Genomic DNA, 121,359 nt, shown 5'->3' on the forward strand with positions numbered 1-121,359 from the left:
ATTTATAATAATGACACTAACTATACACCTAGATTATAGCACACATAGTAGTTCTGTTAGATTGGCAAACTAACAGATCCTATATAAGAATAATTATTTTAATTTTTACATATACTGAATTACATTTCAAAACATTGTAGAAAATAAACTTAGGCGTCGCACAATCCCTGTAAACTTATCGAGAAATATTACACTACTGTCATTTAAAACTAAGGTAATATCGTTTACGTGATACTTAAACTAATAGACTATTATCTAAATCATCAACACCTAAATCGAAACAAAAGCTAAAAAAAACAGTAATATATTTTTGATGTTACACATATAAGGCCTTTATCGACAAGATGCGACAAGGGCACACAAAATTGATGATGATAATGAACCCAATTATCATTTTGCCCGACCCAGGATTCGTACTTGAAACCTGGGAGCAGTTTCTGACCTCACCTACCTAAAATATTCCACGTCAAACTGGCAGCAGTACCCGATGATGGTGAAGATAGGTCGGAACATATCGGAACAGTTATAATTTCTGGACCTCCAGACACACTCCGTAATTAAGTTTTCACATGGTTTTTTAAACTGTCCAACAAAGATTCAATAAAATTACAGTCATTCAGAATGGTCTATAGCAATATTGCTTAAAATAATCAAAAAACTATTAATTAAGATTACCTGTTGTTTATTTGTGACGAAATCAAGCTACAAGCTGTTATTTAATAGTAAAGAAATAATTTGATTGAACGAAAAACTAAATATTTTTGTTATGTAATAATACCGTGGGGTAAAAGACTGATTGATTTCAGCAATATTTTTCGATATTGTATTTGGAATCAACACTTTTTCTAAGTTTTTTTAAACTAGTTAAACCTTATAAAGAATTATGTCGTTTAAATCAATTACTCTATCACCAGTCGATGTTACATTCCTTAAGCATTATCAAAATTAATTATTCATCAGAAGAAAAATCAGCTCTAAAAGAACAATAAAATTGTACATACCATATTCAGTAGCATTTTGTAAGTATATCCGAGATCGTGGAGCAGTGAATGCATTTTCCGCACGTAGGGTTCCGGACTGTAACCCTTTTTCCTAACATCAGAAAAACTGTTGTAGAAACCGTCTATCTGAGTGTAGTTAAAACCACGGAGGTTTCTGAAAGAAAATGTGTTATAAAATAAAGAAAATAATAGCTTACGTATCAATAGCATCTGTTACTATCTTAAGCAGAATTCCGGTAAAATTTGATAAAAAAACATGTAGTTAATATGGAGGGGTAACTATAGCAAAAAATACTGAACATAAACTACTAGACCTTTATTTTACAGAGCATTTGAAAGTAAGCCGTGGCTTTACAGATTTTGGCCGTATTAATCCATTATCGACTGTTCTGAAGGTATTTAATTTTCTCATTTGCTCGACTACTTGATTTTATTACGAAAATTAACAAACCCAATCGTACTTAGGCGTCAGAACACAGAAAACCACATTACCTCTCTAAATACAACGCTTAAGATCCTAAATTAGTTAAGGGTTAAATTTGTCCTTAGAGATCATCATTTTACTGGTTTCAAGTGACCTTCTAAAACTAACAAATGGAATTACTGAAAAGACAGTCTGTTGGTTCTGATAATAGGATAAAGTTTAATAAAGGTCCCTTAAGCACTCACCACTTGACCTAAATTTGAAAAACAGCAGTTGTTTAAATATCTTTAGGTCTAGAATCGAAAGACAAATCTATTACGTTTATTGGCTATCATAAGACGTATGCCTTAGGGCCGTATTTTTGTTGTTTTGAACGAGGCGGGCTTGCCGTTCGCGTAATGGTAAGCAATACGGCCGCCCATAGATTGAAGAATCACCATCCAAATTGTTTTGGTATTCCACTGCGCTCGTCATCCTGAGACATGAGATGTTAAGTCTTATTATGACTAGTAGTTACACTGGCTACAATACAATGTTCTTTGCACCAGAACACAACAGTGACTTAATTGTGTAAGTGAGCTAATCTCACATTTGAGTAGAATCTCAATTGGACATTTAATATATTAAACTATTCAATAAACAAACTTTAATTTATCGTTTAAGAGCTTGTTCACAGCTTAGTCGGCGTCGTTTAACAAACAAAATCCGTCACGTACTAAAATTTAAGATATCATTTAAGATTTGGTTGATATCTGTTTATTAATTAGCGACGATCTTAAGATGCTGCCTTTAATTTGACAGCGTGCGACAGCGACAGTGTCATTTGACCTCGCATTTCGAGAAAAATTGAGTGACATCTATTTATACGCCTATTAGGGGGACAAGTGCAGGTTAGTTGCAGTTGTTTTATATATTATAACTGATCGACAAAACAATCAAGTTACTCGCTTAGTAGTAAACCTTACCAACTCTCAATTTGATATATCAACAATACTTCAATAACCAATAAATAAGGCCCAATCCCTCTCAGTAGTAGAGGAGGCCCGTGCTCAGCAGTGGGCAAGTATTATAATACAGGGCTGATATTATTATTATTATTATTACTTTAATAACATTGATTTTCAAAACGAAGGAACTTATTACGTTCAAAAATGAATTTATATAATGTCTCGTAATTTTATAGTTCAAAGTTTTGCGTGTTGCCACTCATAGGCATTTGCATATCATCCAACGACACATCATCACGACGGCTAGACGAATCATTTTACTTATATTATAAAAGTGAAGGGCTAAAAACGGCTAGAATTTTATTCCGTTAAAGTAGATACTTTTTAAAAAATCTAAGCAATGGCTACTTTTTACTTACAAAAGTTCAGTGATGTCTCCTGTGTTGGGTTTGTACACGATCTTGGTGTCACACAGCGTGACAGCTGGGAACGGTATTTCTGATACCGAGTAATGCGTTGATTCCACCTGTAATGTGTTTGTAAATCAGTGTAAAATTGGTTAATCGTGAGAGCCTATTAGCGCTTGACCACAGATTATAATTTCGATTAATTTTATGATTCTTTTAGTAGTGTAAACATACTAATACAATACACATTTTTAAGAAAACAATAAATTCTACAAAAATTGTAAATCAAAATCTGACCTTGCCAGGCAAACAAGAGAACCAATTTCATTTCCTTAGTGTTTACGAGACACGAAAATTCAAAAATGCATAGCTTGTTCACATCCAAAGTTAGACAGAAGTAATGTTAAACTTGGCAACTGGGAGTTCATTCTGTTAACAAAGCTACGGGCTACGACTCAAGTTTTTACTGGAGAGTTAAGGATTTTCTCAGGATATTTTATTGGGCTCGTTCTATAGGTTCATTATTAAAAGATGTTTTGAGTGCTAAGTATTAGATACGATGAATAACAAAGAATCTACTACTAAGGTCTTGTTACTTTTTGTGGGGTTACAGCTTTTTGAAAATTATATGAGCCGAATTAACTTAGTTGCTAAATAAAATGTTTTAATATTTCCATAAAAGATCTAAACAACATCTTACTATTTATAATATTATTAATTAAATGATTTCTGCCAATAAATAAAATACTTCTAAACATTTCCAAAAGCGTTTAAAAATACTGATTAATTCTTTATACAGAAAATATGCAGTTTTGGTTTCATTTGTAACAAGAATGGAGTCGTAATAATAAATGTATTAAAATGGAACGATAAAACTTCATTTTATTTTGCAAGGTTAGAATATTTACGGGATTTTATTGCTTTAAGATAGAGATTTAGTTATTTTCTTTCACATTGGCAGCATAAGATTATTTTTTCAGTGATGACATCATTAGATGCCACTTTTCTTGGCCACTATATCCCATTGACAATGACTTGAATTATATAATGATATTATTATATTATGATCTACATAGCAGCTTAATTTTTTAGCTTAAATATTATAAAGTTGCCAAATAACCTCATTTTTTTCCTCTTACGTTGATCCCGTCGAATCTGACGTTCTTTTATAAGAATGTCAGATTATATATTATATATTTGGTTTCAGACCCGCCTAGGAAAAGGCTTAAATCTAACAAACTTTCATCCCATGTCAAGAATGTGTTCTCTTTACAATATAATTTATTCCTACAATGTAGGTCGGTAATTCTCGTCTATTGTCAGCGATTTAGAATGAAACGGAATAAATTTCGTAATAAATTTTATAATATTGTTAGGGTTTAAAATTTGATTAGAGGGGAGATTAGGAATCTGGCTGGTCAGCCCCAGAAATGAAATTATATTTTTTTTTGAAACACGATTTTTGTGAATTTAGATTACTTGATTAATCTGTGTGCCATAATTGTTCAATATCCATTCAAAAGTTACTCTTTTTACTGCTATAAAAAATTCCCAACTATTAACTGCTGGGCTCTGCAACTGTGTAACAAATATTTAATAGGTGAAGATAGAGATAGGCATAAAGCAAAATATTGCGATACATTCCCTACTGGTTTTGACAAATTGACCACATTAAACCCAAACGACCAAACTGACAAACTTTATGCATTAGTGACGATTCCACATATTTATCATGAAATTAATATTTCTGATACAAGTCCTGATAAAATAAATATTGTATCTCTAACATAAACATTTACAACAATAAATCTTAGTTATGATTTGGTTTCCGCAGATTAAGTTTCCCCTGATGAAGAATGCATTAAGATGTTAAATGTTAAGCATAACTATCTTGTAATTAAACTTGCAGTTATGTCCTTCATATTAATATATAAGGGTGCTTACAGAATGTAAAAAATTTAAGACTGATTATTTTATGGGTACATTACGTGACAGTAAAAAGTAAATATGGTCGTAGGAATAAAATAAAACAAAAACATTGTTTCTACCTTCAAATGTTAAAAATTAACAGTTTTTAGCGTCAAAACAGCTGCGTCAAACAGAAAAAAAATATGTTGACAAACGTTTTTAACGAATCATACAACCTGTTGTAACTTGTTATTCTATCATATCAATTTGGTGTTTGTCAAACATTTTATGTATAAATTTAATTTCACGTACGTATGTTACATTAACAGGCTGTCTACATTACTTGTGTTTATGGTTGGGTAGTTTCTTTGCTGTCGTAACAATAACTTTTACAGACTAAGGAAAAAGATTCATGAAAAAGCATTTCCTCCTTTTGTTGATTTATTCACCACACGATATGCACAGTATAATATAAAAAAATTATAACTTATTTTTCCAATGACCAAGTGAATCATCCTTATGATATAGAGACAACGGTTATGTGATTAACTTTACTGTTGACAACTAATATCGATAAACATAGCGTACAACTTAATATTTTTTGCCTACAGTGCGAAGTTTTTGCTGTGGTAATATTAACGCCTTCTAAATTAACTATTATTTTCACAGCTGATGAACACACACTGTCGTTTGGTGTGATAGGTAGCAGTATAAACTACTCACCACTGTTAATGTAGGATCGATGGCATACTTCTCCCAAATCATGTGGCTGAGGAAACAGCACAGAGCGATGCTGGCCATGATGATGAGGCACCAAGTGAAGTGCACACATCTGTGGGTGCTTCTAAAGAAGTAGTAGACGCCGTGGAGTGTAGAGTGTTTGCAGAATGATATCAGTTTGGAACATACTATTGACTTTAATGCTGTAGCTAATGACATTTTTTTTGCTATAAACCAATGAAACCTACAACCTATTAATAAAAAAAAATACAAGTAGACATTTTTAAGTAGGTATTTTTTATGCTGTTCTAAATATAATATATATTTATACTATTTCCATTTCCATTCACTAAGTACCTAATAAGTCGCAGTATTTAATTTACAAGAATTTAAATCACATGGAACGTCTTCGAATTGAGCGGACACAAAAAATGACAAAATGTCGGATGTAAATAATTAAATAATTGGAAGTAAAAGCTTTCTGCCATTAACAAAGTTTGTAACAAACTCGAATTATGATTTCATTTGAATAAATAACAAACGCGTCGTATTTTTCTTTTTCTTATGTAAAAATTCAAGTTGTGATGGTGAATGTTTTATTTTTCATATCGACAACAGAAGGTTTGATAAGTTACTTCCTCACTTTTATCTGAAGGAATCGAGACACATTTGTAGCACAAACTAAACTGTCATTATTAGAGGAGACCCGTATCCAACCGCACAACAGTAGCATAACAGAGTTGATATTTTATTACATAACACCTCAGTACTATAGCACAAACACATAGTCCTACATATTTCTTAAAATTGATACTTTTTGTGACATGTTCCTTGAAACAAATCGTCGAATAAGTTAAAGGAAAGGATGAGACACTTCGCATGAAGAGAATAAATCGAGCAAAAGAGCCTTTATTCCGAAATCCAGTCCATGAGTGTCTAGGCAAGTAATAAATCGCTCCTGAAATGTATCGATATTTGTTGATACAGTTTTGTGCCAGTACTAGAGAAAATATTCATATGAACGTTTTTTATATTGGAATAAATCGAGGAAGTTAGTAATCTCCTGCAATGAATTTATAGATTTATTTTCATGATTCGTGATTGTGAAGAGAAATGCGATTTATAGTTCTAATACTATAATTCTAACGAGACGCAGTACTATTAAGTAATCTCTTAAATTCATATAGGTAGATTTACATTTCCGCCAGAAAGATGTATGCAAAATAGTCTTCCGGTGCGAAAGGCGCTGCAGCCTGTGTAATTACTGGCCATTGTGAAACTGACGTTTAATATCTGAGAGTAAAGAACGCTTTGCTATACCCATATTTTGCAAAATTCTGGACAATATTGCCTTTGTTTATGGGCAAGCGTGGCTTATACAGTGCTCAGCAGTTCATATTACACATAGATCCATAGAAAAAGATACGTTCTCGGCAGTATAGTAACTGGTGGTAGGTCTCTGATATATGAGAGTACGCCTAGGTAGACATCATGACAATGTCTATTTTTACCGCCAAGCGACAGTATGTAGTCAATGTTGTGTTCCGGTTTGAAGGACGTTGTAACCAGTGTAAATACAGGACATAATAAGACTTAACATCTCATGTCTGAGGATGGCGAGCGCCGTGGGATACCAAACAATACTTTGAAATTTGGATAGTGTTTCTATTGTTTATGGACGGTCGTATCCCTTACAATCAGGCAAAGGGCAAGCTCGTCTCGTCATTCAAAGCAATAAAAAAAGTATACACCACCCATTAGCTTAACAAAGCGATAATGCCCTAAATTGCCCATTCGACTATTTTTATCATCTCCATCCAATGGTTGTCTGGTAGAGATCGCCTCGAGCGATAAGACCGCTATTTGTACCACCAATGAATTCTTTTTCACCGGCTGTATACAAATTTGTCTTCTTTTTGTTTTTTTATTACATTTTTGGTGTACAAAACAGTTTTAAATAAATAAATAAATAATGATTTAGCTTTCGCTTCGTAGAGCGTCATCTCTGTCACTTTTCACTCAATAACGATTTATCAATGACTCCTCTAATATCTTTATATAATTTCCTATGTAATATTTACTGCCGAGTAATATACTATACAAGCTGGTTACTCAAACAGTTGAACAAAAATAAATCTTTTGTTCTCGTGAATGTTTTATGTTTTTCACTTTTTATGTTTTCCTTTTTTCTATAAGCGTGTTTTGCAATAAAGTTATTTTTGCAATGCTTCGTACTAAAAATACTGTGAGCCTAAGCGAAATAATTACCCTGGTTTCAAAAATATGTTTTTATTGCTTTGAAAAGTCAGTCAGACGCTTTCAAGCGTGTAAGGTAATTAATTTCTCGTTTGAAAACACTATGACATTACTCTGAATTAAGTGAAAAGTTTCGTGTCTATCAATTATAGGTTTTCAATGACACCTCTCAAAAACATAAATAATTATAAGTTTGTGAAATTATTCGAATATTAAATCAATGAGGCCGGTAATTGCTCTAGTTCTTGGTAAGATCTGAAGTCTAGAAGTATACACACGAATTAACTAGTGAAGAGTAAAATTAAGCCTCCAGGTATTATAGTAAGCAAACTTATACACCACTTTTAATTGTGAAAATAATAATATTTTCCTTCAATTTCTTTAATTTATTTGATTCAATTTATTTAATATATTTGGTTAATGGACTAACTTTCTTTAGATGACGTTGACGTCACGCTGGCAGCCGATCGTGATAACTAAATCTTATCCAATGTATTACTTACTTGCTTTAAAGTATGTTGTACCGACCCCACGTAATAGGATAAGGGCACTTCTAACAAAAGAGTCAACACGTGTAACAAGACAAGATGAAAAAAATACATGAAAAATAACAATGAATTAATTCATCAGTATTATTTACTTCAAACTTTTCTGCCTTCCCGGAAAATGAAATGTGCTGGAATAAAATATGATGTCCCTTTTCTTATTGATATAGTGACAGTTTATTTAGACGGAAAGAATGAGATAACGGCTATTACTTTCGGATGGATGAATTGCTTTTTTGACTAAAACAGTTGTTCGAGACTGGAATAATGTTCTACGAATTGGGCATTTGTTACGCCAATACCTAACTTGATGATATATCCACACTAAACTATAACATGACCAAAGCTATTTTCAAAACAACAAACCATAAAAACCTAAAATTATGTTCAAATGACAGACAACAATAATTTTAATTTCATTGCTTTACTTCTGGAAAAAGTCAATCTAATTACATCACTAAATTTACAGCAATGGCGAAAAAGAAAAAAGGATCAGCGAAATCCTACATAGCTTTGTTATTCGAGAAGATTACTACAATCCACGGAGTCAATTACCTCACGTTCCTGCAGGGGAGATTCCTGACCATGTGGATGCTAGTAATGGTGTGCAACGCAGTTCTGACCATGGCTTTCGTTATGGTCATAAAGAACAAATTTAACGCTAATCAGATTGTCACTGAGGTGAGTATACAGCTATTTTATATTTGTACACCTGTACACTGTTGCTGCGCGAAATTAAGACAACTACTCTAACGAACAAACAAGAAAAAGACCTATTTACCATAAATGTAATAAAAACAATTCAAGGGGGTGACCCAATTGCTCACCTGCCGGCCTTCGGCGACGAAATAATGAATTCTAAATACCAAGAACAAATATTTATTAATGAGTGTCTTCCCCGTAAAATGTTTTCGTTTTCTAAATTAGTGATAAAATTTGCGAAATAAATCTGCTTTTCAATTTATTAGGGAAAGGATTTTATAAATTCTTTTTTAGGCGACGCGCTGACGTTGCCTTTTTTGTGCAATGTACGACACAAATGGCGATTCCAAGCTGTCAATTATCTATTTTTATATGGCTATAAAGAAACGGACCGTAGCTTTGACAAAATAATTAAGTGATTATTGAAATACTTAATTAAGACCATTTTTATTTATAGGAATCAGCCATTAGGTATGCAATAGGAAGTTTATTTCAGAAAATTTACGTATAAGCTACTATGTATTGCGAAAAAATTAAGAAAATTGCTTTTGACGCAAATTAAGCTGGAAGTAAAAGCTAGTGAAAACGTAAAATAATATACAAAATACTTTATACTTCTGACAAGGCCTTTGCTCTATACAGTAATATAACGCTACCCCTTTTGAGTTTTAATCAAAAGTTATATCATGTAAACTAATACACAATGAAAACATTTTTCGCCAAAAAAAAATAGTATTTAAATATTATCGTTTTTTTTGCATTTTATTAAACTCCCGACGTTTCGAAGAGTGCGACCTTGGTCACGAGACGGAATAAAGTGTTGGTCATCTGAAAAGTTAAAGTTAAATCTACATTTTCCAATTATATAAATAAATTATATTATTATTTACATCCGAATTCGCAACCTCCCAATCTACATTCAGACCTCGAACTTGCTATAATTGTTCACTTTGTTGATAGGCTGTTATATTAAATTCAGATTTTACATTAGATTCACAGTTCAAATTAATTGTAATTTATTGGAGTGAGGATTTCTATTAAATAATTCTTGGATACGTTGAATTGAGCTAAAACTGACGCAGAGATTCGTTATTGCTTTCATAGGTTTGACGCATACTGATCGGCCAATCGGCCAAGATCTTCTTGAAGTTAAATAATTTAATTCTTAGTGACGATCATTGTATCTCCTCATTTTATGTAGTTGATTAAAAGGGATTAAGGCTATATGATACACAATACAGCATATTTCAATGCATCATATTAATACGCTCACACCTTTTTATTTTCAAAGGGTAGACCTCTGTTCGCACCTATATAGAACTTGTCTCATGATGTTATTGAGGGTTACACAATCGCCCTATCAGTAAATATAGTAAAATTACTTTTCATCATTGCGACAAAGTACTTACTTTCTAATAATTAACCGACTTCAAAAAAAGTGTGCAAGTTCCTTTATATTCCTGTTGAATAACATTAGCCAAAGGATTAGTAAATCCCCTGGCTACCCAGTAGGGTATTATAAGAATAAAGATTTTATATCAGATATATCAGAATAACAAATAAATTTCAGAGCCTTGTAAACCTGTCATTCAAATTCTGGGTGGTATCTAAATATAAATACGTAAAGAAAAATCAACCCCTTTTTAAGCACATTGCGCACATGGAGAATGTGAGTTTTTCCAAAATTAAATTTAATACAAAAGAGTGCACATAAATAAAATAAACGTACCTATAATATATCTTACAAATATATTAAATTCAGCGGTCGAGTTTCAGTCACTGGGCTTAGCACTGTTGGCGTATAATTGTATAAAAACATACTTTAACCCACATAGTTTAAGTCCATTTCTCAAAATTTTGAAGATAATCTGATTTCGGTCGATAGATCTGCGTCAACCTTTAATCTGCTCTTACGTAAAGATACGATTTTATAAATCGCCTCAGTCCTTCATGAAATTGTCGGTTGAGGGATTTCTTCTTGAGCGAAAAGAAAATCAAATAACTTAGCCGAAGGTACAAATAGTCCTTTACCAGAGTCGTTTAATTTGATAACTTTTTTATACAATCAAATGTAGGAAGATGATAGTAATGGTAAATCTGTTACTAAGCAATATCTGGCTACTGTGTTCTAGATACCGGAAAACTAATCTAATTGTACACTGCTTCATACTAATAGACAAACCTGCTTCATTTTCAATGTATTTGAGTAACTTGAAGTGCAGTAACGTTACACTTAAGACCGATTGTAGCAAAATGTTTGTGTATAAAATTATTATATTTTTTCAAGGTTATCAGACAGGATTTTATAGTACAGAAAAAAATACACAATATCTATCAGAAAATGGCTCCCAAATTAGTAAGAGTCAAAACATAATATATACGTATACTTTATTTACTATCTATTACATTCTTCTAAAAATGTTCAGAAGATTTCCTCTCTTACATGCATGTGTTAGAATGTTCATGTCATTTAGTATAAAAATTCAAATAAAAAAGTTCAAAATATCAAATATGTCCGGGTAGTTTGACAAATCACAATTTCAAAACTAGTAACTACCTGTCATCAGACTTAAGCGTAGTGGGGATTTTCACAATATATTAGCATTATCTCGGTAAAGTGGGGCTCAGTCGCCAAGAGGCAACGGTAGTGGCAAGACGATATCTATTAGGCGATATTGTAAAGATAAGTATTTCTATTTATTCATAAAATATAAGTATAAGATGGGGAATCTGTTTATAAATACAATATAATTTACAACTAAGAATATTTCATTAAAAATAAATAATAATAGATAGATAAATAAATAATAATAAGAAAGACTATTTGCTACTGATTTTAAAAATATATACATGGTGATTCTCAGATCGTTTTGTATAACTTAGAAATATATATATATATATTTTGTAAGAATTAATGTTTATTATTTAAAATAAATTAAATTAGTTTAACTTTATACATATAATTTTCTCTTTTTTTATAATATTTCTGACACATGCATGCAGAAAGCTCACCCTTAAAGCCATAATGTGGAGTAAACCAATGCAGCTATTTTACCAAGCTGTCTCAATTCCAAAATACATTCGGGTACGGAGACGAATTCGAATCCGGGAAAAGTAGATAGTGATATTTTTATTTATAAAAGTCTTATAAATTATCTATATTTATTATGCAGGACCTAATTACTTTATAGTCTATGGATACTTTAAAAATTATGGATGTTGTATGTTTTCTAAATAAATATTATAACTTCATACAAAATTCAAACGTTAACTCCTGTACTAATGATCGGTGGCCGCAAACAAACTAACCTGAGAGCTGATCCTAAATCTATATGTATAAAGCGACCTGTTCGTCCGTTCGTTAGTTTTGCGACAGCGGGATATTGGGCGTGGGTTGGCTACTAACTCAATTAAAGTAAGTTGTCAGTAGATTGACACATCTAGGGCACATCCATTCAAAAGGTTTCCAAGGGTTTTTTCGATCAAGTAGCTTGAACAATGTTGTGGATGACGATTGCCATACAATGTAACAATGCCATACAATGTAGCAATGACTGATTAATTTTATACCAACAAATAATCAAACCATACACAAGGTGTTACAATCCGCCAAATGGCCCATGTAAGTTTGACTCGTTCCCAAATTAGCATATGTACATCCAGTTCAAATAGGCCGCCATAATTGTTTTGCCTGCCGTGGGGTAATCATCTTTCGTCAGTCGACATTCTATCTGGACTCCACACCGTTTATAATCAGTCGCAGTGTCACTCTGTCATGTTGTTATAAAAATATGATCGTGATCGTTTCAATTCAAAACAAGCTTTTATTGAACAAAGGTGTCATATTGGTAAGTCATAGATAATATATGTCGATCTTCAGCTACCTTGAAACCATAATGTTTACGTTACAAAATTGAGTTAAGATGGCTGCGGTCGGCGCGTTCGTAACATTTAATAACCTATAATCGAATTCCCAGACCAAGCACCGGAAGGAATATTCCATCTAATCATTTTACGTTGACACGCGGCGAATCCTAGTTAAGGGAAATATTGAATTTTAAATAGAACCTTAACTTATATGGTTTAGAAATCCAAATAAAAAAAATATCCTTCTGAGAAAACTTATTGATTAGGAAAAGCAGGAACGTGATATATTGGATCAAATAAAAGCCATGTTGCGTAGTGAGAAAGTCGCTATTCCTTTTGCACGTTGATAATGTTTCAATGATGTGTACTGCTGCTATGGCGACCTGATTCGCAAAATGCCTTATTACATTATGTGTCAAGTTTGCAACCGTAATATTATAGACCAAATAATCCTAAAGCTTGTATGTATGAGAAGAAAGTAAATAACATGAATTAAATAAAAAGCGGATAGAGTCGTAGACACAACTAGTGTATCATAAGGGTCTTCTTGAACAGAAATAATTTCAAAATTGATTTTAATATCGATAGAAATTCGAGAGGTCCTGAGAACAAGAACACTTGTAAAAATAGCTGTAAGACAAAAAAGCGCAGACGGATAATCTATATAAATCATTCATTAAGGAGCAGGTAAGATCAATCATCAAACTTTACTAGATACCTGAGTATCTAGTAAAGTTTGATGATTTAAGTGGCAGGGGTCTCATATGATTGTTCCGATAGAGATCTGAGGTAATGCCTTATGGTACCCCGGAGCTGCCTCTAATGCGTCGATGATGGCTACCGTGGGGTTTTAGTCGGTACGTCGACGTGCATAGCGTGCTGCCAACCCCGACATACCCGCCTTGGTTCCTTGGACTAATGCGGGATATTAAAGTGATATCGCCGCGAAAAAAAGAATGAGTCTCGTATGCGCGGGAGTGTGTAAATATTTACCATCACGCTATGTATTCAGGTAGTTTGTATTCCGTTTAGTAAGACATTGTAGCGAGTGTTATTATCGAACAAAACTTAAATATTACCATTGTGGCGGTACAATCGATACATATACCGCCATCTTGTCAACATCGCCGGAACTACAAGAGGATCGATGCAGTGACACAACTGGAGTGATAATCACACAGCAATCACAATAGATGGCGACATAGATCCTGAATCACGCTTGCACAATTTGAGCGTCGCGTTGCATATATACCATCTCCGAATAGGAACCGTCGGAGGGGCCGCGGCCGGTCAGGCGCAACATCTGCCTGACTGGGAATCTTCCCCTTCCATAGAGGAACGCAACCATCTGTTCCTCTACAGCGGTGTTTACCTTTACACCGCTACACCATTCTTAATATATTATTACTAAATAATATAGCGTAAAGTCTAATATTGTCCAAAAATCGGTAACTGAAGAAAATCAGACGTGTGCGTTCGTAAATCAGTTCCAGCCACGTGGGCGTTTGTGACTTGTTTCTGACAAAAATCTTTGTAGAATAATATTATGTCCTTATCCGATAACTTCAAAAAATAATTTATAAGTAAAAATAAATTTGATCCCACATCCTTTTGTAGACTTAATATAAAGACTGAAGTTGAATACTAGATTTGTCGTGAACTGAACCTTACGATGAGCTATTTCTTTGTTCATGGGTCAATTGTCACGTAAACTGTTTAATGTAAAGTTCACAGATTCAATTATAACATTTATAAGGCATAAAGTTACGAATTTAAGGCTTGTTTTGCATCCTTGGATTCTTTATTTTCGAAGGAGACATGGCATCGATGGCGAAAATACTATAGTTAATATAAAAAAGAACCCATTCTAGCGTCATCACAGGGCCGCACTATCTTCTTTCCCTCACTGCTTTACTAATTTAATTTAATTCTAAGGAAATTTCTATATGTAACATTGGTATCACCCCTTACATCTTAATCACCTTCTTGATTAATTGTCATTTTTATATTTTTTTTGTTTTTTTTTTAGAATGCTTTATTACTTACATAATTCTTTACTTCCAGATAAACGCCAATTGCAAAGTGAATCAAGTGCCATTCCCGGCTGTAAGCATCTGTAACTTCAACGTAGTATCTTTGAAGGAATCTAAAAACATAGCCAAGGTGTTGTAAGTAGTATTTTTCTCTTATCAGTATAATTTTTAGTGAGTTTTCTTATTCTCGTAACATTCTTACAGTTAACTAACTATCTTTTGCTTGTACCATTGCATAGATGATAGGATTTTTTAAATACATCATGTTCCTTCGCAGTGGTTAACACATAGACGATAAATCATAATGCAAAGCAGTATTCAAGAATTTGATAAAACCACGATTGCCGCAAAACAATAACTATTACTCGATATTTTAATTCTCCAAATTTTGTCCTAACTCCTTAGACATTAATTTTAAACGCTCATATTCTTTACAGAAAACGCTACAATATCACCGAACATAAAATCCACAAGTTTTTCGATGCGTTGCCAAATTTGACAGATTACACTCAGAGAGTTCATCATTTGGAAAATTTTACGGAAATATTAAATATACTTAAACACCACTTCTTTACTATAGATACCATTATGGAAGAGGTATGAATTTATATTTAATACATATAAACCTTCCTCTTGAATCACACTATCTATTAAAAAAAACCGCATCAAAATCCGTTGCGTAGTTTTAAAGATTTAAGCATACAAAGTGACATAGGGACAGAGAAAGCGACTTTGTTTGATACTATGTAGTGATTAGCTTCAACCTGCGGCTCCAGTCGGGCGAACCCCTCACTTCAAATTGAACATATTAAATATTTATGGTAGGTATCCTCTACAAAATAACAACGCCGTTACGTCTTTCAAAATTGAACTGAGAGAAATGTAAAATAAGCAATTTTATAATCAAAGACCAACACAGAGTTTCAAGAAAACAGTAAAGCATTCCTTTAAAACAAACTTTCCCGCTTTCTCATCTTAAGAATTCGGCCAAATCTCGTGTAACGCGATATAAAATTAACGCCTACTCAAATTTTTTCCACTTATTAGACGTTATAACCATTTTGCATTTCTATCTGCCCACTCAAGTATGTAGCGATAATAATATTATCATTAACTTATTGTTACTCGCGGCTTTCTCGTCCGACTTTTTTCTATATAAAAGTTCTGCTACGTAGTTTTCCGTTTAAAAGTAGCATATAACTTAATCCGTCATAAAATATGGTTTACGTGTATGGCAATTTTCATCGTTATCCTGCGGTTTTGGTATTAAAGATTCAAACTCTCGCATGTATTTTGTTTTGTATGTAGGGACAATAAATCGTTAAATATTAAGGTCTATCAAATACTAATATTAATTTCAATGTATATAAAACGTATAACCCACTCCATTACCTACATATTGACATAATATAGAAATAACAGAACAATTATAAAATTATGTGCCACTACAAAATCATCACCAACAACATCTTTTTTTTACTTGAAATAAGATTAAAATTATTCAATCAGATCAGATTATGATATTAGTAAGATTAATAACTACAGGTTCACCAAAAATGCGAGAATCTTCTTCGCCACTGCTCATTCAACCGGAAACAAAAGAGCTGCGGCGACATGTTCAGCCTGATCAAGACATTGGAGGGATACTGCTGTACCTTCAACTACGCAGCACTTAATGATGCTAGCGAAGTGTAAGTCACCAATATACATACACACATTGATTGTAATGATACTGGTATTGCAGATATAATAGGCAGCAGCGATTACTTAACTAAATAGGTGATCGATTTCCTCTTAGGCCTTTTGTTCTATAAAAAAAAAAGTCCTTTTAAGCAACAAACACACATTACGCCTTTATTCTCAAGGTCTAGGCAGTGGTACCAGGGTACCTAAATTTCCCATGTATGTTCTGTTCCCTGAAATGATAAGCGAGCCTATCTCCCCATCAGGCACAAACATAGTATAGGTGAATACAGAGAAGAAAAGACGGATATAGTTTTGGCTGACCCGGGAACCAGAAACCTCAGAGTGGTGGTCGTAACACGAAAGGTAAAAAATTACGCCACTGCGGCAGTTTATTTTTTAATTCATTATTCATGTGTGATATAAATACGCGAGATGATTTATGGACAGCATAATCATATAGGCTGCTACTAGACCCAGAAAGCGATTACGATTCACAATACCGTAAATGTTTGTCATAAAATCTGTGTCTGAATAAATAAATAGTGAAAAAAATTCAGGATGGCATCCAACAATACAAAACCACTTACAGTTTGCATAGACATATCCAATAGTATAAAGGCTCGGCTAAACACAAAGCGATTTATCACCTGTTAATGAGCTATAACAAAGCTATATCAGCTCTGCATGACGTTGAATTGAATGCACAGGAATATATAATATCTTAGCCAAACTTAATTTTTTTTGTTGTTAAATACTTCATCTAATAACTCTTAATGACTGTATTACAGTGATTACCTTGTAGACAGACCACGTCTTTTGTTATTTCTTTGTTTAAACGGCTGTATTTATTAATTACAGTTTATTGTACATCAAAGTTGAAAGTACAAACATGAAATAGGTTTAATGATGAATTTAAGACTATAGCACAATTATCTGTACTTACTAAATAATAATACATTTTTTAAAAATTCTATTCGGATTTTTTTTGCAATATTCACCGAGAAATAACAACCGACTAATACATCTGTACTCCTACCGGGAATTTACGCATTATAATATTGTATTTGTATCTATAAAGTTAACGTATTCAGGCTTTGTTGCACTATATCATATGTCAAAAAGAAACACGTTCGAAACACACAGCTATCCATATATTTTGTCACATGTTTATCCTTGGTTACACGACTTAATGTTCGAAGTTTACACGTGCGCATTATTTACATTGTCGGATGTTAGGCACAAATACGCTCACAGGGAGATATTAAAGTTGCTACGCAAAAAAATACTTGAAAGAAACCATTAAGTTAATTTGTGCTAGCGGTGCGAAGTATTAGCGTAACATTACCCGTGACGCGTAGCACACCGCAGTCTATTTAACAATGCCGTTAACATACAAGCGAATGATTAATGTCTCTACTTACCTATGATAAGAGACTTTTTTCAAAGACCTAAGTAAATAGGCGACGGAATTTGTATAGGACCATTTGTCCTCAGGCCGTTATTGCCCCCTGATGAAGAACTCGAGTACTATTACGACCAGGATGAAGACTCCCCCACCCCTAGAGGAGGGATTATTGCTACATCCGAGGCTGGGAGGTAAGACGTATCTTTGTTTTGGATCCCAAAGAATGTAAAAGGGTTGATTTATTCATTGTCAGTTTTATCGAAAGAGAAAGAGCCGCTAGCTATAAATGATGTATAAAGTAGTTACTAGTCCTTCATAATTTGTCTGACAATGATGAAAATTACCTTAGTTTGATATTTATTTGCCTATAATATAACATTTACAGTGCACCCTATGCCAATTAAAAAAAAATCAATTTATTTCATCTAGTTTTTATTACAGATAAAACAAACAGTTACACATTGTATTTAAACTAGGAAATGTAATAAAAAGAAATAAGCGTAACTATCCCGTCATCCATACCATATAAAATAGTGTTAATCTCGTCTAGTTAGAGACAAGAAACTTAGAAAAAATGTTGAACAAAATCTATTTCGAAGGAAGACTGATTAGATTCATATTTTGGGAACAAATATTTGCAAATCATAAATCTTGTTCCTCGAAATGTAATGCCGATTTAAAAGAATCTTTCAATAGATCAACCTACACTTTCCAATTGTAAGTTGACTTGTTTTTTTTTATATCAAACAATACTGCTAACGACAAAATAAAACCTTTTACGGTTGACATTTAAATGTCTGTTTATATTCATGATTGTTTTTGAACTTTCCAATATAATTAGTAAATAATAAAGATAATAAGCCCCTGCAGAAACTTCATATCAAAATAGCGAATCAAATCAAAAACATCTTTTCTTATTTAAAATAATTTTCCAATGATCTTTTAATTGGCAAATCTACCACCGTATCGGAACGGGTTATCGATTTGGAGAAGAAGTGACCTAAGAAATATCCTTAACAACACGATCTAGTGGTAAAAAAGATTGGGCGGGTTTGAAAACTTTCCCCAAGATGTTTTCCATCCCCGACGCGAACGACAATTAATAAATAACACGTACGTGCTGCACCGATAGCCTATTTGGTTTTGGAACGGACTGCCGAGACGAATGTTCGCAAGTCCGAAAACCAAGTGCACACACCTCTGACTGAAGGTGAAGGACAAAATCGTACGGAACCCTGCATATCTGAGAAATTTTCTAAAAAGATTTTAAAGGGTATGTAATATAATATCATCCTTGTATTATATACCGACCCACTGTTGGGCACGGGCCTCCTCTACCACTGAGAGGGATTAGGCCATAGTCCACCACGCTGGCCTAGTAGTAAGGGTATGTGCGTTCTGCTAATCCGCACCATGCCAGATTGATGGACTAAGGCCTAATCCCTCTCAGTAACGGAGGAGGTCCGTGCCCAGCCGTGGGACAGTATATAATACAGTGCTACGTTACGTCGACAATCTGTTTCATTCCCAACTAAGCTATCGTGTACTAATTTTTAAGTTGACAGCTTTAGGTAAATTTACTATTGATTATTGATTGCCACCATTTTGTGTCTAGTGCGACAAGTTGACAATAATATGTGTTGTATCTTATCCATCGTACTACCAAAATTATAAATTTGATTCCAAAGAGGTCTTTCGGAATAAAACGCTGCGGTGGAGTCCAACTTTACGTGCTTGGAATAGTTTCACAACTTCTCGCTTTAAGTACAGATAAGCCGTGGAAATTTCTATTATGATGATGTGGTCGCCTTTAAAAACAATTAAGCTAAAACCACAAATCGCTATGTTCTAAATCTGTATTTGAAAGTTTTGTAACGCAGAAAATATGGTGAACAATTATGCAATAGGTTAAATAAATTTGTGTGAGGTTATATGTGACGTGACCAAAATTTTTTTGATTATAAACGCAGTTGTAATTTTAAACTGATTACTATAAAAAGGGTCCCGTATCATATAAAGTAACTAGTTCAGTCTCAAAAGAAGAAGTGATTAGTTCGACCCAGGTCATTACTAAGTGGTCACTATTTATTTTAAGTAAACGGCTTTTGTTTTTAACAATAAAATTTATTTATTAAGATAATAAATTATATTGCTTTGAGCATTATATTCTATTGTTTTATAATTGTATTGTTCTTGAGCTAGGAAGGTTCTTCACCTTACTTTTGATCTGGTGAAAAATATATAGAAATTCCCTTTCATCCATCAAATGTCTATTTACCATCAGCAGTAATATTTAGTCAAAAGTCCCTTTTTCCATAAATTCGTTTCATTATTTATAAGGTATTTTATTACACTACGGAAGTTTCCTTTTCGTATCTAATTGTTTTAAAATGTTATTAAATTTTTCACTCATACTGCCGTGCAGTGTCAGGGCAGTGCCAAACCCTTCGTCAATAGGAACTAGCACATATTAGGACAAAATGATCGGTGGAAAAAAACGAATATTAAGAAAACTTTTTGCGAATTAATAGATAGTTTAAGTTCAAACTATTATACCAAATAAATTTATTAGCAATTTCTAATTTATTATTTAATTGCGAATTAATGAAAATACACCGTTATTTTCAGAAACTAGCCAAGCTTTACTGCTCAATAGCAAAATGATAAATTTTGATCTCAATTCAGGAGTTTTAATGTGTCTGGGAAGCCGATATAGTATAGAGATAGGGATAACATTTCGAATCACTGTTTTATGACGATTTAAAAACCAAAAGTTTTTGATACTTTCGGGTATATATTTCAGTTTACACAGTACAACGCGATTACTGGGTATTACATAATTTGCAAATGTTTGCTCTCGAGAGAACGCCCGAGTTCACCAGTATATTTCTTTTTATTTAATATCTAACTATAATGTGCAAATATGAACACCAAGATAAAAGGTACATAGTTTTTTTACTTATAGTTTACACTACACCTGCACATCAATATATTACTGATTTAATAAACCATGTTACAAAGTGTTAGGCCCTAAGTGTAAAGTGTTAAGTTTCCAAAAATATGACCGCATTAAGCTTTTAGCTTATTGGTACAGAGACAAACGAAATGTTATGTCTGTATAACAATGAAGGTTTTTTCATTTCAGGGCACGGTCTACGATCTGATCGTGTGACAAATCTATTGCTAACTAAGAATTTAATTGTATTCATTTTAGAGCAAAAATTATAGGAGAATGTTTAGTATTGTTCTAACTCACAAAGGATAACACCTAATTGCTTTTATTATAATGAAAGCTATTATTGATAATTTAAATAAATTAGCCCATATTGATAAGATCCTTTTGAAGAATAAAAGAAATAATTTCTTTGTTCAATTTATGATATTCAATGGCTAAACGAGGTATTATCTTGATAACAAACGTAATAAAATGGATGGCTCGGTTTTACTAATTTGAACCACATCTGATCACAACGTGATCACACAGATCTCTGAATATTTAAGCACTGAATGACACCGCATCACGTTTATCATCCTGACATATTATGAGTCTACTTCACAACTTCTGAGTAAATTCTATTCATCACATAAATGTTTAAATCTACCAAATACAAAGGTCACACTCTATGCTTTCAATTAAATAGTAATAAAATGAGTACTATCTACATTAACTATTTTATGCGATAACTGTCAAAGGATATTTATTTAAAACTTGTGAAACAGGCCCTTAGTCGTATAATGCACTTTAATTATACTGTCTATCTATAAAATGCTATGCTAAACTATAACACAACTCACGGAACAATCTCGCATCAGAGATAAAACATAAACCTAATCCATAAAGACTTGCAGACAAGAGAGCCGCTCAGTACCTACTAATGACACGTTTAAAGTATAAGAGAATAATGCAGTACTTCGCGATTCAATATTTGTAGGTTTTTTTTGCGAGGACAGAATGACACCTCTTCACCACAAGCTAAATGCGGTGGGGTCCAGATAAAGAGTTGACTAACAAGACCTTTATTCGTTGCCAGTCAATATAAATATGCCGGCCTATTTGGAAAATATCCGTTCGTTTGTATGTTTAAAATATAGCTGTATCATGGCCTGCATCCATCTCCTCGACCTGTTGTTGAATAATGATGATTGACGAGGGTTCAGTACATACAATATCGCCTTCAATTCTCAGTGAAACAAATTTATCATGTCTACGAGAAATGTATTAAAAGAGAACAAGTTGTGGCAGTATGAGGAACATGAACAGTGTAATTTCAGTGTAGTGGGTGCTTGATTTCCGATATCCGAGTAATACTCGACCCTTATGAAACCAGAGTACCAAAAACTCTTCACGTGAGTTTATTCCTTTCCAAGGTTGCCTGGAAGAGACAGCTTACAGTGATACGTCCGGGCCACCTATTCTTATACTGTAAGTTATTAAATATGTTGCAGTGATATTTTCTTTAAATGGTGTTAAAAAAAAAATCTATAAGATATAATAAAAAGAAGGCGCTCTTTGCCTACACTTCCAAATAAATGATAAACAAATACAAGCTAATAAAAATTAGATGTTTAAAACGTTATTTGGTGGATGTAGAGTACTTGAAACAGGCCTTTAACATCATCAGTCTTACTTATAAAAAATCGCATAGCTGTCCTTAGTTACGTCTTGATCAGTGCTTAACTTTTTCTTACTCAAAAACATGGACTACAAAAACAAAAACGATGAATTAATTAATTACCAAGCAACACAGCGAGCTTTACATCAGAGCAAATTACAATTATCGAAAAAAAAACGATAAAAATCATAGTACCCCGCCTTTACAATAATATTTAACCTCAAAAAAAATTTACTCGATCAACTGTAAATCAAAACTCGACGTCTTGCCTCTTAAGTAGGTTTAAACTAGAAACCCGTGATGCTTTTGACAGCTATTTAAGCAATTCTTAACCACCTCTTAACGCTAAAACAAGTTTATAAGTAAGACTAAATATATCAGAATAACAATTTTAAATGCAATACAGAGCTTTATACTTAACTAAAAAAGAAATGTTTCTTCTATGAGTACACAGAAGTCAGTACTATTCACATACAGTTGAACAAGCGAAAAATTTGCTCGTCTATTGTTCCGGTGTTATTATAATGTGTAAATAGTAAATAACTATTCAGGGCGCGTTATCTAGCGTTGTGACGAGTAAGTGACTTGCTCCTCTCAATAAAATTGTATAAATACATAACGTATTTAAACTCGATCCAAGTTTTTCTTATGCGTATTGTTTGAATAATTTGCGTAGTATTCCAAAGATTTCAAGTCGTAAAGAAAGGATCGTTTTTAGGAAGTTTTTGTTCTTACTTTTCGTAAATAACTGTAAATTGGACTGTAAAGTTATAGTCTAAGAAAAAAGGTACTATTCAAAAGTTTCTAGATCAAACCAAATTTTTTTTTGAATAACGGAGAAAAAATATTTAATGACAGTAGCAGACTTAGCAAATATTCTTTTATTTAGTTCTTTGTTATTTAAATAATCAAAGGTTCTTAAAATTGTTATACTAAGTTTTGACAAAATATAACAATAATGAATACAATAGTCACGTCATCAAATATTATGTTACACTATATATATTATGTTATATACATGTAATTATTTTAGGGCGTCCACATGCTAACGCGTTTTAGTAAACGATGCGCTAGCGCCCGACAGCTATCAACGCGCGTTCACATATGCTTTGAGGTCATCACTTCGTCATACTGCAGTCTAGAGGAGCGCATGCTTATCATGCGTTAGGACATAAAAAGGTAATAATATGGACACTCGTTTTAACTTTTATTTTCCTTTTTTCCAGCTTGTCAGGCCTTAGTGTTGTTCTCAACGTGGAGCCCGATGATTATCCCAGCTGGTCATCTATACCATACTACGGGGCAAAGGTAATAGGGTAAATTCATATGATTGACTTAGTACATAATTTCATAATCAAAAACATTGCAAGAGAAATCAACGTTTTGTGAAAAAATAACGTCACAATTTATATTAGGAATATCATATTTCCAACGAATATAGTATGTATTTTGCATAAGTACTTATATTACTTATCTCTCTAGCCTAAATCGTTGACGTCATAGTGCTAGTCGTGCATCCCTCAGTAATTTGACACATGCTGCCACACCATTGTTAATTTTTGAGTGCATTTTTGATGAAGTCACAATATAAAAAATCGATTGAGTGCATAACGATTTAGTTAATTTATTTATTTATTTTAGGACCTCCAACGAAGGATACACGGCATATAATAAATACAATGTCGTAGCAATAATTGTACACTTAGCAATGTGACGTGATATTTTTTTATGACCTTATTTTTTTTTATAAATGCTCTAAAAACCTACCATCAAGTAGATGTTATTAATTCTCGATGAACGTAATTATCACGATTTAATAATTCAAGAGAAACTACCCATCTTGTTATATGTATCGTCTCACAGGATTGCACAATATCCGCTTAGGAAATCGAGTACATTGGATGTACGTGATATTAGTAAACCGGTATGGATCCTATGTTATTAAATTTTTATAAGCTCCCTTAAGTGTAAATTTATACTTGTTGTTATTTGTACCACCGCAACGTATATTTCTGCCGCCAAGCAGCAGTGTGTAGTTACTGTTCCGGTTTGAAGAACATTGTAGTCAGTGTAATTGGACTGTATGTACTGGACATAAAACATCATTGGTATTTTTATCTACAATACTTAAGATACACTGGGTTTACTGTGATTTCTTTTATAAGAGGAATATAATATAAAAAGTTCATGAATTGTTTGTTGCGACGACAATCTCACTAATGATAATATTGTAACACTAAATCTGCCACTTTATAGCCTTCGTGTTCCAAGTGGTAAAATCGCGGTCGTCCCGGATTACAACATCCACTATTTCAAATGTTTTATTAATTGGAAATAATATATTATTTTTCTTTTGCGTAAAAATTACAGTACTTTAAGTCATTAGTATATGTACATACAAAAACTATATTACCTACGCATTTTTTTTCTTGGCCATCTAGATATACGTAATAGAGTGCTAGCTTATTGCCGAAATAGAAAAACGTAGGTAATATCATTCGCCATTCGACCCAGGGATCGAACCCACGACCATTGAAACATTTCAATTTCACCACACCAGTCATATATTAACACATAACTCGCAGAATTATCATAAAATTGAAATCTTTCAATGTGGCGCTACATATCACGCAAAAAGGGATTTTACGGCCAAAGTTATCGGAATGGAAAACGATATGAACATACTCGTAGAACTGGAGTTGCAGTGCTCGGAACTGTGGGGCGAATATGTTCACGTCAATGTATATTGACGTCCGCAGGTTCACAACCCAATGCACACACCTCTGACTTTTTTAAAAACTATGTACTAATTATAAATTATTGTTTACTTTAGCGGTGATAGAGAGACTTTCCCCCACACCCACCACTATAACTCCTGTAAGCCAAGATCAGCAGTGGCACGCATTTTATGACGCCGAGCAGTGAACCTCGGCGAGTTTCAGGGAAAATTAGTTTTTGATTATCCCGCAACGAAATTAAATAAATAGAAAGATAGAAAGGAGTTGAAAATATTAATTAACGATGATAATAATTTCCTCTTTTTCTTCTTCAGACTATATATTCACCCAATGCTGAGTGTAGGCCTCTTGCAACGCACGCCAGGTTGTCTGTCCAGGGCAGTCCTTATCCAACTACGTCCCGCCATGTGACTCAGGTCGTCGGCCTGCCTCATTGTATTGTGTCCTAACATATCCGGTAGAAAGTCTATGTAATTAAATTGGTCTCCAAACCGATAAATAGCAGCCATTTTTCGTTTATTCGTATCGAACCAAAGATTTTTTATAGTTACAAAACTACTTAGCATGAAAGGGATATAAGCGTGAAATATTCCGTAACATACTATAAGAAATCATTTTTTTTTGATATAATAACAATTATTAATCTTCAAACAAAAAAAATCATATCTCCCCAGACTTTTATTGTTTCGTTCAAGCGTAAAGTAACAAACGGACGAGGTAGACACAATCGCTTTTATTATATTAGTAACTAGCTTCCGCTCGCAGCTTCGCCCGCGTGAATTTCGGACTTCAAAAATGGAGCCGGTCGCGAATGTTCGAGAATGTTCGTTTTACGAAGCTACTCGCTAGGTGATTCGCTAGCCTCTAGGTGCCAAGCAAGCCGCCTGCCTGTGCGTTCGCGACCTTATATATATACAAAAGTAATCCTTATAGCATGTGTTGGCGACGCAAATCCTTTTTGGTAAAATATAGTTTAGTTTTAAATTTTTGAATTTCGATTCGTCAATGTAATGTCTTTTATGTTCTTAGTTGTCAGTTGAGATTTTTATTTTTTCGTCGTATGTGAGTAAATTATTTTATTATAACGCCTATTTTTACTCCTTAACTGGTTGAGTACTGGCTCATCTTTAACAAGTGGTCTTCGAGCCGGATCTGCAGAATATTATGTTCCGCACACCGCAAAAAATGACCAGGAAAACGCGCCGTGGTCCACAAGAGAAATTGCCGAAAAATTTTGACTCTGAACAAGGGGTCTCCACAAACATGGATCAGGCAACAACGGAAGGACCCTCAAAGGAAAATGGTGCGCAGCCAATAGTACCACCAAGTATTCCCGAACTTGATGCAACTTCTGAGCCAACTCGACACGTTCCAGATCCGCTCGCAAAAGCAATGTCTTCACGCAGAAGTCAGGTATCATCCAAGTCTTCTATAAACATCATAAAAAAAGAAATTGCAATTGGAAGCGGAACAACGGAAGGCACGCATCGAAATGGCCCTCATCGATCGGGAAACAGAGTTAAAGCTGGCGGAACTTGAAGAGGAGACCTACATTGATTACAGTCCACAAATTGAAGAAGAAGTTAATAGGTCTCAACTTCAAGTACAAGATTGGATAGAAAATCTTCAAACTACATTCGAGGTACCACAAAAGGACCAGTTCACCCCCCGATCATGGTAAAACAGCGGGTCAACTGCACCAGGTATCGCCAATACTTGTAGCTACGAAGAACAAAACACATACGACCACGTCAAAAGGCCCTGTACCACACACGTACAGCTCAAGCAATGCTGTAGACATGCTTGCTATGGCAATTAAAAACCTCACAAGTGCCACTGCCAATAAAACCAATGCCAGTTTACTGAGCCGCATGTCAACACCAAAAGATTTACCGGAATTTGCTGGCGATCCAATGGAATGGCTCCAGTTTAAGCAGGCGTATGAGGAGTCCACTGAGGTGTGTAATTTTACGGACAAGGAGAATTTATGGAGGCTACGTAAGTGCCTTAAAGGGTCGGCGAAGGAATCAGTTAGTGCTTTGTTTATCAGCGCCACGTCACCTGCGAAGGTTATGTCGACATTGGAGCTGCTGTATGGGAACCCTGACTGCATAATATCCCGTATTATAAACGACCTTAAAAAACTCCCGCCGCTGCACCAGGACTATCAAAAAGACTGTGTGACATTTGCAGTGAAAATTCAGAATTTTGTAGAGGCAGTTCGAGCTGTTGGACGTGAAGAATACCTATTTGGGGTAAATATTGTATCTATCATTTTATCCAAGCTGCCTCCAATACTTATTTCAAAATGGTCAGATTACAGCTATAAATTTATAATAGAAGGAACTAAACCGCGGCTAATAATAATGTCTGAATTTTTACAAGAAGAGGCCGTAAAATTATCAACAACCGCGAGCATCATCACCAACATTCGACATGTCCCTTCAAAATACCAAAGGGAAAATACAACCCGAGCTATATCACATACATTCGCAATTCAAGAAAACGAATCCCAATGCCGATTTTTGTAAAAAAGTCTGTTCACATACTAACCGAATGCAAAGAGTTCAAGAAAGCGCTACGTAATGTCAGATGGCATATTTGTCAAACGTCACGGAATTTGTTACAAATGTCTATTATCTCGCCATGAGCGCAATACATGCCCAGCGCCTTCCTGTGACAAAAATAATTGCGGTCAACCCCATCATCGCCTTTTACACTACACCGTGAACGTGGTTAATCGAGAAAACGATCAACGTACCCATCGACCATCTATATCAATAGCTACGGATGCACGTCACGAGCCCGAGCTACGAGGTACTTCTCCTGCATCACAGTCGTCACCGTCACCAGCTACGGAAAGTGTAACGTATATTAGTGCGAGTGATCGTAAAGTATTGCTAAAAGTGGTTCCTGTTCGTATACACGGTCCTTTCGGTGCAGTGAATTCGAGTGCATTGTTAGATGACGGGGCAACTGTATCGTTCATAAGCGCTAGCCTCGCAGAACGTGCAGGACTACACGGGCGCCGGGAAACAATGCATGTGCGTGGTGCTTGGACTGATAACGAACTGGTTTGTGAAACAACAATTGTTAATATGGACCTTAGTGGTATAGACAATAAGGTGTATAACATAAGAGCTCGTAGTATCAAGGAGTTAAACTTGCCTTTGCAAAAATTCGATTTTGTTAAATGTTATAATTATAGCCACTTAAGCGATATAAAGAATGATTTATGTACCGTTGATTTAAAACCTGAAATGTTAATTGGACAGGATAATTACCATTTGCTATTGCCCTTAGAAGTAAGGTTGGGTAAATTAAATGAGCCGTCCGCTACACTTACCCCTCTAGGCTGGTGCATTCACGGTAGTCTACGTGTGCCGCAGAACGAGCGCAAATCGACAATCGCCACTGCTCTCACTGTATTTGAGAATGCAGAGGATTCTATGTCGTACGAGGTCGGTTTGCAGCATCTTCATGAGGAAGTCAGACGTTCCTTTGCCTTAGATTCACTAGGAATTTCAGCAACTATGCCGCGTCAAAATGCTGATGACGTACGCGCTATCGCTGAACTGGAACGTACTGCCCTTCTCAAGGACGGTCGTTGGTATGTTTCTCTACCGTGGAAGGATAAGGAGTGTAAGATGCCAGACTCTTACACTGCCGCTGTAAGAAGGTTCCGAGGTATTGAAAATAAAATGGAGAAGGATTTAGGTTTTGCTTACAGGTACAGAGAACGTATTCAACATCTACTGGAAAATGGATTTGCTAGAGTACTTGAGGACTCCGCGCCCACTCCCCGGACATGGTATTTACCTCACTTCGGAGTGGACAATCCGAATAAAAAGAAATTACGTCTGGTATTTGATGCTGCGGCGAAGGTGAAAGGTTCGTGTCTTAATGATTACTTACTCACGGGCCCCGATTTGTTGTCATCTCTATTTGGTATAATGTTACGTTTTAGAGAGAATAAAGTAGCAGTAACAGGTGACATCAAAGATATGTTCTTACGCATAAAAATTCATGACGAAGACCAAGACGCATTTAGATTTATTTGGCGAAATAGTCCTAAAGAAAATATTAAGACGTATGTAATGACGTCACTAATTTTTGGAGCTAATTGTTCCCCCTTTATAGCTCAGTTTATAAAGAACAAAAATGCACAGCGCTATGTGTCAACCTTACCGGCCGCTGTTAAAGCAATAACGAATTCACACTATATGGATGACTATATAGATAGTTTACCTGATGACGAGTCAGCAATAAAAATGGTAAAAAATATAACTAATATCCACTTATCAGGTGGTTTTGAGATTCGAAACTGGACTAGTAATAGCGAAGCTGTGTTGAACTCTATACCTGAAGCATCCTTAGGCACTGCAGCCATAAAGTTTAAAACTCATCAGCAGTTCGAAGGAGAGCGTATTTTGGGCCTGATATGGTATCCCAAAGATGACGTATGGGGTTTTGATGTGTCTTTGAAACGGATACCCGAAAGCATTATTCATGGTAAGGAGCGCCCTACGAAACGGTTAATGTTAAGAGTAGTAATGTCTATTTTTGATGTTTTAGGTTTCCTATCGCCATTTACTATACAAGGAAAAATTATGCTACAGGATACGTGGCGTCTTAATATTGGATGGGACGAATATATATCAGATGATATTTACGGTAAATGGTGCAAATGGATTAATTTACTTAAGTCTATTCGTGACTTACGCATACCGAGGTACTATCAGGCGCCATTAACAATAAGGCGAGATAGCCAGCCGGCCACGAACCTAACACCTTGCGATTCGCCAGTACTCATCGGACTCACTATGCCGCCGACACCTCCGCTCGCTACGACCGGTGAGGGAAACTCCGTGACAGAGTCCGCAGATGTTATGTCAATGAATATCGGCTATGACAACCTACAATTGCATGTGTTTAGCGACGCATCGAGTAAAGCAATGTGTGCGGTTGCATTTTGGCGCTGGAACATTAATGAAAAAATTTATGTCTCATTTATAGCAAGTAAGTGTAGAGTCTTACCTGTTAGGCCTATAACCATCCCGAAAGCTGAACTTGAAGCAGCTCGCCTGGCAGCTAGATTGGCGAATAATATAATAAGGGAGCATAGATTAACTCCAACCGTTAGATATTTTTGGTGTGATTCAACCACAGTTATCCATTGGATTCGAAACAATACACGGAAGTATAAAACATTTGAAGCTAATCGCCTAGGTGAGATAGATAACTTGACCCGTATACATGAATGGAAATATGTTCCTACGAAGTTAAACGTTGCTGACTTAGGCACCCGAGAATCTTTTGATTGTTCTGTCTTTGAAAGCGAGTGGTTTACGGGACCAGCTTTTTTATACAATGACATGTCTCAGTGGCCTCAGGATCTACTCAATTATGAATTGGTTGATGATAATCTGGAACACGTAGCGGTTACACATATGGAATCGGAATCATCAGTAACGTTATATCACTTACCTGTACCTGATCCTCTACGGTTTTCTTCCTGGCTACGTTTGAAGAGGTCTGCAGCTGCACTGCTAAGATTTGTCGATAAATGCAAAAGACTTCCTGGACAGTTAGACTGCAAGATGATGGATCGAGCAGAATGCTTACTGTTGAAGAGTGCTCAAGCAAAATCATTCCCTATTGAGATAACCGCTTTGACACGAGGTAAACCTGTACCTAAAAATAGTAAATTACTTACCTTGTCACCCTTTTTGGATAATCACGGCGTAATGAGGGTTAATGGGCGGATCAACTCTGCTCTCGGCGTGGACCTAGAAACGAAAAATCCTGTAATATTAGACGGACGACACCCTGTGGCAAAATTAATTGTTCGGCATTTCCACGTAATGGCCGCTCATGGAAACCAAGAATCCGTGGTGAATGAGCTGAAACAAAGATATTGGCTTTTAAAACTTAGACCTACAGTAAAAAAACGTTGTGTCTCAATGTATGTTGTGCAGGATTCGCAAAGCTAGACCACAAGTACCCAGGATGGGAGATTTACCTTTCGCCCGAGTAGCCCATCACAATCGTCCATTTACCTTTTGTGGGTTAGACTTATTCGGTCCTCTGGAAGTTACAGAGGGAAGGCGACGAATGAAAAGATACGGAGTGATATTTACATGTTTGACGGTTCGAGCCGTACATATCGAATTAGTGGGATCGCTCACTGCGGACTCCTTAATTTTGGCCTTGCGACGTATGGCGTCGAGGCGCGGTTGGCCGCGACACATATATTCGGATAACGGAACAAATATACGAGGTGCCGATAAGGAGCTGCAGAAATCTATTCAAGAAATAGATACAGGAGTTTTAAAAAATGAGGGTGTTAATAATGGATTTGATTGGACCTTTATTCCTCCGGCGAGTCCCCATTGGGGTGGGGCATGGGAAAGATTAATAAGAACCATCAAAACTTCACTGAGAATTATATTAAAAGAACGTGCTCCAAGGGAAGAAGTTTTAAACACCTTCATGACAGAGGTGGAAAATATTGTGAACAGCCGTCCCTTGATGCATGTTAGCGTCGAGGCAGGTGACGTAGAGTCACTCACGCCAAACCATTTCCTTCTTGGAACGTCATCAAATCTGCCTATATTAGGAAGTTTTAATGACACGGATTTCTGTCTGCGCCAACAATGGCGTAAAGCTCAAAGGTTAGCTGACATGTACTGGCGTAGATGGGTAAGGGAGATCCTTCCTGATCTCATACCAAGAGGAAAATGGTGTGGAGAGCAGAAACCCCTGCAAGTTGGCGATCTCGTTTTGGTTGTAGACCAAGATTTACCGCGTAACGTTTGGCCAAAGGGTCTTATTACCAAGTTATTTTCAGGAAAGGATGGTCGAGTACGGGTAGTAGAGGTCAAAACCAAGACGGGATTTTGGCGGCGTTCTGCGGCGCGCGTCGCTCGTATTCCTCTAGATGTGGAATGCTGTACCAGCATTGGGGTGGGGAGTGTTGGCGACGCAAATCCTTTTTGGTAAAATATAGTTTAGTTTTAAATTTTTTAATTTCGATTCGTCAATGTAATGTCTTTTATGTTCTTAGTTGTCAGTTGAGATTTTTATTTTTTCGTCGTATGTGAGTAAATTATTTTATTATAACGCCTATTTTTACTCCTTAACTGGTTGAGTACTGGCTCATCTTTAACAGCATGATTCAGTATTCACGCATGATGGTTTATTATTAGCGTATTTCATGTATAACTTTGGTGTTTCTATACCGATTTCTATGATTCTTTTTTATGAAATATTTAATAATGTTAACTTTTTTAATTAGGGATGACTGAGAGTGTTATAAACGTAAGAGTAGACAAATATAATGAGAAAGCTTCGAACTGCTAAGCTATCGGGACGGAAGCTTAAAAAATGGCGTAACTTCTCCCGTTTTCACAACATTTCCCTTCACTGCTCTGCTCCTATTAATTGTAGCGTGATGAAAAGTATACTATAACCAGCACAAGAGTATGACAAATAATTGTACCAAGTTTCGTTAAAATCCGTCCAGTAGTTTTTGTTTCTATAACGGTTATACAGACAGACAGACAGACAGACAAAAATTTTACTAATTGCATTTTTGGCATCAGTATCGATCCCTAATCACCCCCTGATAGTTATTTTGGAAATATATTTCATGTACAGAATTGACCTCTCTACAGATTTATTATAAGTATAGAAGATAGAAGATATAGAAGAAGATAGAAGATGAACTAAAATAGTATTATATTATAAACAGAATATAGCTAAATAGGAGGCCCATCGTTGGTGCAATAATTGTTTATGTTATGTAGGATTCTGTGTTTGTGGTTTTTTTTCTTTGTTCCAGCAATAAACTTCTTTCTTTCTTTCCTCTATCAGAGAATCAACGCTAAAAATATATTTATATCTTTGTATCAATTTAATTACTTACGAAATATTATATTTATTTACTTTAACCAAAACATTATAATTAACCTGAATACAAATATTTATCTACGGTATTACTTTTGTTGGACTTAAATCCAGATTATAACTTAATAAACGGTCATTACTCTGTTTATTTGGGTTATTTTTAACACCCAACCAATTTAGCCTTATTTTAAATCATTTATTATGTAGAATAAATAGATATAATGTTATTTGAACCTCATCTTTCAAGTTCTATATATACTGTATAATAAACAGAAGGTTTTTTAGTCTTGGTGTTGTGACAGCTGACCTAAATTAAAGTTAAGCCAATTTGTTGTTTTATAATATACTTAAAAGAGTTTATTTCTCCCACAAATCGGCTGTGTAATGAATGATATTGAACCTAGTATAATACTAAAATAAAGTCTAAAATTATCCTGTCGTGAGTTAAACGACGTAATGTAGCACAATAAGTTTTAGATGATGGCGCTGTTTATCAGCAGTTAGATCTAACAAACAACCTGCTTGACCAAGGTTAAGACCACATTGCTAGATGAATGAGGATTCAATTATATATAAAAGGCACCCTAACTATTTCCAGATCCTGATAAGCGACCCGAACGACTACCCAGAAACGACAGTCTTGTATCGCTACATCACCCTGGGCGAGTCCGTGGATATCAAGGTGGAGCCCATGGTCTTCCAAAGCGAGAACGATGTAAGGAGAGTCGAGCCAGAGAAGAGGACCTGTTGGTTCCATGATGAAGTGCTGCTTGGACACACAGACAGATACAGCTACGAAACATGTAACACTGAATGTAGGATGAGGAATTATTTGGAGATCTGTGGATGTATACCGTTTAAGTATCCGAGAGGTAAGAGAGTTGTAGTCTCGAAATAAGTTAACGTATAATAAAATGAAATGTCAATTTTTTTTTTCGAATTAACAGCAATTGTAGCTAATATAACTACTGGACATAATAAGACTTAACATCTCATGTCTCAAGATGGCGAGTGCAGTGGAAAACCAAATAATGCTTTGTAATTCAAGGTATTGGATGGTGTTTGTACTATTTATTAACGATAGTATCGCATACCATCAGGCGAACAGCAAGCTCGTCTCGTCATTCAAAGCAATAAAAAGAAATTAAATCGTAACGGTAGGACTTTACATACGTTATTGTTTGTCGAGACCTTGGATGTTGTTATTACGATAAGATTATGTGTAATGGAGAAATTTACCAACAACTCATTCTGACGCGTCGCTTTTCGATCGAATAATATACGTCAAAGATATAAATCACGTGTTGCGTTGGTCGACAACACTGTATGTATCTTTCCAGACTAAAAATCTACGATTTTACCTCCAGGTGCAATGTACCTAGACTAAGATTGAGTATATCAAAGAAAAGTAGAAACTCAGACAAGTCATAGACATGTTAAGAGTCGCCTTTGAAACCGTCTTTGAATATGCAGTTAACAACCTGCTTAGTGCTTTCATAAGAAATAGTTACATAAATTCTAGAAATAACGTTGAAACTAAATTGTCTAAAATTGATTTAGAAAGTACCCTTCATAACATAATAAATAATATATGAAAACACATGTACTAAAGCTTTTAAGCTAAAGATGACATTGTATATAAAGTGAAGTGGTAAAAACCTAAAATTCTTGTGCCATCACATATAATATTGCTTGTTGTCGCTGACGATTTTCTTAGTTTACTTCGGGTTCAGTTATAAATTTTAATAAAGTCAAGTATTTTTTATTTAAAAATATATAGATAGCGCTAGTGTCGTATAGTGTTTTAGGGACTTTGTAGAAGGAAAGGTGTTTCATGAGACCAAAGCCGCGACCAGCTTGTATATTAGAAATGCGAAAGTAACTCTGCCTGTTATCTTTTCACACTTAAATCGCTGCAGCCGTTTCGACCAGATTGGGTATAGAGATAGTTTGAGACTCTGGAAAGGTCATAAGCTACCTTGATTCCGGAAAAATCAACATTAAGTCTAGCATCCCCGAAATCTATTTCACGCGGACGGAGCCGCGAGCGAAAACTAGTCGTTTTCAAATCGTATCACTTACTTGAAAGTATGTGGCTTGGATGTCATGACATTCAATTATACAAAAAAGTGTATATACTGTATTTTTATATCTAACAGCATGACTCTTGTATGCTTTAATAAGTTTAATTATGTAGTTTTCACTTGACAGCGTAATTACTAAAAAAGTTAATTTAATTTAATAAATATTTCATTTTCAGAGAAATCAATTAGAATATGTGAATTCGAGGACCTGAGATGCTTAAATAACGTGACAGGTGAAGTTATTTATTAATTTTAAAGTGATTTTCATTTAAATTATTGTGACGGGTAAGCATTATATGCTGAATAAAATTTTGATGTAAGACCTCTTCTGTCTAGCTGGGAAATTATAGTGACTGTCGAAAATGCATTCTTCTTCATCTAAATTAAACTACACTGGTTTTAGATGCAGTCAAATAATACCACGTTTCGGAACAAAAAGAAAAGTAGGTAATCATTGCTCAAAATTAATTATCAGGTTAGATTATAATTTAAAACTTGTATTACGACTCAATCGTAATTTAAATCAAAGCGCCATTATGTAATTTCATTCGTCATTGAAAGCATTAAATCGATTGCTTTTGAAACGTTAATAGGTTAGTAATAAAGTCGTAACTCCATTGGTATGTAGAAAAGGCTCGCTAGCTGGTTGGGTCCATATCGATTTTTCCTCTGCAGCTCACGCGACGCATGTATGACACGCGGCCGTTGAAATGACAGTTCATATTCACCAGCACGTATAAGTGCGTTGAGTTGTGTGGACGAGGCATTGAAGCAGCCCACGCATTGCAGTGACGTCACGTAGCTGATGTATACGTCTCGAAGTCTCCAGCAATGGTGCGGCGGTATAGATAATGTATCAAATTCGTGTCGCAATATGAGATCAAAAAGCTCATATAATTTTTTGTGACGATGTGATAGTCATTTTGAGTCAGTGCAATAAACCGTTTTCCAATATTTTGCGGAACAATTTGCTTTCGTTTTTATTATCATAATATATCGATATTATATCGTCGACCTCTAGGAGAACTAGTCCTAGGTAAAAAGTATTAAATCGCACAGAAAGTTTGTCCTAGCTGGACATCGAATCTAAGACTTTTGATCCACATTCCATAGATTACTAGACCGAAGGATAAAAACAACAAATAGTAACATTTAATTATATCAGTGGAAGTATACATAGCTACCCTCTCACAACAGTTTCACTATTAAAGCCTCCTAAGGGTGTAATAATGTAGGGGAAAATGTAATTTGTGTTACACAAGGTAAGGATAAGAGATTTGCGGGAATTACATCATTGAGAAAATTTAATAGTGGGTTAGGGTTAGGCTTAATTAATTTTGTGTGTTAATTGATAGGAAACGGGAAATATAATTAAATTATAGGACAGAAGTGAAAACTTTATTAACGTAAACGCCTTGTACAGATGGATTGTAGTAGGTAAATTGGAGAACAGAATACCTAAACAAATTGGCAGTATTTTATAGTCATGACAATAAAATAAATAATGCAGATTCTGAATTAGGTAATGCTTTTTTAAAGTAAAACCTCTTTACGCAAGCTTGACTTAGGAAGTAAGCATGTGAATGCGTGACGAGAGCGTTACGAAAAATGGGACTGGTCGAGGCAAACGGAAGTTGAGAGGGAGATATAAGTTAGTGAAGACAGAAAGAGACAGAGTTACGTTTCATATACAGATGGAAATAAAAAAAAAATACTTTAGTCGTGTGGTATAAAGCACAATTGATATTTTTTTCTTATAACACTTCGGATGATGTTCAGTACAAGATAAAAGTCGTAGAGCGAAGGATATGAAATATTTCGACAGCCGCCATAATTATCTCGATCTGCCTGACCGATTTTTCATAACTTTAAAGGACCTTTTTATATGTAATTGGCTCTGTCACAAAGAAAGAAACATGTTCAGCGAACCGTGAAAGTTATTCTAAATAATAAGCGATGTTCTCTGTCCTTAATCAAAATGAAAATGTAATGAATTGCTAAATCCGTAAAATATACGCACATCTAAGAAGTTATTAATAAAAAACTCGCAGATAAGGCGCTTTAAATGAAACTAAAACGCAAAGTAAACATGATGCAGTCGAGTATTGCGGATGTAAATAGTGCTTAAATTCTTATTTAAACAAGAAAGAATTTGGAACTGAGCATTGTGTACTTTTAACATATATATGGCCATTGTAAACGCGAAGATAACCGTCGTACCAACAGCGTTGACATCGAAGCGTATAAATGATGTAATCTATAGTCTAGAGTCTACGCATAATAAGATGTAGTTGTCAGTTCCAAAAGCATTAGTAAAGAACAGGGGACATACTCAAAATTCTTCTACTCTGATTCTTTTTCTTCTACGCTAATTTATCTTCCATATAATTATTGTAAGATAAGGTTATAGGTACATTTATTTACAGTAAATAAGTCGATAAAGCAGATGCACTGCCACCCCATCTGCTACATGGAGTGTCGAGACAAGAAGTACACCATCACCAGCGATTTGGTGCCGTTCCTGCCGGAGAACTACCCTTGGAATCTAACGTAAGGACGAACTTCAGTATATTCAGTTCTATACTATTTATTGGCACTTATTTATAATAAATAATAATATCAGCCCTGTATTATATACTTGCCCACTGCTGAGCACGGGCCTCCTCTACTACTGAGAGGGATTAGGCCTTAGTCCACCACGCTGGCCTAGTGCGGATTGGGAGACTTCACACACCTTCGAAATTCCTATAGAGAACTTCTCAGATGTGCAGGTTTCCTCACGATGTTTTCCTTCACTGTTAAAGCGAACGATAAATTCACAAAGAATACACACATGATTTTTTAGAAAAGTCAGAGGTGTGTGCCCTTGGGATTTGAACCTGCGGACATTCGTCTCGGCAGTCCGTTCCACACCCAACTAGGCTATCGCCGCTTAATGATAAAATGCTTATTGATAAAATTGTCTTATAATATCACTTCTACTATCATTAAGGGTATATGCAGATGCTCAGCTAACACGTGTATATCTTTGTATACCTGTTTTTTTAAGATGCTGTGAATGTTGATATACGTCTTTATTAATAGTGCACGCGTCGCCGTTAAGGCTAATGATACGATAGCCTATAACCATATGGTGTCAGATACCAATTACAGGAAACAGATTTTTTGCAAACTCCAATCCCGGAATACCGGCCTTTACGGATCAAAAAACTCGCACAAAATTCTATTACCGCACCAGTTACTTTCTTCTATGCGGCATTGTGTGTTTCAATCGGACACGAATTTCTATTTTATATCCAGAGACCGATTTTTAAATCTAAAAACTCTTACTAATTTTAGTGCTGGGCTTTTTCATCCCCAGAACTTAAGGTCGAAAAACGAAACACTCCGTTACTAAGCCAATTAAATAAACAATACTATTAATTCTTCTAATACCCGCTAAGTATTTCATTTCGTTTCGTCGACAGAGGATCCCAGACCGCTTTATTTTATTATTATAATTTACAAAGCCTTTCACTTCTACGTGAGAGAGGCCTTTATTCTGCCGAATTGAAATATCTAAATTATGATAAACCAGTAATATTGAAAATATAACAAATTCCTGCTATACTATAACTTTTATGTATCTTACTAGATACATTGTTTTTTTTTCTATATCTGAATGACTCAACGACCAATTGCTCGACAAAAAAGCTCGTCTAATTTTATAAATCACAATTGACAAGGAACTGTAACCAAAGGTCATAAATTTTAATAAAATTATAGATTAACAATATTATTTATATTATGTGATTAAATAATTTATTTTAAAAAGAGGATTCTACAGAATGTACTATCTAGGTATTATTTTACAGTCAACGAGCAGTTTCACCCTCTTTGTTAGAGCGGTGAGTAATTATAAACTTTTAATTGAAATTTTAAATACGTTTTGAATATTTAATTTTACGAACAGTGAATTGCCTGCATAGCTACATGATTAAATTCCCAAATGAATGCTCGTGTGGTGTGTTTGTAGAATATATTGTGAAATATACTCCATATTGTCCGTCGAAAATTCTGATATCATGAATTATTGACGTTTCGCGTAAAAATTCGGTGAACGTCCAGTAAGACTAACAACCATTGAGGTTAGATAAGCTGTAGTTTATAATGACGCAACAAAGGTGCCCTAATTAGTTTTATTTACCGTCTACGTTAAGGTTTCACCCGGGAACAAACAAACATATTAAAGTATGACGTCTTTATTGCCTAGACACAATAGAGCGTCTTACGTATATTATTAAATCAGTTCAGTGGTTTCAGATATTTACACACACTTAAACAAACTTTGTAATAGTGTTAAACCTGTATTCGCAAACAATACAATATCGAGTGTCGACAATTTCAAACATTTCTTTGACATTGTTTCACTTTGTTTATCCGACAGCTAACTGAAGTAAATTTATCAATATTAGCCAGTCACAGCAGGATGGAAGAGTAGCATACCGAATGCACTTCGCGAAGTAACGTTTGTGAATACGACTAATTTTTTTTCTGCCTCTGTGGCGTAGTTATGTTGTGTGCACGGCATGTCACCGCTCTGAGGTCCCAGATTCGCAGGTCGAGAACCAGCTCATCCTTTATTACCTCATTGATCTGAACTCACATAATGAAAATTTCGTGTCCTTATTGCATCTCTACTTACACATTTGAGGATAAAGGCGATTTTGATTTGTTTTTTAAATGTTCACTGTTTAAATTCACAGTAATGCGGTGCCGTCTACACGAATTAATTGGGCTTTAAACCGTCACCATTATGGAAATAAATTCAATCCACTTAACACTCATATTAATCCGTAAATGCAGAGCCATTAGGGAAATTCGTGCGTCATAAATTCATAAATATAAACTTAATTAGCTAGAAATAAAGTGGCTTTTAAAGTTATTTTTAACTGAGAACTCCCGATGGCCACACAAATTGTGGGACACTTTAACATTAACAAGTTACGTTGCAACACTCACCAATTGTTGGATTATATTGGCCCGATACAATGATTTGTTTTTTAAGGGCACAGCAAAATGTTGCTTCTACAGCTAATTGTAAACGGAGTGAAGTCCAAATAGAACGCTGACTGATGAGAGATATTTATCTTTCGCCAGTCGCCAAAATTATGGCGGCTTATTTGAATTCAAAAAGGGTGACTTCTGCTTCTTCTTTAACCCTATTACTTAATTATTGCGTGTTATTGTTCGCAGGAAGGATTACAACGGCAGCTCACTCTCCGCCCTTCAAGTGTATTTCGGAAAATCTAATTGCAACTGCTACAAACTGGACCTTTTGATTGACTTTAATTATTTCATAGGTAAATTATATTTATAAATGCCTCCGAGAACATGTAAAAAATTAGTTTTTATAGATCTTTCCTTTCTGCCAAAATATAAGACTAAATGCCCATCCAACAGGCCGGCGTAATTGTGTCTCCCGTCTCTCGTCAGTCGACATTATATAGGACTCCACTCCACTTACCATCAGGTGCAGTGGGATTTTTTCGGGACCATATAAAAAAAACACTCGTTTATAATCACAGTTCAAGTATAAGAATTCAGTAAACAGACAAGGGTTAAAGATTTAATTATTGATGCCTTTGTAACGACACAAAACAGTTTTATGTTGCACTTTCTATGTAGTTTTTTTTTTGTCTGTGGCAACAAGCACATGGCGATACCATTATGGTCTAAACAGATAGCAAGTTACAAATATTTAAGTTTAACATTTAGCCAGGTCCACATTCAAGTAAATAATATTTGTCAATCTACGCGTTGGATAGCTTATGTAAATATTGCGCATTTGATTTACATTTATTTATAGTGTCATACTAATTGGCTTTTGGGTCTCTGAATTTCAATTTGTTTGAAGTAGGGGAGAAAATGAGTGCACGATAGCCTAATAGGAACTGGACCTGATTGGCGAGATGAATGTCTGCAGGTTCAAATCTGCACGCATGTTTGACTTTTGAACTTACGTGTCTATTGTTTATCAATTATTCATCACTGTATTCGTGAAGTAAAATATCGTGAGGAAACGTACATACCCGAGAATTCTTCAAAAATATTCGAGGGTATGTGAAGTCTCTCAACTCGCACTAAACCGACGTTGTGGACTAAGGCTTAAACCTTTTCAATATTAGAGACGGCCCGTGCTCAGCCGTTAGCTGTATATAATACAGGGCTAGTATTATTATTTATTTTTATAAATAATAAAGTGCAAAAAAAATATTATGAAATTATAATTCAGTTACATTTAATTTGTGTTTACATTATAACATAAGTTAACAAAAAATATAAACTACTTCGTATTTAGTACTTCCCTCAATTATTATTCTGAAAGCGAAGAGGATAAGTCATTGATTATTTGTTCTAATCTTTCTTCAAGACAATATAAATTATTGTATTTGCTTTGTAAACAATTTACAATCAAAGATACAAGTAATATTATACCGTATAAACTTAGTTTGTACAGTTTGTGCAAAGAATTATTAATTACTGAAGTTAAATAAACAATACCGCAAGTTTGAGTTTAAAATCTTATTTTATTTTATGGAAAACTAAATTAATTAATGTTTGTTTACTCCAAGCCTCGGTGTCCAGTGACAGTAGCGTAGTTGTGTAGCGTATGTGGTATGACACCGCCGTGCGTTCTGGGGTTCAAATCCTGGGTCAAGCAGTGTAATTGGGTTTTTCTACTCATTATTAGTTCAGAGTCTTATGGCTGGTAAATAGCAGTAGGGACTATATCGGACCAAACATAACTAGCGAAATGTGGTGAAAAAAGCGTAATGTTATTGTTTGTATATTTATTCACATTTTATTTCCTTTTTTAAACTGATATAGGATAAATACTACGACTCCCTATCAACTGTATACTATCCAGGACCTAAAATGGCATGGCTCTGTACTCGGTGTCCATGGATGTTAAGTCTTAAGAGTCCTATCTGAGATGTGGTCATTATTAAACATGAGCTTTAATCACCCATAATGTCTGGAAAAATATTATGATCAGGTTTCAGACATTTAAGGAATAGATTTTTAAAAAATGAACGCTGTTGGATACATAATTAAGTTTATGCAAACCAACTTTGCAAGTAATTTTAATTATATACAGCACTAATGATAAAAAACGGAAATAAGTATTAATTTGTTTTTTACCGAAGCACTGCGACTGTTGAATATAAAAAATACTTTTAAGCTATTTCTCTGCTGTTGGTATATTTGTATCCGCCCGGTCGGCGATCACTGTACATAAGTCGTAAAGCCCGCCATAGTGGTCCATGTGTGACGCGTCCCGGGAGCCTGTGTATAATCGGTTGCAAACAGGCCGGTATAATTGTGTCGATTGGCGTGGGATAGTCATCTCTCCATTCCAGATTCTGAAACCCACTCCGCTTACCTTCAAGTGTAGTGCGGCCACATTTCCATACCGGTAATAAATCATTACATTTTCATAAACCAACTTTCGCACAAAAATTAACTTTTTTTTTTTTCATTTTCAGCAACATACGGCGGAGTTTTCTCGCTGAGTTTTGGCGGTTCGATAATCACGCTGTTCGAACTGGTTTACCTCATAGTCATATTTGTGGTGAAACTTTTGCGAGTTGTTGCTGACGCTGTTTCTCCTAATAAAAATATTCAGTAAACATCGTAATTTTATGCTGCAAAAGGAATAAAATTAAGGCTTCTAAAACATTTAATTCTTCGTAAATTATTTTATATTAACATGTTGTATTTTCTTAGATATATTTCGCCACTTAGTTACATCTAACTATCCTTATTTAGTACGAGGAAAAGTATTATGTACATTACATTAGTAGTACATTGATAAAGAAAGTGTTATAGATATGATTTTACGAACCCCAAAAAAGTTCTTATGAGTCAAAGAGCTTTTAAAGTAAATGTAAAAAGGTATAAGTACATCATTTAATCGTTCTCTACGGGTGATCAAGATTCAACAAAATGGAAGAATTCTGAACAATTTAATTGAAATCAGATGTCAGAATCGCGTTTTGTATTACATTAAGATTTCTTAGTAAGATTCGTGGCTTTCTAATATAGCTAGCTAAGTGGAAAACAGTGCCACAATCAGATATTTATAATGTGGGGAAACATGTACCTTAATGATACATTCATAGGCGAAGACCATTTTTAGCACAGATGGTTTGGACTAATCGGGGGAGGGGTGGGAGGTTTAATTCTAATCTTTTTAAAAGTACATTGGTATAGAAAATTTTGGCGTGGATACCTGACGTTAATTTTTCAATCACCCTCTCCGCAGATAAATAAAAGTAAAAATGTTTCCGGCATTAAAAAAAATATATTACAATAAAATTATTTGGTACACTTATTTTTCTGATTACGTACCTGCTCGAAATTTTGTTCAGTGTTAACAGAAAAGTGTCATTCGTTCCCACATCAAAGTTAATCCCGAAACGGGGTACTGGCACGCCTTGCAAGTGGATTAAGGTGGGACACAATCCACTCGTACATTGTTACTTTTACTTGATTTAATCAAAGAAACGTAGAAAGGATTTCGTTTTAGCTTTGTGCAAAGGAACGTGGGCGGTATGTGTCCAGTGTTATAGATTTCTCTATAAACTGACATTCCATTTTCATTACCGAAATCAACGTGTTAGACGCTACAATATATTTGTCTGGAGAGGGAATGACCCTGCCTGATGAGGGTATTAATGTTAGGAAGAAATAAGAAAAAGTGACAGCTTGTTTTTGATACTATGATTGTTTATTGGTAGAGAATATTGATTTCAGGTGTACAACCTATGCCACAAAAAAGGAGTCAACTCCACACAGACCAGAAATAATTCCATATTATTATTCTACGTGTGCCATCAATAGCATGATAATTTGTGTGTAGACTTAATTTTATCGTAAACGGACACATAGAATTTTAATCCAGAGGGATGATTTTTATATGCAAACAGAATCGTAGAAAAAGCTAGTAATTAAATATGACAGCTGATTCTACTACGTGTTGCGAGGGCTTTATCCCATTCCGTTTTACAAAGCCTCCGGTGCTTTAACAAAAGCTCCGATTTTAATGTTACCAAATGTCATTTGCATGTTCCCCCTAATTACCTACATTTAACAATGCGGTGGGAACAGTAATTAGATTATTAAACCTGTTCTAAACTCACGTCTTTATCCCCAAAGGTCAGGCAGAAGCTCAAATCAATCTTCCGTTTATATTCCGTCTCATTGCAGAATATTGTGGGCTTAGATAACGGACTGAATTGTAGGCTCACGGAATATACTGCGTAGGACCTCGACTAAATGTCTTTTCATTCACGAAGACGCGCCCGACTACCGTTTAAGCGTGGGTGTCGCAGGAAGGGAACTCATCCAAGAACTTTCCCCAACGCTTCCCATTGTAGTGTGCGTGTACGCTTATGCTGCTCACGCTCACTGTAAGCAATTACAGAAAGTAATGAGGCGCGTCTGCGTGGATGAAATGATGTATATATGCAGTCATTTGTATATTTTAGAAAATGACTATTCTCTTTATAAGAACATTCTTAAAAGCATCATGTGTATTTGATACGAAAAGTGTTATGTGTTCTAGAAGTGTTTTTCAGATAAAAAAACTGACTTTTAAGTTTAGTGCAATCTGCCTTAATTTATTTCTCATGTTTATTTTCATCAAAAAATAAACCCAATTTAGCATTGTAATTTGTTTGTTCTTACTAATATTAATTTGTATTTGTAAGCGCTGCTAAAATGTAGGTACCCTTAGTAGGTTACATGGCAATTTTTATCACTTCATCTTTCGGGAAATAATCTTGTTTTGACAAATTGTTTTTCACATCATACGGCTAGTACTCTCTTACTCATTGATTAACATTCTAAAGGCTCAAACTTGTGGTAACATCACATCTTTTAACAAAAATATTCTATTAATACTAGAATTTTAGGTTGGATACCACTACATCCATAAATAAGGAAAATAATGAATGTTGAATCAACTTTATTACTTCACAAATCTTTATTCAAATTTCACACCTACTACATGTCTATGATAAATTTGAAAAATAAGCATTACCTTTGATAGCTGTCTAAGTAAAGAAATATCTAGTGGATTTAATTTGCTTTTTGATACCTGATTAGATAAGTATACAATTTGTAGGTATCTGATGTAACAGAACGCCGCTAACATGAGCTCTTGTGTGAGATTTCACTTCACCAAGGCAGCTCTTAGGAAGTAACCTATTTGGGCTTCAAGTCTCCAGGCCTGATGCTGCTAGCTTCCTCCCGCCAATAAAACATAATAGACACGACTTTGCCGTCCTGATTTCAAGTCGCGTCAGTCAGCCTGATCGACACCTCGTTACCAGGGAAGCACCATGTGAAGGTTTCCAGAGCAACCAATATAATTTTTTTGGGCAAACAAAAACAAATTATGGAGACAAAAAATAATTTATTTGGAGTAAAACATTATAAATAACATTTATTACAAATTATGTTTAATACAATATAAAGAGTCGTACAGTACGTCATCACGTTGGATATTTATTAGTCGTGGGCTTGATTAGATTTTCTTGTAATATTCCAGTATACTTCTTAGGAAGGCATTACAAAAATGTGAACTTTATTTATACCTAATTAAATTGATTATAATGTTTTAAGGTTTTGCACAGACGCTGTCTACACTGTTTGACGCCTATGTAATTGTAATTTTCAGAAGCAACTGTAATCAAATTGTAATGCATTTCTATAATATTTCTGGGCCACAACGTAACACCGTCTACGCAGTGCCTACTACTCATCAATAACATTTCCAGCACTTTCTTCTTGTCGAGCTAATATAAAGAAGAGTGCTGGTCCTAAGATATTTGTATTCGTCCAGATAGCGACCACTGTCAATATGACACGTTCTTGGATCAGCTTGTGTACGTCAGGGGCCTTATTCTCTATCCCGCACGTTATTTTGACAGTGTGTAACAAGCACGTAACACAACGCATCATGTTTAGGACTATAGAAATTTGGCTTACGGTATTCCGTATGGTAATAATGGTATTCCATTCCACACATTTCTCGAAGATAACATGACACGGCCGCGTTACGCGTTTACACTATCATACAGAATAAGGGCCCAGGTTTTACACAGACTGACATAATTGTGTCGACTGGCAAGGGATAAACATCTCACGTTATTCGATACTCTATCGAGACTCCGTTCTTCTTTTAGGTGTATTAGGGTCTCTTTGCCGTGAAAGAAAATAACAACATTGTGACTGCAGACTCCAGGAAAAAATAGTACCGTTTAGACTTGAAACCTGAGATGCCACTGTATGAACCTTAACACTGATTCATCTATATTAGTATCACGTTTATAAAATATGTGTCGTATATTTACAATTTACATACAAACTGTCTTGCCCGTATTCAACAATCAATTTTTAAAAGACCTAAAGCACCGCGCCGTAGCTGAAACTGATAGTTAAGTTCTGAAGCAATTATTATAGTAATTGACGTCTACGCGACACTTAAAACATTTGGTGGTGGTAAAAATGAGGGCAGTTTGTCATAATTATTTTAAACATTATTATTTCATCCTTTTTTAAGTTTAATATATGCTAAAGCGTCTCGTTAAAGAAAAGCTGTTGAAAGCGGGCAATGTCACATTGGTCCAAACATACCATTAATTTACAGAATATATAACATCGATACTCGTTCATTCCGTGGCGTATAGCTAGAATAAATTGAGTTTGACACTCGAGCTAATTTCGTTTCAATCCTCTTTATGTTAAAATTTATTCGTACCAACTTTTTAGAAAAGAAACCGATACGAATAGATGATCTTTAAGTTTCTACATCTCGGAGTCTAATGTCTCTTTGAATTAAAAATGCATTAGTGCTAGCAGTAGTAGATATATTTTGGTACACGGTTAAATAGTAATCATAAGAAATTTCATAATATTTCTATACAACAGAAATCCAGGGGCATAGCTATAGCCGTATCAATCATACAGCGCCCCGGAACTTTAAGGGTCTCTCTTCGCCCATACCATAAACCATAATACCATTAAACCAAGAGGCCGCCCAAAATTTCGCACTGCCCTGAAGAGCTCCCAACAAATGTTGGTATAGGGCCCTTCTGTGGCAAGATACGATACTGCAGAAGTCTATGACGTTTCGGTACATTTGGTCAAGATAAAATTCTGATCGACCGGTCACCCGGTCATATTGAATGTTAAATTAAATTTTTGTTTTTTTTTTATTGCTTTGAATGACGAAACGAGCATGCCGTTCGCCTGATGGTAAGCGATACGCCCACCCGTAAATAGTAAAAACACCATCCAATACCTTGAATTACAAAGTATTGTTTGGTTTTCCACGGTGCTCGCCATCCTGAGACATGAGTTGTTAAGTCTTATTATGTCCAATAGTAACACTGGCTACAATGTTCTTCAAACTGGAACTGAACAGTGACGCACTGCTGCTTGGTGGTAGAAATTGACATTAAGGTGGTACCTAAAAACAGACGGTCTTTCACATATGAGAGATCTACCAACAGTAAAATTCACCAGTTGGTTCTATAGGATCCACATGACACATAGATAATACAAAAAAACACGGCAATTCGAGTTAGCTAGAACCACGTACAGGGCAATAAGGAACACGTGCTAGTTAACACCTTAACATTGAAGTATATGGTATAATTAAAATAATAGTGGTTTTAATTTTATAAATCCAATATTACAAGAAAGAAAGAAAAGATTTATTTGCACAATATACTGGGACACACACAAACATCGTAGTGGGTACAAGCTTATAACATTGGGTAAAATTGTATTACTCGGTAACAATTCCTGTTTCTGGTAATCCTATGATTAATTTCCAAGTACTTCCTATTTATCAAGCGTCGTTTCGGTAGTACCGTTATCATAAAAATGCGTAATCAAGCCAACCTGGCAGTGATCATTCACCGTGAAATTACGGTTTGCGAGAAACGGTTTTACGGTTCGAAATGTTTAATAATTCGGTATGGCTATAGATGTTCTAGAGATGCGGTATATAAAGATATGTACTAGTAAAATTGTGTTTCGATTTCACTTTTTTTAGAAATCCTAAAATTTTATTTCGTTCGTAAAATTTATATATCTGATAGTTTTATCGTTTCGATACTGTAGTGGTCTATATTTATTTACAAGTTGACTCGATCATATTCTCATAAAATATATTATGCTTTGGCAGAAATTTCAAATTTTCATTTGTCGTTTAGAAACGACGTAGCTTACGTGGTTTTCATTATACACATAATCCAGGTCCATTGTAAGGTAGGTAAGTAATAACTTTTTGTACAGTTTAACTGTAACAACCTTAGGTTGCATACCATGACGTTTTCAAAATGAATTAAATTGTTCTTAGCAGTCGTGCTAAGTGGATGTACTCAGTGTACAATATCAGTGGTACATACTTTTCAAAAAGTTACCGTACTTGAGTATTTCAAATACTCACTATTGTACTAACTATAACAATAAATAATAATAATATCAGCCCTGTATTATACTCACTGCGGGGCACGGGCCTCCTCTACTACTAGAGAGACTAGTCCTGAGTCCACCAAAATGGCCTACGGATTGGTAGACTTTGCACACCCTCATATTCTATAGAGAACTTCTCAGGTATGCAGGATTCCTCACGGTGTTTTCCTTCACCACTAAAGCAACCGATAATTCACTCTCTATGTTCAGAGGTAATTCAGAGCAAAGATAGGCCAGTAGGAATTATGTGACATGAATTCTTCAACATTAAGAAGTACGTTCCCATAACCCTCGTGTTTCGGTTCTCTTTATGTCATAAACTCATTTAAATGCTGATTGTGCATAGGCCCTTAGGCTATTCTCTGCAAATATCACCGTCGCCGCTTTTAATGAAAGGATGACGGGGGGCGGAGAAAACAACTTATCTTAATAGATGTGTGTGATTCATGAGAGTTGATATTGTCTGTCCAGCAGTACAACACTTATATTTCGGTTGAAGAATTGTAGCTACGTGATTGGACATTATGAGAGCTATGCAGGCGAGTTTAAAACTGGATATACACAGTCTAATCTTGAAACGCGAATCAATGATGTAGGTAATTTGCCTTATAACCTGCAAAGAAATTTAATTGAACCAAGCTCGTCTTAATTAATTTATATTTTATTTATATAAAACGGTACCACAAAAGTTTTACTAAATATTTACCTTTCAATGCAGTGTAATTTTTCTGTGAAAGAAGAAAATTTTTGTACTTAGCATTACTTGAAGTTTCATTTTACCAACAAAACAAGGTCAAGTCTAATTATAAAACAATTCTATGGAATTAAGTCTACGAAGACAAAGCGTATTGTTAATTATAAAAAATGATGTTTCATATTTCAAAGCGTGTGGAACACAATGGAGCTTTCATAGCTGTCGTGTTAAAACGCTATTTTAAAATTGGACAGCTTTCTTTTAATAAAAATGTTATAAAACTCAAGTTTTTCAGAAGTGACGAACTCGGCGAACTGTTGTATTTTGACGTGAAAAATGATAGTTCAAGATAAAAAAAAAATAAAGAGTAATTTTCATTTAATAAAAAATAAATAGAAAACACAAAAAAAACCTTTTTCCATTTGGTTATTACATATTTTTCAACAGCAAATATAACACAATATACGTGTAATAATACATGTATAACATAATGTAATCACAATTCAACGTATCCGTCCCAGAAGCTCCGATACCATCCACCATTCCTACTAAAACATTACGTTACCTTGATATCCTAATGTCTCACTACTGCCTCGACCCTGTACTATATAGCAATACGCCACGGAGTATTTACACCATTCACACTTAATATCAGCGTCGAAAGTCAATATGGCCATGCCTCTGTAACATATCTGCGGAGAGAGCGTGCGCGGGCGCAGTACGCCGCGAGGAGCGAGTCACATGACTCAGCTGCGTAGTCTGCGCGCGAGTCTCGATGCCTCGCGGTATCTGCGTGCAGTACGCATGTCCGTTGTGGCGTAGTGCGTTCATCTGCAAGTAAAGGGTATTTTAGATAAAAAAAATCAATAAACTAGTTGTCAATACAAAATTTTTCTACAATTACATTTAGGTATACAGTCGCACCCACTAAATTGCTTAACTAATCAACAATGATTAGTGGAAAGTTTCACTTAGATTGATAAGTTGTGCGATGTGTTTTATTTCCTGAGCGCAGACTCGTCATAATAATCATGCAAATTCTTAAATTAAAATAAAAAAATAATTTAATTTATTAATTTCTAAACCAATCAACAGTGGATTGATTACTGTTGAAACTGTATAGTAGCAAATAGTATAAACCAAACAATAACAACCAATGTGAGCTAGTACTGGCAGTATGCCGCTTAACAATTAAGAAATTATATACTTCTCTTTTGTCGTTGTCTAGTCTTTACTGTTCTCAATAAATCAATTGATAGTTTTACAATCCTAAGTTATTTCTCTCATAATCCATCAATTACTTTAATAATTATGTGTCGAAAATTTATGCATCCATTCATAATTTTCCCACTGACATTGAAAAAAAACATGAATAGATAATAAGTCGAAAATCAAATCAAAATCTCGTGCTTTGGGACGCGTATCTCTCCGTGTAGTGTATTATGAAGAACAATGCCACTATAATTAATTTGCCTCGCAGCCGAGACGGTTCATGCCTCAAGCAACATGACAAGCTTGTTTTTGTCACATAAAATGGTGTTCGTTAAAAAAATCTGCGATTTCTCTGTTGCTTTTGTTTAATTAGCATATTTTATTTTATCTTGACATTGAGAATTTAAAACCAAATTAGTTTTTCGGAAAGGTTGAGTTGCAACTATTTCGACAGATTTTCCGGTGTGATTTCTTATTCATTTTCTAGAAGGGGCAATAATTACATTTATACATAGAATTAAGCTGGTAGCGTTGCTTATGGACAACCGTAATTACTAAACTAAAACTATGATACACAAAATAAAATAAAATATCCTTTAATTTTTAATATATAGCAATAATTCACATTAAAATATATTTGAATTATTCATAAAAGTAGATTTTTATAACACAATTCATATTAATATATGTATATATGACAGCGAATAAACATTTTTTTGTAAACTATGATATCCCTCATTATAATTTGTTTAAAATCAACAAGTTTGTTGAGTTGACTTTACACCGAAGTTGGTTAAGGGCAGGTAGCGGCAAAAGTTTTGTGTATAAAGAAAAAAGTTTTTGGAATTGTTTTTCTCAAAGTAAATTATGTAAATATTTTGCGGACTCATTACAGTAACAAAACAAGCTAGCAGTGAAAAATGTTGTATTTTTACTTCAATAAAATATTTTCTGTTTTCATTCCGAAAAAATTCCCCAATGTTTTACTAAAGCAAAGAATTTATTCAAGGGCTTTTACTTTTATTATTATATATACATAGTTTGTACTCAGAGCACAGACAGATTTAATAAAATATGTATACAGTCACATTAAGTAATCCTTTTAAATGTAGAGACACTACGAAAAGGGACGTGAGAGCCTGAAATCTGTTTTGCGGTTTTCTTATATTATATATTAAACGTTTACTCTATCGCGAGCAACAAGTATATTTTTATATATCAGAACCACAAATCCTCTTGGGACTGTAAGCGTCACATAAATAACATTTAGAAGTTTACGGTTTTATAAGAAAAATGTTAGGCAGAGATAATATGTACCCTTATTTTACCCAATTTATATTTCTCGGACAATAATATTATATAAAGAACGCGGCTTATATCGTCTTTTTTTATCTGTGCCTGACAAACTGATCATACTGCATCTGATGGTAAATGAAGTGAGGTCCAATAGAATATCAATTGATGAGAGATGATTAACCCTCGACAGCCGACACAAATGTGCCGGCCTGTTGGAACCGGATATGCAAAGGTTGATCCTGGAACGCGACACACTTACGTGGTCCACTGTGGCGGGTTTTAACACTTTGTGTACGGTGGTCGCTATCCGGGCGGATATAAAATATATCCTACTACCAGCAAAAATCCTTTCTGCTAAAATATAAGTGTTGTAGGTTGTAGTTAGTGTGTATAGAATAAGTATTTTTTTACGATTTTAGATGAATACGTTGAATTTTCTATGTAATAGACAGTATTGACAATGAAAGTGAAATAATTTTTATTCGCGGCAAAGTATGTGACGCGTCATTTCTAGAAGGTCTTGGGAATATAATATATATACTATATGAGCGGGAAAGATTTAAAAAAAATGTATATTCAAAGCCGGCTTTGGAATCGTGCAACCATGGAAGTTAACAAATAAAAGGAAGATAGTGTGTTCGTTTTTTACCTGTAAGTAACACCTTTTGTGCGGTTCGTGGTAAAGCTCGTAGTCACTCGAAGATCCTTCAGGTTTCTGATTGCACCGCCACTGCCAACAAAATTTTAATTCATGTAATGAAATTAACTAATCTAATTGCAAGATCGCGATCATCTCTGGAGCTACCTTTAAAAAACTTTAAGTATAAATATTTCGTTATAAAAGGTGTAGATGCAGAAGCAGCAATGGATGAAGAATATGTGCAGGGCCTTCGCAGTTGCGGAAACAGAAACGGAAGGCTGTTGTATAATATATTACAGTAGTTTATTTAGCAAGTTGTGTTATTTTTAGTTATCTTGTTTTTATAATTACCTTGTCACGGTTTTATTAATTGTCGCTTTATAATAAATCGTAAACAAATATCATGTTTTCCTAAAGATATTGTATGTTGCATCACTTACTCAATAAACCGAGATTCTGTAAAATATATGATTATTGACGGCGTCGCGTCCTGCGCTTTGATGCGGATCGTCAACATCTGCGCTGATCATATGTCGTTAATAACGTCGTCATAGAAGCTACATAGTTCCCGAATACAATAGACTATTTCATACCGAGAACGAACTTTAATGAGGGAGGAACCGCGAGCAAAAGGTAATACATCAGAAACCTAATAAATGTATGTCTTTCTATTGTAAAATGAAAATTCTCACGAAGCTTATTGAAACGTACGTTGTACCTTAGAGATGAGAATGGATTATTGAATTACAGTGTAACACAAAATAGACTCGCATCGTATTCTCTGTTATTTACGATTGCTATTTCAACTAGGGATGATATGGAGGACATAAACATGTTATTTGTACAACTGAATAACGTGACATACTGGCCGAGAGAAAGCGACGTGATGCCTATAAACCTAATCTCTGTGCCATTTCTTTAAAGCTAGGAACGAATGTAAAGGCCATACTATATGAAAGTTATCACTTCGCGTTCGTTTTTTGTGAGACAACAAGACTATCAATCTGACACATAGACAAATGACTACAACCTTTCTTTGCATTTATTTTCTCGTACTTCAATCCTTATCCATATTTTCGATCATTTTAAAATTCTTTTGATATCGAAATTCGATATGTGTCTGCAAATTGTATAATTCGTCATATTATAAATTAGAAAACGTGTTCAACTGGTACAATTGTCACCTGACGAATTTATATATCTATGTTGTTTTTTATTTAATTCTAAATTCGCACTTGGCTCTATAGTGACAACGGTGATACCTATTGGAAAGAAAAAAATATTTGAAAATGTAAATTGTTAAAACCTTATATAGATATACATTTGGAAAGTATATGAATGCTGATAATACTTATGACCATAAAATGTTATCGGTACAAGTGAAAATAAAAATACAAAAACATTTATTCGTACAACACCATGACACATTCAATTTACAAAACAAAACGAGATGAAAAAAAAATGTTATAAAAAAAAGAAATAAATAAAAAAAACACACACACACAAACAAATAGATGAAAATATAACAAGCAATAAAATCGCAAACAAACTAGTGCATCATCCCGAACGTCATGGTGTGCGTGAGAAACGGGTCCCATTCAGCACAAGCCGCGGGCGAGCCACGGCGCTATAATACACATGTAAGTGCTGCGAAAGCAACCGGCTTGTCACCGAGGTGGCTAATGAGCACTATCAGAATTTTTTAAACACATTGGACAGTTTGTATAATGTCTATTTATAGTTTTCCGACGACGTATAAAAAAATTAATTCATTTGGCTTCAATTTTCAAAAGATGAATATAGCTAAACGCGATTTCAATTACCAAAAACAATAGACTGAAATAACATGCCGCTCGCTTTAGAATTGTAAAAGCATTATTGGTTTCAATATCGAAGTTAAATGAGTATTGTATAATTTACAATTTTAATCTTAATTGATTGTTTGAAGATTTTTTGGGTAAAATAAATCGTCTCAAAATAATATTACTACTGTAGCAACCAAATATGCACACAACATAATCGTATCGGTTTACTAATTTGACTTCTCTTAATAATTCAGAAGGAGTGCCAACTAGTAAACATTTCGAAATACTAATGTCTGTATCGCTTGGCAGTGATTATTTGGAGTTTCTGTTGTGTTATAATGGTTTACTTTTATCGAAATTAAAAATAGTAGCTGTCTTGATCAAGAATAGGAAATAGGAGTATAACATAGTTTATATGCGTGGCTCACGTCCCAATTGTCTGTATGTAACAAATATCAAACATCTTCATTCACAATCTGGAGGTATGATATTTGTATCCCTCTAGATAGCGAACATTGTACACAAAGTGTAAAACCTGTGATTGTGGCATACGTAAGTGTGTCGTATCACATCTAGCCTGTGTATATCCGTTCCAACAGGCCGGCGTAATTGTATCGACTACCGACGGGTAATCTCTCGTCAGTCGACATTCTGTTGGACCCCACTCCATTTACCATCACATGCAGTGCGGTCACTATGTCGTGCTGATATAAAAAATAAATCAATTTTGATCCTCCTCTATTCCCCATCAGATGAATTGGGGTCATTTTCCCTAGCCCGTATCATTTCAGCCGGGAATCGTCCACTGCTGGACACAGGCCTCCCCCATTGAGCGCCACAGGGATCGGTTCTGGGCTGCTCTCATCCATCGAACTCCGGCGACCCTCACCAGATCGTCGGTCCATCTCGTGAGGGGCTGCCTACGCTGCGTCTCCCGGTTCGTGGTCGCACTCCAGAACTTTTCCGCCCCAACGGCCATCAGATCGGCGAGATATGTGCCCTGCCCACTGCCACTTGAGTTTCGCAACTCTAAGGGCTATATCGGTTATTTTGGTTATCCTGCGGATCACCTCGTTTCTGATTCGATCCCGCAAGGAAACTCCGAGCATAGCCCTCTCCATAAAAACAATATATTAGTGGGATATAATATTTACCGTAAATTTTGTCTGTTGACAGACGGCTCGACCGCAAAGCAGCTTCCGTGCCGACCGCTGGAAATTGCGTGTCATTAGACAATAGACTATGGGGTTAATGGCCGAGTTAGCGTGCCCTGCGAACAAACAGATAACTTTACTATACTCGTCTTGGCAGAATTCCGTCAATTCTTATACACTCAATGCTGTAGAAGTTATGAAAAGGTTGAGATCTTGTATTCCGAGCGCGAATTTACGCTAACTATAGTTAACGTAAAGGTTTCGACTAAATAATTTTTGTGCGGAAAATTGCACAACGCCTCGGTGAGCGTATTTGGAACTTCAATACGGCAACGTGAATATTTCAAATAGTAAGTCAGGTAGTAATCATAACGGTAAATAAAAAAACCTCCACTTTTTTGGAAACCGGTTAATTAAAAGGATTTGTCTTTAACATATATTACCGCCAAACAACTATCGAGAAATACATAAACGTTACCTTACTCTATACGAATACTTTACGATACTGCATAAATTCCTGATCGGAGTAAAATTTTCTTTTGTTTCGTTAAAGTTGCGTTACAATCAGCCACTTTTTTTAAGAACAAAAAAGAAATCGAATATATTTTTTGTAATATGGTAGGGCAAGCAGGGAATGAAAAAATAAACATTGCCAAATATTCGTACAAGGTCCACTATTGTTTTCTTCAAAGACAAGTGGATATTGCTTTTTAATATGTTAACATTCGTGCCGTCCACGAGGCGAATAAATTACTCGTTTCATTTATTGTAAAAACATAGTAGTGTTGGTTCGATGACCTGTTCTAGAATACAGCTTACCTTTGTCTTTTTTATACAGTCGTAACATTAAAGTAATCAAAGCTCGCCAAAAACTTGTTAAATCTAACGAGATTCTCGATGCGCTAGGTTTAATTATGTCACAGCGACGTTGAACCTTATTATAATACAATATGGTCTAGCAAAATGTCAGAGACGCGATGTTCAGCAGTCACCAGAAATGCGGTGAGTTAGGTGAACACAATCTTTGAACGAATAAAAAACGGCGATAGCCTAGTTCGGTGTGCAACGGACTACCAAGACGAATGTCCGCAGGTTCAAATCCCAAGGGCACACACCTCTGACTTTTCTAAAATCATGTGTGTATTCTTTGTGAATTTATCATTCGCTTTAACGGTGAAGGAAAACATTGTGAGGAAACCTGCACATCTGAGAAGTTCTCTACAGTAATTTCGAAGGTGCGTGGAGTCTATCAATCCGCACTAGGCTAGCGTGGTGGACTAAGGCCTAATCCCTCTCAGTAATAGAGGAGGCCCGTGCTCAGCAGTGGGCAAGTATATAATACAGGGCTGATATTATTATTATTATTAATTCCTGATCATAGCCCATAACCATCTACGATAAGTAAAAAGAATTTTATCCGTTCTTAGAGTAGATAGCGACTATCGTAGACACGGTGTAAAACTTGCCCTAGTAACCTACGTAAGTGTCACGTTTCGGGATCATCCTGTATACACCCGGTTGTAAACAGGCCGGTATAATTGTGTCGACTGGTCGGGGATAGTCATCCCTCGTCAGTTGACACTTTATATAGACCAGTCTATTTACCATCAGATGCAGTAGGGTCACTGTATCGTACTCGTATTTAAAAAAATGTGTGCAGACGGCCTTTAGGAAAAGAATTAGGGAAGGGACAAGGGTAAAGTAGGCCTCAGAAAATGTCACTCCACTTATTTTAACCTCGGCTCAGTGACCCTACTGCAGCTGATTATAAAAGGAGTGGGGTCCAAATAACCTAACCTAACACCAGCAAGCGTCATTACCTGTCATTTAACATGAATGATGTTTGATACACTGGTAATTCCCAGCTAGTCAAACTTTTAGATAAATATAACGTCTCTGCTATCGCCGCAATTAATGCAAAAGCAAATTACAAGCTGTATGAAGAGCTGTAAACACTTTAGCAGCTGCAATGGACTGATTCAAACGTATTATTACGTTGAAACGGTAATTTTAAAATAACAACTTTGCCTTATTAGAGTATGTATAATTGTGACGGACTTGCACAATTCCGCCAACCTTCGCAAAAGTCAACTGCTTATAATAATTAAAAATTGCTATATTTACATAATACAGCGAGATGTTAAATATGTAAGTGCATACACAACTATTCAGCATTGCAGGTCTCATTTAATAAAATTATAGGTTATTACATAATATAGTTAATAAATTACTGTGTGATACGTTAATTAGAGAAAGTAATATATAACATAAAAAGATATTCTGAGAACTCAAATATAACATTTTCGCTATTGTTTTGTTTTCCGTCAGATCCGGTGAGGTGTAAAGCCGGTTATTATAAATGTTTCGGCCGAATGGAATGGTCAATTGTTGATCTGCCCTAACCTGTCAGATCGATTTTAATTTGTCTAATTGGAAGTGGATTTTGCAGCTGTAAAATTTGCAATACGGTCGAGTGGGACTCTTCCCACGTGGGAGGTGGTTAATAGGAATATGGATAATTCAAACTCATTTACTAGGTGTTCCTCGCGGCTTCGTTCCGGTTAAAGGACATTCCTGTTACAAAAGACCCGAAATCGTTATAAGACGCCGGTACATTCTATTTAAAAGAAAAAAAAATCATTAAAAATTTAATTATTTCCGACGGGAGCAAGTTACTGGAATAAAAGTAGCCTATGCGTGCCAAATTTTGCCCAAATCCGTTTCGCTGTTTCCGGGTTCACTTAAAACATCCAAAGATTTTTACGAACTTTTGCATTTATAATGTTATTAAAAATAAGGAAGTAAGGAGTATATTATGTATCTATAGCTAAATAATGTTTCATGTCTTGATTTGGCATTTTAGGCGTTGATAGTAAGAAAATAAAATATATGTTTAAGTTTATCTTAACTTCTGCCTCTATGTAACTTTTTATGGAATAAAAGTTCATATCGAGAAATAATAAAAAGAAACTATGATGTACTAATCCAGATCATGATCCACTCATGTATAAACTTCGGGACAAAGATACGTTTTTTATAGTAGAAGTATAAGAGCTAGAATATTTATTAAAACTTGCCTAAAAATAAAGCATAAGGCAGATAAACGCTAAGATCCTTGGCATCCACCACGCTGATGTCCAGCAGCAGCTGCATGATGTTGTACGGCATCCAGCAGAGCGCGAACAGCACCGCCAGGAGCAGCAAGATCCACGCCACCCGCTTCCTCTCCTTCATCAGGCGAAGACCCTGACGAGAAAGTATAAGTGTAAATCATCCTAATAGAAAGGTGTTTTTTTATTAATGATTTTACAAAATTCGGCTTTATTTTCACACAGTTAAATCATTTTTACAAAGTTTGTGTTTTAATGATTAGGGTGTCGGGCGGGGTGAAGTTTCGCTATTTAATACGTAAATCGCGCCCTCCGGACGAACTTAGTAAAAAAAAGTAGTTTTACTTCGCTTTAGGAGATTTTAATGTTCTTAACAGTAGATATAACGAGCAGTGTGTCTTCAAGGTATAATAGATCTATGAATATCTGCACATTCTTAAAATAACGGAGTACAAATTATTGATGTATGTTTTTTCATAGGCTACGGCGGCCAACGAGCTGACGACCTATCTGATAGTAAGTGGTGACTCATACCCCATGGAGGTCGGTGATGCAAAGGTCAAAGCTAAGGCTCTGGGAACCCCTAAACATTAACCTCGTTTAAAGAAAGAAATGTTCGCTGAAGAAACACCTTGGGTAAAAACTCTCTCATAAGTTTTTGTTTTCTCGCATTAAAAATCTAGACATATGTAGCTTAAACTTCAAAATATAGTTTTATGTACGAATAAAATGGCAACAACCCGGTTTTTTTCAGTTGAAAAACATACCTGCTTTGTTATTGGAATTTCCGATAAGGCTTTAAGCTCCCCTGCATTATGGGTCAGATTAAGCTTAACCTAAGTAAAGGCTTTAACCCATATTATTATTATAATTATTGTAATAATAATATTATTATTATTATAATAATATCAGCTCGGCCCTATATACTTTCAAATTGCTAGGCATGGGCCTTTTCTACTACTGAGAGAGAAATTAGGCTTTAATCCACCACGCCGGCCTAGTGCGGATTGCAAGACTTCACAAACCCTTAAAATTCCCATAGAGAATTTTTCAAGTATCTATGCATGTTACTTCACTATGTGTTCCTTCATTGTTAAATCAAGCGATAATTCACAAAGAATACACACATGTTAAACTACCTCATATTAGTATTCCTACCTCATTACAAAAATTAATTAACGGACACGTACAAATTTGGTGCGTGGTAACGCATTCAAATAAGAGCTTTCGTGATAACCACTGCGGCTTTTATCATACCGAAGAGTATAAAGCTTCCGCAACACAATGTTTGAGGTTAGCGGGACCATACATAGTCTATGGTGTTTAGCTTTTTGTTCTAAATTATGTTAACCCCATTCCCACCAGTACACTTGACGCCTCCGCTTTTTACCTTTGATACTTATAGAAATTGGAGCTAATAGCATTATTCTACGTCTTTGCATGTAGACTAATTATAAATATAACTCACATTGTACATAAAACTCATAGTATAGTTAACAATATACTTTTACATCTCGGCCATGAGCGGCGTCGCGAGCAGCGTAAACAATAATGGTATGAGAACGTATGAAATTTGTTATATGTTACTGTACAACTGTTTTTGCCGCTTCCCGTGCCGCCGCTCGCAATTAAGGGGTAAGTAAAAATAAAAAAATATGCAGGCATACACTTTTCAAATACTTTTTAAATCCTGTTAAATTCATCCCCCTAATCAAAGAATCAGTGTTTACATTATCACACCTATAGCAAACACACGAATTTGTCATTTATAATTCGTACGTTTGATATAACGATACCATACACTACATAACATATTTAGGGTAAGAAGAAATTAAATTTAAATAAAGAATATTCTTTTTTCAAATTTATCTTTTATTCAGATTTGTCAATGTTGCCAAATAAATTATAATAATTGCGTATCTCCGATAGTTGGAAAATCGGTATATATCCATAATTTTAATTTTATTTTCTTGGAAATAATATTGCCACGGTAGTCACGTAATAAAATACTTACAATAGATTACGAGCGTAATGGAGTATTATTATTATTATTATTAGTACCACACAGTATTTAGTTTGTTAGTAAAATCTCTGTATAATGATTGCTATTGTTTACGAGTGATCGTATCGGTTACATTGTCGTCATTCAATTGCCAAACTAAAAAGTTAACTGACGTTAACAAAATATAATACGGAACTTTCACTGTTAAAATTTTGTATGGAACATATACATGTTAAAACATAGACAAATCGAACCATCGATTTAGGATACCCTATAAACGCACTTGAAAGAAAACGTATACAATAACAAAGACTTCGACGGCCGTGTGTTCTCAGAAGTCTTTGATGTTCCTGTTTAGAAGTATGACAATAGGTAAAGTACACTATAAAGTATGGGATTCAAACAATTTATCGTTTGGTGATAAAATGGAATTCACTTTAAAACACTGAGCTGACTAAGTGGGACTGTAATTTGTTTTAGTATAGATTCGTAAAGGTGCAAGTGAGTAGCCCAATGCAAAGCGAGAATTATCTATATGTCTAATAAAACAGCTCAACCCGGTATGTCTGTACATTGAGAGAAGAGTAATAAAAATGAAGAATTTTTAATAAGTCAGAGAGACCTTCATGGACATAAGATACTACATTCATATCTTTGAAAAATGTCTGCATTATTGTTATTCAACTTCAAAATGGAGGAAGTTTTAAGTTCGACTGTAGTGTGTATTCTTTGTGACTCTGATATATAAACATGTTGAAAGACCTATCACAGTTTAAATAGTAACAAGTTAGATAGTATTCTTGTAGTAATTCTGACAAACGTAGAATGACGTAATGTCTACCACAGGGTGACCATGAAGGCTGCAGTCTTCGAAACGTCGAGAGAAAATTATAATATAAAAACCGCGATAACATCCGCAAAGTTTTATTTTAAATGACGTAATGTCGCTTGAAGTACGTTCTTTGTACTAATTTTGCCATCAAATTATGATACTATATATAATTATTATCAACAGTGGGACAGTATATGATACAGGGCTGATATTATATTATTATTATTATGCCGAGTAAGGACAATAGGAAACGGGACATAAAATTACCTTTTAAGCTATCAGTCCAGTTTAACTAAATGTAGGACCAATGGTGAAACACCTGTAAACTTATTGAAAAAATTTAATAGTATTTTTAACAATTTCAATCTTTTTTGCTGAAATTTAACGTTAATTATCAATTATATACAAGTTACTAACAATTACATTTATAAAAAGCAAAATTCGCGCAATTGATGGAGTATTGAAAAAATTCTTGATGTTTGCTGATAATTTACAAACCGTTTAGCATTTAAGGTTAAAAAGCATTGTTACGCGAAATTTATTAATTTCCAGAAGTTGTACCACTTGTACTCAATACGAAATGCTTAGTAGATTTCGAGAATCCATATTTCAGTATTTACTTAAAGCCTATGCTTGAATATCTATATATTAATTGGCTTTAAACAGCGTACTAAAGTAAAATTATAATCGTATTACTTATTGTACCTTTAAATAAATATTATATTATTGTATCTTCAAATACCTATACATATTATAAAAAAAATCCCCTTTTCTGTCTGTCTGTATGTTATCGATTTTCTCAAAATCTATTCAACGGATTTTTATGAACTTTCTATACCGGGAAAATATATAGCGGGACTTTTATCCCGGAAAACTAGTACATTATATTTTTACAGCAGTCGATCTAGAGGCTAACAACGTAGGGTTGATTTTTCAATCAAATAAAATTTGCTAGAGACATTTGTGTGAACAAGTAGTAGTTGTTCAATTATCTCACCTTTATATTCAATCAGAATGTTATTAATTTAAAGGATGATTTTTATTTGAAAAAGATGTACTTGTAAAATCGGCCCCTAATAAAATAAATGAACAAAAACTTATAAATTATTATATTATCTGATGTGGAAATTTCTAAAAATGTCTGTTCCTGTTTTGAACTTAAAATGTTTTTTAAGAGTTAAGAAATATCTCAACTTATTTATGTCGCTGAATGTGTTGGAAAATGGCACATAGGCATACCTAAATCAGAGAATCACGTATGATTATTTTTGATCTCAGAATATGCTCAAGTTGACCCTTATCACTCGAAAGATGTTTTTACAAAAGAGTCGCATGGAAAGGCTAATATCTAAATCTGGAATGTTTGTTAGAACGCACTAATTTTAAGAACCAATAAGCCGATTCATTTTTTTTCTCACTAATAGGAAGTTAAATTATAATGACTGGTATAGACTACTTTTTTCCGGGAAAATATAAAGCGGGTATTTTATCCCAGAAAATCTTTTACACGTGCAAAAGCTAATAAGTAAATAATTGTGCTCGTTATCCATAAATTACGACATTCCCATGTCAACGTCGCAGAGGCTTTGTTTAGGAATGAATGCGTGTCCCACCCACAATTACAACAACATTGTTATCTAGAACATCTTATTTTCAACGATTACAATGAATGTTAAACTATTGTTGGGAGAATTTTTATTACCTATTAAATGATAATCCCACATTTTAAGATAAGCGTTGTAGGTATCACACAAGCAGGCTTTTCTACCACATTTAGATTGGGAAAAACCTAACAAACTGTATCTATTTGTGTATCAAAGCTAGTATCCCCTAGTTCATACCACAAACATGCTTCTAAATAAGCAAAATTTTGACCGGAATAAGAAGTTTAAAGAGTTCGGTATGACTACATTTTGTAAACTGACTTGCTACGGGCTATCTACTGACATTTACTTCATAGAATTTAGTTTCCTTTTTTTAGTCTTGCTTAATTTCCCTTTTTTTCTCGGGGTACAGCACATTATCGCTACCACAATTAGAGAGGGAGAGGAACGGTTATGTTGCTTTCTCCGGTCTCACGGCCTTGATTCTGCAGCTTCTGCAATTAATAGTTATTTCTCAACCTCTCTGCGATGCCGTATCATCATACCTGTTGCATACTAATGTTTCCCTCGTCGATGTCGAACGGCGGCCGCACGGAGCACAGCGTCCGGCCCATGCACGCGTACGACATTATTGTTATTGAACCTGTTGGCAAAGGAAATGCAATTTTAAGTCCATAAATTACTGATAGTATAGTAAACTTTTTTTTACTCGAATTCAAGACCGTGTTTGAATTCATCGAGGTTATTGAATTAGGAAGCGGCGATAGCCTAGTTGGGTGTGGAACGGACTGCGAAGACGAATGTCCGCAGGTTCAAATCCCAAGGGCACACACCTCTGACTTTTCTAAAAATCATGTGTGTATTCTTTGTGAATTTATCGTTCGCTTTAACGGTGAAGGAAAACATCGTGAGGAAACCTGCACATCTGAGAAGTTCTCTATAGGAATTTCGAAGGTGTGTGAAGTCTACCAATCCGCACTAGGCCAGCGTGGTGGACTAAGGCCTAAACCCTCTCTGTAGTAGAGGAGGCCCGTGCTCAGCAGTGGGCAAGTATATAATACAGGGCTGATATTATTATTATTAATATTATTGAATTAGGTACCAAGGTAGGTAGGTAGGTAGGTTAGGTAGAGTCCAAGAAATATATTTAATGTGCATAATATTTAAACATAAAAAGCAATATTTGAAAGGAAGGTTAAATTTTTGTGTTTTAATTTTTTTACTTGTAGTGGTTTTTAAGTCGATTTGATTCTTTGTTAAAAATGTTGTCAAATTTGTAGGCTACCGTAACCAAAATGAAAACAAATATTAAGCTACATAATATTCTGTCCAAAATTTAATTATAGATTGGTCTGCCTTCCTGAACACCCAATTTCAATGAACGACCCTCATCCTCAACCTCGAATAAACCAGCCGATATAAGTCAAAACATTATGTATACATGTCGAATAAAATTTATTCTGTTTCCTCCATTTTTAGTGTCGATCTATAAGTCAGGATTGTGTATTGAAATCTGTGGTATGAGGCTCTTCATCTATTTAATCGTAATAATGGTATGACATGTTCATTATATTTGTTGATCTCATAATAGTAATAACGACGTTTTATGGCACTGAACCCACAAATTAATTTGAATTAAATGTTTTTCATCTCTACAAGATCTGTGAGATTAAATAATGAAATTAGTATTTTAACTTGCCGTAATCGACTGGTCTAGCAGCAATCAACCGGTTTGCCTATAATATCGAAAAATTTAACGCAAACGATTGTGCAAACGTAAGGTTAATAATAACAAATGACTCCTAAAATAGATACGAAAATAAACAAAATGAGATAAAGGAAACGCTACAACAGTTTGGTGCGACATTGGTGATATATTAGTTTGGATGTAATTAGGGTTAGCGCACATTAGAGCAAAAAATATTGCGTTGCAATGCGCACGAAGCAAAAAATATTGCATCGTGTTGGTCGCCTCCTTAAAGAGGGGATAAATGAGTAAATATATCTCCAAATAATCAATGATCATTATCAAGCCCTTAAGAACATCGTCGATGCGAAAACAGCAATTAAGGTAAAAGTGCGTACCTTTTTTAGCTCCAAATAAAATTCTATCGCGAAATAATTTAAACAGTGACAAAAGTATTAATAGATGAAACAGAAATGCCGGAAAACAAATTTTATTATTGATCAATGCATTACAATAATTTCAAACTCATCATCTTGATAATGTTAATCTTCCGCGCTTTGTGAGCATTATTTGCGATATTAAGTTAGGATCGATCGAAGTTAACTTTTCTTGAACGTCAAGATACAAACTTTATTATTTTTCGATGATAATTGTTTATCATTAGTATTTTACTGCATGCTACACAATGCTATGCCAGTAAATCTGATGTGCCCCGGAATGAATGCTCTGACCGAACTTCCAAAATATTTGCTATGGATTTACGCACTGTATTGTGTACGAAAATAATATTGGATGTCGTTTCTATGTGTTATGTATATTAGTTTGCCAATATCGGTTGTATTGTTAGGGTATTGAGTAAGATATATAATTTATGTTTATATTACACATAATATTATATTGTATTCGTAATCCTTATAATATATAGGTTCATTTTTACATTGCATTACTCAATGAAATCATATATTCGTCTGTATTCCTGCCAACATTGTGCCAAAAATCATCTATGAATATCAAATATTTTAACAAAAAATCTCTGTTTAAGTTTTACGATTATCTGATAATTTTGTAGTTCATATTGCGTGTGCGTGAGTGTATTTCTGACATAAGGAATGATGTTACCGCACCAACAAATTCTCTTTATGTAAAAGTGGAATAAGGGCATGTCAAATAAAAATTACTTACTTTTTATTAATTAAACTTTTTTATTTTACATGTAATTAGAATAACTTACATATGTTAAACTGCTGGTTTTAAGAAGACAAGTATATGATTACATTTATTAACGCAATATGAAAAAGATCCGGTATGAAAAGTTTAAGATGTTTGTATATTTTAGTTTGTGCGTTTACTAACGAATGAAACGCATGAGTGATGAAGAGTTTTATATAAAATAAGACACACAGATAAAAAAGTCCTAAATTAATATTTAGGATGTTTACATCCAGCAAAAGTAAAGAAATAACCAACTCCTAATAACGAGGCGAGACGAAAACGGGCAAACTGTCAACTTGTCGCTGTAAACACAAAATTATTATGACACCGACAGTTAAGTTGATGAAATTGTTGATACAAATACTAACTGTTCCTACAAGGACGCTTCGTAATAGGGTAGTGTTTCTTGGCAACAACACAACAGCGTTTGCATGACGCCTTATTGTGCCAAACCTCAACAAATTTCAGTCACATGAGAAGACAGGGAGCTCATTCATTTAAATGAGCTGCCGTAACGGCAAATGTTTTAAAGGAATTCTTAAGAAGTTTTCCATAAAATTAAATTAATCTTACTAGGGTGGATTTTCAAAGCGAATCTTGCTTTTTGATGGTCATTAAAAACTCATATTGTTTAAAATATGTGATATTTTTAGTATGTATTGACGTTTGGAACATTGTTGAGTTTTTAAATCATGGTCTCTGATAATATAACTTGGGTAGAAGTATTCCTATCGCATCCCCAGATAAGTAATACAATATGTATGCGAATAAATTGGAAGACTTTTAATAACTAATACTTTTCGGACTTCTTCAGAAACCTTAATATAATAATTTAATATGATAGTTATAATGTTGTTATTTATTGTTTCACGTCGTATGTTTATAACTATAATGTTGTTTATTATTTTTGTAGATACATAATGTTTATTAATGAAGTCGTAATTATAAAAAAGTTAAGAACTTAATAAAAAATATACAGCACCCGAATATCTAACGCGATTCGCAATAAATTCTTCTCTCAGCTTTAATTTGTGTCCAAGCTTAGCGTAGAACGTGTTTTATGATTTTTTGCCTTTGGATTTACCGTCAACCTCGATTTCGCAATGGTCTTTTTATTATTATAAAATGAATGTAATAAACCTCACGGTGAGTTTATATTTTTATCTCAGCCAGACAGTGGGAAGGGAAGCACGGAGAAATGATTCCAGTGCACTTGAAAGCAACTGATTATCGACAGAGATATCGCAATTCATTCGCCATGCATTTAAACGTGCCTTTAATAATTTAATTCATGAATAAATACGTAGACCATTTAGTTTTAAATTTTTATATTATTCAACACGAGGTTATTTGTTAAAACTCATAGAATTTCTAGTGCTATTTTTACTCCGAAAAGTAATCGTCAAGTCAGTCTTATCGTTCCGTAGGATTTAAATATGACGACATAATTATGCTGCCTTATATCATAGCGAATATATCTGTATATACCTACCCAGATGTATAATCATGTGCTCAACCCGAAACGGCACATAGTAACGTAAACCATATTACGTGTAGTAAAGAAACTATTTTACCAAAAGCCGTTTTCCAATTCAATATCGACATACCTATCAAGCCGTTTTGTAGAAATGAAATCTATATCGCATAGCTCATGTCGTGGAGGTGGTAAACGGCCGGCATTTTACGGCTTATTGAAATCGCTTGCCGCGAGACGTTTTGCATTATTGGGTTGTGGTACAAACATACCTTCATTTTCGAAGTTCCATTATATTTTTTGGTCATAGTTGGTTCATAAAATGGTGATAAATTTATTTCATAGTTACCTTAAATATATTTGTTACAAATTTTGTACGTAATAAATGCATCAAATCTACTTAGATTAATAAGTTAATACCATCTGCACGAAAAAATAAAAAAAATATATTTCCATAATTTTGTTAGAAATTCTTTCATAAAACTATTGCTCGCTTCTCCCGTATGTTATAGCCTATTATACTCAAGAATAATGCAATCTGTAAGAACGAAGGAATTCTCACAATCAGAACAGTGGTTTCAAAGATAAACGTGTTCAAACAAAGTTTTATTGTATAATATCGTTTAGAAATATATTTTTTCAAATATCAAGAACTTAACATGATTTGAAGCGACAGTTAAGGTATTTCGAAACCGATTTCACTCGGCATACGGTCAGGAAATACAAGTACATTTCCAATACTTTGGTGACAGGCACACCCCGAGGGAATGGAACGCTGGGTTGAATTTATTCCGCATTTTTGAGGTACTGGTTGAGGTATATATTGACATTATCGGAAATGAATCGAGAGGTTTTAGGTTTGCTTTTGGTATGGCACTTAGTCTTTCTGTTCCTAAAACCATTAAGTCCAAAACAAAACTCGTCGAAATTTGTTTTTTTTTTACCATAGATACAAAATGTTATTTATTTAATGCTTCTTGTGACAATTTTGCGCAACAAATTTTATTCATGAGTTCGTACGAGCATTGTAATATTCTAAAAGCAACCTGACAAGTACAAGCCACGATACGCATAACATACACGAAAAAACTATTGTGAATTTTCTTTTTTACATTCTTCGTGTTTATATTCAGCTAGCATTAAAAAGATTTTCAATGATGAATATAAATATATGTGTGACCTCATATATTTATAGCATTTCAAATGAATGTTAAAAGTATGAGATAAATAAAAGTTTGAGAGTTAAGAGACATTCTTACTTACATCTAATGATAATGAGGATGATACAAAACCATGTTTAAAATTCAAGTGAACTGGGTATTGTTGCTGCCATTTTGTCTATTATTTAACAACTTGCTTGTCTCTGATTTTGCAATCTTATAAAATATCTTACTGATAATGATGTCTTATGTGTACGCGAATGTTAGAAATGAAACACTATTTTTTTGATTCGTGGTTTTTGATATAATAATTTTCTCCCAACGTTTCGAAGACTTTGCAGCCTTCATGGTTCCGGGGGGGACAGAGGTATTAGCCGTCTAAAATATAGTATTATTATTTTTACTGATATTAAATTATTATATTTTTTTGAATGGTGAACATCAAAGAAGAGTATAAACAACAGAATGGAATTTGAATTTGAAACACTAATAGAACAGCATTAAATTAACATCGGAGGAGGAGGAACATTGGAATTTTTATATTGGGAACGATTTTCGCGCATGCGGAGCATGTACCAACTATTGTCATTTATAGTAATAAATACTAACAATAAATAGCAACTGTACGATGTAGAGTTAAAGATAACATAAAATTCGTTAAGGAAACTTGTCAAGAAACGAAAAGAAGGAAAATTGCTTTTTCCTCCCGTGGCCGCATTACGGTGCCGCGGAAAATGCATGGAATCCAATTTTCTTCATTTGTATTTGTTAGGGCGAGAATAGTACACAGGTACAAGGTAAAAAAAATACTGGGAAATTGTGAGTGAGCACAGTGAGTGTGTAGGAATCAAACGTCGAAGATTCCGTACAAATATAAATACAAGATCAGCTCACGCTTGCTGATTTCAATGCTTTTGTTTTATATAAACACTACAATTACTAAAGGTTTGAATAAGATTCTATTTAGAAGATAGAGCTAAATAAAATTCGTATTTCATGGACGTAAAATTTATAAGTTTTTATTATTCAAACTGTTTTAGAATAACGCTGCCGGTTCAAAGATATCTTTTACTCTTGCAGAAAGTCGAAAAATTAAATCAACATGTGTACCCATTAAGTATCTGTTGTCAAAAATAAGCCTAGTTATTCAACAAGTTATTCAATGTATTATGAAATACTGTCGCAAAAGTAAAGAATATCATGTTATGCCCGGCGTCTACTTGTTCAGAATCAAAGCATGTTTATTTGTATTTTTATGAAAAAAATCTATATTCCGCTCACAATCGTACTCAGTCCACCTGGGAAAACTACATGAAAATTGGTTCAGTCGTTTCGAGGAGCGTACTAACAAAGAGAAAAATAGACAGATAGAAAATAATTTTAATAAACACAGATTTGTGTTCTATTCTAATATCACTACTACTCTTACACTACTCTTCTTAGGTTAGTTAATTGCTTTCTTTTTTATTACTTTTCTTTGAATATACAGACACACCTAGTTTTGTTGTTTTAATATGTGTAAATAGATACGTGGATGAGCGGTGTTCCTACTTGGCGCATGGCGGCGCGTTTTGATGGACATTGTTTTATATTATATGTATGGCTGGCGAGTTAAAGCGAGTCGGTGCGGCGCGCCCAGTAGACACTAGGCATTAGTTAGTAAACAGATTTTTTATTGCAAAAGTTTTCGAGTCCTGTGATGTTTTTTATAGGCTTGTTTTTGCTGACAGCACAAAATCACGTATTAAAAAAAATTAAGGTAGAAATAATAAACCACCTTTATACATGTCGCTGAATAAATCGCAGAATTATACTAAACAGTATAAAGTTTTATCGTTCACACATGATTAATTTGTTTTTATTTTAATTTTAGTGTTTTACGAGCAATCATCGATTATTCTATCTTTATATAAACATACATAAAAATATTAAGTAAATCGTATATAACTGTACTAGAGACATTAATATGCTGGCTCGTATACTCGCACAGATGAAAAGAAAAGCTGCATTGAATTGATTTTTTATTGCATTTTATACGATCAGACACTATCAAGTGTAATAAACCGCTCTCAAAAAGTCCTTTGTTTTATAACGTAGTACTTATAAGTGAGAGAATGCCAATGGCATTGAGTCCGCCTATATTCATTTGTATATTAAGTGTAATAGAATTAAAAAAAAATACTTATATTGCATGTGTAGTGTGCGTCTGCCCTTATTTTAAACTGTTTGATACGCTTTTGACAATGAGCACGTTAGAAAATATTTTGGAGATTGAATATTAATTTTATCATCCAAAAATGTTTGTGTTTCAAATGCAATGGAGTTTAAGAACATACTGAATAAAATTTGAATATTAAAATTAACCTTGTTTATTCCTGGACTAACCAGTCTTCTTACAACTTAATATAGTTTAGATGGCATTAAAATCAGTATAATTATAAGGCAATAAGGTTACTACACCAAGATTTATTTTCGCATTATACGCCTCGGCTATGCTCTCCAAAGCATATAATTAAATGTACAAATTGACATATTAAGGAATATTTTTTTTGTTTCAAACATTTTCAGTTTATTTTTATCCTATTAGTCCTCATTGTTTACCTATTAGATATAATGAGACGATTCGCAGAAATACGGATGTTTTTGTTATTGATACAATGTTATTATACCATCATTATTAGGTACATATACATATACACGATATATACATATGTATATCGAACGATTAGCGACAAATACGGTTATTTATTTTTAATAAAAAATTATATTATTGTATATTGTATTATATGCATTATAAATCTCAAGTTGACGAGTGCATTGCGGTGTCTGCAGCGATTGCAATTCATACTATAGATCTTGCTTTAACACGGTTACGTTCTTGTTATCAACATTCGCCCCGTGGTTCATTAAAAGTCGTTGGACATACAATATTAAACTATACCCGTATATTCTAACTAGGTTTCGAAATTTATTTTTTATAAAAGAACACTAATTACAATTCCCACTTTTTCCCCGACGGGGTAGGCAGAGGACAAGGGCACCCATTTTTACCATATTGTGTGTTTCGTGCCATGATATGATAAAGAAGCAAGCCTATAATCATATTATTGTGGTCTGTATTTACCAAAGTTATGTATCTTGAAACTATAAAATGGAAGACAAATAAAACATATTTTTATTATAGTGTTTTACGACATATTTGATTTTCTCTTTCGATTTAAAAGTTGATGTAATACAAATCCTAAACTTGGTTGGATTAGGCTAAAACTGTGTCTCTCTGTGCTCTAAAAATAAATATATTTTAGGCATAAAACTCCTTTTACGCAAATTGCCGTGGGCGTTCAGTATTGTAAAGCATACCCAGGAAAGTATAAAATAAATACTATTTCATACATTGTCTGGCCGTCTCAAACGTCTACACATTACCTAAGCATTGTATAGTAAACCAGATTATACGGAATGCCGGTAACACAATATATTTTAAGAGCCTTCGTAAAGCCGCGTAGGGTGTAATGCACTCCATGTTTGTTCCGCTCATGAGAGTGATTAATGTGTGTGTGATTCGCAAATATTTATATCGGGTATGGGACATGAGTATTTTGGGAGCGTAAGTCCCCGTATTTCGCAATACAGAGCATTTAATCCAGTGCTCATAATATTATATTGTTTGGATATAAATATTTTTGTCACTGGCAGTCGTCACTCAGCAGCGAACAGTTGTTCATTACCAGTCGTACCGGTTGTTCGGTTGTGTAATGTATGTGAAAGTATATATATACTCAGTGATATTTCTCTTTATTTTAATAAAAATTGCTTCAGTTCTTAACAATATCTATTCATTTTCCATTATAACATATTTGATAGGACGCTATTTGAATTTATATATTATTCAAGATAAAAGTGTTTTATTGTTGTAAAAAGTTATCTAAATGTACTTAATTTATATAAATGCCTTATAATAAATTAACCTTTAACTTTATTGAGAAGGGTGTGTGACAATTAAATATGAGTAATGTTAGGAAAAACAAAGCTTTACCGAAAATGTTAGTTAAATAAAATTACTATAATCTACTCTTAAACAAATATTCGAAACGACTCTGTTTTGGAATGAACTTTTTATCTTCCTTTTTTATGAAATTAAGGATAAAAAGGTAAAGGAATCACAAGGTGACGTCATCACCATTTTGTTGGGTAAGTGTAAAAGAGGTATCTATCTCTTTACACAATACAGTACAATTCGTTTTTGGCCTGAGTGTTTAAATTACCAATAGTAAGTAATATTTCCAAACCCAATTAACTATTTTCAAACCCAAGGTCTCAAATGGTTCATATTTCTGTTCATTATTTTGAATTCGGAAAGTCTTTTTCAACCGAAATTGCTGTGGATATCGACAGCTTGACAAGGCTTTTGTATTGCAACGGTAGAAAAATAACAGTAGAATTGTACGACGGATCGTCAATACGTCAATACAGTATTGGTTTTATTTCATTTTGATTACGTTTGGAAACGTAATTTTAATCCGAGAGAAATATATTTTTGTGTGAGTAAATATCGTTTATACGAATTATTACTTACACTTTTATTGTAAACGGTTTAAAATCATAAGTATGAATTTAGAAGATTACCTCCAATTTTACATTCAGATAAATCTAATATATTTTTCTAATTTGAAAAAGATATTGAAGTAAGTAAAGTAATATACTTATAAGTGGATTATATAGCCCAAGAAAATCTGGAACTGGTGTCTTTTTTTTTATAGGGGGTGTTTTGTGATCGAAATAGTCTCAATATCTTTAAATCATTGCCTCGGTACTGCCTCATTACTCAAAGGACGCAATCTTATGTACAGAAAAGCACATGAGTATTCCTTAGTATTCCAAGCTTATAGGAAAGAAAAAAAATTACAAAAAATTCGCTCAAAACAGAGCTGAACCAATCGTAAATAATCGGAACTAAACCTTAGTTCGATGACCCTCATCACACACCTTATAGGGACATGCACGGTTCAAGCTTTATAACCAGGATTGTAAGGGTTCGAATGTATCAGTTTTAATTACACAAGGATGTTTTTCGGACGGTTAATTGGCACGTAACGACGCCTAGAGACCGAAGGATTCCAAACGACCCTACTCGATAACTTCATCAAATATCCAGAATAAATTTTCGGGTTTGAGTACAAATTCTACAATCGACGTTTTACGACACCAAGGTAAGATAGTAGTTTAATTGAATCGTGCAGTGGCAATTCACACTCTCTGCCTACCCCTATAGGATAGAGGCGTAAAACTATGTATGTATGAGTATTTAGACAATCAATAATTAAGGAAAAGAAGATCTAAACGTATATTAAAAAATCGAAGATATAAAAGACAACTCTGTGTGTAACTGAATGGATGGTGGCCATCGTACATATGCTTATCAGCGAAGATCATTTACCATCTGTTGATTTACTCGTTCTAGTCCAAAATATAAATGATGAAAAATTTATAATAACATTTTTTTCTAAGACAAAAGAAAACTTTTATCCTAAAATTATTCCCTATAACCAAATATTTTTGTATCAAGTAACGGAAAGCCTTAGAATTGTTTTTCTTTAACTATTATTATAATTTTTTGATTCAAGAGGTTCTAACTTACTTTTAAGGAATATAAATTACATTGAACAATTCCTACGTTGAAAAATATTATTTTTGGCAAACGTCTTGTATGTGAAATAATGTAAGATGTTCGAGCACATCCATATTTTATTCCGATAAGAAAGGAAACATTTTGAATTCTAACAAGAATGACAATGGTACTGACTGCCTTAATGGCATTGTATTACGTGTGTGATACGATTAACGCACTGTCTCGGGTTTGAATCCCACTCCAGAAAAGTGATATTGCATTTTTTCTACTTAGTAGAAGCCCAGAGTATGGAAATATGTTACCTACATATGGGTAGGTTACATCTCTACCTACCCTTAAAAAAGTGAAAAGGCCTGATGCTGCGTATGTCTCTATGTATAACAATGAGAAAATTATTCATCGTATTGCCAAATGGTTGGTCTTTATAGGCTTTACTTGGTTTGTTTTACTGGTAAAAAGTCTCTCATATGTGAGAGTCCGCCTGGGTAGGTACCACCGCAATGTATTTCTGTCACTAAGCAGCAGTGTGTAATCACTGTTGTATTCCGGTTTGAAGGACATTGTAGCCAGTATAACTACTGGACATAATAAGACTTAACATCTCATGTCTCAGGATGGCGAGCACAGTGGAATACCAAACAATACTTTGTAATTCAAGGTGTTGGATGGTGTTTCTTCTATTTATGGGCGGTCGTATCGCTTTCCATCAGGCGAACGGCAAGGTCGTCTCGTCATTCAAATAATAAAAAAAAAAAGTATATTTTTGTGTGTTTGATGAAAATTATGCCAGGACTATAATTATTTTAATATAGTTTCCTTCATGTTACGGAACGACGAATTTATACCTATTATATGTAGAGGTAATGTTAGAAGTTTTGAATACCTAAGGGTTATTCTCTGAAACTACTGATCCGAATTTGAAAGTCCGTTCAACAATACAAAAGCTACATTAATCGTGAATGTTATAGTTTGTTTTCCTTTCCTTCCTGGAAGGCATTATTTATCCCGGGCATGGACTTTAACAGGGAAGGATCTGTGGATAAAAAAGTTAAGGCACTATTATTCCATCGAGATTATTACAAAAACTAATTCAACGTTATTATTATACCCTTAGTTTATCATATTTTATATTTATAATAATAATATCAGCCCTGTATTATAGAATTGCCTACTGCTGAACACGGGCCTCCTCTATCGATGAGAGGGACTAGGCGTTACTCCCCCACGCTGGCCTAGTGCGGATTGGTAGACTTCACACACCTTCGAAATTCCTATAGAGAACTTCTCAGATGTGCAGGTTTCCTCACAATGTTTTCCTTCACCGTTAAAGCAAACGATAAATTCACAAAGAATACTCACATGATTTTAGAAAAGTCAGAGGTGTGTGTCCTGGGTATTTGAACCTGCGGACATTCGTCTTGGCAGTCCGTTCCACACCCAACTAGGCTATCGCCGCTTTTTTCATATTATAAATTTATTTATTGATTTCATTCACACATTTATAACACCTTAACAATTAGGATACTAATGCGATGTTAATGTTATACAAATAAATTAATTATTAATTACTAGCTTTTGCCCGCGGCTCCGCCCGCGTTATAAAGTTTTTCAGGCTAAAGTTTTCCGTTATAAAAGTAGTAGTTTCCCGGGAGCCTCTCAAACTGTCTCCATACCAAATTTCATCTTAATAAGTTGAGTAGTTTTTGAGTTTAACACGTTCAGGCAGACAGATGCAGCAGGGGACTTTGTTTTATAATATATTTTTTAGAACTTTTTAAGAGGAATAATCCCGTCATACATCATTGTTGCATAACTTTAACCGTTTACGCAGCGAACGCAACGGAAGCTCTCAAAACTAATAATTTTTCCCCGTTTTTGCAACATGTTTCATTACTGCTCCGCTCCGATTGGTCATAGCGTGATGATATATAGCCTATAGCACTCCAGGAACAAAGGGCTATCCAACACAAAAAAAATTTTTCAGTTCAAACACGGTAGTTCCTGAGATTAGCCATTACTGCTCCGCTCCTATTAGTCATAGCGTGATGACATATAGCCTATAGCACTCCAGGAACAAAGTGCTATCCAACACAAAAATATTTTTTTCAGTTCGATCTGATAGTTCCTGAGATTAGCCATTACTGCTCCGCTCCTATTGGTCATAGCGTGATGATATATAGCCTATAGCACTACACTAATAAAGAGCTATCCAACACAAAAAGAATTTTTCATTTCGAACCGGTAGTTCCTGAGATTAGTCATTACTGCTCCGCTCCTATTGGTCATAGCGTGATGATTTATAGCCTATAGCACTCCACGAACAAAGGGCTATCCAACACAAAAAGAATTTTTCAGTTTGGACCGGTAGTTCCTGAGATTAGCCATTACTGCCCCGCTCCTATTGGGTATAGCGTGATGATATATAGCCTATAGCACTCCACGAACAAAGGGCTATCCAACGCAAAAAGAATTTTTCAATTTGGACTGGTAGTTCCTGAGATTAGCGCGTTCAAACAAACAAACAAACAAACAAACAAACAAACAAACAAACAAACAAACTCTTCAGCTTTATATAATAGTATAGATAACAATTGGCTTCATATCTAACGATATGTAGTTGTTTGTTATTCTTATATGTAGCTGTAGCATATTAAATGGCCTGAACTCTGGTATTTTTATTAATTCATATGTTTACAGCTAATATACAAACTTACATCTATTTCAAAACAACTTTAAATCAAGATTTACAAGTATCATTTTAACCAACTTCAAAAAAAGAAGTATGCATATCCGCCATTTTTATAAAAACCACTCATGTCGGATTTGGATGGGGTTTTGGTATTTTTTTTTCATCTCTATAACCCACTATATCGGGCTAAAGCTTACAATTCTCAAGCGTATTTACGAAAATATTTGCGCAAATATATGGCTTAGTTTTCGACCGTCCTGAAGTCAATCCCCTCTGATAAAACATTGTATATCGAATTCGCTTTACTCTCAATTCTGATTAACATCGAGTAATTACTATATTGATTGATCACGCTTGTTGACGTTAATTGATTGATTCAATTATATGAGTGTCGAATCAGCTCAATTGCATGATCTACTGAATTTTTAAAACAAACGGTATCCAATATTGAAAATATGGACACAAAAATATATAACATAGGTTTCTTTCTTACGTTACCTGATAATACAATTCTCGGAAAATCATACTTCCTAGCTTATTTCATCACATTAATCAAACAATCAAAAACAAAACAAACATCAAGCATTAATTATTCCCGAAATGCAGAGGCGAGAAACAGAGCAAACGTCCCATGATGTGATAGGGAACGAGCCTATCGCCATATCGAGCACAATCTTCAGACTCCGGGCTGATACTGAGCAGAAAAAAAACAAATATCACATTGCCTAACCCGGGATTCGAACCCAGGAACTCAGAGCGCTTCCGTATCGCGCATGCAAAATAACTGCGCCACCGAGGCAATATTATTATCATAGTAATTACACAGGTAGCTCGTAAAATTGTTGCCTAATTACGCAAAAGCCGTAGAAATAAAATTGAGATACTGCTAGATCAAGCCCTAACGCAACATGTAAGCTGCTTTTCATCGTAAAATGTATCGATTTCAGCAAGGCTTTTATTCTAGGAGAAAAATACGTGGGTGGACCAGTGCGAGAATGAATGACGCATAACTAAAACATAAGTCATTAAATGCAGTATATATATGGGATGGTATATAATACTGGACTTATTATACAGAACCGATTTTGAAATGCCACAAACAATCTCTTTAATGTAAATAAAAAAAATAATAAAAGCTATTAAAGGTCAAGTGCGGTTTGAAAAGATTTTAATAAACCGAAAAAGAAAACTCTTTTGCGGTTCATTAAAACCTTACGTAGAAACGATAAATAAACATTTCTCGTTTCTACGTTGTACATATTTAAAATTATGGTAGATAAAACTACTCGTAACGTTTAATCATACTTCATGAAAATATACAACACTACACTATACAAACATTAATTTAATATTTTATTATGTGCAGTAACTATTCATTATTCCGTGACGCCAGTGATGCGCCAACGTATGTACGTATTGGCGCCTTTAGACTGATATATAACCAGAGGGCAGTCAAAACAATATATAGTACATGATCTTTGAAGGTATAGGCAGAGGCACAAATTGTGTAATTTTTTTCTAAGTGTATACCGTCCCTTGGAATAAATAGCAAGCCTATCGCTTTATCGAGCACATTTTTGGGACAGGTTAAAAGAACCTAATATCATATTCCCCGACCCAGGGTCCGAACCCGAGATCAGCATTGTAGTTGTAACACGATTCTACTACCGATGCATAATTATTATTTGTAATATATTGGCATCACTCACCAGGAATAGCGTAGACTAAGGTGAAGCTAAACATGCCGAACTGCTTCCTCGTGTCTGGAGAAGGCCACTCTTCCACGCAGAAGTGGACATCTCTCGTTTCTATCTAGAAGAAAACAATATGTCACGTCTCATTGTTATTTAATGTATAGCAGACCAGACGAACTGGAAACCCTGAGATGATTAACAGGGCTTCAGGTTCTATAATTTCCAATCTACACTTATATTATAAAGAAGTTTGTTTCTTTGAACGCGCTAATCAAAGGAAATACTAAACCGTTTTTTTTTAAACTTTTCACTAATAGGATGCGGGTTACATTAGCCTATATTACGGAGAAATATTTATACCGGGAAATCTTTTTCACGCGATTGCAGTAGCAGGCAAACTATCATAACAGATAATGTTGAAATGTAGCGTATATTCAAGAATAATATTACGTATTTTAATATGGTGTACAGATCTACAGGAAACTAATAATAGTTTATAGGGTTATAATATTAAGACATCGTTTGGTGTTTCTAACCATTTAAGTAGGGCCATGCTCTAAACATATAATAATATTGTATACTGCATACAAATGTTTACTGCATAAATAGGAATGTTTGTTATATAACAGTTGCGTTTTGTATGGTAAGATTTCAAAAGACCCAAATACCCTTGCCTTTTTTAAGGGGTGAGTCCACGATTCTTTTTATATTAACGTTTTTAAGACATGGCAATCACATAAATGCGATCATTTGCACGCCAGCGTAAGCCATAAAAATATATTTTTCATTCAGTCCGTTCATTTGCCTTTTCTTCATCCGCTCTTTAATTTGAGAAACCATTATAGATTTTCAATTTTACCAAATTGAATCAGAGTTCCTCACGTCCTTGATTGAAAATGGTGAGAATTATCTGACACGAGAAATGTAATCTTTTTTATATAACATTATGTAACGACGTGCTCGTTACATAATGTTATATAGAAGCTTTTGTCTTGTAAGCGGCACGCTGAATCACAAACGGTGAAGACGACGCAACTTTTTAAATAAATACAATATTCTTCTTCGATTACACCACTCAAATGTAAGTTCGATATTATATACTTTTTCAAATACATTTATTTTAGATATTAACTTAGTTCTCACACACAAACATATTATATATATCTTTAGTAATTACATAATAGAATAGAAGTGCGTAATCTCCTAGCACAAGCATTTTTATGCTCAAAAGGAGATTACCACTTTTAGCTAATAAGGAAAACTTGTGAAAAAGTGAATAAAGATATTTTTATTTATTTTTTTTATTTAGTTCTTACAACAAGCCACGCGTCGTAAATACTCTCGGGATTCTAACGCCAAGCAAAATTAACAAGATCCCAGGGTTAAGTTAAAATTGTTATCACTTTAACCCCCGGGGGAAAATTAAAGATTAAAGTATATATCTGTGTGGCTGTGTCTATGTATATCTCTGTATCTGGGTATCTGCATGTTAGTTTGTCGATATGATCGAAGCACATAGTAGAGAAAATAGTACAGAACTATCTTTTAAAGTGAAGAAAAAAGTATTTGTGTGTCCTATAAATATATTATAAATATTAATTAATATTTTGACCCAAACACAGTCGCTTCAGATAACTAAACCCTAGACTCGGAGGATAAAAATACTTTACAAACAAACACATTTTGTTCTTTTCGGGACATATTTTAATTCATAAGCTATCAAGGGCAAAAGAGACGTCACCGGTTCAAAAACATCACTTATATTAAACAGTTGTCGTTCGTTGTGAAACGTTAAACCTGTCATGAGACTACAGTCTGGAAATACCGCAAGCGATGTAATTACTTTACCTAGCATATGTATATTAGTCTCAGAATCTACGTAATATAATAAAATACATTCCTTTTCCGCGCTCGCGTCACGTATGAAGGCTCTACGTTTTTATAACAAGTTTGCTTGGTTCCGCTATACATTTTTTTCATAAGGCAAACCTTGAGGATATTTGATACTTATTGAGTTAAGGTGGAGTAAAATATTTCTATTTCTTTTTTATGTCATACTAGCTTTTGCTGGCAGTTCTACCCGAGTTCCTTTTAATCAGGTGCACTTTAAGTAAAAAATAACCTAAGCTAACAAATATTATGTAGACCACACGTCCGATTTATGATCATCAATGAATACTAAATCTGTGTAAGCGACGATTATTTAATGAATGACAATAAGACGCAGTAACTATCAATCAATGCACTATCAATGTGTATAAATTGACGAATGGACGCTAGAAAACCATTATCATTTATGTTACTTTTGTCCAATAATTATCTGTTATTAGCGATCATTTTATGGCTTCGTATTTTTGTTATTTTTTTAGCAAATGTGTTCAATAATGGCAGCAGATAAAGCTAATTTTTATTTTTAGTAATTAAAAACTCGTAGTATATTTAAACTACGGTTAACACAAATAAATAAGACATTATTTCCGAACTTTGTACAATTTGAGTATAAACTGAATAATAACCGGGTATTTATAGAATTAAAAGTTTTTCAATCAAGCCATAAAGAATAATTTAATGGTAGCAAATTCTCTTCTTCTGAAATACGAGGCGGGGTTTTAGAACGTAATTTCAAATTCATTAGATCTTTTGTAGGGACAATGATTAGGAATAATGGGGACTATTCGGTACATTACGTAAATGCCGACGCTACCTATACAGTTCACAGGATTTTTAATATATATATATGTTACAGTTAAAACCCGTTATCAGTTACAACGTACTTTCTGTATTTAAAACTAGATTTGATTAAATTACTTTGTTAAAACTAAAATACCATAGCTATAACTAGAATTTACTGTTTTATATTATATTAAAATTTTAGAGAAAACTAGTTCTAACTTTGACCTTAAGCTAATACACTAGTATTTGTTAATACTTTTATTATTGTATTAACAAGTACTAATTGTATAAAAGAAACTTATTGGGGATTAAAAATATGGGTATTGTCTATTAACATATTTATAAAAAGTTGTTGGTTATCGTTGAACAATAATAATTATCTTACATAAAGGAACATTTACATAATAATAGAACTAGACCTCGGGAGAGAACAGTTTTAATTGAACCTTTTATAAAACGTACTTTGTCTAGTTAGAACTCATTTTCACTGATAGTCATTTTTAGCAGCAGTTAATTCTGGTTGTAACAAAGGCATTTAGTGAAAACTAACCTTAACTAGTAAAAAGCGTTGTAACTAAGAACAGGTTTTAACTGTAATATATATTTCTTAAGCTTAACAATCATCTTGTTAAGAACAAGCAGAGACGCAAGATAAATTGCTAAATTAATCCGTACTTAAGTTGACTCATGGTTCAATTAAATCGCTAAGCTAATCAATTACATAAGCTTGCAAATCAAACAAAAAATCGTCAAACATAAGCCGAATATTTATGAGTCATAATTTTTTTAAAAAATACGCATCGAATTGATAATCTTAATTGCTGATGGTAGGATATATTTTATATCCACTCAGATACAAGGTGTTGAAACGCTTCATAGAGGCCCACGTGTTTCACGTTCCAGGATCAGCCTGTGTATATCCGGTTCCAAAAGGCCGGCATGATTGTGTCGACTTTTGGGGGGTAATCAACTGTCGTCAGTGGATACTATTGGACCCTACTCTTCATACCATCAGATGGAGTGGGGCCACTTTGCTGTGCCCATTTCAAAATAAATCTCCGTATTATTGTAGTCAGTTAATATTAAAGGCACGTAATTAACGAACGAACAATACATCCCACACCGCGTCATCATATAACAATTACGTCCCTTCTAGGCGGCAGTTAAATTTGGGCTAAACTGTCTGCCCACCCACATGCGCGAGGGTCGTAAATATATTTATAGCACACAAGAATGACTTCATCTATCATGATTGATTGCCATCGCCAATAATCATTAGTGATACAGGATAATATATTTTTACACTGTCATAGAAAAGCTATTGTAGATACTATCCTAATGTACAACTATAGCATCACGCCTTTTTTTTTCAGGGATAGGCAGAGGTGTAAAACACCTACATTTTGCCAACTAGGTTTCCAAGTAATAGGGGTTGGGCCTCATTGCCATTGACTGCGCACATTTCCAGACTCCAGGCTGACACTGTGCATATAAACCGAATATAATTTTGTCCGACACGGGACACGAACTCAAGACCTCAGTGCCATACACAAGCATACGACCGCGCACACAATGCATAGTCACACTTGTCACATTAGTAACTGCCTGGCTATCCATCCTATGTGCTACCATGAGTAAAAATTAAGTCACCAAATTATATTATGTGTTGCCGAACTTTAAAGTGTGTAATAGGAATAGGTTATGACGCATATTTTGCAATCCTTTGATATTAATCAAAACAAAGCTACTTGACGTTTATTTTCTGTTTACCAACATGACACAATAAACAATAGAGCCGAGCAATTCATCAAAATTAGGATTGTAAGATAACGCAAATCTTACATGAGTATGTTTGGGTTTGAGACATGTATTTTACACTCAACTTATATAAAGCCATTTTTACATCCATTTTTACATCCGCTACTAACTAAAAACCATATAATCGTCTTTATCTTTTATAACACTGCCAAAAATCATCCATGAGTGATACGCATTTTTGCAAGAAATCCAGGTTTTAGTTTTCTGATAGTTACCTATGTAGTTTAGTGTGAATATGGTGTATATACAAGTACATTTCTTACATAAAGATGTCTCCCAACAAATTCTTTTCACATATTAGTAGTGAAATAAAGCAAGTAAAATCAAAATGACTTTTTGATAATATTTATTTCTTTTCGAAACATACACTTGTTATTTTACGTATAACTTATGGTTAAGCAGTATTTTATCAAAGACAAGTATATGATTTTATTTATTAAAGCATGGTCAAAATGATCCTATATATTGAGGAATAAGACTAAAATAGAACCAGTTACACAACTAGTTATAAATACAAAATATAGCCAACAAATATTAAAAAATCACTACACAAGGTAAGGCCTATATCGACGAATTTTCCTTATTACAACTAGATTTGAAAGTCTATTCTCGACATAAAAATCCTTGTATTTAATTTTACGAAATTGAAAATGGATTTTATTATACCAGGGTTTGCTCTTTTATCCCTGAAATTGATTTTTAAGTGGATAAATCTGCGAGCTCAGAGTTACTTTCATATGGAAAGTGGCGTAAATGTTATCTCAGTAATTGAAATCACGGCTAGTACTAGATAAAATACGCCCGAAACATGCAATAAAATTATAATTATAGTTAATATATTTTCGTACCACAATTTTCATCAGATGTTAGTATAAATGCATAATTTAAAGTTTTCGAATGCTCAGTACGTTACTTTAAATATAAAGCTGAATAGGTCGCGCAATATTTCTGATAATTTCTTTTATAAGTATAAGTTATTATTCACTGCCAAACTTTGTGATGATTAAAACGAAAATTAAACCTACGATTACTCACTTATTTTAATTTTGTTCATATTTAGCCAATCGTTTTATAATACCATGTAATAAGTGTAAAAAATATGTGATAACATTTGCGCCACTCTGTAAAACTCGATAAAGACTGGCTATTTCAATTAAAATTTCAAAAGATACATACCGAAATATTCCTTAATCCTTTAGAAATAACTGGTACTGACTCCTTCCTCACCCCCGCTACTATGGAGAGTGGTATGAAGATGAGCATCGCTGCCCCCCACAGCAACAGCAGGAGGAGCAGCGCCTGCCGCCGGCCAGGGGGTCGCAGACGAGGCTCCGGGGATATGGACAGCCACCGGTCCACCGACATGGCTGATATGGTGAACACTGACGCCGCTACTGCTACACCTGTGGGAGAAAAAGTAGGTTAGAATTTGTGGTTGCATGCGCTGCATAACTCGCGAACTTCGATATAACTCTTTCTTTTTTTCTTATACCTAATGGTTGTCTGAAAGACATTACCTTGAGAATTAAGACCGCCATTTAAACTTACTGTTCTTGTTATTCTTCTAATATCTATGCATGATAACAGCGAATAAATAAAAATAAAGAAAAAACGTAGCATGGCAGGGTTAAGGACTGTAAAATAGTTTAAACCGATAAGACTTTTAGAAAGCTTTAAATAGATTTTCACATGTTAAAAAAGGTTAGATTTAAGATGTAATCTGATGTAAAGAGATCTCTAGCGTCCATTTACTCAAAATACCATATCATCGATATGTTATGGACCTTAAAGGAAATAAATAAGGACAGAGACGTGTGGTCTCCAAAAGTCTCAATTAGCATTCGAAAGGTCGTAGTAATCTGTCGCTTCACGTTGAGACAAAGGTCCTAATTGATTAACCTTTCTCATACACGAGTTTATTTTGGTAATATTGTCGGTATTTATGTTTGTATTTTAGTTCTCTAAATTGGAGAATATAGTAGTCAGTAACTGGATATTATGAAGGTTTAGTCTCGGGTTGATGAGCGCAGTTTAGTTTCAGGCAATAGTTTGTAAATACGAAGTTTAATTTAAGCGGTTTTGCACTTAATGGACAGTTGTGCAGTTTACCAGAAGTGATCGTTTGGTCATTTTTTGATTTATAATTTATTAATCAACTTCAAAAAAAGGTGGATTTATTTCAAGGTAATTAGTATTTTATTCCAGGACTGTTAATAATTTAAGCTAATAGGCGACGGGCAATAAGTCTTTATTGTACCCAAAGTCTTTATGCTGTCTTTCATATTACGTGACAATAATTTTATAATAACAACAATTTTAATATTAAATATTTTTTTTCAATTTTATAATATAAAATTGCAAATAGTCTTGAATATACCAATAATTTCATAATAGAAAAATTTGGCATATTTTTGCTGTAAATGTTAATTGTAAATGGAACAATAAGACAAATAACATTTAAATTAGTCCAATTTAAATTAAATAATTCAAACCAGTCGGATTAACGCCCTTAAATTTACAAATCAAAATTACTCATGCAAAAATTAACGTCACTTAGACACTTTATTAAAATATAAATGATTTTAACTGCAAATGCCACTTAAATTTTAAAACAAATAAGAAAATGTCAAAGTGTAACCTTCAAGATCTATTTAAATTTTAAACACGTGACGAAACTAAATTCTGCAGCTGCTCTTGAACTTTACAGATGTACAATAAATTCGGATAAGTTTCGTTGTTTGAACCTATAACGTAGGATTTCGAAGAAACCTTTCGTGGAACTTAAAATGAAGAAAGCATTCTTTATTGTAATCCAAGTTTAGATTCAGAGAGCAAACTAAAGGTGCACTTTGGAAACAGTTGTTGTACATTACTATAGTATGTTTTATTTGGAAGAGTGCCCCCACATAGATCGATGTGCACTGTGGTGCTATTTTCTTATAGCTTAAGACGGCAAACGTGCAAATGAGTCCCGAGATACTATCTGCAGCACCCCCGCAGTTTAACAAGGATCATGGATATCTATGACTTTATGTTTGTATAATAGCAGCCAACGTGCATTGAGAAATCAGCGGCAAGACATTATTTATATATTTCTAATAAAATCATTATTTCTGCAGATATAACAAAAAATAGTTTTAAATCAAGACTTTAGTAATAAGATCCCTATCTGTAATTAAATGGAGTGACAAACGGGTGGGCGGCGGAGACTAGACGTGACGGCCAAAGCAGCCCATTACCTCCTGATTGCTCCAAATACGTGACACCTAAAAAACGACAACAGCGAGTTGAAATCTCGCATTGGGTTCCTTACCTCAATTTTTGTTCTCTTTTTATTTGTGAGGCGCTGTTGCCTGGTGACTCTTCTGAAATCCCTTCAAAACTAAGTGGAAAATGTCTCAGAAAAAGTCATTTTGGCCAAAATAAAAATTAGACGGGGGACGTAAAAAAATTATCCATAAGTTGTTTTCCCTTATAATACACCCAAAGTTTATGTCCTCCCAAATTTCCCTCATGGTTTTAAAGAAACCCCAGATTTGAAGATAGACCCCGCATATGGTAACTGTATCAGTAATACATTTAAACTCACTACTATAACATTACGTAGCCTCTCGGGTCTAGTAAAAGCATACTAAATTTGATTTGCAGACTTAATGGTCTTGATTTTGTTTCCCAGGGTAAACACATTTCGGAATTTGCCCGAAACATTTTTTAGAAGTGGTTGACGACGTCTAGGTGGCCGTTAGTAACAATTGAGCAATATCTTTTCTCCAGCTTGACTGAGAATTCCTTACTATTGGAGTGATATAAAGCTGGGTGGGAGAAAACTATTTGCTAAAATATTCTTCCTCGGTGGCATAGTTGCGTGCTACACTGTTCTGAGGTCCCGGTTTCAATTCCAGGGTCGGGCAGTGTTTTTGGGTTTTTCTGTTAAGTATCAGCTTCTAGTCTGGAATTTATTGCCTGATATGAGGATCGGGGCGGTTCCTATCACACTATGAGACGGAACGCACATGGCGAAAAGTGGGTGCCCTGATTGCACTTCTGCATACCCCCTCGGAGATAAAGGTATGATAAGTGCTGGTTTTAAAAACTATTTGCCAAAATATTTGATGAGATTTTCAGGACTGCCTATAATTGTTTCAAACACAGAGCAATTTTAAGGTCAGACAGACAGTTAGTATAGGATTAGTAATACGTTTTTAGTGACAACCTTTATTCACAGACTCCTAAAAAGGTCATTAGAAGGACATTTCTATTAAATGGTCGACAATTCAGCCTCTAGGCTCGTCTACAAATCCAAAATTACTTAATGTATAACAAAACCTTTTCTTAAATTTAAGTGATCGTGGGAAGCATTGGTTAAAAACCTTTTTATGTTTTAAGTTTTTACCCTTTCTCCAATAAATGAGATTTTCATGTAAATATACAAAGGTCGTATTGCAGCTTGTCCATTCGATCTGGAATTGTATAGTCGTTTCAGTTGTTTACCGATAAAGCATTTGAGTTGAACTATAAGGTTTAGGTTTCAACTTTGAATCCCGCGTGAGCAATTTATTTAAATTGGAAATATCATTTAGGTATCTTATTCGCTACCACATTATGAGATGGCATAAGTTAAATATTGGGGCATTAAATACACCTTTGCCTATCCCTCCAAAGTTCGACATAAGCTTATATATATTCGTTTTAAATAGTAAAAACCTAGAAAGAATTTTATATTTTCCGAATTCAACATCACTGTTCCTCTTACCAGTTAGATAAACTAAGCTAGAGATTTGTAAAGAAATTTGGGCTTAGCCGGTTACATAAATCTATGTACCAGTCCAGTTAGGTATAAGCTTCGCAGTCAATATTCTGCCTACACGACATGCAGACGACGCGGGCAACTGCGTGGGAGAGCTATTTGTTTGCTTTGACGGCGCGGAATTTGGAAAGATATTTCATGAACGCCACATGGATTTAGAGTCGATATTTCAAAATTACAAAGCCTAATTAACGGTAAACTACATCATGTGGTTTTCCACTGGGTTACAAATTGCGTGCATAATATAAATATTCATGTAGCTGGAGAAATAGTAGAATCTACTGTAAGTTTAGGCCTCTAGGAAGCTGGTATTTAGGTCATTTTTTTATTCAAAACAAAAATTTGCCCGGGCTAAAAGAAGGAATAAATACTAAAAAACACACATATATCACGCCTTTATCTCCGAAAGGGTAGGCAAAGGTCCAACTGCGGTTCCCACTTTTCGCCAGGTGTGTTCCGTCCCAAGATATGATAGGGGTGTCCGTATCGCCACATAAGAAAAAAACTTTCAAAATTCATAAACTTACTTAAAAAAATTTAATTAATTATCTTATGGCCAAGGCAGTCAGTTCCCCGGGGAAAAATGTTTTTGCTGGTGGTAGGATTTATTTTATATCCGCCCGGCTAGTGACACAATGTGTTAAAACGCGCCATAGTGGCCCACGTAAGTGTGTCGCGTTCTGGGATCAGGCTGTGTATATCCGGTTCCAACAGGCCGGCATACTTGTGTCGATTGCGGAGGGGTAATCATCTCTCGTCAGTCGCCATTCTATTGGACTCCACTCTACTTACCGTCAGGTGCAGTGGCGTCAATTTGTGCCTCTATATAAAATAATTGAGCGCACAGAAATATTATTGTTTTCATTGTTTGATATCTTTACAATTAAATCAATAGTTCCAAGGATTACGAACGATTCACCCACAATGTCATACACAGACTCCAATCCTGTACTAGTTAGAGATTTATTAAAAGTAAAAATTTTTGTTACTTACCAGTAAATATAACCCCCAGCCAAACTCAAACCCTGTCGCTAAGCTAACAAGGCAATCATAAATAACTATAATTATATAAATAGAACATTATAACCAGAGCATTAATTATATTCTCTAATATTCATGAGCCAGTATCGTATTTCACGCTAAAAATATCGGAACAGTTCAAATACGTATTAAAACCTCTTTGAGAAGGAAATTATGGTTATATTCATGTAAGTAGTAGAATATAATAGAATATTTATTTACAACACGCATTAAGTACATAAGTTCATGGGCGGCTGGTGCCGCTCACCATCAGGCGGACCGCTTGCTAGTTTACCTAGTTAGGTAATAAAAAAAATGGGCCAAGATAGTAAGACCGCATCTGAATAAGAAACCTTTTTCTCCGAACCCATATCTCAGTCCAACGTGAAGTAAACAGAACACATTTTTCCATACACGTTGCAGCTGCCAAACTATTAGTTAGTTTTACCACCAGTAAGATGATTAGCAGGATGATGACAAGCACAATGACCGGAAACCTGGAGTAATTGTTCTAGAAAAATCTACACAAAAGTTACCAATCTGGTAAATCAATCTAAAGGTTTCTAGTCTACGATCCAGTATAACCTACATTAAGAGATTAAACCAATTCACCATAAACACAAATGAACTCTTTGAACCATAATCACCAGGAGAGCATAAACTGGAATCGTAATTCACAGAGCAACAAGTGGGTATGGAGGTCGGTCACGGCCGCGCTCGTATAATCTAATGCCTTTGTCCAAAGTCGTAAACTACATCGGCCTTGTCTACTCGGAACTGGGACGATCGACTGCTCGCGAATATAGCCATTAACACTCGTATTAAATGTTTTTTTCGTGTTGATTCTACGGCCGTAGACAACCGTGGTTTTTAAGAGCTGAATTTTTGTTACCTGCCTTCAAGTACTAATAAGGTGACCACATTTAAATGTTTATGCATGCGGGGTATTTTACCGCGCTGACGACGCACTACAAACGCAAATAAAATGTACGGAAGATGTACGGAAGCTAGAACGTTTCTTTTAATTACAACCAAAACCTTTCCAAAACCAATAAACCCAAGTATTAGAAAATGTACACTGGTATAAGAGTATTAGACACTATTTAACAGTAGGTGACACGCTTGCCCGTTTCCCTTATAACAACTTATAACTACTCCGGCACTTTGACACAATTCGGTCTAGTGACAAAATTACTATTTGTTACAAATTATTTTTGCGCCACCTATTATTTAGTACTAAAGTAGATTAATTTAGTAATTTTGAAAGCACGTTCAACAGTAAAAGTAATCAGGTAACTGTATTAAAATGTTCGAAAACTAGATAATGACAAAAGTTAATGCATTAAACGTAGGTAGTAAAGACTGTACCATTGTTCTTAATCTAAAGAAATACTCGGCACTGTAATTAGATATTTTGCCACAAACAATAACAAGATGAGCGGGAAATCTAATACCCAGACTAATAAGACAGCAAGTGAGAACTCATTACAAGTCACTGATCCCAAAACACTGTTGACATTGCGCCAAAGTGGATACATTAGGTCAAATAGTTCAACGTGATTCCCTTAGCGTTAATTATTTAGGTTATTTCCATCTAATTAATTTCATGTCTATTAAGCGTCGGTGCTCAAGTACTTTGAATGGCTATTAAAATTAATTTCAATTCAAGTGTTGTTTCAAATAATAATGTCGGTAAGCTGGTATACATTAATATCAAAGTAGAATTATATTATTTATATATAAATATCAAATCTTTTAACAAGGAGTCGTGGGAAGATGCCCAGAATTTCTCTTTCTATCTCCATATTATGTCGTGGGTAATTACAATTATAACTTGTAAACAATTACGTCAAGGTAAGCCGGTGTATAACTAGCAAGACTCGCCGACATAATTTACCAACTGCGAAGACATTTGTTGTTCGAAATTATACTATATCTACCTATATAATGTATACTATCAGGGGTATGTACCATTTTTTTGTGGTGCTTTACGACTCTTTCTATATAATATATCTACTCTTTACAAACAGTTTTGAAGGCTACGGCTTTCGCATCTCGTCTTCCAGCAAAAAAATCTTTAACATTAAGTTCAGTGTCCTCAGCGAGTGTAACATCCTTATACGAATGAGGTAGATATTGAAATGTCATATCAAGTTACCTTGTATATAATTGACTATCTTGCACACGGTCTCACCGTAGAACCAGACGAGAGTGATGGCCTTGCTGAGTTGGATGGGCATGCACACTCCAGTGACCAGGAGATCAGCAGCCGACAGGTTCACCAGGAATATGTTTGTGACACTGGAACAATAATGGAAAATATGAAATGAAATTTGTTATCGATTTTGTACATGAATGGAAAAAATTATTAGCATTTATACTTAAATAACGTACAAGAGATCTGAAAATGGTTTACGAATGAGACAATATATACATATCATTTGATAAATTTCTTTTAAGTATCCGTGATTTTGTCTAGAATTTTTGAGACTACAAAATGTATAAATTAATGCATTTCTCTCCATGTTTGTTTCAGAACGAAATTATACAATATAAGCCACCTTATGCTATCTTATATTATTGTGTTATTATCTTATATTAGTGAGTGGAAACCGTAGTCGTACGGTTTATAAAGCAAATAATGACACTGAATGAAGGAATGCCTCCTAGCCGAATTTTGGACACTGCGGCCAATGTCAACAGAAATGAGCCAGGTACGCAGGAGCAGAGTATTTTTTTTAAGATGGAAAAAGCCAGTCAGTATTATTTTTAGCCCGATCCGGGATTCGAATCCAGGACCTTAACGGGATAGTTGTACTCGTACTGCGTACGCATTACAATTACACCAAAGAGTTTAGAATTTAAATAACAAATCATCAACATGGTGGAAAAAAATACCATCATTTTTATTTTCTACGTAAACCAAGTAAATGGATGAATTGTCTCTTGGTAGAAAAGGATCATTGTAAACATTTTTGAACGAAGTTCCTTAACACGACTTGAGATAGGTGTTTTAGAAAGTGTTTTACTACTTCTGAGTAAATGCTGCTCGTCACATAAATGTATAAGCCATCAATGTCAAATTTAGTGCTTTCGACATGACATCGCAGTCCTTAGGAAGAATGGCGCTGTGATTGACTAATACAGAGAAACAACTTTGCTACAGTTCACTGTCAGATTAACAAAGCCGACACTATGCATTCGGGCGCACTGTGTGTCCTCATAGTATTGTTCGTGATACGGGTATAAAGCTATTATTTTAAGCCTACAGTAAGGAAGGAATTGGTAGACAACGAGACTTGTTATATATTTTTTTTAAATGCCGAATACGGAGCATTGGATTATATTTACTTATCTATTTATTTTACTAAGATTTTAAGAAACGAAAACTCAATATACAAAATACTCATTTAAAAAAGTACGTTCCTAATATTTTATAATTTTAAGTAATTGCATAATATATACCTACTTTGTTCCTGACGGAAGTCCCACGACGCACGCACTGTTTTTACCTCTAGAGGAGTAATCGAGGAATTTCTGACTTTTGCAGAGAATATAGGAAAAAAGGTCTTCCGGGACCCGTATTTGATCTCTGTCAATCTCAAAGATGAATCAAAAGCCGAAAAGTTTTCCGTCGATTTTATGATAGTGATTGTAAAATAGAGGCAGCTATTACGTGTTAGAGATATAAGGCAAGCGTGAATCTAGCACAAGAGTTCCGTATCATTATTTGTATTTGCCTTTATAATGATTGATGTTTTACTGTGCTTTATAATAATAGATGTAACTAGTTAATAAGGTAATAACGGATTCTTATTTATTTATTATTATTTATCATTTCTGGTGAGATCTATAAGACTAAACCATTTGTGATGTGGCAATTCTTATAGATATACGAATTCACATTCAATCCGCGCGGCTTATTTGAAGACGTCCTAGGAGATTTAGCTTTTTTTGGAAACTATAAAAATTGGGTTATATTCTATAGTTCGTTCGGTATATTTGGAGGATTAGAATGTGTTGGAATGACAGACATCCGTGAAAGTGTTCCTATACGGTGTCCGTGTATAAATGCGGTACGGACTCCTCAAATAGGTAGACCCACTTCACCACATTCAATAAACTTCTCGTTAAATAGGGTACGTGCAAATATTGTTTTGACGAAATGTTACGGCCTGTATAGAATATACTTAAATATTAATACTTTCTTATAAAATGTATTAGTATTGATAAAGTTTGAGCTCCTCAGAACTTTTATTATTTTGGTTCAACTAGAAAATACCTGTCGAATATTATATTTCCAGACAGATAATATTTTCAATAAATGATAAGAATGCCAGAATCTGTCTGTACGCTTTTTCTATCATGTCGCCGTCAGCACTGCTGGGTTCCGATATTGTGTAATCTCAAAATGACATAAATATGATATATTATTTTTATACGGGGACGTTAGTGACTTCACTGTACCTGATGGGAAGTGGAATGGGGTCTAATTGAATGTCGACTGACGACAGATGGTTAGCCCTCGGCAGTCGACACAATTATGCCGGCCTATTGGTGTCGGATAAACAGGCTGAACCTGGAACGCTGTCAAAAACTGAAAACTTACGTTGTCAAGACAAGAGATTAGTTTCATATTTTACCATGACCCAGCGAGGTTTTTAATCTTTCTGGTCGGGTCCATGGTAATCTCAGACGTGGACTATATAAGTCTGATAAGTAATTAAACCACTTCAATAAGTAAAATTTGTAATATTAGTCCAAAAGCACCACTGAATTTTGTGTAAAATGTAGCCTATAAACTAATTCAATACAGATCTTAGTTTATCTATACAGTTTACCCTTATCCATTCTACATTAAATTCTCCTTAAAAACATCTAACCATAACAAAAATTGTCACATTTACAACATCAAAAAGATATTTTTTGTTTTCGCTAGTCTGAACATCAAATATTGAGATTGTCAGTTCACACGCCGATGGTTTTTATATGAAGAAATTGAGGATTTCTTCTCGAAATCATAAGATCAAGAAATTTGCAGCTATATTAAGAAAAATAAATATAATTTCTAGAACTGTATTTAAGGTATATTGAATGCAAATATTGATACTATATTACATTAAAAAAAACCGTCTCGTCGGTATCTCTTGAGAAACAGCCAAATAATAATGTTGATGAATGAATGTTTGCCTGATGTTATAATATATATTTTTTTTAATTTAATGCATGACGCAGGTATGGAATCCAGGTATCCGCAATTATATAGTCAAAGACTTACAGCCACTCGACCAATGCCAATACAATGTTTGCTATATTTAGAAAGCATAAGCTTTTCAATTAAAACAAAATTTCAATGTAAGTGAATTTGAATGCGAAACGAGAAACTAACAAAAAATATAGTTTAAAAATAGCTTTCACCCGCAGCTTATACAAAATATATACCTTTCTTGGGTTTCAACCTTACTCAGTACTAAATTTCATTAAATTCAGGACAAAGCCTTATTTATGGAAGTGTATCAGACACATTCATTTTCGTATACATATTAGAAATATCTTAGCTTTTACTCGTGCCTTCAGCGCGTGAAAAGTTTTCCGGTACAGATGTCAGCCTTTATATTTTCCCGAAATAAAAGGTAGCGAACATCCTTTCAAATAACTTAAACTATCTCCATAACAAATTTCATTGATATTGGTGTAGTGGTTCAATCGTGAAACCATAACAGACATACAGACATATTTTCCGCATTTATAAATGTAGACGTGAATAATGTGAATACACATTTATTTATATCATACGACTTTAATAAAGCAAGGACATATCTAGACAGACACTGAAAGCTTCAAACGCATCGAAAAAAAATGAGGTGAACAATTCACCTCTGCATCCCTTTCCCGCGCTCAATGCGTTTCGAACGGTCACTGCGTTCACATCTGATGCTACCTGTATAATTGTTTAAATTTCGGTTTGTATTTTAAAGTGTACAGTAACTTTTAATAGTTTTACCTATAACCGGTAACTTATATTATTTATACTTACTTTCTGCATAAGTCTGTTGACATATTTCATTGAATAAATTTTTCTATGACGTAATTGTCACACACACTAGCTTATAAAAGCCGGCCTGTTTGTTTTAGTGTCATTATAGCACGCCATTCTATCTAGACATATAATTTATCAAAGTCATATACTGTGAAATATGTACTACATGTTAGTTTAGTCATATTATAACTATGGATCTCATGAATGATCCAATTAGTGTGCAGTAAAGGCGTTCCATTCACTTGCCATACAAGACGTCATGGTCTCCTAAGGGAATTATCTGCGTCATTGATGATACGACAACCATTAATAATGTCAAACGAAACGAGCAAGTAAACTTTATGCGGAAAAAATCCTAATATAACAAAACTTTTATTGCTTCAAACATATTTTTATTTAACCCTCATTTCTGGAATGGGCGCAAGAGCATAGGGAAGGCGGGATTATTTTACTCAGCGCTCTATGGTAAAGATCATGAAGTGTATCGTGACCCTGTAGAGTCCACACCAAATCCCCATCTACACTATCATAATCGTAGTAATATAACAGAGAATATTTGTGAAAATATTTGGAATTTTGATGTTTGGATATTTATTTAAGTAAACGTAACAGTTGATTACAACAGTTGTTGGATTTTGATGAAATTTGACACAGGAATAGACCATGTCTTCGATTATTAAGGAGACAACTTTTTATCTCAATAATTTGCTTCCCTAAGGAGGTATTTTTGATCTGTTTTCATGTAGATAGATAGATAGAGCTTTCACACGGGCAAAGTTGCGAGCAAAAGCTAGTTATTAATATTCCTACTTAGATATCAATCATAAATTCCATTATTAATTTTACTTCCTCCCAGAAATCATGTTTCTAAATCAAACATCCAAGATGGATGGCCGGTAAGGGACTGACAACCAATCAAAACTTTTCGGATGTATTTCATTATGATTTACTGATAATAATAATGAATACCAGGATGGGAAATACAATGCAAAAAGAGAGGATATAGTGGAATAATTCGCAAACTCACTCGTTGCAATTGAAATATTTTTTCTATTTTATTTTCTAAGTGTGCTTCACACGTCTAATTATTGCGTAGACTCGTCCATAACTTTATAATTTTAATAGAGTATGTTTATTCTATTAACTTTTGTGTGCTATTTAATAATGTAGTGTATATTTATCACGACATTTTCAAAGAGAAGTTTAATTGTCATATGAGAAATAATCATGATCATGTAATTAAACATATTCAAGGACTCCTTGAATATTCTTTTATACTGGAGTGTAAGTGCAAATGGGTCACATAAGGTAAATGATCACCAAGGTCGAGTATTATAAAAAAAAAACATAATTAATTAAATTGATAGGCACTTAATGAAAAGAATCCAAGCATCCACATTTCGCAAGCTTAGTGCACAATAAGTCGAATCCCTCCTACCCTCCTCCGATCAGATGCTATCGGTGTGATGACCGTCACCATCGAATTAGAGCCCTTTGACCCGAGATTCATCTCTCGATTTGCATATTAAAACGATACAGACCGACTAAGACTGAGCCCCGTTACCAACAAAATATTGGTGCATCTATTTTAGTTTCAATGATATCAATCGTTTGTGTGTTAAGATTGCCATATACCGGACTCTGTTTGTTTGTTTTATTTATTTGAATGACGAGACGAGCTTGCGCTTCGCCTGATGGTAAGCGATACCACCGCCCAGACACAGTAAAAACACCATCCAACACCTTAAATTATAGAGTATTATTTGGTATTCTACTGCGCTCGCCATCCTGAGACATGAGATGTTGTTTATATTATATCGAGTAGTTCACTGGCTACAATGTTCTTCAAACCGGAACACAACAGTGACTACTCACTGCTGCTTTGCGTTAGCAAACATTGCGATGGTACCTACTCAGACGGACTCTCACATATGACAGCCCTACCACCGATATACCGTACAGTGTGTTGGTTGCAATAGGTTGTTGCACATTGTTAGTATTTGTAAGCATTAAATTGTTGTGGTCTGTTAGTCATTGTAGCCAGAGTAATTACATTAAAATATTGTCTTATTCAAATCGTTGTACTTCAAGGTTCTAATTCTGCAACCATTTATGACCAGTCTTCTCGCTTACCGCAGCATCACCGCGGCAGAATTGTCTCAAGGACTGCGATTCATAAGTGAAATACCCTAGCACTGCACAGCTTCGTATGGTTTCTGATTTTACAACACACAATTAAGCCTTTAATCGTCAAGTTGTAAGTGGAGGTATTTCTGAGCTAATAATGAGCAGAAAATCCAATATCACATTAATGATTATGATATTCGACTACACAGCGACGTCACTAACGCAGTCTGGTTTTTCAAATTTATTGAAAGACACATCATGTAAATATTTTATAATTTTACTTCTTAGTCTCGTGTGCCCTTTTAATATTCATGTCAACGGGTTCAAATCCCAGATCTATTTAAAAATGTATGATAACATTGATTGGAATTTACATTGAATTGTAATTATGGAAGCAATAGCATTCTATTTTTGATTATACACGTCGGGCTTGATTAACTATGCTCAATGTACGGTCGGCTGGTTATGTCATGCAAAGATCCTTATAGATGATTCGACAGTAATCCCATTTGCTCTCACACTATTTATTTAGAATGCGTAGCCTAGATTTATGCCTCAATTGCTATTCGGCTTGCGAAATTGGTATGATTAGATGGTGATTTGCATACGTTGGAAACTACACATTCCTTCAGTAAACTTTAACTTTACAAGGCTAGGCCACGACAAAAATTATATCTATTTGCGGAATATTATTTACAAGAAACGATTTTAGTATGATAACCAAGAGGTTTTGACGAAAGTCATTTCGAGAAAGATGTCAATGAATAGCTCCTTCATAAAATTTTATTCCAGAGCCTTTTTACACTTCGATATCAAAGGATAAAAGCGAGGGCTTATTTCCTTATAATTTTATGTAGCAAAAGCCCGGTTGGTTGCTTGAAGTGCACGTAATAAGTATAAAATTCTACTGGGGCCTTATTCTGTATGTCACTGTAAACACGTAACGCGACCATGTCGCATTATCTTCGTGAAATTTGCGTGAAATGGTATTCTGTATGCCAATTTCTATTGTCTTTAACGTGACTCGGTGCGTTACGTGCTTGTTACGCTCTGTCAAAATAACGTGTGGCATAGAGAATAAGGCCCCTGCTGTATATGACTTATGGACTGCTGTATATGTATATGACTTTCTTGTACTGTATATAACATACATAATATATAATAAATATATGTAACACGTATACGAAAAACGTTAGAGAACACTTTAATTAAAATAGAAATTAACATTGATGAAATCTTACAAAAAAAAAAAACAATTTTAATATCGACTGAGATGGTACAATACCGCTTAGAAAAACAGTTTTTTCCCAGAAGATGTTTATCACCTTCTAACTAAGTGCGTTCGTACTGAGCATATTATGAGAGCATATAAGGCAGAAGAATTCATGATGAATCCTCTAAATACAGGAGTATTCCAATATATACTGCCTGATGCAATGTGTGATGTTGCTAATAATTATTTCAACAGTTGTAGTAGCAGTAATACAATTTTGTACAATAGGACTGACATAGCCGCTAAGCGACTCAAAGTCCTTAATAAAAAAAAAATAAAGAGAGAAAAAAAAAACAGTTTTTCAGGGTAGAGTTAAAATTAAAAATGTCGTTGTTTATGATGTATCAACTAGGTGCTGCTCGCGACGTCGCCCGGAAAAAATTTCTTTGCTGCTACAAAAGTCCCTATAATACTGTACAATGCCAGCGCCATCAATTTAAAAAATCAGGTAAAATAATTTCACTATTTCTCATGGAAGTAACTTTCCGAGATACAGAGCCTATATGTTAATCCAGGACAAGGTCTACCCGTGTGCAAATTTCATCCAAATCCGATCAGTTGTTTCTGCGAAAAAATTTACAAATATTCAGATTTATGATATTAGTAAGATCCCAATTCGGCGGTTTCATCACTTACGCGGTATTCGCTAATGCTAGTATTGCACTATCTCCGACGATATGTATGATGTAATCATATTTTGTTTCCATTGCATCGGCCGTTGCTCATATAATCAGTAATATGGATCTTACGTGCTCGGTTTTAGAATTTATTTCGTTTTTCATCCGTCTACTTCACACACTAAAAAGTATTATTTTCTGTTTTATTAATTGTATTTCGTATTTATATTAGTCAATTCCGAAAGATAAAATGCCCACGCTGCTCAATATTACATGTTAAAGACAATGTACATAAGAATAGGTCCCGTGTAGTCACTTTGCCCAGAATATGAAAAAAAAAAGAAGTGTATTAAGATTCGCAGAACAACTAAGCTAAATATTTCCTCCAATATACCTTGAGGAATTGTGAGAAAATAATACAAATAGAGCTTCATAGAACAAATGAATCAAATAAATTAAATAAGCTTAGTACAAAGGATTGTCTTGTACCATACAAAAGAAATATACAAATAAGACAACATTTTCTAAGTATGGAATTTATTTTCCAATTCATTGTTATAAGAATAATTAACTTATTCTATTCAAAGAAGAAACTAAGTTTTGTACTTGTATGTGTTAATGAATATTGTTAGCAAAATTCATTTCATATGTTGTTATTCGCACTAGTATTATGAATAGGTAAAATTCATAAATTTGGGTGACACACAAGTCAAATTTAAGTATAGTACTTACTAGAAAGTATTACTCATTGAGTAGAGACACAATGCTCACCAGTGAACATCACAAATTAAATTTAGAAAGAGATATTATAACGCTGTGTTTGTCGAGTCTTGTCTCACACTCACACCTATGTGATATTTTGTCGCTGACTTGAAAATTGTATTTTTATACCTAGATATTTAGAATATTTTTTTATTTACAAAAGAAGAGGTATAAAGATTATTTTTAGGGTCATCGCTAAATGATCCCTCTGGATTTGATGATAAGTTGAGTGGGGATAGAATGTCGACTGACGAGAAATGATTACCCTTCGGCAGTGGACATAATTATGCCGGCCAGTTTTAAACCAGAAATACTGTTCAGAACTCGTCACATTTACGTGGGCCACTATGGCGGGTTTTATAACCAGTGTATAGTGGCCACTCCCCGGGCGGATATAAATATCCTTTCAAAAGGAAAATACTTTGTGTATAATTTTGAAATAAAAATTGCTTTAATACCATTCCATCACAGGAACAACAGAGATACGGTGAAGCGTCATTGTTACATGGTTAGAGTTCCAAGGGCTCACATTAAGGGCTTAGCTTCCACCTTTATTGTGCCGAGAGCCAAATTGTGGAATTAGCTACCGTTGTGTCTATTTCCGCATATATACTATTTGGGGTTCTTCAGGTCGCAAGTGAATCGGTTACTTCTGAGTAAGCAATCCACATTACTTAACATCAAGCAGATAACAATCAAACGTGAGCTCATTTAGCATAAAAAAAAAACACAATCTGCGCTTTGTATCTCTGTGATTCATAAAGCCCGCCTCTTTTACTAATAAATTTTTAATACTATGATCTAATCTATTATCAGTATTTGCAAATATTTTTTGAAACTAATGATATACGATGCGTAGAATCATTATAGTATCAATTACAAATGAACTTGAGCAAAAACGTCGGTGTTGATGTTGTTGCGTTGATTTGAACCGGTGCCAAAGAAAAAAAATACGGATTAAAAAAGTATTTAATAAAATTAACTCCAGTGAAAAAAATTTAAGGATAGCTAGCCAAATTGAATATTTAGATATTTATTACTCGATAATGACAACCATTCGCTTAAGCGCATGACAGCATCCTCAGTCTGTTAAGCGTCAATAGTTAGACCCTGTAATTCATTCTAAAGGACCCTGGAAACGATAGAAAAAGTTTGATAAATTTGTTCGTCAAACTTCATGTTTTCATCGAACATTGTCTTAAACTATCAAACCTAACATCAAAATCTGTCCAACTTGCCAGTAGTTGTAGTTTTTTACTTTTCGTGACGTAACGTTTTTGACACTAGCGCTTACAATCAGAATGAATACAGACAAAGCACCTTTGACTAGAACTCTAATACTATGTACCAAGACGACGACTGAGATATTGTTTGACAAACACCGTCACTAACCTTCAAATTAGTTTGCCAAACACGCCGTCAATCAAGATTTTTATCAAAGTGTCAAAGACATGGACTGCTTGACAAATGTTTCAAACAAAGCTGAATACTATCAAATAATTTGACAAACACGTAAATTTAACCCGTCATGACTTGTCAAAATTTTATTTTCAAATATGTACAGGTAGCTGAATGTTTGCCGCCAAACATTGACAGCTACGCGTGTGACGGAAAAATAACCTTATTATGTAGTATATAAGGTTATAATCCCGTGACACACGCAAATGTCATGTAGCTGTCTTGGCTCGCCGGCGAGCCACGAGAGACCAAGAGTTAAGAAACAATTCGAACGTTTACAGGGCACTTAAGACAGATAAATAAAAAGTGTAAATTTGAGAACCAGGTGCTATTGGCATAAAATTGAATTTTGTTCTCAATATGCCAAAACGCTGTCTCAAACACACGGGACGAGTCAATGAACTGGCTATACATGTCCGTCTGTCCTTTGGGGTTACAAGCGTGAACTTATGCACGATCATCTAAACATTTTATGAACATCCAACTACTGGCAGCGCAATATTATTTTTACAACAAACAACATCTAAAAATATTTTCTTATATCTTCTGGCAACAAGTCATTATGTTATTGATGAGGTGAACACAAACGTTGTTCTGTAATTCCGTAGTTTACACAAAGCTTGCTAAACAACCATAATTTTGTTTGCAAATTGTCTAGCGAATTTTTCAATGCAGACACAAAAACAAACTGGCGTGAGATTTTTATGTGTGTATTTTATTTAATTGAATGGCGATGCAGCATCAGACTTGTCTATAAATATTACCAACAGAATTCTGAATTGAAATATAAAGGATGGTACTGATATTACACTGTGTAATTGCGACCATTACTAGTATTATTAGTTAGCATTTCAGTATTTGTGTCTACATGATAAGTCATGACATGACTATTCCAAGTAACACTCAAACTTTGTATCGAAGGAGTAGGCAGAGGCTTAACTGGTGGACCTATTTTCCGCTGTGTATATTCCGTCCCATGATGTGACAGGGGCGAGCCTATCGTCATATCAGGCACAAAGTCAGACTCCGGACCGATAGTGAGTAGAAAAACCCAATATCACTGCCTGATCCGGGGATCAAACCCGAGAAAAAGCAGCCCAAAAAAAATCTAATAAATTATATTGTTTTGTGTAAATTTTAAGTCTTATAATGCAAGATCAAAGAAATTTGAACACAAAAACTATTGTTGATGAGCTATAAAAGCCAACAATGTAATATTGAGTAAATAATTTGTTTGCATTCTCAGTAAACTTTTTTGAATGAGTTTGGTTACATCTATATATATATATATATAAAAATGAATCCCTGTTTCCCTTGATCACGCCATCACGCATGAGCGGCTGGACCGATTTCACAAATATTTTTTTGTTCTGTTCGTTATTGTCAGGAGAAGGATCTTATGAAAGAAAAAGTTAAGGAAGTTGAGCGGAACGTTAGAAAATTTAAGAAAAGTTAATTTCAGCGATTGACAGAATGCGCGCTGCAAATTCATAGTTAAGACGGGACAACGTCTGTCGGGTAAGCTAGTAATCAATATAAATATTATCCGCGCCTCCATTCGCCTGTAACTTCTGATTGGATGACATTAACCATGTTCAGTTGACCTCGCGTATGTAAGGCAGCTGTTACCTCGGAAAGGTCAATCACGCCACGAGATGAAATTTTTCAAGTTGAAAAATAGCAGAAGTGTCTCCTTCGAAACTTTACTAACTACACTTGAGACTGATCAAAATTGGTTCCGCGGATTCAAAGTTTACATGACATTTAACTTTAGATAATTCAAATAAGATAACGAAGATATTTAGAAACTGCAGAGAAACACTGACTTTACTTACTTCTATACACATAAATTCAAAAGCTAATCTGTTTATTTTTATCTTTACAACTGCAGAGTGGGTGAATGGTATTGGAAATTTAAAAGCAATTCACTTCCGCCGTTTTATGGCAGCAGGCCAGCAAACGAGAACATCACGTGACGATAAGAAATAACTACCATCAGTGAACAAGTATTTTTCATATGCAAGGGTGGGGACCCAATGATAAAGTAGAGAAACGAATCCATGCGGGTGGATGGTTACTACCACTTTGTTAATGGTCAGAATAAAACTTCAAATATCTTGGAAAACAAGCCGAATACAATGTTAAGCAATTCATTCAGGATTCGTAATGGTGTCACTCTTTTACCGACGGCGTCGATAACGTAATTGTACTGTATGCGCGGTACGGCAGCGCTCTGAGAGCCTGGATTCGAATTCCGGGTTAGGAAAAGTGATATTTGGGTTATTCTGCTCAGTATCAGCTCGGAGAATTTGAGCCCGATAGGGCTATAGGTTCGACATCTATCACATCATGGGACGGAACACACTTGGTGAAAGTAGGTGCCTTAGTTGCGCCTCTGCATACCTCTTCGGGGATAAATGCGTGATGTATATGTTGTATTAATACCAATATATAGCCTTAGGTATGTTGTTTTCTAATATCCCTATGATGTTTTCTTTCAACGTTCAAATGAACTGTTATAAACCTTATTTGACAGAGCAATAGGTTACAAATCCATCTCTGCACAAAAGTGCGTCTTTTGTGCATATAAATATACTGTCAGTGCACCGGGCCCGCGAGTATCTTCAGAACCTTTAACGCGGAAACTTATGTATGTACGCCGGTAGATATTTTCACTGTTCCTTTCCACTGTTTCTCTTGCCCATATAGTATTTTGTGTTGTTTAACATATAGTATTTTTATAATTATAAAAATAACTTTCGGATCCTGTATAATATAACGATATAAATAATAAACAATATACACGTAACTAAAAAAGTCAGATGAGTGCCTTAGGTTTAAACCTGCGGACCCTCATTTCGGCAGTCTGTTCCATTCCCAACTAAGCGATAGTATACTTCGTCATTTAGTTGCGGAAAAAAATCGTCAATCTTATTTGAACCTTACAATCTAAAATCCCTAAAGTAAACACTATTTCTAAGTAATATAACACACTTAAAATAATTTAGACTTGAATAACTCTCGGATAGACTTCACAGCCGGAGATACGGACAAACCTAATCCTTGTCTGTTTTATATCTATACTATTATATAAAGCTGAAGAGTTTGTTTGTTTGTTTGTTTGAACGCGCTAATCTCAGGAACTACCGGTCCAAACTGAAAAATTCTTTTTGCGTTGGATAGCCCTTTGTTCGTGGAGTGCTATTGGCTATATATCATCACGCTATACCCAATAGGAGCGGAGCAGTAATGGCTAATCTCAGGAACTACCAGTCCGAACTGAAAAATTCTTTTTGCGTTGGATAGCTAGCTCTTTGTTCGTGGAGTGCTATAGGCTATATATCATCACGCTATACCCAATAGGGGCGGAGCAGTAATGGCTAATCTCAGGAAATACCGGTCCGAACTAAAAAAATATTTTTGCGTTAGATAGCTCTTTGTTCGTGGAGTGCTATAGGCTATATATCATCATTACTCAGGAACTACCAGTCCAAACTGAAAAAATATTTTTGTGTTGGATAGCCCTTTGTTCGTGGAGTGCTATAGGCTATATATCATCACGCTATACCCAATAGTAGCGGAGCAGTAATGGCTAATCTCAGGAACTACCATTTCGAACTGAAAAATTCTTTTTGTGTTGAATAGCCCTTTGTTTGTGGAGTGCTCTAAGTTCACGCTATGACCAATAGGAGCGGAGCTGTAATGGCTAATCTCAGGAACTACCAATTTGAACTGAAAAAATCGTTTTGTGTTGGATAGCCCTTTTTGTGGAGTGCTATGGGCTATATATCATCACGCTATGACCAATAGGAGCGGAGTAGTAATGAAATGTTGCAAAAACGGGGACAATTTATTAGTTTTGAGAGCTTCCGTTGCGTGCGCTGCGTTAACGGTTAAAGTTATGCAACAATGATGTATGACGGGATTGTTCCTCTTAAAAAGTTCTACAAAATATATTATAAAACAAAGTCCCCCGCTGCATCTGTCTGCCTGAACGTGTTAAACTCAAAAACTACCCAACGCATTAAGATGAAATTTGGTATTAAGACAGTTTGAGACCCTGGGAAGAACATAGGCTCCGGGGAAACTACTACTTTTATAACGGAAAACTTTAGCCTGAAAAAATTTATAACGCGGGCGGAGCCGCGGGCAAAAGCTAGTACCGTATAAAATTGTTTACAGTTCGTGTCATTTTATAATGGAAAGCGAATCCCTACAAAATACATGATGTAAAATGTTAAAACAAGCGGAGCTGCATTTCGTAGATATTGCAGGTTTGGTTAGAGGTGCAACGACCGTGACACGACCGAGGTCACTTTTAGGATTCCGTATGGTAATATACAAACCTTTTCGGTCTATGAATAATGTTGTGTTTTTGTCTGCACACACATACTTTTTTTGGTTTCGCGGAGAAAGTGCTTATGACTACCGCCCAGCCTTCGTGGGGGGCGACTGAGCGGTTATGTTGGGGTCACCGTGCCTTACGACCCGGCGTTGCGCCACCCGGATTTGATGTCGACCTTCAGGCGACGGCTGGGCCGAGTCCCTAACCTATATACAACGCACAGCATGCCAACTAAAACTCCGCGGTGGTCCTATTCGGCGCATTAGGGACTGTTACGGGCTTAAACGGTAAGCAGGGGCGTAACTAGCGCTCTCTGTTTGTTCCATGTATAGAGACGAAACTATCGCGCTAATAAGATTGTAGACTATGAGATGATAAGTAAAAAATCCCAATACAACTTTACCAGATCCAGGGATTGAACCCAATACTACAGAGCCACAGGCGTACTGTAAACTACACCACTGAGGTACTCTCTGTCTGACCTTTACAGGCTTGTATTAACACTGAGATTGCGGGTTGAAATGTTCTCATTAATTATCATGGCATAAAATATTATAATTTAATATGTTTCGTTCCATCTGCGTGGGTTTGCGTTCCTGAAATACTAGTCTCATTGTACTAGTAAAAGCAAAAAACCTTTTAAAGAAAAAATGTTAATAATACTTCTTTGGATCAGTACTTACGAAGATTACAACTTTTACGTACGCACTAAGTCTGTGTAACATATCTCTTAACAATATTAGTCGAAAAGCTTTACCTAGTTAAATCGAGATTATACTTTTTTTAACTAGAACTCAAGTAGATCAAATAGTACTAACTGCTAAGTACGGATTAAGTTGACATATATTATAGTTTTTTTTTAATAAAATTACATATTCGTATTTAGTTTTCGATACACAAAATGAGTTCAAACTTACAATGGATTCATATTTAATAAAATTCACCTAACTCTCCTGTGCCTTCGATACAAGTTTTTTGCTAATTTTCCAGCTTCGATTATAATATGAGTACCCGGCAACCTATCGATGCCACCAGGCACCACCTAACAAGATTTTAAACCAACTCTAATTCCCGTACCTGTTAGAAAATCCGTACAAAGCTATGCTCGACTTGAAAATCGAATCCAGGGCCACCTGTTCTACAGATGTTAGCACATTGACTGGACCAAAGAGGAGATATATCTTTTTTATCACATTGATATTTCCTCCTGACAATGCACGGCTTGATTACGCCGCGGATCGGCTGAATACCGCCAAACCTTTGTACTCGTATTTTGTAATATAGTATATGAATTTAAAAAGGTATCCCAGAATAAATTTATGGATCCAGTTCATCAAAGGTCGTAATAAAGAATATGGCGTCCGACGGACTGCATAAAAAACATATTTTTAAAGTTTTGTATAGTAGTTATATACAGTTTAGTTTATTGCAATTTCGCGGCTAAACACGGCTTTTCCTCTACTAGAGAGGCAGAATTGTAGCATTTTGCCATCTATGTGAGATTCCATAAAATTAATGGCATTACCAAGTTTCGACTTTCACTCACCACAAACAACTTGTCTGTAGCACTCACCGGTATACGTGTTCTGTAAAATATTCTACTATTTGTATATAAAGCCGATAAATAATTGACCCAGTTTTCCTAAACGATGCGTACTCGCACGCGCGACACATTACAAAACCTCACTTATATTAACAAGTATGATCGATGTCTGATCACTGACAAATCTAATCAACATGTCATAACATGGGAAATAGGATAAATTTATAGATAGAGTTAATAACAAAAATGCTAGTTGTCTAAACGAAATTATAAAGTGGGTAAAAAAGTGTCAAAAAAAAGCGGCAATAGCCTAGTCGGGCATGGAACGGACTGCCGAGACGAATGTCCGCAGGTTCAAATCCCAAGGGCACACACCTTTGACTTTTCTAAAAAATCATGTGTATATTCTTTGTGAATATATCGTTCGCTTTAAGGGTGAAGGAAAACATTGTGAGGAAACCTGCACATCTGAGAAGTTCTCTATAGGAATTTAGAAGGTGTGTGAAGTCTACCAATCCGCACTGCCAGCGTGGTGGACTAAGGCCTAATCCCTCTCAGTAGTAGAGAAGGCCCGTGCTCAGCAGTGGGCAAGTATCTAATACAGGGCTGTTATTATTATATTTATTATTATAAAAAGTGTCGCGTAGATTACTGAAGTGGTATAACCGCAGGAGGAAGGTGATAGCAAATTATAAGTACAAAATTGTAATGACAGGCTCAAATGCGTGATTGTAATGAAGTGTGGTAATCTGAGGGTCGATTCCCAGATCGGATTAAGTTTAATGCTCCCTATTAGCTTGCAGTCTAGAATTATATACACGTAAATAGCCTGGTCCCTGATTACTAGACATCTAATATAGCTGACATCTAGATGTTTCACCTCTATCAGCTTCTAAAAAGAGTAGGTAAAATGTGTGATGTTTTTAGGCAATAAAAAGTTGGTTCAATTTTAATCGATCATAATATTACGATTACTTCAACAAATGTATAAATCATGTTTAATAATGCCTATTGTATCGGTTCATTCAGAAAGAATTCTTTTGAAGGCTGTTATATTTAAATATTACTCGGAAAAGCCATAAGTAAGAATACAGTCTTAACTTGTATAAATAAGTATAAAGGCCATAACTTAGAATCCATAATCATAAAAGAAGAAATATAAAACTCAATAGGGAACTGGATTATTCTTCAAGACCTAACTTAAGAATGCGAATTTCATTCTATATGATTATTCCAGAAGTAAATAATAATGTTCATTAGGCAAACCCGGATGCTAGTTACGCTTCAGCTTAACCTTTTAGGGATGAAGGCGTGAATCTTTTATTGATAGATGTTAATATATTTTAATTATTATTAAGTTTTATATTTCATTCTCTTCGTTTGAATATCAGTAACGTGAATTTATATTCGACATTTTTATGTTATCATTTAAAGGATTTATATTATTTATAATTAGTTACTTTCGCAAATATCTCTGATGGTTGGATATATTTTATATCCGTCCGCATAGCGACTCCCGTGCACAAGGTATTAATTCCCGCCATAGTGGCCCTCATAAGTGTGTCGCGTTCCAGGATCAGCCTGGGTAAATCCGGTTTCAACAGGTCGGCATAATTGTGTCGACTGTCGAGGACTAATCATCTCTCGTCAGTCTACATTCTATCGAACACAGCGTCATCAAATGCAGCGGAGTGACTGTACTGTGCCCGAATGTTAAAATGATCTACTATACTGTACAATAATTATTAGTTTGCTATAAGTGGAAGCTTTATGGATATATGTCTATTAAAAAACTTAGCCTATAAAACAATATATCCCAAAAAAAAATACACAAATATGTCTTTCATGAATTCAGATTCACATTCGCGACTCGCAGTGCAACTCTACGGGCGAGTTGATTTGTATAGCCTTAATTGAAATGTCTACACGAGCCTAATGAACGAGTTTTTTATAGACAAAACAATTTGTACCGTTATGTTTGTTTGACGGAATAGCAATGTTCGTTGCTTGGTTTGTTTTGTGATGTGCGTACAAGGAAATCATTTGTTTTATGGTAATTGTTCATAAACAGTAATTTTGAATGGCGGTAACTAATGCTTTGTCTACTAACTGGGCCAAGTTATAGTCGGCCTGTCATAATACAAGCCTTGTTCATATAATGCACACTGCTGAGCATGGGCTGCTTCTGCTACAAAGAAGGTTAAGGCCTCAGTCCTCCAAGCGGGTCGATTGCGGGTTGTAAGACTTTAAATGCTTTCGAAAATATTCTAAGCTATGCATGTTTCCTCACAATGTTTTACTACAAATCCAATTCACTTTAGTATCCTGGCCACTTCTAATTTTATTGACATTCATACCATATGTTATTTAATCCTCTTTGAAAAATGTCGAAGAAAGGTATTACACCCACGCTACATTGAAATGGGATAAGAATAGTTGATAAAGAAGAACATAACATCAGATGTATCACAAGATTAAAATTTTTCGCGTAATCTGACCCCGAATATTGCCAAATTGTAGCCTTCCAAAAGATATTGAGAACGGAATATCATTACATCAAATAAACCCCAAAAATAGAGTCAAGATATTTATTACACCTGGATCATTAAGCAAGGTATACCGCCATTATTTCGGAATTGACAAAAATGTGTTTTAAAATTGGTTAATTCCCCTTGATTTATGTGGATTAGTAATTAACTGTAATTTATAAGTTCAACGGTAATTTATTGAGGGTAAAGTCTTCGAAAAAGTTAATTTAATACATCCAGCTAAATTCAGTTACGTCAAATCGTAAAACACATAACAGTAACTGCTTCACTTTAGCACTGTACTATTTATGGAAGGTTAGTATTAGTAAATTATTTATGTTTAACGTAATTACCCTAATACAATTTGGTTGTCAATTTAAGAAACACTGTATATAATATTGATTATCTACAACCTTAAACAATGGTGTCCATATTTTCAAATTCATTTTATTATTTTGAATATGAAATTTGTTATTATAATAATAATAATGCATTTATTTGTTGAATACTGTAAAAAGTTGTTACATGTAATTAATTAGCTCATAGTATTCTGCCGTTTTCAGCGTACAAATATTTTCATTAAAACTTTTCATGAAAGAAATCATTTACAGAATAATAACATTTATCAAGAAGGAACTTAAATAATTTACATTTGAATATATTCAATTTAAGAATTTTGAAATCATCGGGTAATTTATTATAGATATATATTGCCATACAGTATACATTGTTTGAAAATAATTTTATCTTCTGTTTTGGGACATATAATGTGTAACGTTTGCGACTTGGTCTGCGTACAACATCATTATGCATGTCAAATAATTTTATATTCTTATGTACAAAGATACAAATCTCAAATATATATAGTGATGGTAGTGGCAATATCTTAACACTGTTTAAATAAAGAAACACAGCTATCAAGCGGATGTGCAGCGCATATTGAACGTATACATTTTTTTTGTGCTCTAAATACTGTTATTAAATCACAAGAATTAGCCCATATTATTAAGCCATACCTAATGATGGATGAAACGTATCCATGATAAGCACATAGAGCCGCACTTGTGCTTATTCTAACCCATATTGTAAGTTTTTGCACCATATTTTTATAAGCTACGCAGATGTACCAAAAATCTCTTATCAAACAGTAGTGTGCTCAAGTTGGTTGTTCCCTATCATACATGTAAAAGGTTAAATTACCAATTATATACTGGCTATATAAAACCTACAATATTCTTCTATATTCTGGTGGCCCCGATTGTACTAATTAAATGGAAAATTGCAGTTTACAGTCCATGAATTTTATTCTAAAGCAAGCGAGAAAAGTTTTCGCTAAAGAAAACCGGGCAAGAAACTCTAGTTGCTTTTTAGAATCTCGTTTACATTGGCACGCTTTAATTTGTATCAGAGCGCTTCATTCATTGCCAAGCATTTTGTACTCTATAGACATGCAATAATAAATTCTTTGAAATTTCTTCACTATTGACGATTGTAATAATATTATTTAATTCGGTTAATGTTCATGCGTTTAACAAATATTCTATAATAGTAATAATAATATCAGCTCTGTATTATATACTGTCCCACTGTTGGACACGGGCCTTCTCTCCTACTGAGAGGGATTAGGCGTTAGTCCACCACGCTGGCCCAGTGCGGATTGGTAGACTTCACACACCCTCGAAAAAAACACCTACAGAGAATTTCTCAGGTATGCAGGTTTCCTCACGATGTTTTCCTTCACCGTTAAAGCAAGCGATAAATCATAGAGAATACACACATATATTTTTAGAAAAGTCAGAGTTGTGGTGCCCTTAGGATATGAACCTGCAGACATTCGTCTCGACAGTCCGTTCCACAACCAACCAGGCTATCGCCGCTATTGGCAAAATAAATAAATTAGTCGCTCTAATGATTAAAAAAAAAATCACCCAGAGGAGTTAAGTAAATAATCGGTAAACAGGCATACAGATGTAAACATTAAGGAATATCATTTATACAACATGTTTTCAACTGAATTCGACAGGAGTTTACCGAATTCGTTGTATTTTATTTTATGTTTGTTCGGAGTTAATTTTTTACCCCGTGCTCCGATTTTTATTCCGATATTGCATTGGATTTCGCTTCGCTTGGAAATTATTCCTTTTTATTTTTATTGTATGGAACTGTGAACTTCTAAAACGCAGAGGGAAACTCCCGATAGTTAAATAGGATTTAATAATTATTTTTATGTTACATTCATTATAGCCTCAACATGCTATCATATCAAAAAAATGTGCGCTGACGTTAAACTTCCAAGATGCAGCACAGAACTCTTCACAGTCAAATAGGATGAGAATACAGCTTATTGTATTACGTCTTATTAGGCCTTTTGTTTTCGCGGAGAAAGTGTCTTATGACTACCGCTCAGCCTTCGTGGGGGGCGACTGAGCGGTTATGTTGGGGTCACCGTGCCTTACGACCCGGCATTGCGCCGCCTGGATTTGATGTCGACCTTCAGGCGACCGCCGGGCCGAGTCCCTAACCTATGTACAACGCACGGCATACCAACTAAAACTCCGCGGTGGCCCTCTTCGGCGCATTAGGGACGACTGCGAGCTTCCTCTGACGGAAATGTCTAAGTCTGCTTCCACAGCCGCCCCTGCACGTCTTATTAGGCCTGCTCTTAGCTAATAAAAAAGCAAAACAACTAATCTTTGTAGCAAAAAATAAAATTGTCTTAAAAGCCACAATAGCGTCACAGCAAATAAAAAACTAAGTTAAATTTATATATAATAACTAATTATGTATTAAAACATAAACAATGTAAACTTGTTTGTTAGTCTTATTTTTGTTTCTGTACATTATACACATGAAATATTTATTTTAAATCGGTGCCTAAATTGCCCTCTACTATATAAATATATATACGAAAACAATGTGCAATTACCTAAGCTTCATTCGCCGTAAATTCTCTTTAATTTTGCCCATGGTTACAGCCTAAAATGGCTTTCACTATCACATATAGTAGACGCCAGCATTTCTACAAATTGAAAGCGAAGTTTCTATTATACAGACATTTCTAGGACGGAATGTATTCAATTAGGATATAGAGCATTCAGATGGAAAATAGGGTGACGTGACTACCAGACAAGATTGGCGATTATAATGTCAGCTCTGTATTATATACTGTCCCAATGCTGGGCACGGGCCTTTTCTCGACTGAGAGGGATTAGGCCTTAGTCCACCACGCTAGCCTAGTACGGATTGGTAGACTTCACACACCCTCGAAAATTCCTATAGAGAATTTCTCGGGCATGCAGGTTTCCTCACGATGTTTTCCCTCACCGTTAAAACAAGCAATAATTCACAAAGAATACACACATAATTTTTTAGAAAAGTGAGAGGTGTGTGCCCTTGACATTTGAACCTGCGGACATTCGTCTCGACAGTCCGTTTCATAACCAGCTAGACTATCGCCGCTACTAGATTGGCGGTTAAGAACCCACAATAGCAGAAAATCTGTATTTATTTTGATTGCCTTAGGCAAATGAGCAAGCGGTCCACCTGATGGTAAGTAGGATCTGCCGTCCATAGACTTTGCAATGCCAGAGGCGAACAGTTATATATAAAACTATTTGCCCGCATGAACAGCTATCTATTCAAAACTTATAATATAGTAGGTTTTGTATGCAGCTTCGCTCGCGTGAAAACTCTTTTTCGATACAGATCCTAAAAGAATGAGTAATGTCCGCGTTATCTATTCAAATTAAATTACCGGGATTAAAATAGACTGTGTGTTGTTTGTAATTCACGATATACGAGTGCCAAATTACATCCAAATCCGTTCAGCTGCTTTTGCGTTTACTTCTAACAAATATCTAAATATACATATTATGTAAACATTAAGTAACTTTTGCATTTATAATATTAGTAAGAAGTAAAAATTTAAAATAATATCTACAATACGTTATCCTTTTGTTATACTTTGGTTTAAAAATTGTTTATAATGCAGATTTTGTTTAATTAATTTCATAATGATAATGCTATTGAAGTTGTTGATTCCGTGCATCTCCTCCTAAGATACTTATTAATTGGCAACCAACACTATAAGATAGACAATTTAATAAAGTACATTTTGGTAGTATAAAATGTTTAGTAAGATCTAAAATTGATTTTTAAGTAATAATATTCGTAAATGATTCCATATAGCGCCCGTAACTCAGTGTATTTAAACAGATAATAGCCCCTTACACAGGAAAGCACTACGTTCGTCACCTTGATCTAAATTGATAAGCAATATCACATAACTATCCAATTTAAATAGGTTAAAATCATGATAATAAACGTTATTTATACCTATTTCATCTTTATAACCGCTGTCCACCCTTGCACAAGCGATAAAACCGGAATAATAAAAACAATAGATCGCTCGGAACGCAGATCGACTGCTCGTAAACCGGGTAATAACTATGGAAGTCTTTTAATATTCTTTGCGCATTCTACTAACCGCTAGTTTCGAAGGATTTATGGTTTTAAATAAAATCTATATTATCTATATTTAAAATAGTACTTTGCACCCGATTTGATGATTATAGACTTTTAGGTTTCTTGGATTCAATTGAAATGAAACAAGTTTGTGAATTTTAACGCTATTTTTATATTATTATTATTATTAAACATTTTATGGATTTTATCATGGTTTAATATTATCATTTTCTTCCGACGTTTCGAAGACTTCGCAGCTTTCGTGGTCACGGGGTGGACTGAAACTGACGAAGGCTGTAGTCTTCGAAACGTCGGAAGAAAATGATAATATTAAACCACGATAAAATTCATAAAATGTTTTATTTCAATGTCTAACATTCACGTAAATATAAGAAATCATTAATTCAATAGAATTTAATTCACCTTTAACTAAATCCTACCAGTATTTGCTGCTGTTTAGTTTTACAGAATACTCGGCGTTGCTCGCGGATTCCTTATGTAAAAAGCCTTTCCTGCTATTATAGCGCCACCTGTACGACGCATGCGCCATCTAATTAAAAAATCTGGTGAAAAAATCAAATATTTCCCAACGGAGTATAAGGGATGAAAAGTTGTCTATATGTTAATCTAGGACATGGTCTATCTGTTTGCCAAACATCCGAATCCGTTCAGCGTTTACTTTTAACAAACATTTGCATTTATAATATTCATAAGATACAATGACAGCTATCTCTCGCTGATAAGACGCTCGTATTTATCTAGATAACTTATGACTTCTGTTATTGTATCAAATTGTTATAGTATAATTTAGTATTTAGACTTGTTTGCTTGATACGCCCGTGTTTACATCAAATAACCTGAATATTAATTGTAGTGATTATTCGCAAAGGCCCAAGGGTAAAGCGATGCTAGCAGCGTGTACTCTGCCTTACTTACTGAATTATCTAATGGGAGATTATAATAATATAGTAACAGCCCTGTATTACATTATGTCCAGTGCTGATTACGGCCTTCTCTACTACTGAGAGGGTTTAGGCTTTAGTCCACGACGCTGGCAGACTTCACATACCTTCGAAATACTTGATGATAATTCTTAGGTATGTAGGTTTTCTCACGATGTTTTACTTCACCGTTATAGTAGCAGAGTACAGGATACGAATTCTTCAGCTATAGTTATATAGATAGGCATATCGTTGGCGTAGAATTAAAAATCGAACTCTGTGCTTTAGCAAGAAGTATAATTGCTTTTATTACACTTTTTCCGCCCTGGAATTTAAATCCGAGACCGATACCGCTCCGAAATCTCAAGTGTTATCCACATTGTTAAATACAAAAAAAACCGATGAGATCAATTTCTTAATTTTTATAGCCTTGAATGATATTAGAATTATTTATACTCAGATGCGATTAATCTTGTGATGTTTACTCACGGCCCGACTCACGAATCGTGCGAATCTGATACAGCTGTTCACTGATTTATTGTAAAGTTTTTATAATTGGAATTAGCGATAATTTTCGCTTTGAATTCGATTTGAGGATGGTTTTCAGGTCTAGTATACATCTAGTAAGACTAGTTTAGTTTGTAGAGAAGTATCTGTTTCGAATAGTGTGAGCAAACACTTTAATCATGTGACTATAATGACATTATAGATACTCTAGTAAATTCTAGGGAACGCAATGTCATCTAATACTTTAAATTAAAATAGGACTACAATATATACTAATATTGTGATGCTGAAGACTTCGTTTGTTTGAACGCGCTAATTTCAGGAACTACTTAACCGACTTTGAAAATTTCATTAATAGGGAACTACATCAATCCTGAGTGTTATAGACTAATTTTTATCCCGTTATTTATCCCAGAAAAACTATTTCACATAGACGGAGTTGCAGGCAAAACCTACTACAATATAATGTTAACATACGTTGGCTACACTGCATTGAACGTTTCTAATATAATGTTGCCGAGTCTAGAACGAGCATTAAATCCTTAAATAGGGACAATACGAACTACAAATCACAATGTACTGCACATTGCTGTGTTGTATGTATTACTGAAAAGCGACGTGAACCTTATTTTAATTTATATTTTAAAAAAAGGTTTACTGGAGTTTTCCTTATAGCATTAGTGACTGTAAAACCAATCACTGATTTAGATTGAAGCATTTATTGAAAGATGTATCAAACATAATCGAAGTTACTGCCCTATTTGTGTTAAATATATTCATATACTACGCACTAACCAACTATATATTTTACAGTCGTGTGTACTAACTATGAAAACGGTCAGATATGGATGTAATTCCTTACTAAAATATTATGTACAGATACTATCGTCAATATGAATAAATAATGTCGACGTTTGATATTTGAACATATTTAATATTTGGATGTTGGGAAGACATATCAATTTGTCTGACATTTCAATGTTTATTTATATTACAATAATAATGGCCTTGGTCCACCCCACGCTGGAGCGGGTTGGTAAACTAACATGCCTTTGACGTTTATTTGTAAAAACATCAAATACATAAGTTTGCTTATTTTTATATTTATATATTTTATTTATACTATCGTTATACATTCATTAACGTAAATCATACACTATTAAATTATACTTTTACATATTTTGAGGACATTTACAATTAGAAGATAACTAAAATTAATATAGTAAATAAGCAAAAAGAACAAAAAAGTAATTAAGAATTGGAGGCATAAGAACCAAAATATTTTAACGGCGTGCTGCGATAATCTATACTAATATATAAAGCTGAAGAGTTTGTTTGGACGCATTAACTTTAACATCTAATGAACAGATTTTGAAATTGTTTTCACTAACAGCGAGTTACATTACTCCTAAGCTATAAGCTACTTTTTATCCCGATAAAATATTTTGTATTTTAAATGGGGACATATGACGACTATGAAAATCTTTAGTATTATGTGTAAGAAAGCCATCATCCTTCTATGATGATAGTGTAGTAGGGAACATACTTATTATGTCTACTGACTATCCATCATGCCTAGATCTTGCACTTCAGTTAACTCGTGAATAGTAGGACCACATGTAGTATATAACATTTGTTAGAGCTGCGAGTCATGCCGTTTGCATGGACATAATTTATATGTTTCATCAATGTCTTCTTGTCTTGCTTTATATCATTTGTGAAGTGCACTGGTCGGAATAAATTGAGATCATCGGTGAAAATAGCATAGCTACAATTGTAAATTGTGTCGGTTATGACGTTGTTAAAACTTTCAATAAGATAAGTCCAAGATGGCATCCAAATGGTACTATAGATATGGCAGGATGAGTTAAAACACATATCTCTTTACAGTCACTACCTGTATCCTGTTACTAAGGTAGAAACAGAACCAGCAAAGTATCCTAAAATATATTTAGTTTTACCTTTAAAATCGGTGTATATCGCATCAACCTGTCTATCTTGATCAAATATGTTAGTAATATAAGATACTAGGTTGATGACAACTGACATAACATTAATATGGTTTTTTTAATCTCGCACGGTAATTTGACCCCACTGCACCTGATAGTAAGTGAAGTGAGGTCCAATAGAAAGTCGACTGACGAATTTGGTCAGAGTTTAAAGATATATCGAAAGAGTATATCGGTGTAAAATGGTCGGCAAAAAGATTTGCAATGCTTGAGTCATTGTCAGTTAGTAAATTCTATGTATTTCTGCGGGTGTCGAAATATCATTTTTCCGTATAAAGGCAAAATTAAGGTCTAATGTACCTCTGACATTATATTTAACGTACATTAAGGATAACCTTAATGTACCTCAAACATAATTTCTGTTGTTTAACTATTTTAGTTTCAGTATCTCTAATATAGTTTTTATAAAATTTTTTGTAATATATTTTGCAACGTTGGTTAAGAATCTTAAATTTGATTTGATCATGATGGTTTAATTACTTTTTTAAACGTTGCCTAATGTTCTCTTTTTCGTTATGCATTCTAATAATCTTTCGATTGAACGAATGTTGGTAACTTTGGAAGTTGACCTTACGTTTTGGAACTAGCTTAGTAATGGTGTCTATTAGAGTATCATTTATTTCGGTTATTATAAATGACGTCACAAGACCAGTAATTAGTATGGATATTCGTCTAGACTTGGTGCGCCCGAATCAATTATACTTAGTTGCCACCCACTTGCAACATTATTGGGACAATTACTAAAATAAATTACTAGGCATTTTGACATATGTAAGACTGGTTCGAATTACGCAAATATTTTAGACGACTAATGAAGACAATGTAACTAAACATAGAAAAGTGGTTGAGTAGGTCAGTAAGGACTCCAAGATACGTTATTAAATTCTTCGCTACTCGACTGCAATATCTCCGAGATAGGTTTTACATCTGTCTCACCGACGAGACTGGAAAAGCCTTGTAATAAAAAAAAATATATTAGGATACCAAACTATCATTTCCAAACTCGAACCTCGGATTCTCCAAAATTATGTCGATAAATAAGAATGCAGTATCCAACAACATAATATTACTAAGCACTTGAAGATGTTATATCCCTGTGAAATAAGGTTAATATAGAAAATGATGAGCTCAGCCCCTTGAATCTAAACTTATGAAACGAAAAATTATTTATAATAAATTCCAAGAATTTCGGCGCACTTGACCTTCCTTATCATTTCTGAGTGTTTCGTTAATTAAGAAAATTTGCGTACAATTTACTGAAATAATATCCACGAAACTTGCTAGGTACACATTATTATAGTATTAAACCTGGTTTCAAGTTTAGCAAATATACAAAAAGTCTTACAGGTACTGCAGCAAGGAGCTAAATAAGGGTTGCCGTATTGGCACAATGGGTATAATTGTGTATTTTTCTTTATATATTTTGTTTTTTCTCCTTTTATTGTACATGTTATAATGTTCATCAGCCTATATCTTTGTCCACTGCTAGATATAGGCCTCCAATATGCGTTTACCCTGTCTTCGGCCTGTCGCATCCAGTTCTTGCCAGCGACCTTTCGCAGATTGTCACACAACCTAATTGATATTCTGTCCCGTGATGTGATACGGGGTAGGGATGACATGAAGGGCGAATGCGCGAAAAAAAAAAGTATCCCTTTAAAGGAAACTGCGCGGACGAAGGAGTGTTAGATTCGGTATGATTAAAGTTCATAGAGGGAAGCGTCGAATAATAAAATTGATTTATTAGTGTTGCAAATATATTAAATTGCACGGTTGAACAACTGAACTACCATAAGTAATAATAAAAAAGCAAAAATATTCAAAGCATACATTTTTTATACACAAATCCCCAGTTAATATATCCAGCGACGAATCGTAGCAGCTCTGCAATGAACCTTCAATCTTGTTGCTAATAAACTATATTTATAACTAAATAACTTCAAAATATCTCTTATATAATGAAGTAGGTACTTAATAACGATTGTTGACCTTTTAGTTTAGGCCCTCAATTTAATGTAGTCTCTTTGATCTCATCTGAACAAGGATGTACTCAGAAATGATATTTTAGGGGATTAATTTCCATATTTATCAGAGATGGTAACGAAATGTATTTAAATTAAATAATTGTTTTAAGTAGTTTCTACTCACGGTTTCGATTTCTATTGTAGGCATCAGTTTTTTATAGCACTCGGGAATAATTGAGCTATTTCGCTTAATTAGACGAAATTACATTTGACTGACGTCTAACACCTCTCGAGAATTCAAAGCCGGGCAAGTCAGGCAAAAAACTGGCAGAGAATATTGCCTGTGTATGAATCAAGCGTAAAGCTTCCCAATCTGAAGTAAATATACGCTGCCAATGGCCCAAAGCGGCGATAGCATGTAGTTTAATTCTTGCAATAAAAAATGCGACACGACTCTATTTATTCAAATGCCCAACAGTGAAACCATACACATAGAAATACAGTAAAGGCTATACTATTTATACATATTACAAAACAAAGTCCCTTTTTGTCGGTCTGTATGTTATCGATTTTGTCAGAATCTACTGAACACATTTTTATGAAGCTTGGTATGAAGATAGTTTAGGACCATGGAAAGGTTATAGGCTACTTTTAATCCCAGGAATTTTATTCCGGAACACTTCTCACGCGGGCGAAACCGGAAGCAAAAATTAGGTATAAAACAAAATTAAGTAATTTGTTTATATGAACGAGTTAATCTCTAGAGCAATTCCCCGATTCTGCATGTAAATAGCATCTAATTTCCTCTATAAATGGGCTATCCAACACAAAAAATATTTTTGAGTTGGAACCGATAGTTTCTGAGATTAGCGCGTTCAAATAATAAAGAAACAAACTTTTCAGCTTTATATAATAGTATCGATATATAGGTAGATTAATTAAACGATACTAAATTCTAAAGTTACAAAAAATATTACTTACTTCTTGGTATAATTGCATTTCACAGCAACAGCTATCAGTAGGATGTTAGCCACTAATGACAGCAGTATCACAGGAACGTATAGAGTGATAAGGACATTCTCGGGCTGAAAGAATATGTCCAAGTCCGCCCCGAAGTTTAGATTATTATTAAGCGCCGCAGTTATATTCAACCCCTTTAGGGGGCTGAACTCATGAAGGGTGAAATTTGAAATCATTATTGCACTTTATAGCATTATTGGAATGAACATTGTTTTTTACATTTTTAAATATATTTAATTTTTACGTTTTAATTTGGCGAGTCAATTCGTGATTAAAATGTAACATTGTTTTTTATTTAAAAATAAAACGAATTATTTATTAGTTTATTAAACACTTCACATAATATATTGAATTTATATTTGAATTTGATTCAAAGTTTTATGCACAGAACTTACAGAGCTTTTTGCATTTTACCAATATTTTTTACAACATTTAAAGGGTATATAAATAAAATAACATTATTATAATACACGCACTTTCACACAACACTGATGTTTTCACAAAAACACGCGCGAAATGTTCCCGAAACCGAACATCTATCGAGTAACTACGGAACTTTCATCCATAGACGAGCGTTTCGCTAAAAGCCCTGAAAATGACTGAATGAAATCTTCCCGCGGGAGCGAGTGATCAGTGCGGGAGAGGGACGACAAATGTATGATTTGTGGCATTTCCTCTTACAGGTAAACAGTCTTTATCAACATATAAGTTAAGCTTTTGAAGGCTTCATAAGCTTAAGGTGAGCGTCTCATTACGCTCTTAATTAGAAACA

General features: G+C 34.6%; 2 protein-coding genes across 2 annotated transcripts; one reads left to right on the plus strand and one right to left on the minus strand.

Moving 5' to 3' along the window:
- The first annotated feature begins 14,539 nt into the window (after positions 1 to 14,539).
- LOC115450590 (sodium channel protein Nach) lies at positions 14,540 to 44,826 on the plus strand. Its single transcript, XM_037443179.1, has 10 exons — positions 14,540 to 14,945; positions 15,248 to 15,407; positions 16,356 to 16,501; positions 17,991 to 18,092; positions 23,741 to 23,822; positions 33,759 to 34,032; positions 35,421 to 35,477; positions 37,671 to 37,794; positions 40,480 to 40,586; positions 42,774 to 44,826. Exons 2-10 carry the CDS (start codon positions 15,399 to 15,401, stop codon positions 42,914 to 42,916), a joined length of 1,044 nt encoding a protein of 347 aa, XP_037299076.1. The 5' UTR covers positions 14,540 to 14,945; positions 15,248 to 15,398; the 3' UTR covers positions 42,917 to 44,826.
- Positions 44,827 to 47,679: 2,853 nt separating this feature from the next.
- On the minus strand, positions 47,680 to 120,826 carry LOC115450589 (neuropeptide FF receptor 2). Its single transcript, XM_030178645.2, has 9 exons — positions 120,549 to 120,826; positions 91,148 to 91,290; positions 84,339 to 84,565; positions 78,687 to 78,789; positions 63,672 to 63,769; positions 58,656 to 58,824; positions 55,579 to 55,694; positions 52,629 to 52,709; positions 47,680 to 50,302 (listed from the first exon to the last, which is right to left on the minus strand). Exons 1-9 carry the CDS (start codon positions 120,761 to 120,763, stop codon positions 50,123 to 50,125), a joined length of 1,332 nt encoding a protein of 443 aa, XP_030034505.1. The 5' UTR covers positions 120,764 to 120,826; the 3' UTR covers positions 47,680 to 50,122.
- Positions 120,827 to 121,359: the final 533 nt, after the last annotated feature.

This window comes from Manduca sexta, chromosome 26, assembly GCF_014839805.1.
Source record: "Manduca sexta isolate Smith_Timp_Sample1 chromosome 26, JHU_Msex_v1.0, whole genome shotgun sequence".
In the NCBI taxonomy this organism is placed as follows: domain Eukaryota; kingdom Metazoa; phylum Arthropoda; class Insecta; order Lepidoptera; family Sphingidae; genus Manduca; species Manduca sexta.

Bases quoted from the DNA above. Each gene is read 5' to 3' on its own strand.
- LOC115450590 (XM_037443179.1), top strand. The intron at 16,502-17,990 runs GTAAGTCACCAA...ATTTGTCCTCAG, and splicing joins CTTAATGATGCTAGCGAAGT to GCCGTTATTGCCCCCTGATG. The intron at 37,795-40,479 runs GTAAGGACGAAC...TATTGTTCGCAG, and splicing joins AACTACCCTTGGAATCTAAC to GAAGGATTACAACGGCAGCT.
- LOC115450589 (XM_030178645.2), bottom strand. From the start codon at position 120,763: ATGATTTCAAATTTCACCCTTCATGAGTTCAGCCCCCTAAAGGGGTTG. The intron at 91,291-120,548 runs GTAAGTAATATT...TTATTGTTCCAG, and splicing joins AAATGCAATTATACCAAGAA to TGTCACAAACATATTCCTGG. The intron at 55,695-58,655 runs GCAAGTTTTAAT...GTTTGTTCGCAG, and splicing joins GCCTTATGCTTTATTTTTAG to GGCACGCTAACTCGGCCATT.